This window comes from Dendropsophus ebraccatus, chromosome 15 (genome assembly GCF_027789765.1).
Source record: "Dendropsophus ebraccatus isolate aDenEbr1 chromosome 15, aDenEbr1.pat, whole genome shotgun sequence".
In the NCBI taxonomy this organism is placed as follows: domain Eukaryota; kingdom Metazoa; phylum Chordata; class Amphibia; order Anura; family Hylidae; genus Dendropsophus; species Dendropsophus ebraccatus.
The window spans coordinates 20,553,196-20,697,374 of record NC_091468.1 but is presented as its reverse complement, the minus strand read 5'-3'; the positions used below and the strand labels follow the sequence as shown (position 1 = coordinate 20,697,374).

The window sequence follows — 144,179 nt, the reverse complement described above, 5'->3', positions numbered from 1 at the left end:
TAATGGAGAGTTTTCCAGTAAGTGAGAGACCTAGTTGCTGAATGTATAGCATTGTATTTCAAAATATGCATAAAAAAGAGAAAAAAAGGAAAAAAGACTAAATTAAGTAAATTGATGCAAAGATGTAGTATATCACCTTCCCCGCTGATATAACATTATGTATTGGTAACAACAGTGCACATTGACCCTTTGAGGACCAGGCCCAAAAAGACCCAGTGGACTGTGCAAATTTAAATTTTTGTGTTTTTCCCTCCTCCCCTTCTAAGAGCTCTAGCACTTTCAGTTTTCTATCTACAGGGCCATGTAAGGGCTTATTTGTTACAGGAATAGTTGTACTGTGTAATGGCGTCTTTCATTCTACCATAACATGTATGATGGAATCCCAAATATATTATTTATGTAGATATAAATAGGTGAAAAAGAATGCAATATGGTGACCTTTGGGGGGTTCCTGTGTCTACGTAATGCGATATATGGTAAAAACGACATGATACCATTATTCTATAGGTCAGCCCGAACACAACCACATGCAAGTTTACACAGATTTTCTAATATTATATATATTTTTTTCATTAAAGCCTTTTTTTTTGCAATTAATTATTAATAAAATGGGCCTATTGTGACGCTTATAACGTAGAGCTGTACCCCTGTAAAATAAACTTTTTCACTTCTGCATAACATTGAGTGCCGTGGATTTCTACTATTTATTGTGACGCTTATAACAGTTTTATTTTTTCACCTACGGGGCTGTATGGGGTGTCATTTTTTGCGCCATGATTTCTAGTTTTTATTAATACCATATATGTGAAGATCGGACTTTTTAATCACTTGTTAATACATTTTTTTAATATATAATGTAAAAAAATCGGTAATCCTGGCGCTTTTTTCCCTCTTTTCGTTTACGTCGTTCGCAAAGACGATTGTTGTATTTCAATAGATCGGACAATTACGCACGCTACAGTATATAATATGTTTATTTATTTATATATGTTTTATTTATATAATGGGAAGGGGGGTGATTTTAACTTTTATTGGGGGAGGGGCTTTGGGGTACTTATAAAAACCTTTTTACTTTTTATTTATACACATTTTAAGTCTCCTTGGGGGACTTTTACATACAATTATTATATTACATACACTGTACATAGGCATAGCATTGATCAGTGTAATAGGCGTTCTGCCTAATAACAGTCAGGAAAATACATTCCAGAAAAGAAAAAAAAAAGGGAAAAAAGTGGCCATGTTTTTGTAATCCTGGATAACCCCTTTAAATGCATAGAAGGGAAGAAACAACTAGTCCTGTGGGGATGCATGGAATGCATTTATTATTAAAATTAATAAAACAAAATAAACTGGTATAGCAATTGGGGATGAGCGAACCGGCTGAGGTTCGGGTTTGTATGAACCTGATCTATCGGCTTCTGATTCCCGCTGTCAGCCCGCTCCGTGGAGAGGGTGGATACAGCCTATGGCTATGGCTGTATTCCAGTTTTCCAGGCGGTCCTCAGGAAAATGAACCCGAACCTCAGCCGGTTCGCTCATCCCTAATAGCAATATAAGAGGATAACACGTTTTGGGGGGTAACTGTCTATTCCTAAGATTCAGGATAGGTCATACATCAAACTATCCTATACTATAGATGCGCATAATTGGCATCAAGAAATGGCAGGCAAAAGGACCTAGTAAAGGCCTCAAGCTGCCATAACAGCCATTTGGCACCCTGAAATCATGTTGCAGAGGGGCATATCACATATCTGATAGGTGAGACACCTGTCATTTAGCTATTTAAATGCTGTGATTGCTATTAATTTTGGCATGTAAAAGGTAAATGACCGACATCAGCATTACTGCTGATGTCAGTCATTAGTGGCAGGGGTCTGTTGCAGATAGGAGCTCTTTGTATAGAGTGAGCTTAGCTCCTGAGCCCGCTCCATACACCCCTTCCTCTGTTTGCTATGTTAATTTATGCAGGTCAATCAAGAAGGGGTTAAAGGAGTAATCAGAAGTTGGATTTTTTTTTTTTGCTGAGGCTAGGTTCACACTGCGTTTTCAGCATCCGTTTAACGCATCCGTTTTTTGCAAAAAACGCATGAAAAACGGATTGCAAAAAACGGATTCATTTGTGTGCATCCGTTTTTCCATTGACTTCCATTATAAAAAAAAACGGATCCGTTTTTTTTGGCGGACCAAAACAGACCAAAAAACGTTGCTGACCCTATTTTTCTGGACGTTAAAAAAAACGGATCCGTTAAACGGATGCTGAAAACGCAGTGTGAACCTAGCCTGAAACTTAACATCATTAAATGATTTCCTGACATATAATGTGTTGTAGTATTTAATGTTTTGAAATCATTTTGATAACTTTAAAGCAACAAAGAAACCTCAAATATTACATTAAAGGGGACGTTTGTTGATTTTTTTTTTCTTTCAAATCAACTGGTGTAAGACAGATTAAAGATTTGTAAATTACTATGTAAAAATCACAAGTCTTCCAATCCTTATCAGCTGCTGTATGTCCTGCAGAAAGTGGTGTATTCTCTGCAGTCTGACACAGTGCTCTCTGGTGCCACCTCTGTCCATGTCAGGAACTGTCCAGACCCCATAGAAAACCTCTCCTGCTCTGGACAGTTCCTGAGATGGACAGAGGTGGCAGCAGAGAGCGCTGTGTCAGACTGGAAAGAACAATGATTCTCCAGTCCAATGGGCAGTTTGATTCTCTTTCTGTCACTACCCAATGGTTGGAAGTAGTACTGCAGATTTTTTTTTTCTTTTTTTTTTTAACCAAAATTGGCGTTTTCACCATGTGGTTTAATAACTACAAACTGTAAAAATTCCAAGAATTTCCATTTCCTATAAAGTGTCAGGTACATCTAGGCCAGCTTCCTAGTCACAGTGGTTTCTATAATACCCCATACACAGCGGCTGCACATGATGTCAGTCTGACAGTCACTCTGTATGCTATCCAATTCTTGCACATTATGAACGGCCCCCCTCTAAGCCCGGTGCTGATCCGCCAGCTAGCTGTTCTGATCCCATAGTCACAATGCAGCAATGTAATGACTGATATGTTTCCAATGACTTGTGTTGGTTACTTTCCCTAAAATAGATCAGTATTTTTCTAAGTATTCACTAATCCAAAGAAAATCCCCATACAAATGTCTCATCATCCCAGAGGGTCAGAATATGACACAGGCCGCTGCACGTCACCATCCATATTACAGCTGCAACAACGGGACCTCCCTTGTATCTTCTGATCTCTATGAGGCTCACGTTGAAGGTAGTTTAGGTAGAAAATCGCTAAACTGACAGCATGGACATGCATATGTGAGTGCTGACCATTTCCAGTAGCCTATTTTACAAGTATTTTGTAGGTGCCTTTACATTGTAGCAATAGCGTAGTTACCATGAAGGCAGACCACGCAGCTGCTATGGGGCCCCTTGCAAAACATGTGGCCTGCCTCCATGGTACTAGCAACTGGCAGCCCTTCTGGTACTGACAGCTCATCAACAGCTCCCCTGGCAGCCACTGGGGCGATCCCCTGCCTCCCCCCTCGGAAAAAGACAGCATCTCAGACCGCACATAGCAACTGCTGTCAAGATCTCCTAACTCCCCCCCCCCCCTGGAAAAGACACCGTGTACCCCAACTTCACTTTTTCACTATGGGGTAAATGTCTTAGCAACCTTGTGTGATGGTCATGTTAGTTTTTTTGTTGTTGTTTTTTATTTATTTTTTATTTGAAAAATGGGGAAAGGGGGTGATTTAAACTTTTAATATGGGATGGAATTTTTTTATACATTAAAAAACGTTTTTTTTTTAAAAAAACTTATTTGTAGTCCCCCTCCTATGAGTAATAGGAGGGGGACTCCTATGAGTAATACCATGATACACATATGTACTATATTGATCGATACTCTCAGCACTCGATTGCTATGGGCTGCTGAAGGCTGTGAAGGCTATGAGCCTGAACAGGATCCTGAAGCACATAAGAAGCAGCATGAGCTAAGTATAACAGATCGGCTTCCTGCGATCATGAATCGATCCCCCAACTTGACAACTACCGAAGTTTTTAACACAATTTAAATGGTGCTGTCAGTTATTGACAACAGCATATAATTTGTTAAATGGCTGGCACGGACTGATTGGTTTGTGCCAGCTATGCGCCATGGTCCCTGGCCGTTACAGGCGATTTTAAGAAACCTTTTATTGGGGTTTATTAGCCTAAAACTGCATTTTTATCAAGAAAAAGCAGTTTGAAGCTCTCCCCCATCTTCATGGTCCTCTTATGGAGAGGGGAGGGGTGGAGGGAGATGAGCTACCAAAACAGGACAAAAAAGAGTTAATTTACAGCTACATCACCGGGCTATCTCCTCTGAAGTCAGCACTGACCTCTCTGACCTCTAATTACCGGCAGGGCCGCTTTAACCAGAGGGCACATGGTGCACGTGCACCGGGCCCACTGGTTAAAGGGGCCCCCCCGAGCAGGCCGGCCGTTGCTATGTGCGACCAGTGCGGTCGCACAGGGCTCCGGCCACCAGCCTGTCAGGGGGGAGCGCCATGGATGGGTAATCTACTTACCCCTCCATGGCGCCCCCTGCAGGGCCCCCCCGTCCGCCGCTGCCCCCGTCCGCTGCTGCTGCGGCGCTTCAGCGCTGCAGCAGCAGCGACACTGACAGAGAGAGAGCCATTGGCTCCCTCCCTGTCAGTCACTCACTCTTGTGGCCGCACTTCCTGCGGTCACAAGAGGCCGCGCTCTCCCTCTAGCGCCCGACGTCACTGGAGCGTCAGCGCGAGGGTGAGGGGAGTGCAGCCTCTTGTGACCACAGGAAGTGCGGCCACAGGAGGGAAGAGAAGAGGAACGCGTGGACCTAGGTGAGTAAGTGTTTGTTTTTTTCAATGTTATATGGGAGGGGGAGCTATATACTATTGGGGAGCACAGGGGGCTATATACTATGGGGGAGAACAGGGGGGCTATATACTATGGGGGAGAACGGGGGCTATATACTATTGGGGAGCACAGGGGGGCTATATACTATGGGGGAGAACGGGGGCTATATACTATTGGGGAGCACAGGGGGCTATATACTATGGGGGAGAACGGGGGCTATATACTATTGGGGAGCACAGGGGGCTATATACTATGGGGGAGCACAGGGGGCTATATACTATGGGGGAGCACAGGGGAGCTATATACTATGGGGGAGCACAGGGGGCTATACACTATGGGGGAGCACAGGGGAGCTATATACTATTGGGGAGCACAGGGGAGCTATATACTATTGGGAAGCACAGGGGGCTATATACTATTGGGGAGCACAGGGGAGTTATATACTATGGGGGAGCACAGGGGAGCTATATACTTTGGGGGAGCACAGGGGGCTATATACTATGGGGGAGCACAGGGGACTATATACTATGGGGGAGCACAGGGGGCTATATACTATGGGGGAGCACAGGGGAGCTATATACTATGGGGGAGCACAGGGGAGCTATATACTATGGGGAGCACAGGGGGCTATATACTACTGGGGAGCACAGGGGGCTATATACTATGGGGGAGCACAGGGGGCTATATACTATGGGGGAGCACAGGGGGTTATATACTATTGGGGAGCACAGGTTAGCTATATACTATTGGGGAGCACAGGGGCTATATACTATTGGGGAGCACAGGGGAGCTATATACTATTGGGGAGCACAGGGGTCTATATACTATGGGGGAGAGCACAGGGGGCTATATATTATGGAGAGCACAGGGGGGCTATATACTATTGAGGGGGAGCACAGGGGGGCTATATACTATTGGGGGAGAGCACAGGGGGGCTATATACTATTGTGGGAGAGCACAGGGGGGCTATATACTATTGGGGGAGAGCACAGGGGGCTATATACTATTGTGGGAGAGCACAGGGGGGCTATATACTATTGTGGGAGAGCACAGGGGGGCTATATACTATTGTGGGAGAGCATAGGGGGGCTATATACTATTGGGGGAGAGCACAGGGGGGCTATATACTATTGTGGGTGAGCACAGGGGGCTATATACTACTGGGGAGAGTGCACAGGGGGGCTATATACTAATGGGGGAGCGCACAGGAGGGCTGTATATAACTGGAGGAGCACATGAGGGTCTATATACTACAGGGACACCTTAAAACTATGGAGGCACAGAGGGGTGTAACTATGTAGGAGTACAGAGGGGTGTAACTACTGTATAGGGGTACAAGGGACCTAACTACTGTATGTGTTGGAGCCTAAAATATTTGTCTGGCAGATTCTGGAGAGAAGATTCACAGCCAGGAGAAGACTTCAAGGTGGCCCACGCTGGATGGAGAGAAAAAGAAAAGGTGACAGACTCTGATCGGAGAAGACGCCTCCGGTGAGTCACTGGATGTAACTTCACTCTGTTATAGGCTTGTACTGATAGGGGTCATGGTGTGGCGGTATTATGTAATGGTATCAATGGTGATATCTTTCTGTTTTGTTTAGTGCAGTTTTTATGTAATATGTAATCACTGAATGGTGGAAATAGTGTTATAAGGTAACTACTGTATGTATTGGGGCTCTTGATACAGTGTGGGGGCAAATTCAGTACATTATACAATGTGCAGAAAGGTAAGGGGGGGGGGCCCACTCTTGAGGGCTGTGCACTGGGCCCACCAATGTATTAAAACGGCCCTGATTACCGGCTTCACACAGGTCCTGCTGCGTAATCCTTTGTTCTCTGCTCTCTACTGGCGACTAATCTCCCTCCTTGCCCCTCCCCTCTCCATAGGTTACACAGGGCTCGACTGATGTAAAAGAGTCAAGATTTTCTGATAATGAGCAGTGAAGGAGAGGGGGGGGGGGGGGGCTGGGGAAAGTCTTTTTGAATGCAGATAATGGCAGATTTGCCTAATAAACCCAATTACAAAATTTCCTAAAATCGCCTTTACTATTGATTTCTGCAAAAATAAAAAATTATAAAATCCGACAGTGACACTTTAAAAGTAAAATATGTCCTCCTCTACCCATCACCGGCTACTCATCGGGCCGTATCTATGAACTGACAAAAACAAAGAATAAATCATGAAATTGAATCTCTCCAGAGAGCGTCAGATTACATGGCTATAGTATATGTAGTATCCGAGCTGCGTCAGGTTACATAGCTATAGTATATGTAGTATCCGAGCTGCGTCACATTACATGGCTATAGTATACGTAGTATCCGAGCTGCGTCAGATTACATGGCTATAGTATATGTAGTATCCGAGCTGCGTCAGGTTACATGGCTATAGTATATGTAGTATCCGAGCTGCGTCAGATTACATGGCTATAGTATATGTAGTATCCGAGCTGCGTCAGATTACATGGCTATAGTATATGTAGTATCCGAGCTGCGTCAGATTACATGGCTATAATATATGTAGTATCCGAGCTGCGTCACATTACATGGCTATAGTATTAGTATATGTAGTATCCGAGCTGCGTCAGATTACATGGCTATAGTATATGTAGTATCCGAGCTGTGCGGTAAGAACCCCCCAGTTTTTGAGTCTAACATCTGACTATTACTATACAGTAAATCCTCTGCCTGCAGCTGCAAGCTAAGAATTTCTTCCCTGCTCCAAAATACACTTGGACAAAGACTCTTGTAGCTAATCTGCTGTCAGATACGTCCATTAGGCACATGTTCCGCCTGGTTTATGAGCAAAAACAGACAAGTCAGAGGTACAAGGGTCTCGGAAATAGCTGATTTCTTGTATTTCTCCAGTAACTATTACTATCTGTGCGGTGACAAGTAGATGAAGCCATCTGGGATCAAGTACAATGTTATATTACAGTTCAGCCAGTTCTGCTCTTAGAGCTTCAGCACAAGTAGAAGAGAAACATAATGTATACTGTATATCGGGGACTGTTTTCTAGTCATAGCCAGACAGATCACATATTTATTGCCTATTCTATAAATAATATGTCAGCCAGAAAATGTTTTTTCTTATTTAGCGCCAAGGCACAGAGCCATGCTTTAGATATATAATATGGCACCCATTAACTTCTATGGGTAATTACTGAAACTCCAAATTGCTCTGATCTTACATGATGGATCATGGTGTGTTCCATTACCTGCCATATTCTGGAGCTGATACCATATGAGGGCCTGATATCTGTTAAAGGGGTATTCCCCCCAAAATTATTTTTGCATTAATACGTTGCCAACCCGTAGCTTTCCATCTTTTCAATATAAAGTTATTAAGGATTCTGCACAGTTTTGCTGTTATCTAGGTGCCCCCACCCCCACGGATTGCATTGAATCAACAGCTCTCAGTCCACTCCGACACGCTCCGTGCACCTGGCCCGCACCCTCCGAGACGGCATCACGTGTCCTCCTTCTCTTCAATAGGCCAGGTTAGCGCTACTATCCCAGCCAATCTGAAGTGAAGGAGGACACTGATGGCGGTGGCTGCTGTTAGAGAGGGAGACAGTGATCAATCAGTGCAGCTGTCACTGACTCCTTCTCTAACAGCAGTCACCGGTACCGTGTGCCCCCCAGCCCCAGAGCTCACCCCCTGACTGTGACCCGTCACCCCTCCCTCTCCCCCTCCGTCAATTGCCCCTCCGTCAATGTGCACCGTCTCACCATCTCAGCTCTGCTATGCCATCACCATCTCAGCTCTGCTACACTGTCTCACCATCTCAGCTCTGCTATGCCATCACCATCTCAGCTCTGCTACGCCATCACCATCTCAGCTCTGCTATGCCATCACCATCTCAGCTCTGCTGCACCATCTCACCATCTCAGCTCTGCTACACCGTCTCACCATCTCAGCTCTGCTATGCCATCACCATTTCAGCTCTGCTACACCGTCTCACCATCTCAGCTCTGCTATGCCATCACCATCTCAGCTCTACTACACCGTCTCACCATCTCAGCTCTGCTGCACCATCTCACCATCTCAGCTCTGCTACACCGTCTCACCATCTCAGCTCTGCTACACTGTCTCACCATCTCAGCTCTGCTACACCGCCATCATCATCTCAGTTCTGCTACGCCATCACCATCTCAGCTCTGCTACTTCATCATCAGACATAAGCATTGCATGATGGGAAATGTAGTTTCCTATCTTGATTATAGACCATGTTTTAGAAAAACTTGTAACTCAGGAACGGCAGCAGCTAGAAAGATGGGAGACAGCTCAAAATACTCAGGGGGACTTGGTGAGTAAGAATAGCTAGGTTTAGGGGAATTACATTTTTTTTTGCTTTTGGGGGGAATACCCCTTTAATGGCTTTATATAATGGACCTGTAAGGATCTAGGGTAGATAAGCAGATGATCAATAGATCGATAGAATATAGATACAGTAAATTGCGATAACTTGCAATAAGTCTTTTCTATCCAGGTTGAGGAATTGTTGCCAAGTCATCTGTGCGGAATTGTGTTAATTTGGCGACATTGAAGGTGTTAGAGGTGTTAGAACATGAACTGCCCATTTAAGGTCCCACCAAAGCATCTCAATTCAGGACTCTCAATTCAGAACCTTAAAGGGGTACTCCGGTGGGGAAAGAAAAGTTTTTCAATCAACTGGTGCCAGAAAGTTATACAGATTTGTAAATTACTTCTATTATATATATATATATATATATATATATATATTTAGTCTCTTTTTGACTGCTACGTTTGACACAATCCTGACATAAGATTATTTTCCATTGACCAGATAAAAGGACATCACATCACAGAGCCGTAGTTTACACGTAGGATAAAGACCATGTAGGTGTATTATGATTTATTATCAACAAAGCTTAGGGAGGCTTAGTGTTCTGACTGTTCTCTATAATATCCAGACCAAAAGGTTAAAAGATGATAATAAATAATGGACTATTGAAGGAACTCAATGATCCCTGCAGGGTTCATATTTAGAAATCTGATCCATGAAATTCCTGCTTTAACTAAGTAGGTCAGGATTTTTTTTTTGTGGTTGCTGATATGGTGGAGCATATGCTTTAATTAGATAATAATGTAGAAGTTCTTATGTATGCTTTGTGCTTACCTGTTTAGCTAATGCCCAGTAGTCATGGGTTTTCAGCCATATTGATTTTTGTTTTTACACTGAAATGATTTCCTAATGCTGTGTCTACACGTCCCATAATGCATCTGGCTTTGCAGAGAGAGGGGTCTGCGGTTCACCTAATCAGGCTGCTGAAGTTTTATTATTTAGAGGGTATTAGAGTGTATTATTTAGAGAATCATTGCCATGAGGAGAAAGTGATTTGACCTATAATACCAAATGGGGTGTTTTATGAAGATTTGAAGCCTTAAAGGCATTGACCAGGCTTGGAAAAACAAGTCTGCTTTATCCCAGAGGCACTCCTGTCATCAGGTTGGGTGTGTGGTTTTGTAGTGCAATTCTATTGAAGTGAATTGAGCTGAATTGTAATACCACACACAGCCTGAAAACAGGGGTGGCGCTGTTTTTGGAAGAAAGCAGATGTTTTTTTTTTTAAATCCAGGATAACCCCTTTAAGGCTGTGTTTTTTTATATGTTGTTACAGCTGTTGTTATGCTGTAACAATTCCTGATTTTTAGGAAAAGCATTACAAAAGTGTAGAAAAAAGGAGGAAAAATGCAACATGTGAGCACAGCTTTAGGGGAGGTGTATAGCTACTAATCTGATAGAGTTAGCAGCAGAACACGGATAAAGCTGGGGATGGGGGGGGGGGGGGTCTGTGAGCTGCCAGGAAGGATTTGATAGGTGATGATGTCATCCTGTAGTCCACAGAAAGTCGTCTGACCCAGTACAGACCATTTCCTCAGACACATTAAGCCATGTAATTTTTTGGTGGTCTGAATGTTGGTCACATGACCCTGCTACAGTTCTGAAATGTATGGATGCAACTGTGCTGGGATGAAACAGATGCTGCTGCAGGAATAGTGGTGGAGACTGTACATGATTGTACAAGGTCCAACTTCTTATGTAAAAACATCTACAGAAAAAGTAGCATCAAGAACATTTTTTTTTTTACTTATGCCTTGCCCAAAATGTACTAATATTCCAGTTGTGGCAGGGTCCAAAGTTTTCTTTTTTTTGTTGGATTTCTGCAGTTTTTATTGGTTGCAATCTGGTGGTTCAGACCTCTACTGATCGTTAGATAATGCCAGAAGAAGCACTCGGCCAGGTGCTTCACTCCCTGGATAACTGAAATCTTCATCTTGCTATAGAAGCCTGTTAGTGAGATGGGAGTGAAGCGATAGGCCAAAAAGTGCTTCTCCCAGTTGTATCTAAAGATTGGTCAACGTCTAGAGACCCAGACCCCAACAGATTAAAACTTTTCACATGACCTTTTTTTAAAATGACATTGCTTATTTAGGGTGTGTTCACACCTACAGGATCCGCAGCAGATTTGATGCTGTGTTTAGTTATTTAAATGAAATCTGCTACAGATCTGCAACGGATCAGCAGCAGAAAATACGCTGCGGAGTCGGTAAGTGTGAACGTACCCTTAAAGCGAATCTGTACCTACAATCTGACCCCCCCTAAACCACTTGTATCGTCAGATAGCTGCTTTTAATCCAAGATCTGTCCTGCGGTCCGTTCGGCAGGTGATGCAGTTATTGTCCTAAAAAACAACTTTTAAATTTGAAGCCCGTGCCAAACGGGAGTATCTGTGCCCTAACTTTGCACCACCCCTCCACCACCCCTCCGTCCCTCCTCTTCACCCTCTTCATTATTAGGAATGCCACTGGAACATTTTCTCCATGCTGAACACTGCACAGGTGCTTAACGATCCAGCCCATGTGCCGGGCTGACACAGGTGGGGAATAGGAGGCAATCTGCCTGGAGCATTCCTAATGATGAAGAGGGTGGGGAGGAGGGACAGAGAGGTGGTGCAAAGTTAGGGCACAGATACTCCCGTTTGGCACGGGCTTCAAATTTAAAGGGGTTGGCCACTTTATAGTAAAATAGGTCAGTACAAAGCATTAGTAAGTGTGCTCAATGTATGTACTGACAGCAGCTCTCTGTGTACCTCATAGAGCTAAAATCACACTCCTCTCCTCCAGGCTGGGCTGCCCTGCTCTGTTTTGTTTCTGTCCATAAAATGGCCGACACGGAGGGGCATGAGACCATGCCCCACCCCCTGTGTCCTCCATAGACATATACAGGCTCAGTGGTGGACACTGGGGGGGCGGGGCCTGGTCACATGCTCCTCCATGTCGGCCATCTTATGGACCAAAACACCACAGAGCAGGGCGGCCCAGCCTGGAGGAGGGGAGTCTGATTTTAGCTCTATGAGGTACACAGGGAGCTGCTGTCAGTATATACAGTGAGTACACTCACTAATACTGTATGCTGAGCAATTTTACTATAAAGTGACCAACCCCTTTAAAAGTTGTTTTTAAGGACAATAACTGCATCACCTGCCGAACGGACCCCAGGACAGATCTTGGATTAAAAGCAGCTATCCGAAGGTACAAGTGGTTTGGGGGGTCAGATTGTGGGTACAGAGTCGCTTTAAAGATCTGGTGAGAACAAACTGAGAATTCGGCCCCCTAAGAGCTAGACCTCCAGACAGTAGAGCTGAAAAAATTCCACTTACCCATCAATTCCAGTGTTACTGCTTTATTCACCAATAGGGAAGACCGCCACATAGTCCTTTGTCTCTGATAGGAACACTGGGAACAAGAGACTTCAAGTTTGTATTATGTGGAAAGCAAAGGCTGAAGGTGACTGCCCTGATGCAGCTGACCTCTTTCAGCTTCCTGTTATAGCAGGACATCGCAAAAATTAGTCCAGGTAAATAAAAAGTAACCTCTTCACCACCATGAAATTGCCCATTGACCTCATTACTGTAACGGATAACCAGGAAATATACCATTGACTCATAGTCAGCCCCAGGCCACTATGTAGGAATCAGATCAATAATCGTGTAATAGAGATAACATTCGGCCCATGATACAATCCAGGACCAGACCTACAATCATCGGCCGCTGACTGCACCGCATAATAGCTACATGTACGGCCGACAACTGACGTTTACAGTATTGATCAGGCTTCCATCGGCCCCTGTATCATACCTCCCAACCGTCCCGGATTTCGCGGGACAGTCCCGTTTTCGGGGTGCTGTCCCGCGGTCCCGGAACGGCCCCCCGTGTCCCGCAATATATGTGGCCCCAGCGAAAAAAACAATAAACCAGTAACTCACCTGTCCTCCGGTCCCAGCAGCTCCTCTCCCGGCAGAGCGCGCACTCCCGTCATCCTCCGGGGCGGGCAGCGGGGGTACAGAGACACTGACTGTACCGGAAGTAATTCATATAGAGGCTGCAGGTCACTTCCGGCACAGTCAGTGACTCTGTACCCCGCTGCCCGCCCCGGAGGATGACGGGAGTGCGCGCTCTGCCGGGAGAGGAGCTGCTGGGACCGGAGGACAGGTGAGTTACTGTTTTTTTGTTTTTTCCGCTGGGGCCACACTAATGGGGGGTATTGGCTACTATGTGGGGCATATATGGGGGATTGGCTACTATGTGGGGCACTCTGTGGGGGATTGGCTACTATGTGGGGCATATATGGGGGACTGGCTACTATGTGGGGCATAGTGCTACTATGTGGGGCACTATATGGGGGATTGGCTACTATGTGGGGCATATATGGGGGATTGGCTACTATGTGGGGCATATATGGGGGATTGGCTACTATGTGGGGCATATATGGGGGATTGGCTACTATGTGGGCATATATGGGGGATTGGCTACTATGTGGGGCATATATGGGGGATTGGCTACTATGTGGGCATATATGGGGGATTGGCTACTATGTGGGGCATTGGCTACTATGTGGGGCACTATATGGGGGATTGGCTACTATGGGGCATATATGGGGGATTGGCTACTATGTGGGGCATATATGGCGGATTGGCTACTATGTGGGCATATATGGGGGATTGGCTACTATGTGGGGCATATATGGGGGATTGGCTACTATGTGGGCATATATGGGGGATTGGCTACTATGTGGGGCATATATGGGGGATTGGCTACTATGTGGGGCATATATGGGGGCATTGGCTACTATGTGGGCACTCTATGGGGGTTTGGCTACTATGTGGGCACTCTATGGGGGATTGGCTACTATGTGGGGCACTATATAGAGGGATTGGCTACTATGTGGGGCACTATATGGGGATTGGCTACTATGTGGGGCACTATATGGAGGGATTGGCTACTATGTGGGGCACTATATGGGGATTGGCTACTATGTGGGGCACTATATGGGGATTGGCTACTATGTGGGGCACTATATGGGGATTGGCTACTATGTGGGGCACTATATGGGGGGATTGGCTACTATGTGGGCATATATGGGGGCATTGGCTACTATGTGGGGCACTATATGGGGGCATTGGCTACTATGTGGGGCACTATATGGGGGCATAGGCTACTATGTGGGGCTCTATATGGGGGCATTGGCTACTATGTGGGGCACTATATGGGGGCATTGGCTACTATGTGGGGCTCTATATGGGGGATTGGCTACTATGTGGGGCTCTATATGGGGGATTGGATAATATGTGGGGCACTATATTGGGGCATTAGCTACTATGTGGGGCACTATGTGGGGATTGGCTACTATGTGGGCACTATATGGGGGGATTGGCTACTATGTGAGGAACTATATGGGGGGATTGGCTACTATGTGGGGCACTATATGGGGGCATTGGCTACTATGTGGGGCACTATATGGGGGCATTGGATACTATGTGGGGCACTATATGGGGGATTGGATTCTATGTGGGGGATTGGACACTATGTGGGGCACTATGTGGGGGATTGGACACTATGTGGGGCACTATGTGCGGGATTGGATACTATGTGGGGCATATATGGGGGCATTGGATACTATGTGGGGCATATGTGGGGGCATTGGATACTATGTGGGGCACTATAATGGGGGATTGGATACTATATAGGGCATTTTTGGGGGGATTGGATACTATATAAGGCACTATTCAGTCAGCAGCATGTGGTGACTGTAGGGGAGTGGCTATGGAGGGTTGCTATGGGGGCGTGGCTATGGAGGGTCGCTATGGGGGCGTGGCTATGGGGACCGCGGCGCACATGTCCCTCTTTGCTCTTTGCAAAAGTTGGGAGGTATGCCCTGTATTAGGACCCTTAGATCATCAGGAAATTTATAATCAATCCCTTCACTTTTGAAATTCTGAGGAAAAATGTCTTGACTTTATCATTCAGCGACTTTACTTTTTTCCAGATGACCTGAGGTAAAATTTTCTCCCCTCTGAATTAGGATTTCATTAAGTCCTATTACATCAAACGATTATCGGGCGTACTTGACTGATTACTCTCCATTGCGGGCGATAATCGTTCGGTGTAATACCGCCTGTTGAAAGATCACGATCACTATCACACACAACTTCGGCTGATTGTGGTCTTATAATAGGTTGAAAAATCACGATAATGGCAGCAACGGTCTGCAGCGTTGCGTTACTCTGTGTAATAGGTACGGCAGTAGCAGACCACTGCTGACTTCAATGGGCCCCTCTCGCAGGTCCCTGTGCTCCCACTCCACACGCTCCTCCTTTCCGATCGTTTGTACACTCTAGTATATGAATGAATAAGAATAATGAACGAACAATGTGAAAATGCTGTTTCTCATACTAGTCAAACCAGAGTCTCCTCCCATCTGTATCTTTTCCAGGGTTCTCGCTTCTGGTTACACCAACTGGTAGAAACAATATTCTTCCTGTAGAATTGAGTTGTCAACTGGCTTGACTCTGGTTTGAGGAGATAGAACGTCATCGGAAACCAGCTGCCAGAGACTGAAAGGGGAGTATGGCGGAGGAGTCGACAGAAATGGGCCACAAGTGGTGGGCTGCGGAGGATGAGTGGGCTGGATCGGGACCGTGCTGCAAGTGATGAGTCTATGAATACCGCCAGGGGCTGCCCAATGGGGTTAGTCAGGCAGTGGTCATGTAATAATAATTTCCTTAATTTTTAAGGAAAGAGCAAGACCTCTTCTTTGTTAATTTCTTTGTTCTTCATGTTTTGATAGCTTTGATGGTAAAATCCTGCAGTGGGTGATGGGGTGCTGCACCCATGACAAATTAGATTTCAGTTAGAGCAAATGTAGCAGCAGGTACATCCCTTTAAGATTTTATACATCAATAGAACAGCAGGGGGGTGGGGATGCCGATGCCACAGTTCTTTTTTTGAACCGCGGCCTTCTTCATGCGCACGGCAATGGTCTATTCCCGGTCACCGGCCCATCCTGAAACACTAGAGGCAAGCCCGCCCGCCCCCCGTGTGACTTTCTGTCCTCTTCTCTGTGACGCAGCTCCATTAGAATCAGTGGAGCCGCGTCACAGAGGGAAGGGCCAATCGTCTCACTGGGGGCCCACCTCCAGTGCGCCAGGCCGTCCGGTGACCGTGAATAGACTGGCGCTGTGCTTGGGAACTGGGCCACGGTTCAAAAGAAGGACCGTGGCAGCGGCATCCCCATCCGGTGCTGGTCTATTGATGTATAAATTTTGCTAGTACATTTGCTTTTATAGACCTAAATTTTAACTTTTTTAATCCATCCTGGGTCCAATGTCACTTATATTTCGGAATCACACATGATGTCCGTACTGACGTAATGTCACATGCCCACAGTCACCACAGCTGTCAGCCATCATGATGATTCATTGATAGCGATGTCACCTTTGCGGCATTGCATGACCGCCATGGTTATGTGACTTCACTGTAGACATCATGTCATTGGGCAGGCTTCCAAAGAGTGGAAGGGGAATGGAGCGGAATTGGAAAGCTAATATTTGGCAAGGCAAAAAACAGTGGTCTCAAACCCTGCAGAATTTAGTACAGGGTGTTGCATGAATATAAATAAACATAACATGCTAATATATACACACACACACACATATATATATATATATATATATATATATATACCCACACACAGTGGTAACTTGAGTAACTTGGATTAAGAGCGTTTTGCAAGAAGAGCTCAGAGTTTTTCAAAATTGTGACTGTGTCAAACCTGACAGCTGCATTGAAGTGCTTTGTATTGCACATCCCTGGTGTCTAGTGGCACGGATCCCCCCCCCCCCCCCCGCAATCGCGGAGGGGAGATCCGTTCTTCTGGCCGGCCCGGGCCTCAGCGTCGGAATGACGCTGATCCAGGCTCGGCAATAGATTGCTATGGCCTGCAGCAGGCCATAGCAATCTATCACCGATATGATGGATCATTGCTGTGTATATACAAGTCCCCCAGGGGGGCTTCTAGTTTATGTAAAAATAAAGGTAAAAAAGTGTTTTTATTAATAAAAAATCCCCTCCCCTAATAAAAGTCCAAATCACCCCCCTTTTCCCATTGTATAAATATAAATTATTAAATAAACAAATAAACATGTTTGCTATCTCTGCGCACGTAATCGCCCGAACTATTAATTAATCACATTCTTGATCTCGCACGGTAAATGGCGTAAGCGCAAAAAATTCCAAAGTGCAAAATTGCGCAATTTAGGTCGCATCAAATCCAGAAAAAATGTAATAAAAAGTGATCAAAAAGTTGTATATGTGCAATCAAGGTACCAATAGAAAGAACACATCATGGCGCAAAAAATGACACCTCACACACCCCCATAGACCAAAGGATAAAAGCGCTATAAGCCTGGGAATGGAGCGATTTTAAGGAACGTATGTTTGTTAACAATGGTTTGAATTTTTTAAAAGCCATCACATAATATAAAAGTTATACATGTTTTATATCGTTGTAATCGTAACGTCTTGAGGATATATAACAAGTCAGTTTTACCATAGGGCGAACGGCGTAAATGCAAAACTCCCCGAAATCAAAACAAATTTGTTTTTTTTTTTCAATTTGACAGCGCAAATGATTTTTTTCCGGTTTCGCAGCATATTTTATGGAAAAATAATGCCTGTAATTGCAAAGTACAATTGGTTTCGCAAAAAATAAGCGCTCATATAAGTCTCTAGGTGAAAAAATGCAAGCGCTATGGACTTTTAAACATAAAATGGAAAAAGCAAAAGTGCAAAAACGAAAATTGGCTTTGACCTTAAGGGGTTAAATATGGCAAAACAGCGGCCATCCTGAGACACGAGCGCTTCAAAGAACGGCCTCTGAGATGTTCAACCCCTACAATACTGCAGTATTGGCCAATTAAACATCATTTCACCTTATTTAGAATGCGGGCAGATTTGGGGGTGTCCGCACTCCAATTAGCCATAGCACACAATGTACACTGAATAATGGCCGCACAAAATAGACATGGCAGTTTTCTGTGCGGCCGCATGGAATCCGAGCCATAGTGTATACAGTGTGTATACACTACAGCCGTGGATCCATAGGGGTTAATGCAATCCGCCTCTGTTATTAAACAGCGTCTGTTGTTAAATAAAAAAAAATACGTTGTGTGAACTTGGCCTTAAACAAGAATATTTGCAAATTTGCTTCCTACTATAGTATAGTGTGTGTGTGGTTTTTTTCAGTGAGTGCAGAGATTCTGAACTGTTAGGGCCTGTTCACACTACGGAATCGGACATGTCAATTCTTTGAGCGTAGTGACACGGAGAGTGGAGGCGTGTGAACCCTCCTAGTCAAACAGACAGCAGACAGGATTCGGGGGTTCCACATGGAATTTCGTCACCAATTCCGTAGTGTGAACAGGCCTTTAGACAAAGGCAGTGCAATAGCCAGGTATCAAGGAACTAAGGTGTTTGCCAACTAAAGAGGCAATAAACATAATATACACAGTCATCTTCTCACCTATGTAACATATATCCCAGTATGGCTCCAGGATCAAAATACAGCTTGCGCACAGGTGCTACTATGGAGACAGATAGGTACACACACAGGTACACACATAAATCTTTAGATTTAAAATATATGCAAAATAGATTCATACCTATGGTATAATGTGTAGTGTGTGTGTATTTTCAGTGAGTGCAGAGATCCTGAACAGTTGTGTATAGTGCAATAGCCAAAGAACCAATGTGACTGCTAACTAAAGAAAGAGGCAATAAACAAGCTATATGACATAGTTCATTATCTTTGTATACACTATTGTTTTAGGGAAACTGATTTATATAGTAGGTAGCCTTAGGACCCTATTCCACCGGACGATTATCGTTTGCATAATCGTTAACGATTAACGATCTCAAACGACTGCTATTGCGAAAGACCTGAAAACGTTCACTCATTTCCATGGAACGATAATCGTTATTTATGATCGTAATTGCGATTGTTTTTTCTTATTTATTTGCTATTGCGTTCGTATCTATTGCGAACGTCCGTACGATGTCTTATTCAATGCGAACGATTTGCGAACGTTTTGCGAACGAGCAACGATAAAAATAGGTCCAGGTCTTATATAGCGATCAACGATTTCTCGTTCGGTCGTTAATCGTTAACTGCATTTCAACCGAACGATTATCGCTTAGATTCGAATGATTTAACCAAAATCTGAACAATAATCGTCCGGTGGAATAGGGCCCTTGAACAATTTTATAATTTGACCGTCGAGAGAAGAACAAGAACCATAGGTTAATCAATAGATAGAGAATTCTAACATAATTTTACGAAAATCAGTCCTCATTCTACACAACATTCTTCTAAAACCAAACTTCTCACCACTCTTTCCAAACAGACCCATTTCGGCATCATAAATACTTTCCGGCAATATCTGTGTTCTTTCTCCATGCGGAAATCCAAACTGACAGGAGTGTGTTCTTATATGCTTTACACTGATTTGGAAATGCTGCCATTTCTAACAGCTTTCAAAGGTGAGTCAAAGACGTATTACAATGGAGTCCATCCAAGACCAACAATGTAGCCGTCCAGGCTGGCAGGAGGAGCGGTCTGCTCCGCCACATTCTATAACCCCTTTTGGAATATGTATCTAGCAAGACAGCTGCAGCCAGGCCAATGGCAGAGCTTCACTCACCGACTACTCTCTCATGACTACAAGCCGGCTCAGAGAAAGTTTAAAGTAAACCATTATTTCTTCATTTTGCAATCTCTATAGCTCTGCATCTTTTACAAGCTGTTTCGTGTTTGGACAATAGTTCAGAAAGACACAGATCCAAAATCTGACAAATATCCTTCAATTCACATCGGTGTGAAGCCTAACAATGCATTTACAAGTTACCAGTTGTTTTTAGAGTGAAATAAAACATATGAGGTTCCTGTGTTAAATAAAATGCAGCTGGAGAAGCTGGGAACACCCATAAAAACCTGCTAGGGTCGGAGGTGTGATTTAAAGCTCTCGGTTCCCAAGGCAAAGTCTGTACGTCCCCAACCTAGCAAAGAAGCATTTACTATACTGGTGTCTTCTTAGGGCCCTATTCCACCGGACAATTATCGTTCAGATTATCGTTAAATCGTTCGAATCTAAACGATAATCGTTCGGTTGAAATGCAGTTAACGATTAACGACCGAACGAGAAATCGTTGATTGCTTTATAAGACCTGGACCTATTTTTATAGTTGCTCGTTCGCAAAATGTTAGCAAATCGTTCACATTGAATAAGACGTCGTTCGGTCGTTCGCAGTAGATACGAACGCAATAGCGGAGAAATAGCGAAGAAAATACGATCATAAGTAACGATTATCGTTACATGGAAATGAGTGAACGTTTTCAGGTCTTTCGCAATAGCGGTTGTTTGAGATGGTTAATCGTTACCGATTATGCGAACGATAATCGTTTGGTGGAATAGGGCCCTTAGGCACCAAGACTTGATGCAACTCCTACCTCTGTACCCTTAATAGTACACCCCTTTCTATGGTCAATACTGCTGGTTTAGCTGTACCTTTCACAGGGTATGCTTAGCCAAGTCTTAAGGCCCTATTCCACGGGCCGACTGAGAGGAGCAAAAGAGCGATATTCGCGCACATTTGCTGCTCCTTCCCTGCTCGCTGCCGCAGCTATTTCACGCGGCAGCGGCGAGCGGGTGAGTGTGGGTGGGGCCGCGAGGAGGTGCGGGGGGGCTGCCCGGGTGATCGCTAGATTGTCCAGGCAGCCCATAGAGGATAACGGCGGTCTGCTGCCACCGCTCCTATTCCGGGGAGCAACGGCTGTAGATCGCTGCTATCATGGTCGTTTGTCTCTCAACATGTTTGAAAGACAAACAACGCAACGATCATGTCAGCTGATCGCTGCCTTCTATTCCGCGGGACGATTATCGGCCTATAATCGTTCTGTGGAATAGGGCCTTTATTAAACAAAGGCGAAATGAAGCAACTTTGTGTCCATGGTAACAGACTACAAACTCTACGTAGTCTGATCCTGCAGTCACAATTTTCTTTTCTCTAATACATATTTCAATATGGCTGCAGGATCAAAAAAGAATCCTCAGGGTTGGGGAATTTATGAATTGTTTTGTATAGGTTATGGGGGAAAAATTTAATAAAATTTTATGTTTGCAACTTTATTTTTAGCCTACTATTCTGGCAAAAGAATTGATAAATTTCCAACAAATATTGTTTTTACTTTCAAGAATATGCAGCGTTCACTTTAGATCCACTAAGGGTTTAAAAAAAAAAAAAAAAAAAAACTGTTGCAAAAATGAACATAGCTTTTCCAAAAAGTTCCAGGTTGCGTTTAAGGTCTTATTAATTATATATTTTGCTATGGTGCGATAGTTCCATTGGGGTGTTGCCAATGGGAAGTTCACCATCCCAAGATAGAGAAAAAGGTTAAAGGGGTTATCCAGCAAAAATCTTTTTCTTTCAAATCCACTGGTGTCAAGTCTTTCCATATTTTTTAGCTGCTGTATGTCCTGCAGGAAATGTTGTTTTATTTTTCAGTCTGACACAGTGCTCTGTGCTGACATCTCTGGCCGAGACAGGAACCATCCAGAGCAGGAGAGGCTCTCTATGGGGATTCATAGAAAACGAGACAGAGTTCCTGTTTTGGTGTGAGCAGGGGGACCTTGTGTGTGCTGCAAGATTTTGATCCTTGACAGTATAATCTGTTACTTAGGGCCTGGATTGGTGCTGAAATTCCACTTGCAACCCCCACCCGCGATGCCCAATCCCGTCTGCTATCTCTTTCAATGGGTGGCCTTGCTCACCTCCGCTCTCCGCTCAAAGAATTGACATGTCTGAGACGCTGGCAGCTCTAGCGGTATCACTCATATATCACCTCTATAGAGATACTAGGAATTTGGCTTTCTTTCTTCTCCTATGTCACTAAACTTACCTACCAAACATTCTCCTATGTCACTAACCTTACCTACCAAACCTTCTCCTATGTCACTGACCTTACCTACCAAACCTTCTCCTATGTCACTATCCTTACCTACCAAACCTTCTCCTATGTCACTATCCTTACCTACCAAACCTTCTCCTATGTCACTATCCTTACCTACCAAACCTTCTCCTATGTCACTATCCTTACCTACCAAACCTTCTCCTATGTCACTGATCTTACCTACCAAACCTTCTCATATGTCACTGTCCTTACCTACCAAACCTTCTCCTATGTCACTAACCTTATCTGCTATTCTCCTATGTCACTATCCTAATCTACCAAACCTTCTCCTATGTCACTATCCTTGCCTACCAAACCTTCTCCTATGTCACTATCCTTACCTACCAAACCTTCTCCTATGTCACTATCCTTACCTACCAAACCTTCTCCTATGTCACTAACCTTATCTGCTATTCTCCTATGTCACTAACCTTACCTACCAAACCTTCTCCTATGTCACTACCCCTACATACCAAACCTTCTCCTATGTCACTACCCCTACCTACCAAACCTTCTCCTATATCACTATCCTTACCTACCAAACCTTCTCCTATATCACTATCCTTACCTACCAAACCTTCTCCTATGTCACTATCCTTACCTACCAAACCTTCTCCTATATCACTATCCTTACCTACCAAACCTTCTCCTATGTCACTATCCTTACCTACCAAACCTTCTCCTATATCACTATCCTTACCTACCAAACCTTCTCCTATATCACTATCCTTACCTACCAAACCTTCTCCTATGTCACTAACCTTACCTCCCAAATCTTCTCCTATGTCAATATCCTTACCTACCAAACCTTCTCCTATGTCACTATCCTTACCTACCAAACCTTCTCCTATGTCACTAACCTTACCTCCCAAATCTTCTCCTATGTCAATATCCTTACCTACCAAACCTTCTCCTATATCACTAACCTTACCTACCAAACCTTCTTTTATGTCAATATCCTTACCTACCAAACCTTCTTCTATGTCACTAACCTTACCTACCAAACCTTCTCCTATATCACTATCCTTACCTACCAAACCTTCTCCTATGTTAATATCCTTACCTACCAAACCTTCTCCTATGTTAATATCCTTACCTACCAAACCTTCTCCTATGTCACAGACCTTACCTACCAAACCTTCTGTCACTTACAAACAACAAAAAACAGGACCCAGGACCGACCCCATTGGACAGTTCACCCAACTTTCGACCTACTGTTATCCTGTGTATGGCTACTTTAAATGTCATGAATCTGGGCCAATAGGGCATTATAATAACAATAGGTTTTTATGCAATTGACCAACTTTGGCAAAAGAACTTACAGAAAAAATAGACCTTTTTTTTCCCTAAAAAAATAAAATTTGGTGCTCATTGTCACATTTATATGTCTGTTTGGAGGAAGCCAAGGACGACCGTAGATATCACAGCGACATTTCTTACTTTGTTACCCCATCCCCGTTGGATGACATTTTCCAAAACAATTTTCAGCCCTGGAGGAATGAGGCATTAAGCGCATGTTTTCAATGGCTAAAATGTTATTCTCCAGATAATGGCCGATTCTCTGCAAAGATGTTTTTGTAAGTACAGAAGTTTTTAAGACAAAAACGTGAATGTTACCTCAGAATGCTGAGAATTTCCTGCCTTTAGTAGCCGGACATTTCTGGCTGCCGTACAAAGTAATTGATGCATTATTTGGAAGCTGGAAAATACAGGGAACAGGAAAGCCTTGAACGGCCACGGAAGGATTTTTCTTCAGTTACTAATGTTACTAATAAGGTGAATTCATTATTTAATGTAATATATTGCAAATCATGTAGTGAAAATATTGGAAATGACACAAGTAAAGTTCAAGAAAATGTTCTCCCTATCTGAGCTGCAAAGATCTGGTGTGAATGTGAATCCAGTTAAAGAGGCACCCAAGACTGGCCGCAGGAGCAGACTGCCTTCTGCTTAACCCCTTATGTACTGCAGTGTGTAAGTGACCCAGAGTTCCGAAGACAAGGAGATCTCTGCTTCACGGCTAGTGCATGGAGCTCTGCACATATTCCTAATTGATTGCTGTAGGGTGGAGAACAGAGGTCAGGGGTTATCAGTGCAGTGAAACAGAGATCTCTTTGTCTTCTGCTTTTAACCCTTTTTTTGTGTTGCAGCATGTAAGTAAACATTGGGTCACTTACACACTGCAGTTCATAAGGGGTTAAGCAGAAGGACACATGATGGTTCCTATCTTCCCTGTGCATCCATGGGCCCCCCTGCTGCATGGGCCCCATAGCAGCTGCCTACCCTGCCTCTATGGTAGCTACGCCCATGGTGATTGTTAGGGCCCTATTCCACCGGACGATTATCGTTTGCATAATCGTTAACGATTAACGATCTCAAACGACCGCTATTGCGAAAGACCTGAAAACGTTCACTCATTTCCATGGAACGATAATCGTTACTTATGATCGTAATTGCAATAGTTTTTTCTTCGCTATTTCTCCGCTATTGCGTTCGTATCTATTGCGAACAACCGAACGATGTCTTATTCAATGCGAACGATTTGCGAACGTTCTGCGATTGAGCAACAATAAAAATAGGTCCAGGTCTTATAAAGCAACCAACGATTTCTTTTTCGGTGGTTAATCGTTAACTGCATTTCAACCGAACGATTATCGTTTAGATTCGAACGATTTAACGATAATCTGAACGATAATCGGCCGGTGGAATAGGGCCCTAAGCTAAAAGGGCTGATTTTTGGGCTAGATATAAGGAGAACAAGTACTTTGTCTGATCTCCAGGATTGTGCAGCTCATTATTCATTCACACATTTTCACATTTACACAACAATGGAAGTGAAAAGCCACATGAACGACAAAGTGATCGTCCAGCACCAATCAACTCAATTGGGAATCAATGGGTGGATAGGGGATAAGTAATTTAATCCAGTATCTAAAATTAAACACCATATAATAAAAGTGTTCCCCTTCACTGCTAGTATTGCAGACACCATAAAACCTACTATAACCACAAGCATCATACATTATTATAGATATTCTGTATACACAAAAGTACAGACTGGTCTTACCAAGTGTGTACGGCTTGTAGATCAATGGTGGTCTGCTCATCCCAGATGTGCAGGGTAGGAGGATGTGGATAGTAGCAGCTACCATCATTGGAAGTAGCAGCTACAACCCCCATTGGCTCAGGTGCCCCAAACTACCCCTGCCCACCAAGTGACCTGTCAGGGTAAAAACACACTAATGAGGGTGGTCCCTGTCCAGTCCTACCCGCTCCAAGGCCCTATGATCACCCTACCATGTGCTCCCAACACGTTTCATCCACCAGGAATTATTATGGGACATTGTTATGGTAGCTTGTAGCAGGGTGTCAAAACAGAGAAAGGTGTAAAAAAAAATGGATCCAAAAAGGACAACAATGGCTGGAATGTATGGAGGCAGCACAATCACTATCCTAGATATAGCGCTACACCCAGGATGGCTAGGAACTTAAGAGGAAGGAAGTCTCTATGTGTGTACTTCTGGCAAACAGCTCAACTCTGGGCCTGTGGCTGGAGAAATTGGATGCAGCCCTAGGGAGTCCTGGAAAACATGGATACAACCTATGGCCCTAGGGCTGCATCCATCTTCTCCAGCCACTGGGATTTAGATGCCGACTGTTTGCTCATCTCTAGTCCTGCCCCTGAAATGGAGACAATGAGAACTAGCTGTGCGCCATGGAGGGGGCCCTCAGAAGCTCAATACCACCAGGAAAAGCACCAGTATGACCTTGTCACCTCTCTAAAGGGTTACCCTAACAAAATTAAGCAGGTTTTTAGAAATCTTTTGAAACAATGGGTATATGTTGCTAAAGAGGCTATTGTAATCACTCATCCCAGCATTAAACCACGTGTCTGGTAGCATTATAGTAAAGAAACTGTGAGAAGACAAAACAGAGAGTTTTATATGGCTACACAGCCGCAACGGATTCAGAGATATCCTTAGTCCTGGTTTTTGACAAAAATACTATGTTTGAACCAAAGACGTGTCAGGAAAGCCACAGCCTTCCCCATAATTTATTCCTTATAAAGTAAACCAGAAGAAGGAATGGTGGGAAGTATCCTGAGGAAGTATAAGTAGCCTAAATCTCTGGAGATAAATTTAACTCTGATCAAGAAGATTTTCTGGTCCTTAGAGGGGAACTATCAGCAGGTTAGACCAAGTTAACCTGCAGATAGCTACCTTTTGTGCACAGGAAGCTGAGGAAGAAGTTATGTCTTTAACGTGAGCGGTGCTGAGGATGAAGGTAACAGACATACAGCGTCCCGTGAACAATAGGGAGATGTCAGCAGGTTAGCTTCGTCTATATATTGTCAGGGCTGTTGCGTCGTCCCATGGTCCGAGCTGTCGCCGCACCCGCTCTCCCTCTCCTCACTCTGCTGCAGCCGCTGGAGCCCATGTGCAGGGGCTCAGCGCTGCTCTAGGTTCGGTCCCTGGGGGCGTCTCACTTTCCCTCATGCCTGCTCCCTGCGGTCCTGGCCGTCGCACATGTCCCCGCCTCCTGGGGCGGGCGTGGTGGCTGTCACAGATTTAGAGGCACAGGTCGCCCTTAATTGGTATTTGCACCAAACACACTGACATTATAAATATCCCCACCTCTCCTGCCCTTGTATTGTTGGAGCCTCTGCATGCTTCCCATTAGTGTGTGGCCCAGCTCTCCGTTGTTCCTGCCCATTGTTCCAACCCATTGATCCAGCCCGTTGTCTCTGCCATCTGTGGTTCCCACTTGTGACTGCTATCCCTGCACTTCCTTGTGTCCAGCTGCTTGCCTGCCTGTTTGCCTACTGTTCCTGCTACACCTTGTCCGCCATCACTAGCAAGCCAAGCCAGGGGAAGCGACCTGGGGATCACCTGCCACAGCAAGTCCATCCCGCCTTGCGGTGGGCACTGGTGAAGACCAGCGGCCCCTTAGACTCCGCTCCCTGGTGCGGCTAACGCCATCGCTGGTGATGGTCCAGTGGATCCACAACTCCAGTCGTTACATATATTCAGACTTCAGGAAATATATCTGTACCCTGGATCTGCTGTAAGCTTCCTGTCAGGCGGAGGTCTGCTGGGAGTTTCCTCCATGGTCTCAGAAGATAAGTGATTTGGAAATGTAACGGTTTCTTAAAAAATTCCCAGATAGCAAATGTCTCTTTGTTCACATAAAATAAAAGTTTGATTATCTGTAAAAAAAAAAAAAAAAAAAAGAGAGAGAGAGAGAGACTGTAACAGTTCACGCAATGCTATAGAAATCTGAACAGTTAAATGGGCACTGTCATTTAAAAAAGTTTTGATCAATAGGGGTCTCCACCGCATCCACCGAGAATCCATTGTGAGAAGTATGCAGTATCACATTTCACTCCATGGCTTGCAGAGGTCTCCATTCTGCAGCTCCATAGACTCATAATAGAGCCATGTGTGGTTACAAGGTGATGTTAGGGCTTTCACTCTTGTTTTTGTGTCCTTGGTAGTCCCTTCCACGGTGGACAGCTATTTCCTATTCCCTCTATTTAAGTAGGTGGCGCAAGGCTGGACTGTTTTCCAGCAGTACACACATAAGGAGTTGCTTTCCCTTACAGCATAGTGCTCACTCTCTGTTATGTCATGACATAGTGCTAATGGAAGTGGACTGAACAGACTGGCACTGTGCCGGGGCGTGATTTACACACTATAGTACTATAAATGGAAGGAGAAGAGGTTACTAATGCACTAGGTCTGCAAAGTGCAGCAGTGAAAGGATTACAGTAACCCTGAGCTGCTGCTGCTAAGAAGCTAAAGGAGGATGGGAGAGAGTATGCTGTGGAATTGTGGACATACAGCAGTAGATATGTGGTATCCCACCACGGGTGTTACTAGCTTATACACACCTCGCAAAAGCCTGTATTCGAAGTGGTATTGAAGTTGTACTTAAGTTTTGCCACTAGATTTCACTGGTATGTATATCTTGTACTCAAGTGTTGCACGGCTGTAGTACTCAAGGGGTTATTGTTCTTTGTGATTTGTGCACCAATGAGAGCTCTTTTCTCTTCTCCATCTATCTCTGTTCTCTTTCTTCTTTTTCACTGACTTCTCACCCACTCACAGCAGGTATTACATACCCTGTAGGAAGTTGTCATATGGAGAGAGGAGATGTAGACACATACTTAGTCAGACTTAGTCTTGTTCCTGTACGGAGAGAGGACGAGTCTAGTGTAGTCTGAAACGAGGTAGTGGACAGGCACAAAGTCAGGGATCACAGCCCACGCCATGAACATATCTAAAGGTGCAGGACAGTATGCTGAAGCAAGAGGAGCTGACCTGGATAGAGCAAAGTTGCTAGAAATCTACGTAATCTATCTCACAGCGTGGGTGTAAGCAAAAAATTCTGAGGGTTGTGTCACCCTAGGAGGACGGGTCACCAGACACTGTAGGGCAATAAGTGGTGCAAAGACAAGGGTCATCCCCTACTTTAGACCACCAGGGGTATTACCAGTAACCTAATACTTACTGTGAACCAACACCAGTTATCACCAGTAACCATTAGGGGTATTACAAGTAAACCGTTACAAACCCTAGGCCACCAGGGCTATTACCAGCAATCAATTATATACTCTAGAACACTGGAGAAGGTGTGGTGCTCCACCGGTGTGGTCGACGACCGGTAACTGTTCAGATGGTGAAGTGTGACTCCGCCATAGTAGTGGTTGGTGGGGGAGTAGCTCAGCCAGGTGTTATGTTGTTGTGAGGCACACCTGGCACACTGGTATGGTGGCATACCTGCTTTTATTTTAGTGAGGCTGGCTATTGCCTTTTCCCTGTGGTCAGTAACCTGCCAGGCTGTTTGTGGGTCCCTTGGGCGCTTATCATGGTGGTCCGGAGTGAAGCTGTGAGCCACCCGGACTATCTGTACCACCACCCACAGAAAGGGGAGATGACCCAAGTAAGATGCAATGGCTGTGTAGGTGCTTAGAGAATAACCAGAGTCCAGGTAAATAAATAACTTCTTTACTTTTAGAAATACTTGATAGAGTGATATACAGCGGACTTCTGTGTTGACAATACACTTTAGACTTAAGTGACAGGATCTTTGCTGAAAGCGTATAGAGTAGTGCAGCTGTGCTGGCTGGGTTGTGTGCTGAGAGTCAGAAGAGGTTCAGAGAAGTAGAGAGGAGGATGTCGAGAGAGTCCCAACCCAATGTAGTACTGTGCTCTGCCGGAAATTTGGAAGTAGAATAAGTAGAATAGTTGAGAGTAGATAGAATACTTGTGCATGTATTTTGACTCCTTGGTCTTTGCACCACCTATTGCCCCCAGTGTCGGGCAACCCGTCCTAGAGGGTGACACAAGCACCAGACCTTGTTACCTGGGTTGAGCAGAGTGATCAGAGTTCTCTGATTACACCCTTCTAGCAACTTTGCTCTATCCGGATCAGTTCCTCTTTCTTCAGGATACTGTCCTGCACCTTTAGACTTGTTCACGGCGAGGGCTGGGATGATCCCTGATATGTCCTCGCTGAGCGTATTTAGCACTGCATAGTGCGTGGAAGTGCTGCTTTCAAGAAAAGAGTGGTTGTTCCCATATACATCTGCTATGCTCTGCTAAATGTCTAGACTAAGACTCAACTTGTCCTCTAACAGGGTACCTGGCATAAGCCAGGGCCCAACTTGACTGCTGCATGGACCATTCTGGCTTGCGTCCTATCACTACAGGAACCAGACTAAGACTCACTAGGTGTGTAGCTACACTTCCTCTCCCCATGTGACAATTTCCTACAACATATGTAGTATGTGCTGTGATGTGGGTGAGAAGAGAGTGCAAGAAAAGAAAGAAAGATAGGTAGAGAAGAGAAAGAGCTCTCATTGGTGCACAAATAACAGAAACAATAACCCTTGAGTTACCTACAGCTGTGCAATACTTAAGCATACAATATACCTACTAGTGACATCTAGTGGTAAAACTTAGGTACTACTTTATCACCACTACTACTTGAAGTACAGGCTTTTGCGAAGGTTGTAAAGACAAGAAACACCTGTGGTGGGACACCACAAAAGTTCCAATTACCCATTACCTAATATAGACCACTGGGGATTTTACCTACTCTAGGCCACCTGGAATATTACTGGTAAGTTAGACCACTGAACATAATACCAGTTACCCAGTACCTACTTTAGGGGTGCGTCCTGTGTAACCCATTACCAACTCTACACCACCAGAAATATTACCAGTCACCCATTACCAACCCTAAACTTCCACAAACAATGTAAATCCGGGACTTGTGTATTCCGAGCTAAAATACTTTCTATTACAATATTAGACTAAAGTAAGATCTGCATAGTCCCATGTCTGTCCAAAGTCCCACTCCATATAATTTTTCATTATCAGCACCAATAACATGCAGGAAGCAATTGAATCTTACGCTTTTATTTCTCCCATGTCTGCAATTAAGGAGAGACTGTGAAACCTAACACTGCGGCATGGCAGACAGAATACTCAGGGTAAGATAATATAACTGGTAATGGGATTACAGAGCTGCACACTAAATACATTTTCTATCACTCAGACAGTGAGTTCCGATGCCGAAGCTAGTAAAGAGCTGATTTCATGTCATAGCGGCTTCCCGAGGCCCGGTCACACCGGATAGAAGAGCTGTGCATTCAGGCTGGCCAATACAAGACATTAGGAGCCCGGTAATGAGTCATATAGTGACGTTCTGCCTCATCCCTTCTGCACGACTCCTACACTTTTTCAATCTGGTATTTGCATAACGTGACTCTGGAGAGACATAGAATCCATAAAATACAACCGAGACAGGGCTGTAAAGCAGAATTTACATAGCTATTACATTACATATCTCTCCTTCATTTAACACATTCAACGGCTCCTTCTATGTAAGGAACATTTCACATTCTCCGTTGTGCTTCAGCACTGACATTTCACGCTATAGGCTTAGAAGAAGAAAACTAATGGGGGCTTCAAAAAATCTTTACTCGATCAAATATATGATACCCTTTGTCTTAAAGGGGATGTGTCATCAGAAAAGGACTTATTGTTTAAATAATGTTTTTATGTTAAATATATATTTTTTGGTGATATTTTGTTTAAAATTTTCCATTTCTCTATCTATAATATAAAATAATCCTGATATCTTGCAGTTTTCATTCTCACCACTGGGGTTAAAACTAAGCTGAGACTTCCTGTTGTGTCTGTGGTGATAAGAGGAGGCTGTTGTAAAGTGATCTGTACAGCATTGCAGATAGAGGAGACAAGAGGCGCTCCCTGTGGAATGACCTCTTCACAGGTCACAGAGTGCACTCAGTAAAGTTTCACATTCATTTCAAGGAGACAGAGTCTGTTTATTGTTGTCATCTCAAGGGGACAGAGTCTGTCTATTGTTGTCTATGTCCATGAGGATTGCTGTAAAGCGTGTCACTAAATACTGTTAAAAACTGCTCAGGCAAGATGGCCGTCCCCATAACAATGTACAAAAAGTGAAATAAAACAAATTACAGTCAGAAAATACAAACAGATTAGAATAAAAGAACAAGATTTAGTATCTGACTCTAATCAGAGAAAGAAAATCAAATTAACACATTTCCTCTAAAATTGCTCTATTCTGATTCTTATGTTTTTTTTTCTTTTTTAATATATTTTTATTAACTTTCAATAGTTTTTCTTCCTCTTATAATGTTTTTATTCACTAGAGAAGTGATTTCATATGGCCACCAGATTCATCCCACTCATTTGCATATTGAGCATGGCGACGGGGGGCGTAACGGGACTGGCATCAGGAGCGGAGCCCTGTCCTGTTCGGGGGAGGGGGGGTGGGCTGCCCTGGAGTGACAGGTTCCCTTTGAGGATAAAAGTACAAAGTTAATCTATATCATTATAGGGTGGAGAAGGCTTAAAGGACATTACATCTGGGTTATGGGTTATATGTTATGCCTTTGGGGTCAAGTGTTATCATTATGGCAGTAAATCCTCACTAAATAAAAACCTCTGAAACGAAACAAGGAAAGATCTCTGCTGGACGCTAGCTGTCTCTGAATTACTGAGAGTCTCTATTGGGGAATTATGTTGAATTATGAATCCAACCAAAAGAAGGGCAACATGACTGAAACAGAATATATTGTATATACTACTTACCATGCAATGCTGCCCCAGGTGCGTTTTTGTTTTTTACCTTCGGTGAATTTCCCAGTATATGACATATGGAGGTGCAAGCTGAAGCCATTTACCACTTGCCTTGGTTACAACATATTGTATAAAACTTAAGGGGGGTTTTCATGCTCCCATTCACTTCAGCTGCAGTTACCCAATGTGACCACTATACAATGAAAGGCGCAGGGCTTCCAGCTTCATTCACTGTGTAGTGTGGGGTGGGATGTAGCATCTTGCATCCCACCCCAGCTTCATCTGTTATAGTGACATAGAAACTAGGAATAAGAAAATCAGCTTGGCACAAACTGAATTTAAAGCGAATGTACTATAAGGACTATGACATTTTTTTTTTCAGTACCTTATCATTGCAGGTGCGGGGATCCTTCCTTTTTTTCAAAGTAGGCAATAGCTGGAAACAAAAAAGATATGTGCTCACCTGGTCGGGTTGTACTGAGAGCACAACACCTATTTGCGCATGGTATATTAGAGGATATCAATGCTGCCGCTCCGGGGAACCAAGACGGGATGCCTCACATCGATGGTGTCAGGATATGGAGATGAGGTAGTATGACACAATTGGTGTATACTTTCCCAAAGAACGGAGTCTTCGTGGTGCAGGGAGATCTCAGGACACGTATGTAATAAAATGAATGTTTATTGCATAACGGCAACGCGTTTCTAGGCTACAAAGCCTCTTTTTCAAGCCAAAATGATATCCATGAATACAATGATAACATAGGATTATTTAAAATGCAGAAAACGCGCCAAGCCTGACAAAAGGGGCGGAGCTCACTGTCAGTCGGCGGTCCGGATTGGTACAAACAATTATAATATAAAAATCATAAAACAAACTTCTGAGATACAAAGAACAATTAAAAACACAAAAATACAATAAAGTGATATGTATTTTAAAAATAAATTTTATATGTATCGACTTGGAGTGATCACATGACCGTCATGTGATCTGATTGTGAGAGCACTCGAATCGGCATATGTTGCAAAAGAATATGTTATAATTGCGTGCACCAATAATTAGTAGCTAAGTCTGCAAATAGATTCTGTGTGTTCACTTGCGGATATTGGGACTCTAAACATTGTATCAGACTTTGTTCTGCCCGACCGACAAATTTAATGAACTCGACTTATTTTTAGATCTGAACCAGTTCATACGAAAACTTACCATTAAACGGCACTTCCTCATTCAAGAATCAATTCCGTCTAAACCTATAGAAACACCTTCAACCTCCCTAAATCCTCCTCCCATCACCACCAATCTCAAGAACCCTTCTTCATTTTACCCTTTACACTACAAAGGACACCACCTGGAAGCCTTCTCTTTCCCTTGTGGCAATCGACTTTAGAAAGATCAATAAAAACCTTCACTTTCCATCCAACCTGAGTAAATCGGAAAGAATAGCAATTAAGAATCTGTCGTCCAATACGAACATCGTAATACGAAGCGGCGACAAGGGAGGTGGAATCGTGATACAGGACAGAATAGATTACATCTTAGAAGCCTCCAACATTCTATCGGACGAAAATTACTATGAAATTCTAAGCACCCATCCGACTCCGCAATATACAAGCGGCCTCAGGGATTTGATAGAGAAGGCTTTCCATGACGGCATTTTAAATGCCAAAGAGAAAAAATACATCCTTATATCTGAACCCAGTCTAGCCACATTCTACCATCTCCCCAAAATACACAAAGACCCAATTAACCCTCCAGGGCGTCCCATTATTGCAGGGATTTCATCATTAACAAGTAACCTGTCTCATTACATAGATCTCTTACTGCAGAAATATGTCTTTGCACTACCATCTCATCTTAAAGATTCCACCACGCTCATCCGCGAATTACAAAAGATCGTTTGAAAGCCTAATTATCTTTGGATCACTCTTGACGTCTCAGCCCTGTACTCCAACATACCGCATGATAAAGGGATCCAATGCATTACAGATGTCCTAACCAACGATACCAGTATGCATCCTCTACAAAAACTATTTGTGGTTGATGGCAACATGTTTTCTTTCGAAAGCCGACTGTATAGATAAACAAGAGGGACGGCCATGGGCACACGGTTCGCCCCAAACTATATATGGGAGAGTTTGAAAAAACCTATATATACCAAAACACATCTTGGAGGACACAAATTGTGTTCTTCAAGAGATATATAGATGACCTGATTATAGTATGGGACGGTACGGAAACAGAGACCAATTGTTTCATATCCGGCCTGAATGAGAACATGTGGGGCCTATCGTTTACAGCCACACACTCCCCTACACACATAGGATACCTTGACTTGGATATCAGCATAGAAGAAAACAAAATCTTCACGAAGACTTTCTTCAAAAAGGTTGATAGCAACAGCTATCTGAATTACCAAAGCGCACACGCAAGAACCTGGAAGAATAACATCCCATTTAGCCAGTTTAAAAGAATACGGCGGAACTGCACAAATGACTGACTACAGAAAACAAAGTAATATTCTGAGTTCCAGATTTATGGCCAAAGGATATCCGAAGAGTGTAGTGGTAACGGCACGCAACAAAGCTAGTATGCTCACCCAAACTGAATGCCTTAATCCCAAAGAACAACAAACAAGCTCCACCGCCAACGACAAATTCAGCACTTGCTTCCTAACGACATACAATAACAACAGAAAAAAACTTGAAAACATTCTATTAAAGCATTGGAATGTTTTACTAAACAATCCCTAAATTCAACAATGTATCCCATTGAGACCTATACTTCTTTTCCGTCGTGCTAGGACTCTGAAGAGCATTATTGCCCGCAGTAAACTACGCAACACCAAGGAAGCAAAAACATCACAGATCGAAACTTCCGGTAGTCAAAAATGCCATATCCCAAGATATGCTGCCAAAACATATACTCCACAAAAACTTTTTACAGCCGAATCACGAATGACTCATATACAATTAAATATTCACTTACCTGCTCTTCAAGCTACGTGATCTACCTTCTGACCTGCCCCTGCAGTCTTCAATACATCGGCAGGACCACCATGCCACTACGGATGCGAATAAACAAACATCGTTGGAATGTGATAAACGGTATTGAAAACCACAGTATATCTAAACATGCACTCACCACACATAATTGTTCATTTAACAATTTCTCTGTTTGCCCCATCGATCATGTCCCGTTAGATGCCAAACAACGTTTCCAAACTTTGAAAAGAAGAGAGATGTTCTGGATTTTCAAATTGGATACCCTAACACCTAGGGGTCTAAACGAGGCATATGAAATCAACATCTGATTAGCCCTGTTTTTAATCCATCGATCCAACCAAGTTTACAGTTACAAGTTCTACATTTAGGGTACAAACCCACTTGACGTATTTGCTGCGTGAATCAGTCTTAAAAATAAGCAGGCAAAACGCAGGTTGGCTTTATACAATTGTTCTGTGTTAAAATACGCAGTTGCGTATTTTTGAAGCATGAAGCTACATGCGTTTTTTGCACAGGTTGTTAACAACTGATGCTTTGCTAACAACAAGCTTCACGCTTCAAAAATACGCAATTGCGTATTTTAATGCTGAACAATTGTATAAAGCCAACCTGCGTTTTGCCTGCTTATTTTTAAGACTGATTCATGCAGCAAATACGTCAAGTGGGTTTGTACCCTTAATACTTACCTTTAATCATGCACTTTGTCGTCATATACGTTATAAGTCATACTTTGTCATGTACTTCGCTGTCATATATTGTCATATACTGTCATATACTGTTATGTACGTTTTTCTCTGCATGGGACACCCCCAGCAGTTTATTTCCATCATCTTTTTTCAACTTCCCTTAGCACCATGTATCACTTATTGTTTTAATAACTTTGCACTTAAATAGGTACATCTACTCCTCATACTATATATCGATCAATTCATCGGAGCGCTATGTTTTAGTTTATATTTTTTCACATACTACAGCCCCCTCTGTCAGACTCCCATTTTCTCTAGTGTATATATACACTTCAAACGTTATTATCATAACTCTGTATCTCGCAATGACTAGTCGAGCATTTTTCTCTCTCCGAGCGACGCAAGTACATCTCCAGCACACATGCGCCGGCTATTCCCCTGTGCGCATGCACCCTTTTACTCCTAGTAAAAGGACGCTGGTTGACCTCAGGGAGATCAACCAAAACACCGCAGAGACACCATCACGTGTCTCAACGTCAGTGTATTCTAGAACATTGCCCCCTGGGAAATCGAATATGCAAAAGAACACTGCAGAGACACCATCACATGTCTCGACGTCAGTGAACTAGCCAGACCTTCCCTCCGGGAAGGAACAACCAAGCCAAAGCGTTCTCCAGTCAAGGAAACCACCTCAGCAAGGTATCCATCCACAGACAGCTGTTTCGGGGTTTTTGCCCCTCATCAGTGTGGAGTAGGTTTCTGGCTAGTGGGAGCAATGACTAGTAAGTGCATGCAAAAGGACGCTGGTTGACCTCAGGGAGATCAACCAAAACACTGCAGAGACACCATCACGTGTCTCAACGTCAGTGTATTCTAGAACATTGCCCCCTGGGAAATCGAATATGCAAAAGAACACTGCAGAGACACCATCACATGTCTCGACGTCAGTGAACTAGCCAGACCTTCCCTCCGGGAAGGAACAACCAAGCCAAAGCGTTCTCCAGTCAAGGAAACCACCTCAGCAAGGTATCCATCCACAGACAGCTGTTTCGGGGTTTTTGCCCCTCATCAGTGTGGAGTAGGTTTCTGGCTAGTGGGAGCAATGACTAGTAAGTGCATGCAAAAGGACGCTGGTTGACCTCAGGGAGATCAACCAAAACACCGCAGAGACACCATCACGTGTCTCAACGTCAGTGTATTCTAGAACATTGCCCCCTGGGAAATCGAATATGCAAAAGAACACTGCAGAGACACCATCACATGTCTCGACGTCAGTGAACTAGCCAGACCTTCCCTCCGGGAAGGAACAACCAAGCCAAAGCGTTCTCCAGTCAAGGAAACCACCTCAGCAAGGTATCCATGCACAGACAGCTGTTTCGGGGTTTTTGCCCCTCATCAGTGTGGAGTAGGTTTCTGGCTAGTGGGAGCAATGACTAGTAAGTGCATGCAAAAGGACGCTGGTTGACCTCAGGGAGATCAACCAAAACACCGCAGAGACACCATCACGTGTCTCAACGTCAGTGTATTCTAGAACATTGCCCCCTGGGAAATCGAATATGCAAAAGAACACTGCAGAGACACCATCACATGTCTCGACGTCAGTGAACTAGCCAGACCTTCCCTCCGGGAAGGAACAACCAAGCCAAAGCGTTCTCCAGTCAAGGAAACCACCTCAGCAAGGTATCCATCCACAGACAGCTGTTTCGGGGTTTTTGCCCCTCATCAGTGTGGAGTAGGTTTCTGGCTAGTGGGAGCAATGACTAGTAAGTGCATGCAAAAGGACGCTGGTTGACCTCAGGGAGATCAACCAAAACACCGCAGAGACACCATTCCCAGGGGGCAATGTTCTAGAATACACTGACGTTGAGACACGTGATGGTGTCTCTGCGGTGTTTTGGTTGATCTCCCTGAGGTCAACCAGCGTCCTTTTGCATGCACTTACTAGTCATTGCTCCCACTAGCCAGAAACCTACTCCACACTGATGAGGGGCAAAAACCCCGAAACAGCTGTCTGTGGATGGATACCTTGCTGAGGTGGTTTCCTTGACTGGAGAATGCTTTGGCTTGGTTGTTCCTTCCCGGAGGGAAGGTCTGGCTAGTTCACTGACGTCGAGACATGTGATGGTGTCTCTGCAGTGTTCTTTTGCATATTCGATTTCCCAGGGGGCAATGTTCTAGAATACACTGACGTTGAGACACGTGATGGTGTCTCTGCGGTGTTTTGGTTGATCTCCCTGAGGTCAACCAGCGTCCTTTTGCATGCACTTACTAGTCATTGCTCCCACTAGCCAGAAACCTACTCCACACTGATGAGGGGCAAAAACCCCGAAACAGCTGTCTGTGGATGGATACCTTGCTGAGGTGGTTTCCTTGACTGGAGAATGCTTTGGCTTGGTTGTTCCTTCCCGGAGGGAAGGTCTGGCTAGTTCACTGACGTCGAGACATGTGATGGTGTCTCTGCAGTGTTCTTTTGCATATTCGATTTCCCAGGGGGCAATGTTCTAGAATACACTGACGTTGAGACACGTGATGGTGTCTCTGCGGTGTTTTGGTTGATCTCCCTGAGGTCAACCAGCGTCCTTTTGCATGCACTTACTAGTCATTGCTCCCACTAGCCAGAAACCTACTCCACACTGATGAGGGGCAAAAACCCCGAAACAGCTGTCTGTGGATGGATACCTTGCTGAGGTGGTTTCCTTGACTGGAGAACGCTTTGGCTTGGTTGTTCCTTCCCGGAGGGAAGGTCTGGCTAGTTCACTGACGTCGAGACATGTGATGGTGTCTCTGCAGTGTTCTTTTACTCCTAGTGTCACTCACTCCATCCTTTAGCCTTGAATGCGCACGCGCCGCTCCCCACTCAATCACGCATGCGCTAGCGGCACATATAAACAAAGTCCGAAACAATGTTTAGAGTCCCAATATCCGCAAGTGAACACACAGTATCTATTTACTGACTTAGCTACAAATTATTGGTGCACGCAATTACAACATATTCTTTTGCAACATATGCCGATTCGAGTGCTCTCACAATCAGATCACTTGACGGTCATGTGATCACTCCAAGTCGATACATATACAATTTATTTTTACAATACATATCACTTTATTGTATTTTTGTGTTTTTAATTGTTCTTTGTATTTCAGAAGTTTGTTGGGAAAGTATACACCAATTGTGTCATACTACCTCATCTGCACGTTTCTCTTCTTTTTTCAAAGTCCTGGCTGGTTCCTGCGCTCTGTTCTTGTTCACCAGCCCAGCTCTATGCATGGGAGGCGGGCCTGGTGCCCCCAATGTGACAATATCCCCTCCACTCAGTGGCACGCTTTCATTGGAATCAAGCAGGGTCGTGTTACCGAGGGGAGGGGATATCATCACTCTGCGGGTGCTGGGTGGTGCACAAAAACAAAAAGAGTGCCAAGTGCAGGAATCAGGCAGCATTTTGAAAAAAGGGACCTAAAAATGACATTTCCATTATCCTCATGGTATATTCACTTTAACAAATGATTTGGATTTATCCAAAAATTGTGGTATTCACTTTGGCTGTAACAGCAAAGCATATGGTGTGTTTGAGTTGGGCCATCTGAGGATAAGTGGCAAAGCTGCATGCATTAACATTCCATGCGCTGGATTGCAAAAAATAAAACAAAATGGCGGCTGCAAATGCTGTTTGGAGCATCACTGCATGGGAGAAAGGGATTAATGTTGGCAGCGGATCTTTCAGCCTTCACTCGGACACAGAATGATGAACAACAGAGATTTATTGAAGTAACAATCCAACAAGTGAATACATAACTGTCAGTATTATTATTATTATTATTATTATTCACTTCCTGTCTCTCTCTGCACCTTTTCTTTATTAACAAAACTTTATTAACAGCATAACTCTACGTCTGAATACATATAATACTTCACACTAATGTCCAGGAGAAAGAGAGGTCGGCACCACTGCTATAGCGGCATAATAAATGAGCAATCAGCAAAAAGGTCGTGTCTGAACAGACACTTTATGCACTGGGCTTGACAAAGTGGACCTGTAACGCGAAACGGTTGCCTCTCTAGACGTGACAGCTTGCCATCTTCCCCCTTCCTTGCCTGCACTTCGTGTCTATGAATAAATAGAAGACCCCACTACTTTTGGAGTGCCATACGTCTCTTTCTTTTCACTATTATAGACTTCACAATAATGTAGTTGTTGTAATACACAGAATGAACACACAATATTCCAACAAAAACCCATAATCCCTAGCGCCTGTCCAATCAGCTGCAGGCTCCTCTGTGATGTCAGCACCTCCTCCTTCCTCCCTTTATAAGGCAGTTTGTTTATGGAAGTGGCAGGTCGGCTGTGTGTGGAGGTGAGAGCAGGATGGCAGCAGGCAGTTAGAGCAGAGCAGGGAGAGACTAACAGAGCGATATAGGGACAGAGAGGAGAGAAGAGGATAGGAGGGCTGATTGTGGGGGATTGTTTGTTGTAGCTGTGAACCAAGTGTCCAGTTTACCAAGTAACTGGGAGCCTATAGGAATTTACTGGGACCGGTGAGGACACAGTCCATATTATTCACTCACTGGGCACTGTAAACTCCTATTGAGTTATAGCAATTTACTGGGATCAGTGAATGGAGCGTGCACATAATCAGTGCTCGCACTCCACTCCTACTGTGTTATTCAAGTTGGGTTTTTATTAGATTGGATGATTGACATTTTTTTTAAAATAGCAATTTTCCAATTTTTGACACTTTTACAAGAACAAATCAGATCATTAACAAAGTCGTCCTTCTGTAAAAGTCCCAGTTTTAGTAGCTACTATAGTTTGGCTGTTTTATTTAAATTTGTTAAGATTTGATTTGAGAATATTAACAAATTTGACCCAAAATTTGCGAAGCTCGCGAAACGAGTTTACCACTGTTTCACTCATCTCTACAGACAGTTCAATATGACATACGTGTACTTTTTATGTTCTTCTACAGTGTAGAATGTATGGAGTCTTTTCTTGGCCGATAGCAGAAGGGTTAACCATGGAATATTTCCTTGAATTCCCATTACCTGTTTAAGCGCACTCAACCTGCAGCCTCCATGTTTTATTAACAAGGAAATCTTATTCAATACACATTCATCACTTTTCCTATCTTCTATCACATACATTGTTTCCTACACAAAGCCAAAATCGCCCTTATATTTTAACGATGACTCAATCCACCATACCATTCCCCTATAAATTCTTCCTATGTGTCGTTACTCATTTATGTTTCTTATATCCAAAACATATGACCAATTAATATTAATCAGCGCTATAAATTATAGATCAAGATGGCCGAGGCAATTATAAATGGCAGCTTTAAAGCCAATGGGACATAACATATGCACAAGAGGTTGTTTCCTTTTATGTTGTGGAGTTTCCTTTAAAAGACTCAATCCCATCGAGACTTTGAAATCTGCAAAAAATATCTCAGAATTCTTCCTCTTGTGTCTATGTGAAGTTCAGATTTAGCATTCATCTCCCAAGAAGGAGGAAAAGTATGTATCAGGATGGATAGTGAAGGGTGTAAGAAAGAAGGAGACTGGAAGACGAGATGTGAGCTGATAGAATCAGGTTAGGAGGCGTAGAAAAGCTGCATGGAGAGAAGACTTCTGACGTGCCAGTGAAGTTCGTCTTAAAAGAGAAAACGTTCTAAGGAGATATAAGGACAAATCTGAGTAATTCGACCTAAAAGAAGAGTCAGAACTTTTATCCTGCTCTTTAGGGACCATTGTAAAGTGATCACTAGGAAATTCAGGACTTTTTACTACACCCCCTCGTGAATAAGAGATTAATACAAGAACCCTCCACTAGTCGTAACACCCTGGGAAGTATTGATACTTTCTAATTTCTAGACTGTGCTAACCTACACACCACCATGGTTGGTTGACCACCTAACATATGGGACTCCTCGGTGGCAAGAATGTTTGGGCATGTTGCATTTTCACTTTACGAATTTTATGGGATAAGCCAGCACCTGTGCAGTATAGTGCAGCTTAAGGTCACCATATACCCCATACCCCTATTACACGGGGCAATCAGTGGGAGCAAGCGATCTCCGACTTGTCAGGTCAGCACTCATTGCTCCTCGTTTCCCACGTGCTGCCTGTGCTATTACACGTTCCGACAGCGAGCGGGTAAGTGCGAAGGAGCGAAGGGAGCTGCAGGAGGGGCTCCTTGGGTGATCTTTAGATTCTAGGGAAGTCCATAGGAGATAGCGGCGGTCTGCTGCCGCCGTTCCTATTACACGGTGCGACGGCAGCTATCATTGCTATTGTGGTCAGTAGTCTTTTAACATGTTGAAAGACATTGAGCGACAACATTTGCCTTTTATTGAAGGCAATTGCAGTTGCCTTTTATTACACAAAGCGATTATTGGCTGAAATGACCGATAATAGACCAAATACGTCCGATAATCGCTTTGTGTAATATGGCCTTTAGGCTTTAATTGGCCGAACTTTCGGATGTCAATCTTAGGGGTATGGGGCTCTCTCAACCGTCCACCGACAAATGATGTTGGTGGGGATAGGGATCAGGTGTGATGGAAAATGACACCTGACTTCTTTGTTACGAAAAAGAGATAAGCCGCAGCAACAGCGCTCTCACTGCGGCTTACCAACATAAGGTGGATAGGAGTGATATTTGGCAGCCGAAAGATCATTCGCCCGTCAGTTATTCAAAGTGTACGTTACCTTTATCCTGCCTATAGAAAACATATGAACAATCGGCCGTGCCAAACATTTATATATACACACTACTGTTCAAAAGTTTGGGGTCACATTGAAATGCCCTTATTTTTGAAGGAAAGGCACTGTACTTTTCAATGAAGATAAGTTTAAACTAGTCCTAACTTTAAAGAAATACACTCTATACATTGCTAATGTGGTAAATGACTATTCTAGCTGCAAATGTCTGGTTTTTGGTGCAATATCTACGTAGGTGTATAGAGGCCTATTTCCAGCAACTATCACTCCAGTGTTCTAATGGTACAATGTGTTTGCTCATTGGCTCATAAGGCTAATTGATGATTAGAAAACCCTTGTGCAATCATGTTCACACATCTGAAAACAGTCTAGCTCGTTACAGAAGCGACAAAACTGACCTTCCTTTGAGCAGATTGTGTTTCTGCAGCATCACATTTGTGGGGTCAATTAAACGCTCAAAATGGCCAGAAAAAGAAAACTTTCATCTGAAACTCGACAGTCTATTCTTGTTGTTAGAAATGAAGGCTATTCCATGCGAGACATTGCTTAAAAATTGGAGATTTCCTACAACGGTGTGTACTACTCCCTTCAGAGGACAGCACAAACAGGCTCTAACCAGAGTAGAAAAAGAAGTGGGAGGCCGCGTTGCACAACTAAGCAAGAAGATAAGCACATTAGAGTCTCTAGTTTGAGGAACAGACGCCTCACAGGTCCCCAACTGGCATCTTCATTAAATAGTAGCCGCAAAACACCAGTGTCAACATCTACAGTGAAGAGGCGGCTGTGGGATTTTGGCCTTCAGGGCAGAGTGGCAAAGAAAAAGCCATATCTGAGACTGGCCAATAAAAGAAAAAGATTAAGATGGGCAAAAGAACACGGACATTGGACAGAGGAAGAGTGGAAAAAGTGTTGTGGACGGAAAATGAAAAGATGCTGGAAGAATGCCTGACGCCATCTGTTAAGCATGGTGGAGGTAATGTGATGGTCTGGGGTTGCTTTGGTGCTGGTAAGGTGGGAGATTTGTACAGGGTAAAAGGGATTCTGAATAAGGAAGGCTATCACTCAATTTTGCACCGCCATACCATACCCAGTGGACAGCGCTTGATTGGAGCCAGTTTCATCCTACAACAGGACAATGACCCTAAACACACCTCCAAATTGTGCAAGAACTATTTACAGCAGAAGCAGCAGCTGGTATTCTATCATAGGTAATGGAGTGGCCAGCGCAGTCACCAGATCTGAACCCCATTGAGCTGTTGTGGAAGCAGCTTGACCGTATGGTACGCCAGAAGTGCCCATCCAACCAATCCAACTTGTGGCAGCTGCTTCTAGAAGCGTGGGGTGCAATTTCTCCAGCTTACCTCAGCAGATTAATAGCTAGAATGCCAAAGGTGTGCAATGCTGGAATTGCTGCAAAAGGTGGATTCTTTAACGAAAGTTTGATGTAAAAACAATGTTATTTCATATACAAATCATTATTTCTAACCTTGTCAATGTCTTGACTCTATTTTCTATTCATTTCACAACGTATGGTGGTGAAGAAGTGTGACTTTTCATGGAAAACACAAAATTGTTTGGGTGACCCCAAACTTTTGAACGGTAGTGTATATGGGAGGTAAAAACTGTTTAGCCAACAGGTATTAAAAATGTATGACCACTTTTAGAGGGAGAGACTTGTAACAAAACCCTAAATTATCCTCAAATGAAATAATATGAAATATTTTCATTCACTTTTATCCCGTTCCGTTGAGATGACGGTGTGCGGCCCTCCTAACTTATCTCTACATTGCGATCCACACAGATCCAGTCGGAATAAAGCACAAAGCTTGAAGTATTTTCTTTAATAATTTAATCTTCACTATCATGTCTAAAGAACGTTTTTCTAAGATGACAATAACCCAAAGGCCCCTCGTAGCTCATCAAACACTTATGCAGAATCTGTCCGCTGCAATTCACTCTCCAAACACTGACAGAAGGAGAAGCAAGGCACCAGTAAAAAAGTCTTTATTCTCTGGTGCTAAAGTGCTGAGGCGTGTAATGCCTCTTTGCTCCCCTTCCTATCCCTACTTGATTGACAGTCACGCCTGTTTCTGCACTATCCATACAAACTGTGTGCAGGTACAGTATTTAGAAACAGGGCTTGGCTTTCATCTAACTGTCAATCAAGCAGGGATGGGAGGGGGAGTGAGGAAGTGTTCCAGTCCTCAGCACTTAAGGAACTTCAAAACCCAATATAATCTTACCATTATAGTCTTTCTCTGTGTAAGATCCATTTTTAATTTTGCCTAAAAATCCTATATGTGAAGGTTACAATGTATAGGTGTCATGGCTGCTGCAGCATCCTGTGCCCTTGGCAGCCACGCCCGCTCCCCTGGCTCTCATATTACAGCTGAGCCCACGTGGCAGGGATTGGTGCCACTGTTCCTTCGGCCCTTGAGGGCACCTCACCTCTCCCCGCTCCTGCTCTCTTGCTCAACGCGTGCCTGCTCGTCTAATAAGGCATCTGTGCTGTGTTCACCAATTTTAAAGGGCCAGTGCGCCCTTAATTGGTTTACACATTACAGCTCCTCCCTTTAAAGATCTGCACCTGACCTCCCTGTTAGAGACTCTGCATTGCTAACCCAAAGCATTGTGGTCCCAGGTCTCCTGCCCGTGATCCCCATCCTGTGGTTCCTGCTCATGAATCCTGTCAGCACTACCTGTTGTGTTCTACGTTTGCCTTCGGCAGCACCTTGCCCGCAACCGCTAGCACGCCAAGCCAGGGGTAGCGACCTGGTGGTTGCCTGCTGCAACAAGTCCATCCTGCCTTGAAACAGGCTCTGTCAAAGTCCAGCGGCCTCTTAGACTCCACTCCCTGATGCCATCGCTAGCAGCAGTCTAGTGAATCCACAACTCCAGTTGTTACAATAGGTCTAATACCACAAGGGTGTAATGTAAATCCAGTGGGCCCCAGTGCAAATTCTGTCACAGGGCCCTCAATTATAATGCTTCTTTAATAGTACTGCCCCTCATATAGGGAAGAGAGACTTTATAGGCCCCCCTCAGGCTCCTGGGCCCAAGTGCAACCGCACCCTCTGCACCCACTGTAGATACACCTCTGCAGCCCATATTATGATGGTATTCAAAGCATGTTGGACGACTATGTTCCTCTGCTTTATGGTGCCTCCAAGTTATTATTTTTTCAATGTAATACTTGAAAGAGAAAACATATCTGTATCACAGCATGCAATGGAACATACCTAGACGATATTGCCTTCTTCAGATATTGCCTCCTCCTACACCTAGAGAATCTGCTGCAGGGGCTCAGGTGGATCTGCCTGGCAGGCTTGACCATCAAATAAAAGCTGTTCATGAGTGAGGTTCTCTACCTGGGGCACCAGGTAAGCAGGGGGGGATGCCATCGTGTCCAGGAACAAGAAACAGGTCATGTCCTTCCTGGGCACTGCTAGGTACTATAGGAGATTCGTACAGTACATACGTAATGCATTGATCTCTATGATAGATCAATACAGTTAGAATAGAAGTCCCAGGGTTAGGCTGGGTTCACACTACGTAAGACCCCAGCCGTGTCACGGAATGGCCGGTGTCACTGAAGTATAAGGGTTGTTAATTGCCCTTATTTTTACATTGTGGGTACATAGCCTAAAGAGTATGTTCACCTAATGTTTTATATGATACAGATGAATTTTTATCTAAAAAAACATTGCGTGAATTGGCATATGAAAATTTATGTGATTTTCTTTTTAAAACTTAAAAAAAAACAAAAAAACTTTAAGTACGTTTTTTTTTAATTCTGTTTCTAAATTGGATAGATATTCATGCAAAAATACTTTTCAATTAAATTTTAACCCCTTCATGTCAGCAATCAGCATATATATGTTCTTACTGCATATACCCCGTGCAGTAGGAATATACATACAGTATACGTTCCTGACTGTCAGGGGTTAGATGTGTGTGGGACCGCTGCTGTGGGAGCGGTCCCACACACATCAGTGTCCTGAGAGCCCAGCATAATGACAGGCAGCTGCGATCCCGCAGCTGCTTGTCATTAACCCCTTAAACACCGGGATCTATAGTGATTGCGGCGTTTAAGGTACTCTGTGACAGGAGAAGCTCCTGTCACTGACTGATCGGGATCGATAGCTTGTACCGATGGGTGGGGGTAAGTCACTTACCTCCATCCTGTCGGATGGGCAATCTATGTATGGAGTCTGCTCCCAGGCAGGCTCTATGTATAGATTGCAGATAACGCTGATCTATGCTATGCTATGGCATAGCATAGATCAGTATATGCAATCTATTGATTGCATGTTTCAAAGTGAAAAAAGTGTTTACCTCCCCCCAATTAAATTTTAATATACCTTCTTGCCGATTATAAAAATAAAAATATTTAAAAAATAAATAAACATATTATATATTGTAGCCTGCGGATTTGTCCGATCTATTAAAATATAACATTATTGTTCCTGCATAAACGAAAACAAAACACAAGAATTGTTGATTTTTAAAAATTATATATCAGAATTTTTTTTAGAAAAAGCTATCAAAATTTTTCTGTTACATCAATATGATATTAATAAAATCCAGAGATCATGGCACAAAAAATGACACCCCAACCAGCCCTGTAGGTGAGAAAAATAAAAGCACTATGGCTCTTAGAAGGCAGTGAGGAACATTGCATTTATTTGACCTGGACATCCGTGCATCAATGGGCTCGGTCTTGAAGGGGTTAATAAACTCTTTAAAAAAACCTGCAAGATATCGGAGACTGGGGTTTGGTTTTGCGCTATAGAGTTTTAAACGTGTCGTATTTCAGCTCCATAGAACTTATAAGGGGTCATACGTCTGTGAGTATGAGGCCGAGTATCTGGTAAGTGTTAGACTTTATCTCTTATGTCTTCACTTTATCTCTCCTTTTCTTATTATACCTGCTTTGATCCCTCAGGAATATTCCTGTATAATCTTACTCTTATTAACAGGTAACACATTTAAAAAAGAAAAAAAAAATTCTATTCAGCAAAGGCAACACCATGACAGACAAGGACTGCGGCCATCTACTTCTTTCCCACTTTCAACAGAATATTTGTCTTCAAGGAAAATTACATGCTTGTCAGTCACCATCATCGACAGCCTACTTTCCATCATTTCCAATTATCGGATGCCAGGAGGACTGGCGGCGCTTCATTACAACAATGCTGAGTTCGCCCAGTTTTCATTTGATGTCAATCCTAAACTTTACTTCTCCGGCTTTTCTTTTATGTTCAAAGCAGCTAAATGAGATTTACAGGAGGCAAAATTCATGTGCGGAATAATGAGTGTGATCGCTGATAGACGCTGTTCTCATCTCGTTTCTAACTACAAATGTCAGGTGTATCTATATGACCTCATTTATCCAACGTAAGACAAATGGTGTCCTCTATTAACCCCTTAAGGACAAAGCCAATTTTCGTTTTCGCACTTTTACCTCTTGCTTTTACCTCTTTATGTTTAAAAGGCCATAGCGCTTGCATTTTTTCACCATCAGACCCACATGGCCCCTTATTTTAGGCAACACCAATTGTACTTTGCAATGATAAACTTGATTTTTCCATTAAATATGCTGCAAAACCAGAAAAAAAAAAATTTGCGCTGTCAAATTGAAAAAAAAAAGAAATTTGTTTTAATTTCAGGGAGTTTCGTGTTTATGCCATTTGCCCTATGGTAAAACTGACATGTTCTCTATGTTCCCCGTGTCAGTACAATTACAATAATATGTAACTTATATAACTTTTATTTTTAGTGGCGGCTTTTAAAAGTTTTTTTTAAAAACTTTTTTTTTAAAACTAAGGGGGAGATTTATCAAACATGGTGTAAAGTGAAACTGGCTCAGTTGCCCCTAGCAACCAATCAGATCCCACTTTTCATTCCTCACAGACTCATTGACAAATGAAAAGTGGAATCTGATTGGTTGGTAGGGGCAACTGAGCCAGTTTCACTTTACACCATGTTTGATAAATCTCCCCCTAAATGTGTTTAAAATTGCACTATTCCCAGCCTTATAACGCTTTTATTTGTTAGTCTATTGGGCTGTGTGAGGTGTAATTTTTTGCACCATGATCTGTACTTTCTATCGATAGCTGGTTTGTGTATATGCCACTTTTTGATCACTTTTTATTACAATTTTTTGGGATTTGATGTGACCAAAAATGCACAATTTTGCAACATATTTTATTTTTACACTAACTATTAGTTCCCCTGGGGGACTTCTATATACACAGCACTCATCTCTCATAGAGATCAATGCTGTATATATATATATATATATATATATATATATATATATATATATATATATATACAGCACTAAACAATGAGATCAGTGATACATTACTCTGGGCTGCTGCCGCCCAAAGCAATGTATTGCCGAGCCAGGATCTGTGTCAGTGCAATGCTGAGGCCTGGCCCCGGCAGAAGAACAGATCTCAAGAGATCCGACCCACTAGACACCAGGGACGTGCCATTCACAGCATTTAAATGCAGCTGAATTAGCCGACGTGGCAACAGGACCGCATCAGCTAATAGAGCGTCAGAGTGGCACTGTTCAGAGTGCAATCCTGGCTGACCCCCCCCTTTGCGCTACCATGACATACCATGGAAGAAAAGCCTCTATAAAACTTCAAAAAAGCATTTGGGGCATTGTTGAAGACAAGGAGAGTGGAGAGGAAGACCTGAGAGGCGCTGCAGGCCTAAGGCATGGATGCTCTGAGCCCTGTCTCATTGACACCAATGCTCCTCCAGATTACAAAAGTATTTTTAAGGCACCAGGACTAATTTTAACCCTGCAAGGGAAAAGGTACCAGTACCAGTGGTTTTGGGTGGGTGTTGCTTTAAATATGATACTGGGCTCCATGATTATACTCCAGTCACTATGGGACAGAACCTTAATGGGGATATGTGTCTACGCCATATCATGGGTTTTGCAGCTCAAAAGTAAAGGGTAGAGATGAGCGAATACGATTCGATCGAGTAGGTATTCGATTTGAATTCAATCGAGTAGTGAGGTGAATACACGGAAACATTTGAAAGCCCTCCCATCACAGTTGGCGCTTTTTTTAAACCAATGACCATGCAGGGAGGCCGTGAGGGACCCTGGGAGTACGCACGCAGCGAGAAAACGGCGTCTACTCTCATTGGATAGCTGAACCACATGACCTCGAATCTTAAATACTTGGCTCCCGCCTCTCGACCGCAGACGAGCTTTCAACCTAGTCAGGGAGAGTTCTTGGAGCAGGGAGAGATAGGTTTTAGTAGTGTTTTGGTTATACAGGATTACTACAGAACCCAAAAGTCCTTTTCAGGGCTAAGATCCAGCTAAAAAGTCATCTATGAATCCAAAGCACCTCTCAGTGCTAAGAAATAGATGATATAACAGCAGCAGCATCAGCAGGTGTATTCATTCCAGTACCCTGTGTGTACAAGTGACTTATAGTGTCCCTGTTTAACACCACTAAGGGTATGTTATACATATTATTCCAGTAGCCCACTAAGGGCACCTGATATATACTGTTTCAGTAGCCCAGTAAAAGGCACGTGATACATATTGTTCCAGTAGCCCAGAAAAAGGCACGTGATACATACTGTTCCAGTAACGTTCATACAGCATTACGCGTGATACGCGCGAATAACATGACGCTCTGCAGACGCACATTGGAATCATGTATCAAACACTGCGCAAGAAATATGAACGAAATGTGTGAACATTGCCATAAATGTTCGTAAAGCGTTGGCAAATATTTTTCCTTCTCAACTGCAGAGAGTGGCAATATACTGCTATTTTGGGGTGTTGGGTGCACCCAGGCATGGTCCCCCTAGTCATTGTGTCATTCCGGAGGTGTTGGCATCGTTAAGGGAGGTTTCATGGGGGACTTGGTGACCTCCAAGTGGTTGAATTTTGATTTCCAAGTGCCGCAATTTTTTCCCCATAGACTATAGTGGGATCGAATACTCGTTTGAATAAGAATAATAATACTTTTATTTGTATAGCACACACAGATTCTGCAGCACTTTATATCGGTGCCTATTCGATTCGAATTTTAAAAAGTCAATATTTCACTACTCGCTCATCGCTAGTACATGGATCAGAGTTGTAATACCACACAGAACCTGAGGACAGGGGTGGCGCTGTTTTTGTAAGAAAGTAGCTGTGTTTTCTAATAACTCCTTTGAGGATTTTAGTTAATGTATGTTGTTGTTTTTTTTTCTTACTTTCTAGCGGGACATAAGGTAAAGCTTTGAGATCTTTTCGCGCCATCTCTTGCTCCTATACTGAACACATACGAGTGACTCAAGTAGTGGCTTAATTGACCGTCCACCTTCAAGGAGACATAAGAGGTCAGAGGTTTCTGGAAAGAAATCAGCAGACCTATCATCATATCTGACAAACCCAAACAGACAAAGATTAGAGATAAATCAGGATGTAGGCAATTATTATAATAATATGTTAACCATTATTTCCGGTGTACCGGGTCCTGGATGGGGCGTGCTCCTCGGTCACACACCCTCCTTTTTAATGTTTGTTGTAGTAGGAGTCAGTATTTTGAAGGACAACACTCCAGCAGATTACACCAAGTGTCTGAGTTATGTTCCACCCTGTTCTAGGCCGCTCACAATCTGTCATTATGTAATACCTGAGGGACAGCCCTGGGAAAAAGGTAAAAATAAACACAGCAAAACAGTAACTATTTAGACCTATATAGATATTACAGGACGCCCATGATGTAATATAAACAGCCAAGTGTTTTGAATTTAGTTGAGAAAAACTGAAATACAGTTCCAGAATCCGCAGTTGGGGATCACAGTGATGGATGGGATGCAGACGTATAGTCTTCCTCTCCCCCTCTAGCACTGCCCATGTATGTATCAGTAGTGATGATCCACACTGCCCCAAGTGTACGGAAGGTCAGCTGGATACAGATTTAGGCTATGTTCACACAACGTATTTTTTCGTATTTATACGGCTGTTGTTGCCGATTGCAACAACGACCATAGTAAATACAGAAAAATACATTAGCCGGGTGTCTATGGGATCCCGGCCGGAGCGTATACACATTGTATACGCTCCGGACGGGACATGTCAGTTTTCTTCGGCCGCTATTCAGTGAACAGCGGCCGTAGCAAACCATGTCAGTGGACACTATGAAGCGAGCGGCTCTGGCCGCAAGCTTCATAGTATGCTGTGGAGAGCTCAGAACTCTATGGCCATAAAGATCACTGCAGTACCGTCCGGGATGATCTTTGCAGAGACTGGCCGCTCCGTGACCCGGCCATGTGAAGATGGCCTTACACTGACACCCTCCTCTCCACACTGACAAAAAATGGCTAAGCACCCCCTGTCACTAGCTTTACTGGCATCTCCTGGTGCTGGCTTCAGACAGCTCAGCAGTGGTAGTGTTTGGTCACTTAGCCCCACAGAGGAGGCAGAGGTAAAAGTCAGGGACCGACACTTTCAACCGAGAATGCAGAATCCTGAAATGTAGACATTTGTTTATTCCGGCAAAAAGTGGGGTTAGGGTCCCAGTTCTTCCATGAGGTGGGGTGGTGGTGCTCCATATGCTGACGTATAGAAGTGGTGACTGGGTTTGAACCCAAACTTAGACCCACTTTATGGTCACATATGCTGCAGATGGCAGCATGGTCTTTGTTGCCACTGACACAAAGGAACTACAAGAGCGCTGACTGCAGTGGGTGGTTCTTTGGAGCAGGCGCACTGCTAGGCTGTTGTGGAGTAGTCCTGCTGCTGCTGCCATGGGGTACCCGATGAGTGCCTGGGCCTTCATGACATCTACTGGTTGGCGCTTTACACCTACCCCTTTTTCCTCCGGACCCACAAGCCGTAGATGGGACCTGACGCTGGGTCATTGGAAGAAATACAGATTCATCCCCTGATGATGATGATGCAGGCGATGACATCAGGGGACCAAAATTTCACATGGGGTCTCCAACGTCATCATCATAGTCCGAGACAAATGTTTCCTCTCTTAAGCTTTCATCCTCCATAGGCGTGCAGTACAAGACTAGATTTTGACCAGAAGCTGCACCTCCCTGGCTCTCCTGACTTCTTTAAAGGGGTTATCCAGCGCTACAAAAACATGCCCACTTTCTTCCAGAGACAGCCCCACTCTTGTCTCCAGCTTGGGCGGGGTTTTGCTGCTTAGTTCCATTGAAGTAAATGGAGCTTAATTGCAAACCGCAGCTGAAGTGGAGACAAGAGTCGTGTTGTCTGTGAAAGAAAGCGGCCATGTTTTTGTAGCGCTGGATAACCCCTTTAAGGCCGTTGAAATGCAGTTTCAATGCTGCTTTCCAATTCCTGACTGTAAGAACATTCCTCCAAAAAATCCTCTGGGTGGAGTGGCTGAGACTCTGGGGGGAGTGCTAGTCTCAACAGGAACTCTCTTGCAGATGGCCCTGGCAAGCCATGTTTAGCAAATTTCCGCCATGTTTAGGTAAATTCTTAATGAATTGCGCGGAATTTGCTTAGCAAAACAAAGCAAGTTAACAGCACTATTAGTTTCGCTGATCTCTAGTTAAAACAATAGTTAATTGTTTTGGCTGTCCAGGCATGATGGGAAGTGTAGTTTGGCAACAGCTGGAGGGCCGAAGGTTCCCCATCCCTGGTGAAGATGCTGCACACTTGTAGGTTGCTGTAGCTGGCTCACCATAAATGTTTGGCAAGCAGGTCTCAGCATCTCTCATGTTGAGACCTGTTTGCCATGCTCCCTCTCCCTGCGGTTTTTATGAAAGCTGTTTGAAAAAAAGAAGAAGTCGGCATATATATGGGTGAGTGCCTATTTTTTTTTTTATCTTGTTTGGATCTACCGGAGATTATTACTTACTTTAATAGAGCACCACCTGAATGTATCTTAAGGGTGTCTAGTGCCAGTGGGGATACACAGGGCATGCAGCAGTTAGTAGTGCTGGGTTCATCTTTCTTTTTTGGGTTGACAGAGGCAGATAATGAAGCTTCCACCTGTTTATGGATGGTGGACAAGGAAACTGAGATATCTGCTCCTGCTTAATTCCTGGTGATCTGTCTGGAGCTTATTCACCATACACGTGCATCCTCATGTAACTACTGCTCCCAACAGCTTGGTCAGTGCGGCCTTGATTGTGGGTAACTTGTCCAAATGATCATCCTGTTTCTCTCAGTCCAATGATGCCTCTCCTCCCTTTCCTTCAAAGTAAATTGTCAAGTGTGTCATGGAGACATGTCTAGCAGTCACCGTTCTCTCACCAGAAAGCACACTACCCAAAAGTAGCCTCCGAGAGTCTTTTTATACAGAAGCTGGGGAAGTATCTATACGATCTCACCTATAATTACTACAAATCTGACAGAGATGAGATAAGCAGCAATACTTTTCTATCTAGATATGATGTATGTTATTGCATCACTATACCTGGACAGGTTACACTCCACCCCCTTTACCCTCTGCCTTGCATTAAGTGACAATTTTGCTGCAAGGGTCTTAGATGGCAAAAGTATTGAATTATATATTCTTTGTGCCCACTTGATTGTTAATAATCATCTTATGTATTGTCATTTAGCAATAATATCACACACATATGGATATATTACTTATCAATCTGGAATTTCGTGTCTAAAAACCATTATTTTCTCCAGTTTTATATGTTTTTATGGCTTTGTGTGTGTTTGTTCCATGAATACATATTATGTCATTCACATGTTGCTTGCAGTGGGTGATTTGTAGGTTGATACTATGTACACCAACATAATGATCTAACGTTGTACAGTACGAGAGTCTCCTATTATATAACGTGATATATTCCATATCCGGGGTGTGGACACATCACCCTTCACACATGGTAAATTGTTATTTTTATTCTGCTATTAAAAGATCGACATAAATTATCACAGGTAAATAGGATATTACAGCGCCCGGTTTATCACATAAAGTTCTCTGCGAGGATCAGAACAAGAGGCCATTTATAACCATCACAGAATATATTTAGTCCACAATAGACACAACATCACAGCCGTGCTTTACATATCTGACACTCAGGAAGACTAACAAGCCCAAACCAGTAAATCACTATGGGGGGTGGCTGCGTTATACATTATACCAGTGCACCAGTCATTTCCAAAAACTTTGGTCATTGTGTAAAAAAGTATTGATCAGTTGGAGTCTAAGACCCCCTTCACACGACCGGAAAAACCATCAGGATTTCCTATCAGGACCCATACACTTTAATTAGTCACGGACACCCTTACGGATTTTTCCGGAAGGGTGTCCGTTCCGGAAAATAGATCCGGAAAAAATAGGACATGGAAGTCTATGGGAGCACCAGAATCAAGGGCACTTTCCTGATGTACATCAGGAAATTTCCCGTGATTCCGGATAAGTGAGAGCCCGCCGGCCCCCCGCAACCACTGGCACCCCTACCTCCCCCCACCCCCACCCCCGCACGGAAATCAGCACAGGCCTACCTCCCGGCACTAGCCCCCCCCCCCCCCCTGGACCAGACAGCTTCCACCACCCCCCATCGCCACCCACCCCGGCCGGACAGCTTGCACCAACCCCCCCCTCCCCCCCCGGCCGGACAGCGTCCACCAACCCCCACTCCCCTCCCACACCACACCCCCCTGACTGGACAGCTTCCATCCACCACCCCCCGGACCGGACAGCTTCCAACCCTCGGACCGGACAGCAGCTGCCCGAACACCCCGCCGCATACGCACCCAACCCCCCCCCCCCCCCCCCCCGGAACTTACCACTCTTCTCTGCACCCCCGGACCGGACAGCAGCCGCCCGATCGCCCAGCTCACCACTCATCTCTGCACCTCCGCCCGCCTGGGTGGCACCACCAGCTGCGGCCGCCGACAGGTGAGATAAAACATCCGCCCCCCCCCCCCCCAAAACTAAAACTCCCATCATGCAGGCCATGATGGGAGTTGTAGTTCTGCTGCCTGTGGCCATCCAGGTTGCAGAAGTACAACTTCCATCATGCCTCTGCTGGCAGGCCATGATGGGATTTGTAGTTCTGCAGCCTGTTGCCATCCAGGTTGCAGAAGTACAACTCCCATCATGCCTCTGCTGGCAGGCCATGATGGGAGTTGTAGTTCTGCAGCCTGTGGCCATCCAGGTACACTAGGGGCTGTGTGGGTACCTGTGATGTATGTTGGCATACTAGACCATATTAAGAACTAATTTTTTTTTCTCATCAGGAAATCCTGAAGGTTTTTCCTGATGGTTTCCTGATGGTAAAAACGGATTACTGTCAGGAAATCCTGATACTTTCCTGATGACCTTTGAGGTCTCCTGATCAGGATTTCCTGACAGTAAAAACTGAAACGGACGTGTGAATGGGGCCTAAGTGTTCTGACCCCAACCGATCAGCAGAAGGAGCCAGGAGAAGGGAGCACATAAGTCTATGGGGCCTTCCGTCTTACATAGCAAGAAGAGAGTAATGCTGCCTATAGTAAAGTATGTCCATTATAAGATTCTAGAAAGTACTATCATGGAGCTGCTCTGCTTCAGGTGCCTGGAAAAGATGAATGCAGTCCTAGAAGTTTTCCAGGAGTATATCCAGTTTTTCCAGGCAAATGGAGTGGAGCAGCACAGAGTTCAAAGGCAGCAAGCTGACAAGCTGACCGCCGCAGTGCTTTGCTAGTACTGTAAATCCGCTCATACCTAGATAAATCCAGGGACCAGGTTTAGTCCATCTGTTAATGAATGGAATCTTTTCAACAATTTGAATTCCCACACTTTCCTCTCTCTGTCACCCTGGAAGTGACCTTTGAGGATCGCAACCTTTAGATCTGTCATTTTATGATCTGGTCCGATATTCCACGTGTGGTGGACGGTAACCTTGGGGGAGTTCAGGGTCACTTGGGCACTTGTCACGGTAGCCTGAAGTGCTGTTGGACCCACCTCTGAATAGTTGGTACCGCCACACACAGAAAGAGAGGATAGCCCATTGTTTTGCTTGCGGTCACAAGAGTCCGGATCCGTCTGCCCCCGGCTGATGTGCGGCTGCCGGGGGTGTCCCGTCCTATCCCCGGCAGTGTGCGCATCAGAGAACTCCCTGTGTGCCTGGGGCCCTGACTTCCGGACTGTCCCAGCCCCAGCGCACAGGGAGGTCTCTGATGCGCGCTGCCAAGGATAGGACAGGACACCCCTGACAGCCGCACATCAGCTGGGGGCAGGCGGAGGCGAGGAGGAGAGAGGCTCGACAGGGGAGCGCGTTGTGAGGTGAGTTGTGTGGGTTTTTTTGTTCTTTTTTTTTCTGCCTGCTGTTTATATATATATATATATATATATATATATATATATATATCTCTATATATATGCGAAGGGAAAAGTCCAGCACCAGTGCAGCGGGTAAAAAACGTCCTTCTTTATTTATGCAAACTTCACATACAGGAAATAGACATGCGGTAGGTTGACGCGTTTCGGCGTATCTCACGCCTTGTTCACAACACAATATACCATATACTGTTTTCCCACAAGCTTATATGGGCGGTATCCGACATCACATGACACATAATTAAAAATCACAAACACATGAATTTAAAAACAAGCACAAAAAGTTGTACAAAAAATAAACCAAAACGATTGGGAAACCTAAAGCAAATCCGTTCTTAAACATATCTCAATGGCATAAACAGAAATGATACATAAACAATTTTAAGTTTTAGTATGTCATAATAAGATCGTGTCTAGCGTTTAGACCACCAGGAAATCTACTCCCCAACCTAAAAATCCAAAAAGATTCCCTGTTAAATAATTTTCTTTTAAGAGAGCCCCCTCTTTTAGATGGGTGAATTTTTTCTATGCCCATAACTCTAAGATATTGTACATTGCCTCCGTGTGCCTCTCTAAAGTGTTTAGTTAGGGATGACACATTTACCACCTCATTCCTACAATCCGAAATATGTTTACGTATTCTAGCCTTGAGGCTGGTAGATGTGCATCCTACGTACTGCAGGTTGCATTGTGTGCACATAGCCACATATACCACATATGCAGTGTTACAATTAATGTAGCTGTGGATTTTAAAAACCTTTCCATTAGTACAGGACTTAATCTCCTTAGAAACCGCAACATGTGAACATGTCACACATCTTAGGTGTCCACATTTGTAGGATCCTTTAATGTCTAAACATGTTTTTTCCTGGTCTTTGCCTCCTGTGTACAAAGATGGAGATAGTATCGATCCCAGAGTCGGAGCTCTTCTGGATACGACCCTAACTCCATTTTTGGTCATGCTGTGTAATACCTCATCTTGCCACAAAAGTGGCAGATGTTTGTTAATGATGTTTCTAATCTGTGAAAACTGTTTACTGTATGATGTTACAAATACTATGTCATTAGTGCCCTGTTTATTACGTTTATATTGTCCCCTGTTGCGTGTTTGTTCGGTTAATAATTCTGCTCTATTAACCCTAGAAATCTTGCATGCTGCCTGATCCAGAAGCTCCTGTCTAAATCCTCTTTCTCTAAATCTTAGTTGTAATTTCTCCATTTCTAAAGTGTAGACATCCTCTCTGCTGCAATTACGTTTTAATCTAAGGCATTCACCATAGGGTATGTTGTTAACCACATGTGGTGGATGACAAGATGTGGCCATGAGAATGCTATTTCCTGCACACTCCTTCCTATATGGTAGTGCCTCTATACATCCTTGGTTAGCATTGGCCACTAATCTGACATCCAGAAAGGTAATTTCATTGTTGCCAAAATGTGCAGTAAACTTGAGCCCAAATTCATTGCCATTAAGGTAGTCCACAAAGTTATGGAAGCAATTCTCACCATCTCTCCATATGACAACCAAATCGTCTATATACCTTCCTATCCATTGTATAGATCCAAAGAAAGGATTGTCCTCAGAAAATATATAATTGAGCTCCAGAACCGACATTACGATATTGGCGAGAGACGGTGAGAATTTAGCTCCCATACTTACTCCCTGTATTTGTAGAAAAAATTCATCATCAAAAACAAAATAATTGTGGTTAAGCAAAAAATCCGTGGCCATAATAAGAAACTCAATTTCTACAGCTGAGTATGAGCTGAATTTAGTCAAATAAAATTCTAATGAAGACATGGCAACTTGTTTGGGGATTGACGGATACAATGCCACAACGTCTAGTGTTCCTAATTTCCATTCTTTATTCCATCCCATATTATTAACGATGTTGAGAACATGTTTAGTGTCCCTAATGTGGGAGGGAGTTATGCCCACTAGTGGTTGGAGAAAATGGTCCACCCAAGCCCCCAATCTTTCCCCCATAGAGCCTATCCCGGCCACTATAGGTCTTAAAGGGGGAGGAAAGATACCTTTATGAACCTTTGGTAGAGAATGGTATACAGGAGTAACAGGATCCTCAACATAAAGATAGTCAGCTATTTTTTGATCCAAAGCTCCCAAAGCAACACCATCCTCCAACAAACGTTTTAATTTGGAGAGAAACACTTTCTTGGGGTCACACGGCAGCTTACGGTATATATTAGTATCTGATAACATTTCATGATTCAATTTTTCATAAAGACCTGTATCTAACAGAACCACTGCGCCTCCTTTGTCCGCATTGCGGATAACCAGATTTTTATTGTTTTGTAATTCCCGCAAGGCGGTTTTTTCCTGTACGGTTAAATTATCAGAATCATGGCGCCGGGGTTCTCTTAGTTCAAGAGCAGTGAGGTCTCTTTCCACCAGCTCCTGGAATCTATCGAGAATGGAAATTAGGAACACTAGACGTTGTGGCATTGTATCCGTCAATCCCCAAACAAGTTGCCATGTCTTCATTAGAATTTTATTTGACTAAATTCAGCTCATACTCAGCTGTAGAAATTGAGTTTCTTATTATGGCCACGGATTTTTTGCTTAACCACAATTATTTTGTTTTTGATGATGAATTTTTTCTACAAATACAGGGAGTAAGTATGGGAGCTAAATTCTCACCGTCTCTCGCCAATATCGTAATGTCGGTTCTGGAGCTCAATTATATATTTTCTGAGGACAATCCTTTCTTTGGATCTATACAATGGATAGGAAGGTATATAGACGATTTGGTTGTCATATGGAGAGATGGTGAGAATTGCTTCCATAACTTTGTGGACTACCTTAATGGCAATGAATTTGGGCTCAAGTTTACTGCACATTTTGGCAACAATGAAATTACCTTTCTGGATGTCAGATTAGTGGCCAATGCTAACCAAGGATGTATAGAGGCACTACCATATAGGAAGGAGTGTGCAGGAAATAGCATTCTCATGGCCACATCTTGTCATCCACCACATGTGGTTAACAACATACCCTATGGTGAATGCCTTAGATTAAAACGTAATTGCAGCAGAGAGGATGTCTACACTTTAGAAATGGAGAAATTACAACTAAGATTTAGAGAAAGAGGATTTAGACAGGAGCTTCTGGATCAGGCAGCATGCAAGATTTCTAGGGTTAATAGAGCAGAATTATTAACCGAACAAACACGCAACAGGGGACAATATAAACGTAATAAACAGGGCACTAATGACATAGTATTTGTAACATCATACAGTAAACAGTTTTCACAGATTAGAAACATCATTAACAAACATCTGCCACTTTTGTGGCAAGATGAGGTATTACACAGCATGACCAAAAATGGAGTTAGGGTCGTATCCAGAAGAGCTCCGACTCTGGGATCGATACTATCTCCATCTTTGTACACAGGAGGCAAAGACCAGGAAAAAACATGGTTAGACATTAAAGGATCCTACAAATGTGGACACCTAAGATGTGTGACATGTTCACATGTTGCGGTTTCTAAGGAGATTAAGTCCTGTACTAATGGAAAGGTTTTTAAAATCCACAGCTACATTAATTGTAACACTGCATATGTGGTATATGTGGCTATGTGCACACAATGCAACCTGCAGTACGTAGGATGCACATCTACCAGCCTCAAGGCTAGAATACGTAAACATATTTCGGATTGTAGGAATGAGGTGGTAAATGTGTCATCCCTAACTAAACACTTTAGAGAGGCACACGGAGGCAATGTACAATATCTTAGAGTTATGGGCATAGAAAAAATTCACCCATCTAAAAGAGGGGGCTCTCTTAAAAGAAAATTATTTAACAGGGAATCTTTTTGGATTTTTAGGTTGGGGAGTAGATTTCCTGGTGGTCTAAACGCTAGACACGATCTTATTATGACATACTAAAACTTAAAATTGTTTATGTATCATTTCTGTTTATGCCATTGAGATATGTTTAAGAACGGATTTGCTTTAGGTTTCCCAATCGTTTTGGTTTATTTTTTGTACAACTTTTTGTGCTTGTTTTTAAATTCATGTGTTTGTGATTTTTAATTATGTGTCATGTGATGTCGGATACCGCCCATATAAGCTTGTGGGAAAACAGTATATGGTATATTGTGTTGTGAACAAGGCGTGAGATACGCCGAAACGCGTCAACCTACCGCATGTCTATTTCCTGTATGTGAAGTTTGCATAAATAAAGAAGGACGTTTTTTACCCGCTGCACTGGTGCTGGACTTTTCCCTTCGCATGTGTTGCCCTGGCTCCGGGCTTTGCCGTGCACCGTGAGTGGAAGTAGCAGGTGAGCTGACCCCAAATCAGCATTTGTCTATCTCTATATATATATATATATATATATATAATGTATACCAATAGCATCACTTGGTCGTGAAAGGAGCGGGGGGGGGGGGGGGGGCAAGTTGACCTCTGCACCAGGGCCCAGGAGACATTAGAAGAAAAGAAAGAATACTCGTACTTACAGATGACTTTGAGTCCTGACCGCCTTCATGACAGATCTAAAGGTTGCGATCCTCAAAGGTCACTTCCAGAGTGACAGAGAGAGGAAAATGTGGAAATTCCAATTGATAAAAACATTCCAGTCATTAACACATGGACTCAACCTGGTCCCTGGTTTTATGACCCACTACATGGACACACTCCACCAATAAAACCTAATTGACCAAGAATCTTTGACTTCTTTTGATTTAGTCCATTTTTTTTACACTGATTTATCTATGTGATATATCTCTCCCCCCCCCCCCCCCCCAATTATTTACAGATTTTTTAAATTCTTTTTTAAACATTGTGCTGTTTCTGTACGTCATTCATTTGTAAACTTGTCTGACAAAAGAATCGGATCTTTTGAATCCCGACAGCTCCCAATTCTTCGACCCTGTTTTTTTCTGATTTATGAACCTCTACACAGCTTTGCGTCGGAGACTCTGCCTAACACGCTTTTTTTTTACACTATTCTATTGTTCTATTGTGAATAAAATAAGGGGCTAAGAGATTTGCAAATCATTGCATTGAATTTTTATAAATTAACGAATTTACCATCCTTCAGTAACTAAATATATAGGCCAGAAACACCCTAATAACGAATAAAAACTTTACTCACCCCCAAACTCCCCGCAGGCCTACTGTGAAGATGTTTCATACATAGTTCATGTGATGCTGAAGCCAACACCAGGTCTCAATCGTCTATCCTTGAATGTGGGCAGTGACTGGCTGCAGTATTATGTGAATAATGTATGTGACACCATCACAGCGAGCCTGGGGGCAGTGATAGAGTTAGGGGGAGATTTTTTTTTGTTCAGTCTGTTCTCAATTTGCTAATAATTTCCAAAAACATAGTAATTAAAAATTACCATATGCACAAGCTTAAAGGAGAGAAATGGCTGCACAGCGCACTGATGGTTGTCACGAAAGCTTGTTCAGCTACATTTAAAACCAATATCAGAAGTTAGTATGTAATTTGATCAAACCATATTGCCTAATGCCTAATGTACCACGTGTAGGTCTCTGATACACATGAGTCCCTAACCAAACTACACTGTGTCGGTCAGTGGACGCAAACCCCACAAAGCATGCAGGGGAGGGGGACCATAGAATGGCCCTGCAACCCCAATGTCAAAGGACAAAACACCAAGGGCCCCCCCAAACCCCGCAGGCACCACCGGCGGAGAAAGCTACAACCAAACAACACAAGTGTGAACAAACTGTTCCCTCTCACCATTGCTCCTGCAGGTAGAATGGGAGAAACAAAGGAGGTACTTACCATATGTACGCAGGTGCTTCCTTCACATGGGTCTTACAAAGGAGGAGTGCTAGCCAAAATGAAAAAAGGGACAGAATACATAAAATATGCACAAGCCTAAAGGACAGAAATGGCTGCACATCGCACCCATGGCTGACACGAAAGCTTATTCAGCTACATTAAAAACCAACATCAGAGGTTAGTATAGAATTTGCTCAAACCATATCCTTGGGGGTCCTTGGGGTTTGGTCCTGTGACAGTGGTATGGCAGGGCCATTCTATGGCCTCCCTTCCCTCTTTGCAGGGTTTGCAGTCGCTGACTGACATAGTGTTGGTTTAGTGTAGGGACTCATGTGAACCAGGGGACCTGCATGTGGTACATGAGGCAATATGGTTTGATCAAATTATATACCAACATCCTGGCGTTGGTTTTTAAATGTAGCCGAGAGGCATTAGTGTCAGCCATAGGTGTGATGTGCCTCATCTCTTTTCTCTCCATGTCCGTATTATTGTTGTTTTTATATATTTTTTTTTTTTGGAGGGGGGAAGACTGGGATGGGACTGCTGGGAACCCCATCGATCTCTCAAATAGGATCTCAGTCCATGTTTGGGATGGAGCAGCTTGTGGATAGGGAATAACTTTGCAAGATGGGGAAACCTAAGATGCTCCATTCCCCTTATTAGTTTAGTTGCCCGTCTTTGTACCCTCTCCAGCTCTAGAACATCCTTTTTATGAATCTGGTCTTCTTGTACTTCTCAGCTGTTGTATGTTCTAAAGGAAGTGATGCATTCTTTCCAGTCTGACACAGTGCTCTCTGCTGCCACCTCTGTCCATGTCAGGAACTTTCCAGAGCAGGAGCAAATCCTCATAGAAAAACTCTCCTACTCTCCAGTCTGGAAAATATATACCACTTCCTGCAAGACATACAGCAGCTGATAAGTACTGGAAGACTGGAGATTTTTTTAATAGAAGTAAATTACAAATCTCTGGCACTTTCTAGCACAAGTTTTTTTAAGAGAAATTTTTTTGGGAGGCGAACAATACCTTTAACCTCAATCCCGTTAACGTGGCCAATTTTCGTTTTTGCGTTTTCGCTTTTTCCTCCTTGTGTTTAAAAGGCCATAGCAGTTGCATTTAATTTTTGCATCACTAATTGTACTTTGCAATGGCAGACTTAACTTTTGCATAAAATATGCTGCGAAACCAGAAAAAAATTATGTGTGCGGTGAAATTGAAAAATAGACGCAATTCTTTTTCTTTGTTTTTTTTGTTTTTACGCTGTTTGTCCTATGGAAAAACTGACATGTTATACATGTTCCTCAAATCGGTATGATTAAAACGATATGCAACTTGCATAACTTTTATATTATTTAATGGCTTTTAAAAAAATAAAATCTTCTACAGCAAAAAAACGTTCCCTAAAATTTCTCTATTCCCAGGCTTATAACGCTTTTATCCTTTGGTCTATGGGGCTGTGTGAGGTGTCATTTTTTGCGCCATGATGTGTTCTTTCTATCGGTACCTTGATTGCTTATATGCTACTTTTTGATCCCCTTTTCATTACAATGTTTCTGGATTTGATGTGACCAAAAATGCGCAATTTTTGCACTTTAGCGGGTCTTTGTGCTTACGCCGTATACCGTGCGAGATCAGGAATGTGATAAATTAATAGTTTGGGCGATTATGCATGCGGCGATACCAAACATGTTTGTTTATTTGTTTATTTTTATTAATAAAATGGGAAAAGGGGGGGTGATTAAAACTTTTATTAGGGGAGGGGGCTTTTTATTAATGGAAACCCTGGGGGACTTCTAATAGAGCTACACTGATCTCTCATAGAGATCAGTGTAGCTGTATAACACAGCACCGATCCATGAGATCGGTGCTCTATTGCTTTGGCCTGCTGCCAATACAATAGAATACCAAGCCGGGATCAGCGTCATTATGACGCTGAGGCCCGGTAAGATGAAAGGATCCCCCCTCCACGATCGCATTGCGTGGGGGGAATCCGCCACTAGACACCAGGGATGGGCTGCATTTAACACTGTTAGATGCAGCTGTCATGTTTGACAGCTTCATCCAACAGTGTTAATTAGCGGGAGCGGCGATCGGACAGCTCCCACTAATAGCCGAGGTGTCGTGCTGCAAACAGCATTTGGGATCCTCTGAACACCTCTTGGACACATATGACGTACGGGTACCTCATATGTCCCTAAGAGGTTAATCCTTCTTCCATTTGTGAAAACGGAAAAAGGCTCCACTGAGTGGGTGGAAATATTGCACATAGTATAACAGAAAAATATGGTTGCCTTTTTTTTTGGGGGGGGGGGGGGGGGGAAGACTTATAGAAGTACTTTGTATCATGCAGTTATAAGGATCAAAGTGGTGATCCCCAAGGAGGTGAAGTGGATTATTTATTGACACCCTTTCTGATTAAACTCTACATAGTGTCTCCTTATCCAAAAACAGGTGTGGATCTGCGGCAATCTTCACCCAGACTAGTTGGAGGTTAGGCGTGAGGTCAGATCTCTCCCACTTGAGCTTGCTTTGGGTTTCTACTAGGATCTGCCCAACCTACATGGAGCTAACCACAAGTCTTATTTCTATAGCACTGAGTAATGTTAGATTAACCACACAGTGGAAAACCATCTGCCTGCACTTCTTATAGCTCAGACATTACGGGCTCTGTTATTGTTGGTCCCAGAACAGAGTGCTGGGCCAGAGTGACGATACAGGTCACCGAGCAGCTTGGAAAACAATGAATGTACATTCTTTATGTGGAGCATAGCGGAGATGTGTTTAGTGGTATTACACCCGCTCGGAGCTGTTACCGCAGCCGTTACCTGACAGCTTTATGAAGCGAGGAAGGTGTTTCATTGTAAATGCAATAAGCGCAGTTTAAGTAAGAAACCAGGGGACCTTCATGGACGACATTTGCTTCTGTTGATGCAGCTGTGTTCCTCTATGTAGCTTTTACTATAACGTGAGAAGCTTCACCGCTTCTAAATAACTAATGTTTTATCGGTTTTTGCTCTTACTATGAAATATTTCATCCCAAGTGCATTGTTTTTGTTTCACATATACCAACATAACACAGGCTGCCATCTCTCATAGTAGTCCATGTCCCCTATGGGGCTCACAATCTAATAATCCTGTGATTTATATTAAACATAGTACATAGTTATACTTCTAGGGTTCATCAAGGTCAATAGATTTGCATATACATTAATTTTGCCACCCTTCCTCCCATCATTGACAGCTTGCTGTCTTGGTTACCGACCACCACTCTGCTCTAAAAGCAATGACCTGGCTAGTAAATATATAATGCTGTATAGAAATATAGGGGGAGATTTATCAAACATGGTGTAAAGTGAAACTGGCTAAGTTGCCCCTGGCAACCAATCAGATTCCACCTTTCATTTTCCCATGAATATGATTGGTTGCTAGAGGCAACTGAGCCAGTTTCACTTTACACCATGTTTGATAAATCTCCCCCATAGTATGTACATCATATTCTCCTCCCCCCCCCCCCAACTTTTTATCTATTTTGTTACACTACAACCTGTGTTTACATATTTATGTTTTAATCAGAGTTTAATATGGACAAAATAGTCTAAATTAGTGAATTAAAGAATATATATATATTTTTTTTAAAGTTCGGGGGTGGGATATAAAGCTCTAAATTGCCCCGCGCATATGTATTCACCCCCTTTTGATACGAGACCCCTAAGGGTACCTTCACACGTACCAAATCCGCAGCGGATCCAGTGGCATTCATCCTTATGAGAGCACGTACATTGACATCCCACTGTGAGTACATGAGTTAACCCCCTGTCGCCAAGAGCATATATTACCTGTTGGGCGCCGCAACTGCATGTAAGGCTCCCGGCTCCCATCGGTCCTGCTCAGCCAATTGGTGCAACCAATTTCCTAAGTTTTCCTAATTTCAAGTCGCATGCTTAGTGACATCAAGTCCTCTGTGTGCATTCTACATGTTACATGATCTGTCATGGTTCTGTATTGTGTTTCTGTACTTCCTGGTTGAGCAGTTCCTAGAATGCAGTACTGGTTCCAGAATGCAATGCTTTTCCTCAGCTGTTCATCACAGTCTACAGTCCTTGCTGCACCTTCTTCTGGCCGGTCAGAGATGGTGAATCACTCAGGGGATTGGGGGATCCAGCCGCGCCTCCTGTGACATCACACACTGCCCCGTCTGCATCATCAGCCTGTGCCTAGAAAACACACACAATGTGAGACAGAGGCATGGAATATTTGTCTCCTAATGGGGGATAGCAGGAGGAGCAGGAGACAATGTGAAGTAGCACAGAGGCCATTTTTCTCCACTTCCTGGATTTCTATCAGCTACCAGTATGGCAGAACCACACAGCTATGGTAATACATTGTATAGACAAATCTATATAACTTTTAATGTACTTTTAATAGAAAACTTTCTTATGTGGAGCTCCCCTTTAAATGCTCCAGAGGCTGCAACACCACCAGTGTTTAACGTGACAAATCCTACACGTATAACTATGTTAGCAGAGATGAGAATACCCCTTTAAAGGGGTTATCCTGCGCTACAAAAACATGGCCACTGTTCCCCCACTATTGTCCTCTCTAGTTCAGGTGTGGTTTGCAATTAAGCTCCATTTACTTCAATGGAAGAGAATTTCAAAACCCCACCCAAACTGGAGACAAGAGTGGGGCAAAAGTGGCCATGTTTTTGTAGCGCTGGATAACCCCTTTAACATCAAATAACCAATCAGTATATTATGGAATGTAAGGAGGAAACCTAAACAAATGGGGGGAGAACATGTAAACACCTGATGCTGCCCCTAGCTAGATATCAACCTAAGATGTAAGGTCTGATCTTTTTCCGGAAATGCAATGTGACCATCATCATCGATTTTTCCAAGACTCTGTAAGCAAATATATAAAATGAAGCGACAGATCCTATAACACATCAGTTACCATTCAACAATTACGAGAAAACACTTCTTATATACCTCGTACTTATGGGTCGTCAATATCCAAAACACCTGCGTATGTGTCCTGAAGACGGGATCTTAAAAAGCAAACAGAACAATCCCTCACTTCTACCGTGACTCATAACCAAGTGAACGTAGCCAAACCTTAGTAGTAATTCATTGGTGGAGGCAACGTCTGGAGTAAAAATATCAGCTCATAACTGTGAGATGACCCAAATGCTCATCAGCCTGTTTATGTCATTTATTTTAGTGGCGAAAAGTAAATGTTTTGCCGCTGGCAGAACACTGTATGATGTACTATCCCCAGATTAGCTATAACAGGTCACCCTTATGTTGTTACAATGGCGCCTGTCAATGGACAATACCATTAGGCAGCTCCCATGGATGGTCAGGTTTTCTCTTATACGTAATGCTGATGACTGGGTGTGTGTATATCAGGGGAGGATGAAAGTAGTAACATCCCAGGTCACCGGCTCAGACCCAGAAGTGGCCAGGATCGGGGGGGCCAGAGCTGTGGGATACTGGCATCTGCACTGGAGCGGGGGAGGAGTGAGCATGTTCCTTCTTTCATCCACCCCAGCAAAAATTACAAAAGCCCGGAGTTCTCCTTTAATTGCAAACTGCACCTGAACTGTAGATAAAAATGGTGCTGTCTCTGGAAGAAAGTGGCCATGTTTTTGTAGCGCTGGATAACCCCTTTAATGTCAGTAATGCCACCTAGTTGTTTTATATGTTAAACGTATCATAAGTCAAACTATTGGCTATTTTACAGATGATTTATTTTTCTACTATTCAGACCGTGTGTGGGATAAGCAGAAGCATCTTTCCATTTTCTTCACTAAGACTTCCCTGTGCTGCACCTATGCATTGCTAAACTCCAGCAAAAAACGAGCTGCCATTTACTGAAGCCTGCCCTGGAACTCAAATGCAACTAGAACATATACATGGTACTTTGATGGGTTTCCCTCATCTACTTCGGCATCTTAGAAACACTAGCTTGGCAAGTAAAAGCATTCATAATGAAGGCTCTTTTACACAGGCTGATGATTGCTACCAAGTCTTTCTAAGAACACCGATTTAGTAAATAGTTGGCCTGTGTAAAGGTGCCAGAGATTTACCGATCAGTGAGCACACGCTGCTTGACAGCCGATATTGATCTTTTGTGCAGCCATAAAAATTATCGGCCGCACATCTGTGTAAACAGGAGATATGCGGCCAATAACAATGCATGCTAATGGCTGCACATACAATACAGCAACTGTTCATGCGGCCCAGCCATGCTATTCATTGGCAAGTGAGAACCGATCACGGTGACCTCCATTTGTTTGCAGCTGTACCCAGCTGAATATTAGGCCACGTACAAAGACCCAAATAAAATTTTTGTGAATCTCTATCACTATCACGTGAGGACTGATCACAACCAAGTGGCTCTTACAGAACTGGTCCATCTATTTCTTTAATTCATAGAGGAAATGTGTAGCCTGAGGCAACATCCTCTGCTTATAACGGACTGTTCAAGCCAGCAGATTGTTAGACTACATGAGTTTTAAAAGGAAACTATTAGCAGGTTAGACAACTCTAATCTACTGATAGCTCCCTATAGCACACTGGGGGCCTGAGGAGGAAGGTATGTCTTTTACGTTCATCCTTGGCGCCATTTCCATGCACTTTGCTGTCGTGTAGTAAGGCCGTTTGGATGGGCTTTCTACATGCGGGATTAAACTGCAAAGTGCATGGAAATAGCGCAGAAGATGAAGTTAATAGAAATACCTTCATCCTCGGCCCCCCGTGCGCAATAGGGACATATCAGCAGGTTAAATTAACCTGTTGACCATTCAGTCCAGACTGAAAGGAAAAACAAGAGACCAGGGAGAACAGATACAGAATTACTTTATTTAGATTTAAGACAGGATTATAGAAGTCAAAGCACCAAGAATGTCAGCTTTTGAGTAAAATAAAAATTGTGGCCTCTAAAGTTTAATATTGTCAGAGTTATATGGTATTCACTGTGAACTAACAAGACAGGTTTGTAACAAAACAGAGATCCTACAACGGTAGGCAACCTGCGGCTTTCCTGGGTAGATCGCCATCCTCCTCCTCTCCCAACATCGGTGACGAGTCGCCCACCGACAAGCCTCACATTATCTACCATGGCTATACATGAACAAAATATAGATGTTAACACATCTGCATTTACAATATATAAACCTTTAACAAAATTTAATTTTTTTTCCATAGTGAAACATGATAGTCACCGTATGAAGTATAACATTGTTTATTTATTTATTTTGGAGTAAAATGAAGAAAAAAAAAAATCTGAAATAAATAAACGATAGAAATTGCACCAAGGTTCTGTATAAGGCATTGGGGTCATGTATCTGGATAATCCCAACTGTGATGTCTTTTCAGATTGTGACAAATGAAAAGCGTGGCATGATTCTATTAAGAAAAGGGATCGGATTGAGGCTAAGCCATTAGATAAATCTTTTAACATCTGCTATAGAGGATGATCTTTCAAGTGGGTTTTATTTTTTTATTTCAATGAGAAAAAGTTTAAAAAAAAAAAAAAAAAGTCTTTTTGCGACGTCTTGTTTTGGATTAAACGCTGGGGATGAAAAACTAGAACTGCATTTACCGGTAGCGCTAGATTTATATAAAATGTCAGTTTAGTGGAAAACGGGACATTTACTGTTTTGTGTGTATTCTGTTCTATTTGAATTAAAAGAAAACTTGTCATCACTTTCATGCTGCCCGAACCATGAGTCACCTGGGTGGTCCCCCGAGGCTTCTTCCTGCCCTACCAGCATTGACTGATTTCTCCCTCCTTGTTTGGGTATAGGGAGGGATCTATCAATCAAGGCCAATGGGGCAGAGGCGTCAATGGACCTTCCCAATGATTTGTGATCGATGCATCATAAAACAGGTTCCCTTTAAGGCGATCATACACATTCAGTTATCCCCAATTAGCTCTTTATACCTATATTTATGTCATCAGTGGGTAAAGGAGACACCCCAGGTAGCGGTTTTGCCCCAGAGATCAGAAATGTCTTCAATCCCTCCCATTACAAGCCAAACATTGACCAATCATCTCACTCATTTACTGGTCAATATCACAAAATAAATCTGGATTCAGTAAACCCCAGTTTAATGTGTGTGGCCACCTTTGATGTGCAACATATACCAATTTGGTTTCTTCATCCAGCATATCAAAAGAGCCTCCCAACTTTTAGGGTGTATACGTAAAGCAGTCACAGATGTTCTTTAATAGCTGACAACATTGCATTCAGTTTCATTAATATACCAGGTGTATGCCATAGTGATATACTGGGGAAAAATTGTGTCCCAACCAATCGTATTAGTACAGCATAGAACCATTGCAAACTATCATTAGTTCAAATGTCAGAATCATAAAACAAAATGGACAACTTTAAGGTTTATCATATGGTCTTCAATCAATATTGGACTTATTGAGCCTTGGCCCCAATAATTGAAGAGAAAAAAAAAAATGAGGGAAGGAGAGCAGTATCACTGCATGCAGCTCACCATGCTCTCAGCTACTACTATATATAAAAATATTGACACAAGATACTCTCTATTCTGTCTTACCGTAAGCCTCTAATATAAAAATAGTTTTGTTTAACTAATTTGGCTGATCTGGAGGATCAGCAGTGCAAGACGAAAAACCCTCCATTAAAATTCCAATTGTTTGTTAACTTCACGCATTTAAAAGGATTCCACTTCTTTCACTTTTGACATTTCATTCAAAATATTTTCCCCACAGTCACCCATTCTCCATAACCAATACTGCACGCAAACGACTAAAAAAGTCTGAACTGTAACCAATGCAAATTAAGGGGCTGCAAAAACCACGACGATAATGAAAGACAAACCGTAAAGTGTAAATGAGTCTCTAAGAAGAATTTGATAAAGAAATATGCCTATGAATAAAGGTTCATAGATAATGTAACATTTAGGTTTCAGACTGGATTCCACTACAAGCCCCCGTCCATAACCCATCTCTCAACCCCTCATAAGTTTTCGGAAGATCATTTGACAGGAAGCGTTTCTAGCAACGCTCCTGGCCAACAATTGGCCTTGTAAAGGGCTTTAAGGTTGGCGATGTACAATGAAATCAATAAGGATGTGATATGTTGAAATAGATCAATTCAAAGGCATGGTAATATGGTTACGTTCACTTCATGCAATCTAATCATTATCTACATCGATAGAATGTGTGTTGGTAACGTTCTAAATCACACAGTTCAAAAATCTATTTCAACCCTTCTCTCTATACTCAATTACAATTGGCAAAATATGTATAAAATATGTATAAATAGCATAAAAGGTGCCCATACACATAAGAGAATACATGGCCTGACTAGCCAATTATCAGAAGTTTATAAGGAGCTTTCAATTCTCCACTGATGGAGGATGCTGATGAAGGATGGATCAGGCATGCTGCATTTCAATGCCTGATCATTTTGTTCTCAAGGGGGATAGGCTAAAGAAATGCCTTGCAACAACTCATTACACCAAGCATCTATGTGTATTGGTGGGGCCGGAGAAAAAGCTGTCGACCAACAGCTACTGAAGGTGCATGGCCACCAATTACTAATATTGCTTGAAAGGAGACCACATTCTTAAAAAGTTTGACCCTGTACGTAAACCTATGTTCTGCCCAAATGATGTAAGGACAATTTTGGACTGAACTCGGAACTAAAGACTTGAATCTTTAGCAATATCGGGCCCTCAAGTACATGTCACTGAAATCTACGGTCAGTATTTCAAGGCAAAAATTTGCCCAAGACTTTTAGAAATTAAAGGAACCTGTCAATTGCCTAATGCAGTAAAGAGGATATATGGAAGATGTAAATTGGTAAATGGTACACATGATCAGGTTTAGGATACTAGATGAAATGTTGTGGTTAGAAATGTCCAGCTACTAAGCATAAAAATTCTGTAAATCAAGAACAAGGTCACAGCAGTAGCACCATACGTCATAACCAAGGGATTTGGAATAAGGGGGCACAGAAGAGAATGTGTCTTCTGTAAGACACCTATACGGTCATGTGTGTAGATTATTCCAAACATCAGGCTGACAATGCATTTGTTGAAGGAGAACAATCAAATCAAAGAGACATGTGCTTTAGGATGGCAAATTGCAATTAGATCACCAAAATTTGCACCAACCAAATTTTGTTGGTAGAAGTTTTGTAACTCAAGTGGCCTGGAATTGGTGATCTTGTAATGGCTAACTCTTAAAGGGAACTTGTCACCAAGACAATACTATCTAATCTATCAACATCATATTATAGAACATGAAGAACTGTATAGATAGATCTATTTGGGGGAAATATACTGTATAAATTGGTTAAAACCCCGGATCATTCTTTGCTAAGAAGTCCAGAGGGTGGTGTCCTCAATGGACTGGACTCTTTAGCAAGGATCAGAGATTTCAATCAGTAAATTACAAGTTATACTTAATCTTTTCCCATAAAGATATATAACAATTTGCTCAGCTCCTCCTGTTCTACAACATGATGCAGATCGCTTCGATAGATTTTTCATGGTGACAGTTTCCCTTTAATGATATCAATCTATGGCTATAGCTAAATGGTGACTCTTACCATGCAACATTAAGACTGCAACCAGATAGTGTATGCAGTTATGCTGCAACCTGTAAGGTAGTTCAAGACGATATGACTGTTGGCAAAAAAATCAACCAAACTGGATCAATGCAACCTTCAACATGACACTACGATCTTAACTTCACTGTGTAGCCCTAACCTAATTCACGTAATGGCCAATACCCAATAGACCTCCAGGGCGGTGCCTGGAAATATTGCTGTGTTAGTTGCATTCCTACATAGACAATAGGATATTGGTCCACCAACACAAGTAGTAGAGAACACAACCAGACAAGATGTGAAAATAGACAACCCCGCATCACACATTGGCAGTAGGTTAAAAAGCTTATTTTATTCGAAAGTGTACACCATTTTGAATTGATGCATTGTTATTTTAACATCGACTAAATTTTTTTACAATCTACTGCTGAATTGAGACTAATCTGAAAAAAAAAAAAAAAAAAAATCTGGTTCATCACATCACACATAACTAAAGGGCAAAACACCCCATACACTACACAGACTTCAACTAAAAAAAAAACAAAACAAAAAAACAATGGTGGCGTACTTTACTCGACACTCGAGAAACTGCTATACCAGTCACCACCGACCTTTGCAAAACAGCAATTAAAGCGGGTGTGACCATTTCATCCAGAGGTCATATGGCCAGCAGCCATGAGAAGAAAAGAGGTTTCCTGGTTTTGGACAAGCTTAGATGGGGGGCATTAAGCCAATTCACTAGTATGTCAGGATATGGAAATTACATAGACGGCCAAGCTAAACGCACAGAATATACAGATCTGGTGCAACTTCATGCTGGTGATTCTGTAGGTTTATAAGCAGCTAATCTAACAGTACTGGTTTATACTTTGTACGTAAGGTTTATATGTACTGTACACTCACAATGGCTGAATACACAAATCTGATACTAGCACATATAGTTTTATCAACTTTCAGGTCTATTTACAGATCCACATAGACTTTTTTATTTTTCTTACAAAAACACTGGAATCTTCTAGTGTTCCTAAAGAGTCGAGAGCTTTGTCTATAGACTGTCACTATGAAGAGGGGCAGAGAATGCACTGAGGGCAGTAATGCGGCAGCCCCCTCCGGTGCGTGAAGGGTTAGTCATCCTTCTGAAATACTTTTACACTGTAGCCAAAAGGTAAAATAATATGTAAAATGCTTCATGTCAGCAATTCACACTTTACAACATCGAAGGCGATTAAAGTGCACACTTAGAGAATTGTTCCAGCACAATTGCATATAACGCATTAGTAAGTCTAAAATACTTTGGTATACACATGAAGGGTAAAAAGAAAAAATATATATAAGAGAGAGGGGGGGGGGGGGGGTCGCTATGCTTTGGTACAAACAAAAGAAAGTATTGGGAATTTTAATGGAGTCCAAATGACGGATTAGTTCAATGCATTAGCAATGAAGATTATGGATAGTGTTCCCTGATCACCACTACTGTCCCAATGCGCAATGCTACATCCGGCTTTACTAAAAGGCAACATCTCTCATTGGTCGTAACACCATCTCCTCTGCAAGCTTAAAGACGCTCCATTCACATTAGATAAATGTCAGTCAATCCGACCGTCTAATGTGCATAAGGGTCTCCAGATTCTCCCTCAATAGTGGAAAGAAGGATTGGGCAGGTCAACTCCAGAACCAGAGGAGTCTGTTCACGGCTTATTGCCCTCTTCCCATTGAACACATGTACGTTCAGCTGAGCATTCATGTGTATGGGGTTGTCGGGAGGAATGTCTTATCTTTGAGACGGCCCCCGAGTTAGCTTTACGTCAGATATCCCCACACTATGTAGCACTCATAAGGCTTTTTATTGTGAGGCCATGAGCACACAAGGATGTGACTATAGGTGCCATGACAGTCAATAAGGAGATTATGGGACAAAACCATAAGTGCTATTAGCATAGTCTTCCAGCAGTTATTGACTTTCTAGATCAGAGGTTCGGAATACTGTACAATATTATATATGTAATATATATAAAAATATAATTTGCTGTCAAACCCGATGTTATAATCTCTGCTAGACTTTTACGTTTGACTTCAAGTTAGCACAACAGCGCCATTCATCCACTGGCTGTGTGTGGTATTGCAGCCCAGTCACATTTAAATTAATGGCTCCATTTTCAGAAATAACCTGACATTTTATAATCTCATGCAACCGCGCTAAACTTTCCTAAAGCTTTGACGGATAGTTTACACCGACATCCTCCTGCCGCCTCAACAAGCAACACTGAGAGATTGAGTCACTAACATTGTAGTAGTAAAATTTTACACCTGTTCTAATAGAATACATCTTGATTGTAGCGCCCCCTACAAAGCAATTTGCCGTAATTAGACGTTATTTTGAGATAACCTGCAAGATTTGGGACTATATAAAATTTATGCATATATGATGTTAATAGTTAATGTAAACGATATACTATATATCTCATGCACATTGCGCCTCAACATGGTCATCGGGTTATTTCAGCTCATTTTCACAACTGTTGCCTATCGCAGAGCGTAAGGATGGGATATGGGTTAAAGTAAAATCTTCTATTCACAAGCAAATAATTTTTCAAGTTTCACCAGTACAAATTAATAATCCTTTATTTTTTTTCTTAATCTTACACTTTTAGGGTAACAGCATAAAACAAAAACACTTTTTTTTTTTTTGGGGGGGGGGGGGGGGGGGGTGTATAGAACAGGCTACCAATTCTGTGTCTACACAAACATCAACAAAAAAAATGTCTAGGCCAACAATCATGTCTTATCTTAAGTTCTACTCTAGATAACTGACCAGTCTAAAGACATGGGAGGATCAGTTATTACGCTTATGTAGACGGGAAAGCAAAAAGAAAGCACCGAAAGACAAGACGACAAAAAAGGAAAAAAAAAAAAAAAAAAAAAGATATAAAAAGGCACAGGAAGCAATAAACACTTCTTGTTAGGATTGCATAGAGATGTACCATCTCAGAACTAAACTTCAAAAAAGTTTTACGGGTATGACTATTATGTGTTTCTTACAGTGCATCGATCTGCGTTTCCACTGTGGAGGCGGCCATTTTGCCGGCTGAACCCAATAATTCAAAATACAGCCTATCAATTTACTAAGAGCTAGGATCATCGCTAAGGCATGAGGCGCTGAGGTCCAGCTAGCAAAATATGCAACTTCAACCGTGCTTAAGAAAAGGATACACTTTCAAGAATCTGAGCAATGGTGCTTGTACTAACACCGACATGTACAAGAATGAACACATATGAACATTTAATTTTTTTTGTTTTTTTTCAGAATGCTCAGCCAGAGAGCATTTGCAACACTGTCCAATGCCACCAATGTGTCTGTCCCAGACAGTGGCAGAGTACACTATTAATACCCCTCTGTTTAAACCAAAGGGGTTAAAATTTAAAGTGCCAATGCAGTCTTAAAAAATATTTACAATTGCAAAGAATGCACAGTACCTTAAACACCTTATGGAACAGGAGTTCCAAATATTTAATGGCAAGGAGAAAAAAAAAGTTAAGTATATAAATCTGATGCTTTTTCATGGAGGGGTGGACTGGGTAAGGTATAACATGAAGTAGCGCAACAAAAACCATCACTGGGTCTCTGTATATACAAGAAGAGGGCTCTGTCATGCTGCCTGAACCAAGAGTCATCAGGGCAGGCCCTGCTTGCTTATGCCTGCCCCCCATCCACCATAGCCTTGACTGATAGATCTCTCCCTATACTCAAACAGGAAGAGATTTATCAATCAAGGCTTAAAAATGGTGACGGGTTCCATTTACATTAACCGTTGCTGGTATGGTAGCTACATAAATTAATTATTCCGGTGCCTAATTATAGTCAGACAGAATCAGTGGGTAAAGAGGTTACCAGCAAGCCCAACCAGACTACATCTTTAGAATGAAGGATCGAGAAAGCTGGAATTAAGCATGCCCGATCCTTTGTTCCTCTTTAGCACATGCTTAACATCTCACACATAGCAGATGGACGGTCAGCACCAATAAAAAGGGCAGATTTGCCGACCTAAGTTCTAGGTGTATGGCCATCTTTGAGCATTAAAGGGGTTCTCTTCTCTAAGACCCTATAAACGTGAGGCTCTCTTTGGTTGGGCAGTGAATTCCCCTGCAGGAGAAATGTGTTACCTGGCAGATGTCCAAATGACATTAATATATGTATAAAAAAAAAAAAATATATATGTTAGCGGGTCTCTATGGTAGTCTCGGTAGTTCACTTAGTTTTAAAGTTACTTTGATTTTTAGAAATGGAAGACAATGGTAACTTATTTTGGACAACAGGAATAACAGGCTAAAACAGTAAGCCACCATGAAAAAACATGAGCCCTGTGATATAAAGGCCACAAAACAAAGTTTAACAGAAGACTTGTCACCTACACAATGTGCATGAAGCCATTAGGTGGGCTAGGTCATCGATGAGCCCATCAATACACTATAGTGACATCACTCGGGCATAAAACATTATACATACTATGTTATCCCCACCAAATGGATATACTACCACTGTGCTGAGGTGACAAGTCTTAGGAACTCTTCTACCGCTGTTTCCCCTATTTTATTATATAATAAACATTAATCATAATCATCGTTGGCCTGTACAGGTTACCATCCAGATTTATAAACTAGAAATGAGCAATTATGTTGTTTTTTTTCTTCCAAGGTTGACAACTGAATGTTTCTTGCACCAATTCATATTTTATGACACTATGTTTCAATGGGATAAAAGTCAAGGAACAAGGGCTGGAACCAAGTCAAAAGATCCTTAAGATAAGTGCTGGAAAAAGGCAAAAAAAAAATAATCCCTAAGGAACAGTCTTCCTGATCAATGCCGGCAACCTATTGCACAAGATGCATCATAAAGTAAATGCCAACTCCCCTCCATGTCAAGAACCTGCCCTTGTATCAAAGTTTGCATTTAAGATATCCAAAAGAATGGAGCACTGGACCCAATGCCCGATAAAAGTGCTACCCAATAACATTCACAGGTGACTATGTAAAGATTAGAAAGCGTTGGAGGAGCTTAAAGTAGGTTCCTCAAACCAATAGCTTATCAGCCCGCCCAATGGATTTCACGTCTGGTAGAATAAGAGACAGATGATGTCACTACTAAAAAAAAAAAAAAAAAAAAAATTACATGAATGATCCCCGTACAGAATATTAAGCTGCATACAGTATCTCTCACTAGCTGTTACAGTGGTGAAACTTTAATACCGGGAGAATTCAAAAAGTCGCCCAATTTTTCATCTTGGGCTCAAATTTTTCTTTAATATTAACCAAGTAGCTCTGGGGATATCTGTGAAAGTTATTTGTATGAGACCAACCACACAAGTATCAGCACCAACTTGGGTGAAATACGGGAAAAAAAGTCAAGCTAATGATTGCTGGATACACCCTACACACTTCGAACTTCACAAAAAGGCATCAAATTTATTTCCGTAACAGGATTGCCACAAAAATGCCATCTGTCTGGTGTTTTTATTTAGTCGGGAACATTCAGCTACTGTTAATTGTAAGGGGAAAAAAAAGCCATGTGGACACCTCAAGCTCCTGCTAGAGAATGAAGAAAAACCAAGCATTAGCACGAAAAGCGTCAGCATTCGTAAGAACATGCAGCCTAAAAAGTTCTGCTTCATAGTTCCTGATGAATGCACCCCGGCCTTCCCTATAGGCAGATTATAGTTTACAGATACACTTAAAGCTTGAAGTGTCATACTCTATTACTTCTAAGTACAGGTACATGTGCTTTATTATCTGATACAAACTGAGCATACCCTAAGTCTACGAGGTGATATTTTGGAAGGTAGAGACAGAAATGTGTTTTATTTTGACTTAATAGGTTCCCTCTCCAGCCACCGCACTCTGACCTTCTGCTTATAATGATATTGTTTAAGGAAGTCTTGTAACATGGATGGCAGAGGAAGTAGATCAATGCCATCGTAGGTGGTAGACCTGCAAATGACTGCCCGGCAGATGTACTGCAGGCTGAACGGGAAAGTCCTGTTCAAGGGTACCGTAAGTAAGGGTTCGAAAAACATGCAAGAACTAGGATCTTTATAGTGTTCTAAGAGTCCTGTAACAGTGGAGGAGTGAAATACACAGGGATCGTGGGCGTCGAAGCTGAAGTTATGATTCCATTGCTCAATGCGAGCGTGCAGAGATCGGTTGTAGCGACGGAAGCTCACAGAGAAAAGGTAGTCCTCTTGTGCTGAATCCCTGAGCAAAAATGTGCCTTCTGGCCTGCCTTCCAGCAATGCTTCTGCCTCGTAGCGATCCATGACGCCCCAGTAACAGGGGTTGCCCGTAATCTCTACTAGATCTGGCACAAGGCAGTGAATATAATCAATCTGCGTGTGGACTTTCCAAGCCCCCTGTCTATTAGTTTGCATATGGCTGTCTCCCGAGAACTGACGCTGCTTCTGTCGACGAGACTGTAGACAGAGAGTAGTGCCGTCTTCTTCAGATTCACAACCACCATGTGATGCTGCACTGTTGTCCGCCGACATGTCAGCCATGCCGGGAGCAAGTTTTGGTCCGAGCTTATATACTGGGTTAACTTGTGCTGTAGCTTCGAATGTGTGGATCTGGGCATTGGGTGGCGGGTCAACACCTTCTTCAATGCTAAGTCTACGCCTTTCACGTAGTCTATCTTCTTCATCTTCGGTGGAAAGCAGAGTTTGCTCAAAATTTTCCAATATGCTTGAGTGTGGACTGACGGGGGCTGTATGTTGTTTAATCAGGTGCCATTTTTGAGCCAGGTCGGAGCCAGGTGGAAATGGACACTTTTCAAGCATTAGCTCCGAAAGATGGATTTTTCTCTTGGTTGCAAAGAGTGGCTTGGATGGTCTGTTATATGTTCTCATAGGAAAACACAATCCTACAGTCTCATTAAGTCTCTGTCTTAAACTGCGGCTTCCGATAGCTCTATTAGACATGACCTCCATGTCGTGAGCTGATCCTACTACATGCCTTCGGTCTCTTCTTGGGAGTCCACTTCTTTGCCTGACAATTTTCTTATCAGGGTCAAGAGAGTTCTGAGTTTTGGTAGAATGTTTCTTTTTACCACCCCATGGAGCATGCCGAGTATAAGAGTCCCTTCGCGCCAATCGGGCACCAGCATTAAGGCCCACATCATTGTCTTTTTCAATACTAATTTCGACTAGCTGTGGCATCTCAGATACACAATTCAGACCTCTTCTACTAGAGCTACTTAAAGGAGCCAAGCTTAGATCAGAAGAGATGTTCCTCTGCAAATGATTTGTAGATGATGCGGGTGACTGACTGGAGGAAGGTTCTGCCTTCTCTCCACCACCCAAACACCTGTTTGCGTTAATATCCACCACGTTGGTTTGATTTCCATCATCTTCATGGCTAAATAGATTCTGGCACCGGTATTTGAATGTATTCCACATTTTTCCAACTTTATCCATTGATCAGTAAACCTGAAAAGAACAGAAAGAATAAGTCACACACAGAATTAAAAGGCAATTTAATACAAGTTTACAAACTCTGATCTTAACCATAAATTAGTAAGGTATTGTCCAGCGCCACAAAAAGTTAATTTAAGGGTCCAGGTTAGCATGAAAAATTGGGAAAAAATTTAACTTACCTGCCCTGATCCCCAGTCGCAACTGCCATGACGATCCAGCTTTTGTCTCAACATGCAAATGCTGCCCACATGTCAAAATAAAAGCAGAAAGTTTTGTAAACCAGGGGCTGGGCACCATTGGGCTGCCATGGCAGGGGGATCAGGGCAAGAGAGTGAGAAGTGTGCAGATTTGTTGTGGATTTTTTACTTCTGTACTGAAGTTACCGTATTTTTCGCTTTATAAGACGCACTTTTTTTCCCTCCCAAAGTGGGAGGAAAAACCAAGTGCGTCCTATAAAGCGAAGACGGCTCCCAAGCAGTGCCGAGCACCGCAAGGAAGCCGTCCCGCCCGCCCCCTGTATTGCCACTCACTATACATATGCATAGTGAGCGGCCCTGAGCGATCCCCTCCGCCCGCTCAGCCCGCCCATTCTATCGCCGCTCAGCTGAGCCGATTAGAAGCCCGGGAAAGTGCTATGAGCAGAACTTTCCTGGGCTCCTGATCGGCTAAGCGGCGATGGAGGGGGCCGGCTGGGCGGGCGGAGGGGATCGTTGTTCTACTCACCTGTCCGCCGGCCCCAGCAGCTCCTCTCCCGACACTCCGGTCTCCCGTCATCCTCCGGGCACAGGCAGTGGGGTACAGAGACGCTGCCTGTGTCCCGGAAGTGTTCTGCAGCGGCAGTCTCTCTGTCCCCCGCTGCCTGTGCTGGAGGATGACGGGAGACCGGAGTGTCGGGAGAGGAGCTGCTGGGGCCGGTGGATAGGTGAGTAGCCTGTTTGTTGTTTTTCTAGTCGCAGGGGGGATTGGCTACCATGGGGGGCACTGTATGGGGGCATTGGCTACTATGTGGGGCATTATATGGGGGCATTGGCTACTATGTGGGGCACTATATGGGGGCATTGGCACCGATCACACTGCTGCTATCTCCAAACTGTGACAATGAGCAAAATTATTTTTTTCTATTTTTCCCCCCTAAAATCAAGGGTACGTCTTATCAAAAGGCGCGTCCTATAAAGCGAAAAATACGGTAACTGGGAAAAATCTGTAACACAGCTCTTAACCTCAATCGTGTATATTCTTCCTATGTTTGATGGGTTTCCTATTGTTACTGGCGTTTACCCATACACCAAAACATAATAGGTTGTGTGAAATACAGCATTCACACGGTCATCAGTCCCTGTCTCCAGTGTCACAATTTCTGTGCACGTGTCGAAAATATAAGTATAGAAAATATTTTCTGTTCTGTACGTCTCCATTGCTTAAGGCTCCGTTCACAATGAGCAAAAATGGCAGAATTGTGCGGTGGACCTCACGACCGTTGAATCTCGCCATGCTCAGTGTCCTGCAGTATCTGTGGAAGCGCGCGTGCGCCTCCGCTTCCTCCCCTCAAAGAAGTGACATGTAATTTCTTTGAGCGGAGATCGGCGCCAGTGGAGGCACGAGCGCACTTCCATAGAGATACTGCAGGACACTGAGCACGGCGGGATTCAATTCCACCGTTTTTGCTCAGTGTGAAAGGGGCCTTAGGGCCCTATTCCACCGGACAATTATAGTTTGCATAATCGTTAACTATTAACAATCTCAAACGACCACTATTGCGAATGATCTGAAAACGTTCACTCATTTCCATGGAACGATAATCGTTACTTATGATCGTATTTGCGATCGTTTTTTCTTCGCTATTGCGTTCGTATCTACTGCGAACGACGTCTTATTCAATGCGAACGACGTCTTATTCAATGCGAACGATTTGTGAACGTTTTGCGAACGAGCGACAATAAAAATAGGTCCAGGTCTTATAAAGCGACCAAAGATTTCTCGTTCGGTCGTTAACTACATTTCAACCTAACGATTATAGTTTAGATTTGAACGATTTAACGATAATCTGAACGATAATCGTCCGGTGGAATAGGGCCCTTAAGAGTATGTTCACACAGAGTAAATCAGGCGGAATTCCGCCAGCCTCAGTGTGCCATAGCCTATCTATGGGAGAGCGCGCTCTCTCCCATAGAGAAGCAATGTCACACTGAGGCAGGCAGGATTCTGTGGCAGATTTCCGCCTGATTTACTCAGTGTGAACATACTTACAATCAGTTCCTGTTCCCCTGCCTGGCTAATATGCAAAATAATGATTAGAGAACTGGGTGCTCCTTTGAAACTAAGCCCCACTGTCCAATCAATGTGGATTAAGTTAAAACGTCATTAATCAGCCTGGATCGGTCTATAAATGAGCGCCAATCTTCCTGATCATTTACAGACACTCTACATTAGTTGTGCTTTTGTGCTACCTTTTCCTGCAATTGGCCGACAGATACACATCCCTTATTACACGGAGAGATGTGTGGCTGATTATTTAACAGAACAGAGCGGCTTGCTTGCCGGATGATCCCTAGCCCCATTTAGCCCAATAATCAAACTATGTGATAAGGCATTTATCGGTCAAATTTAAACGATAATTGTTCTGTGTAATTGCAGGCAACGGCCGAAAAATTGTTCTTATGTAGATTTAGATCTGAATCTAAAATTGTTAAACCGTTAGCTGTAATTTCACATTCATTTGCTCAAGTTCCACATTTCCACACTAATCGTTCAGTGTAATTGCACATCGTTCATTGTTTTGCTGGGATTAGATGGAGTAAACGATCATCATAATGATAGCAGTAACGATCGTAACTAACAATCGTTCTGTTTAATATAGTGAACGATTTTAGGTTAACGATTAACAATCTCGCTTGCAATCGTTTATCGTTAAAAATCGCTGTGTGTAATAAGACCCTTACATTCTCCACATTATACACACTGTGACAGAGCGCATCGGGTCACACACCACTAACACCAGGCAATGGAGGCCACCCGGTGTGTCTATTTACCGAATTATATATCAGCCAAGCAAGTTATCAAGTGTGATTGCAGGGAACAGAGAAAAGGTAGAAAGTACAATGATCCGGAATCTAGGGGAAATGAAGATGTAGTATGAGTAACCTATTTTATTTTAAGACTCAGGTCCTCTATAAGAAGCCCATAAAGGAGGGTCTCAAGGGTTAATACTTGCAAAAACGGAAGAAAAAAAAATTGGCACCCAGCCAATTTCTATAATTCTAAGTGGAGGAGGAAAAGAAGACAAACCCTACTCCCAGACTCGCCTGATCAGTTATTTCAAAGCTCCAGTTCAATGGGCAAGTCAGAAAAATGATTCATATGAAATAACCAGAGAGAAGCGGGATATATATTATATATATATATATATATATATATATATATATATATATATATATATATATATATATATATTATAACCAGTTCTATAATTTGAGACATGGAGTCCACCTGGCACGACATTCGTCCAATCTACAACGTGGGATATGGATGTAGATATATATATTTGGTCCATAAGTCTGAAATATTCATAATATTTCATTTAGTGTGTTACTATGGTGTAATATTTTTATACATATTTTAGGCCACTTTTTGTGGTCTAGCAAAAGATACAAAGTAAAAACCTGCTATTTTCACTAGCCCACTAGTCCTGTGACTACGTAATGCACCCTACGGTAAAAGCAACATGATACCATGATTCTATAGGCCAGCCCAAACACAACCATATGCAGGTTTACACAGATTTACTAATGTTTTTTTTTAAATCCACTTTTTGCAATTAAAGAAGTAGTTCACTTTTTTTTTTTTCGGCCCCCCGGGTAGCCGCTGTCATGTATACTTACAGAAGATGATCGGTGTCCTGTTCCCGTCGGTCAGTTCCCGTCCCGCGGTGCCGTTCAAATCAGGCGCGCTCACATCCGCCGGCTGCTGCGAGTCCTCTTCTCTGACCAGTGATTATACGCCGGAGGTCACTCGCTTCCATGCATTCGCTATGGAAGCGCGTGACTTCCGGCGTTCAAATTACAAGGCCGAGAAGAGGAGTCACAGCGCCGGCGGAAGTGAGCGCGCCCGATTTGAACGGCACCGCGGGACGGGAACTGACCGACGGGAACAGGACACCGATCATCTTCTGTAAGTATACATGACAGCGGCTACCCGGGGGGCCGGAAAAGAAAAACAAAAACTGAACTGCTTCTTTAATTAGTAATAAAATGGCCGTTGTGACTTCTATAACTTTTATTTTTCCCCTACGGGGCTGTATGGGGTGTCATTTTTTGCGCCATATTTATGTAGATCGGACGTTTTGATTGCTTTGTTCCCCTCTTTTCGTTTACGTCATTCACCGTATGGGATGGCGACTGTTATATATTAATAGATCGGACAATTGCCAATGCTACGGTATATAATAGGTTAATTTATTTTAATACATTTTATTTATACTATGGGATGGGGGGGGGGGGTGATTTAATTTTTATTGGGGGAGGGACAGGTACATCATCTAGGGGTTAAGGAACAGGTGCAGGAACACCTCGGAACAAGGCAGCAGCTTGTGGCATGATGGAAAATGTGCCATATTAGAAAATAGTCTTGAGTTTGAAAAAAGATGGACCGGAAGAATGCCGGGACCTGAAAATACGGGAGAGACTTCAAAATTAAAAATTAAGTCGGAGGAGTGGTGAGCAATAAGGGCGGGCAGTAAAGCCGATTTAATGTAAATCACAGATCAACTAATAGCCAGCTAGGCTACAATTAGTTAACAGCCTGAACTTTTACAGCTGTAACTTTAAAAGGAAAAAAAAAAACCTATTCACAAACAGCCAATTTATTATTGCATTCAACAGATCAAAGTCAAATGGGCCCACTCCAGGTTCCACAGAGGCAAATGGTAAAAAAAAAAAAAAAACACACCAGCTCCTTAAAGTTTTAGTGCCACTTAAAAGGGTCTATCCAGGCTTAGACAGAGCACAGCTATCATTTTGCAAAAACAGCACCACCCTTGTCCTCAGATTGTATGTGGTATTACAATGGAACAAGGTTGCCAAACCTACACCCCGACTGAGGACAGGAGAGGGGCCGTTTTTGAAGGAAATCGGCCATGTTTTACTAAGCCTAATCCTGGATAACCACTTTAACATGCCACACAGACCAGAACTTGGGGCAAAGACCACCAACCAACCAACCAACCAACCAATCTTAAAAACCTACTTTCTGAACACTGATAGCCGATAGCTGGCAGCAGTCTAGCAGCATTATCCAGTCATATGATAACAAAAGCAAAGAACCAAAAAAGACATTAAAAAGTACGAGAAAGATAAAAAATACAGCAGTGAAAAGCTGCCTGGTTACAGTGTATGTGGCAATAAGGCGGCAAGAACACCAAAAAACAACAACTGCCCCTCCACCCCTTTTCACGTGCGTTTTATCAAACAATAACACTGGCAGCAATGTGGAGGAAACAGCAGTGCCATGTGAGAGCCTGCGGACACGAGGGCGATTACATAATCCCACAACGACAAACTTTGCTTTGTGGACGGGACACCGCGAGGCTGCACTACTGCAAAAACAGCTGAATACCTGCTTGATAACGGTGTGTTTACACAGAACGATTATCGTTCAAATTTTCACGATAACGATCGCATTTGAGCGATAATCGGCATTTGAGCGATAATCGGGCGAGAAATTGTTCATTGTGATCTTAAACATGTTCGCACATCCCTTTGTGTAAAGTGGGCTTAAGCGATCTTAAAACGATCGTAATAATTTTTTTTGAACAATTTTTTTTGAACAATTTTTCTCTTCATCTAAACGCTGATCAATATAGAAATCAAATCGTTGCTTCAAAATCATTAAACGATTGATGGGCGAATTATCGCTTCGTGTAAACGCACCATAACCCTATAGCATCATGCATAGGGGGGGGGGGGGTTACACCACACCTGCGACCCTTCAGCTGTGGCAAATCATTATTTCCCATCACGCCTGGGCAACCAATGGCATGCAAAGGTCACTGACTCAATGTCCACTAGGGACAGCTCCGTATAGCCAGTTGTGGCTATGCCTGGAATTGCACTCCTAAATCAGGAGATTTCAGATCAGCCCCTGGTGGTTTCTCTCTACCCCATCAACTTTGACTGACTGATCTCTCCCAGTAAAGCCTGGTGAAAGCCTCAAAGGACCACCGCTAAGACTTGCAGTTAAGGCAGCACGATGACTATTTCCCTTTAAAGAGACAGCACCTTCATACAACTTTGCATCACTGATCACTTTAAACAAAAATGTGAACATCTGTTCTTCTGATCGTGGGGGATCCCAGCCGTCAGACCTTTATCTGTCAGCTAGTTATAACTAGAGATGAGCGAACCGGGTTCGGGTCCATCCGAACCCAATCGTTCGGTATTTGATTAGCTGGGGCTGCTGAACTTAACGCTCTAAGGTTGTCTGGAAAACGTGGATACAGCCAATGACTATATCCATGTTTTCCATATAGCCTTAGGGCTTTATCCAACTTCAGCAGCCACCGCTAATCAAATGCCAAACGATCGGGTTCGGATCGACTCGAGCATGCTCCAGGTTCGCGCATTTCTAGTTATAACCCATCCTGTGGATTTGTGATCACCTTTAACCCCTTTAATTCTAGATTGGAGCAACGTCACTAAAATTAAGTTGTTTCTACAATTCATCACATTTTTCCATGGTCCCTGATGAAGGCTGCTAACTGGTGAGGTCATCTGCTTTCCTCCGCTTCACACAAGCATGAACATGTGAAACGTCCCACAGGACAGGATGATCGTCCCCAGACAGGCAGATGACAGGGTGGAACACCGGTCGCAGTACGGGACCTGTGTGAACAAGCCCTTAAAGTGCATCTGAATTAGAAGCAAATGCAAACAAATGAGCTCAGCGGTCATACTGTGGGGCTACCGCAGATCATCAGGGTACAGGCTGAAACTCCAATACGGTAACGGAACAACATATATGACACTTCAGGGATATACTTAATGGGGGATCCTATAGCACGGCACGTGACAAGGAATAAGAGTATAACACCCACGTGACCTCACGTTTATACAGTATAAACAGCAGGGCTGCCAACTCATTCTGGATGTTTACATCACAAACGTTGAGTAACAGCGACGGCCGCTTTGTTAATAGCGAATCATTCTTAGAAATCTGACACGATGATAAAGGAGCTTAAAATTTTCGAGAGCTTCACCTTTTCGGAAGGATAAATGGGGCTGCAAACTGCCTAAGAACGCATGACGTGCGGGGTTAATCTGCCCTGCTGCTCAGGAGCGCCCTCTGTCTTCAATGCATAAGATGCAGAGTGAGAGGACTCCTTTGGCAATCAGAATATATGTAGAATATACCTGTGGAAATGTACTGCAGTGTCACCACACCATGTGCTGGTAATATACACGTGGGCGGCCGGTGTTGTTGTAGGCTCACACTCGCTTCTTCCCAATAACACAATAATAGCCTTATGAAGAAACGGAACCGGATTAAACAAATATTACACACAGTATATTAATAAAAAGTCTACTCTGAGAAACCCCATACAGCCTATCCTGCCCAGCAGGGCTGCGGGAGACCAGCACCATCAACAGCACAAGTTATTACTTCACATTATTGCACTATTGCCCCACTTATCAATTTAAAGGGGGTACTGGGGTGAGAGAATTTTTTCTGGCGTTCGTTATACAGATTTGTACTTTATTTCTATTTAAAAATCTCCAGTCTTCCGGTACTTATTAGCTGCTGTATATCCTGCAGGAAGTGGTGTATTCTTTCCAGTCTGGCACAGTGCTCTCTGCTGCCACCTCTGTCCATTCCAGGAACTGTCCAGAGCAAGAGAGGTTTTCCTATGGGGTTTCCTACTGGCCCGGACAGTTCCTGACATGGACAGAGGTGGCAGCAGAGAGCACTGTGTCAGACTGGAAAGAATACACCACTTCCTGTAGGGCATACAGCAGCTGAGGAGTACAGGAAGACTGAAGATTTTTTAAATAGAATTTACAAATCTGTATAACTATCTTATACAAGTTGATTTGAAAGCATTTTTTACCCCAGTACTCCCTTAAAGGGAGATTTCTGTTTTGTTTTTTTTTAAATTCCTACAGGCTATAGTAACTAGAGATGAGCGAACTGCTCAGAATTTTGGTCCGAAAGCAGTTCACTCTCTCATCATGCCTTTGATCCCGGGAATATGCGGCCAGGATATTCCAGGGAATCCCTGTTGAATTCCCAGGAATATCCTGGCTGCATATTCGCGGGAGCGCAAGTATGCTGCCGGGATCAAAGGCATGATGAGAGAGCGCCAATGCAGACGGTCCGCTCTTCTCTAATAGTAACCACCTTAGAGCAAGGTCGGATCAACTTCAGAAAAGTGTCAGTTAATAGTCACACAAGTTTTTGCTGCAAAATTATGCAACCATTGGCTGGCGCATTGTAGCTGCAAGGGGCAGTAAAGTCACATGACCATTGTGATTTCCCCCCTGTAATGCCATCACATGCACTGTGGACATGTTGCTGCAGCCCAGCACTGTCCGCTTCCCCTATCTATGACATGTAACCGCCTGTGATTGGATGCAGTGTCGCTGCACTTCCAGCTGACCGACATCAGAGAGACAGCAAATATAGGGCTGACCGAGATACTATATGTATTTTACATTTATAACTCCCAAAAATCCCCTATAATGGGCTTCAATCATTGGGCATCAAACCAGAGGACAAAAAAAAAAAACTAAACACAGGTAAGTTGTCACTTCTGAGAAATGGGGCAAAAGGTAAGGCATAGTATGATCACATGGAAACAATGGCTCGAATACAACAGACTCTGTTAAGAGTTAATTGATGGGGCGGAGCCAAGAGTTGGTCTCCTGCCAATATAATATCGGTGTCTACTGTGAGGAGAGGTCGATGGCCTTTACAATCTGGATAATCCGTTTGGGTGATGTTCACACCTGGTGGATAAGCCACGGTGGCTTGACAGAGGCTTGATAGAGCTGTCCTGACAGGCCTTAAAGGGGTTATCTAGCGTTAGAAAAACATGGCCGCTTTCTTCCAGAAACAGCACCGCTCTTGTCTCCAGTTTGGGTGCAGGTTTTGTAACTCAGTTCCATTGAAGTGAAGGGAGCTTAATTGCAAACCGCACCTGATCTGGAGCGAAGAGTGGTGCTGTCCATGAAAGAAAGTGGCCATGGTTTTCTAATGCTGGAAAACCCCTTTAAAAGTCACCTGGCTGTCAGCCACACATCTCCCTGTGTAATAGGGGTAGGGCTGGGATTATGGCCTGAATCAACATCAAGGTTAATCGAACATGTAACCTCTGCTTACAACTATTGAACGATTGTTCTGACACTCTCCTTTTCGCAAGCCACACCCATTTGGGCGGGCCAAACTGCACATTTGTTTCAGTTATTTTTCTAAAAAGACATGATATATCTATCTATCATCTCCTTACCTGTAACCTACTGAACCCCATCATGTACTGCCCTGCGGCCCATTGGACCTAGCACTGCATCCCAAAGCACCTCACCGTTTACTGACCTGCAGCCTATCGGCCCATTGTACGTTCTCTGCAGACCATTGTTCTCCATTGTGTCATCATCCTTACAGCACATTACACCCACAGCGCTTTGCCCTTGAGCCGATCCCTGCCCGTTGCACTGCTCGGCTCTTTAGCCGAGGCAATCTGGATGATGAGCTGGATCCCCCCACCACCAACAACCAGCGATGCGTCCGGCTTCTCCCCGGGCTAAGTCCAAGAGATGATACTCTGGATGAAGTTGTGCGCATAGTTTGGGCAGTTCCAGAACACAGTGACTCACCGACCTGAATGTTCATCACTGAGCTAGAAGCCCACAGACTGTATGCACAGGCCGCTCCGTGCATGGGACAGCCAGGGGAGGAGGCAGGAGTCCCGGGCAATGGTAACTATATGGGATACAGACATAAAGGTCCCAGAAGTAGATCTGGCAGCACAGGTCACAGGACCCGCCAAGCTGCCTGTACGTGAAAAAAACGAACCTGCAGGAGATCAGGTCGGTTAGCCGAGGCCATAATCGATTGTTTTTTTTCACGATTAATCGCCCAGCCCTAAATAGGGGAATGTGCACCAGATTGTCAGACGGCTAATTGCCAGAAGGGGGCGCCAGAATGACTGTGCCTTGTGAATGCTCTAAACAAGTGTTTTACAGATAGCCTTGACCATGTCAAAATAATGGTCGGGTCTGAGTGTTGAGACCCCTTCCAATCTCTAGATATAGCCAGGAGAAGAGCATGGCTGTGTGCTTCTAGCCTTGCCCGATACTTCATCTTTTTGCCTGAATCGGACTTCAAAGCTTTACAATGGACTTCACTTCCTGCAATGAGATGGACTGGGCAAAGAGCTGGGGAGTGAAGCACACAGCCAGGCTCTTCTTCCAGCTATAGCTACCAAATCAGTGGGAATGTTGGAATTGAGGCACTGTCACATGAAAAGTAGCAGTTAGAAGGAGTGCTCTGACAAAAATCTTTTTCTTTCAAATCCACTGGTTTCAGATGGTTATATTGATTTGTAATTAACTTCTATTTAAAAATCTCAAGTCTTTCCATACTTATCAGCTACTGTATGTCCTGCAGGAGTGGTGGATTCCTTTCAGTCTGACACAGTGCTCTCTGCTGCCACCTCTTTCCGAGACAGGGACTGTCCAGAGCAGGTGTTTTCTATGGGGATTTGTTGCTACTGCTCTGGACAGTTCCTGACATGGACAGAGGTGGCAGCAGTGAGCACTGTAATCACACTCCTCTGGGCGTGATTGAAAGCACTGTTCTTCTGTAACGTAACCAGGCGGCCGGCACTGCAGGTCGCCGCACCAACAACTTTATTACGCCACACATGCGCAGTACAACGGGAGAAGATGCCGCTGTACTGCGCATGTGCAGCATAGTAAAGACATCGGCACACTGCCAACGTTCAATGCAGACCCAGAGTGACATCAAAGGAAAGCGGTGCGGAAACCTGCCCAGGACCGTGACTAAATGGAGGAGCCACTAGTCCGTAATCTACATACAGCGTGATGTACCAGCACGCTTCCTTAGCATTAGGGCCGTTTTTGGTGTGATTGGTTTTCTTGAACATAAGTGAACAAAACCCAAATATGGAACCATCACCAATATGACTGCTCCATAGGGCAAAAGGAATGCCCCAGAAGAACACAAATCCCACAAATAGTATCCCATCTGGTCTAGTAGTACCCAGATGAGAAAGAAAGTTTTGTGTTGACCCATAAGATTGGGGGAGGGGGGGGGGGGGGGAGCAGAGCTGGCCGTCATTTAATTAAACCCTACAGTAAAACTTCCAAGTAAAATGCGGAGAAGGAGGTAGACAGGGTTCAATGACCGGGTGTATTACCTCCCTCCAGGCAGCCGCTTAAGTCCCTGCTCCTAGCTATAAAACCAAAGCGCTCGTAAAACCGATTTCATTGATCAGGGCATTAATTCACAGGTCACCGTTACGAGGCGACCCGAGCATTAATCCCCACGTGGATTCAGTATTGATCGCTCTTCACACCTCCTCCACACTTCTATTTTTTTAAACATCCAAAGAAAAAACGCAAAAAGATTGCGAGTGTGCCACTGGCATCCTACAAATAAACTCCAAACCCACAGGCCGTAGCCCGGGGTACAAAACCCCTTTAATTTATATCACCCCCTTAATAAAAATTAACTTTTATTGCGTATATTAAAAGCATATATGTGAACTTGTTTAAAAACACAACACACCCAGTGCTCCTATCACTAGCCAATACTAGATGATATATAGGGATATAACTATCCTCCTAGATATATAGGGATATAACTATCCTCCTAACTATCTCAATCACTATCACAGTCCTGTATAGATAATAACTAGGAGATACTGGGTGTCTGCTATTTTAAAAACACAAATTGTGCCCCCTCTCTACATGTTTCGTTGCCACAGCAATGTCATCAGGAGAAAACTTAGTGACAAAGGTGACATTGACAGATTACTGCTAAAAGAGGCGGCGAGATGGATTTTTCGCCTCCAGAGTCAAGTACCTCTTGGATTAAATGAGGGCTTTTCATTTGCTGCTTTCCTCTAAGTGTGTTATAGACCTAACATTTTTAAATAACAATGATGAACGATAATGTGACTACTGGTTGGCTAAGACATATGGGTTTTGCAGACCCTAGAATAAGGATTCGTTTTGTATTCACTACTTGATACTTACCCTTATACACATATCTATATATACCATTAGTGTTGCAGATTACTGTAATATATTAATTTTGTGCACCACATCTTTATGGACATAGATTTATAATACTATATGAATCCCTGAACTCTGTTAGTATCACAGATTCTGAATATAGCTGACCTAACTATCATTGTAATCATTATTGGCCCAACATGGGGTAGGTAGGCAAAAGATTATATATATGAGATGGTGATACATGCCTGGCACTAAGTGCTTTGACACATACAGTACAGGGTTGTCAATTGATTCTGTGTCTAAGTCAGTTGTCATGCGCATTGACTATGAAGTCTAAGTTAGCACTAAGTCAGTTGTCATGCGCACTGGGGGAAAAGTGAATTGATATAGTCTAAGTGCAGTGACATGCGCGATGACACGCTGTAATCACATGACACTGCGAACCCGGAAGTGATCTCGCGAGAGTAGCGGTCATGTGACCGGAATAGATCACGTGACGCCGGGACACAAATGACGCATGGGGAGATCTCGAATGCTGCGATTACAATGATAGGAGGGTGAGTAAGTGGGCGTGTGAGCTTACTTACGGTCTACCAATCTGACAGAGGGGGTTAGTTTCTCCACAATAAAGAAAGACCTCATTGGTGCACTATAAGGAGTGTTTGGGGCGGTACCATGACATCAGTTAATTGAATGTGGATATAAATATTGGCCAGTACCAGTAGCAAGTGTTGCCTAAGCTTTCTCCTGATGACATTGCTGTGGCAACGAAACATGTAGAGAGGGGGCACAATTTGTGTTTTTAAAATAGCAGACACCCAGTATCTCCTAGTTATTATCTATACAGGACTGCAGACTGTGATAGTGATTGAGATAGTTAGGAGGATAGTTATATCCCTATATATCATCTAGTATTGGCTAGTGATAGGAGCACTGGGTGTTGTGTTTTTAAACAAGTTCACATATATACTTTTAATATACGCAATAAAAGTTAATTTTTATTAAGGGGGGTGATATAGATTAAAGGGGTTTTGTACCCCGGGCTACGGCCTGTGGGTTTGGAGTTTATTTGAATTAAGGGACCCCTGACCCTCCTGAGAGGGCTCAAGTGTGTGTATAACTGGCATCCTACAACACTGCTGTCATTTCTGTATACATGACACGCACACACATATACATAATCACACACACTCACACATATACATAATCACACAAACATATATACATACACACACACAATCCCCATTTCATGACCAAAATCCCCCTGTAACTCCCCCCCCCCCTCCCCCAAACCACTGTGGTCGCCCCACAGTCATGACAAAACATGGTTCTCTATAGAACTATTTCACAGCAATTTTTTTTATGATTTTCGCATCATATTGTTAAGCTGGCCATACATCTGGAATAATGGGAGGCTAAATGATCAGCCAACAGTTATATCTCCTGCCCACCTTGCCCATACACAGAAAGATTCGGCACAGCCAAGTGTTGTCTATGGAGAGGGGAAAGGGCTTACCTTTTCTAAATAAAGGGGTTGTCCGTGATGGAAAATCCCCTATTGCCACCTGTGATGGTTCTTCAGGGCAGCCCCATACACCTTAGGGTCCTATTAGAGAAAGCTATTTTTAACGACTAACAATGGCAAACGAGATCGGTTATCGTCAACCTGAAAATGTTCACCATATTACACAGAACGAAAGTCGCTAGTTTACTCCATCTGATCCCAGCAAAAGAACAGATGAGGTGGAATTACACTGAACGATTAGTGAACAAATGCGTAATTACATCAAATCTGCCGCTGGGTTCAGCTGATAAAAGTCTAAGGTGTATAAGGACCTATACTCCGCTCAATCAGAAAAACAACTTAATGAGAGAATTTTTGCACCACTCCAGATCCCGGATGGGTCACGTGGGCAATGACGGCGAGACTGGACCCCGCCTTGGTCTATATTCGGAACTAGAAAGAGACAATGAAAATAACCCTGTGTTTTTTGCGTGCAGCTGTTCACATTAGTTTAATGCTCTGCTGCAAAAAGATGACAAAAGCGACACCTCCAATGACATCAGAGGTATAGAGGACAATGTCAGCCTTGCCAGACCCAAAACCATTAAAGACGGTGGTCTGACTAATCACCGCTCTCTTGTCAACTCCCCTTGGAAACTCAGCCAATACGACAGGATTGGGAGACAGGCCATGGCCTGACTTGACATACCCAAGGATGGCTATTTCTATTATTGTAGCCTGTGACATCACAAGTGGGTTTCCTGTAGGATAAGCAGCCAGTGACATCACACACGTTTTCCCATAAGAGGCCTGTGACATCACAGAGTCCCATTAGGCAAGTGATAACACAGCATTAATGTTACTTGTTGGGAAGCAGTCATCGCTTCCCTGCTGAAATATGGCGCTTCACTCCAAATCATAGGTAAAATTGGGCGCTGGTGACAACAGGTATCAAATATAAATACTATTTATTACAACACACAATGCGTTTCGAAACCGGATCACCACACTTGATAAAGAAACCAGTCCAGTTTCAAAACGCGTTGTGTGTTTTAATAAATAGGTTTTACATTTTATACCTGGTGTGACCTGCGCCCAATTTTACCCATGATCTGGAATGGAGTGAAGTGCAACAGTTTGTTCCCGAAGAGGACGTCATAGGAGAAGCTGCGGTCCAATCACTACATTGTATATGCGCAGCCGAGAGTTGTACCTTATCTTTGCACAACCATCAAAGGTGAGCGTTTCTATCACACTTTGTGTACCCGCCACACTTTGAGGCGTCTGCACCATTGGAGCGCTGCCTTTCTTTTTGTTTCCTGCTGAACTATGGGCAGAGATTGGAGATAAGTGAACTATATCTGAACAATGTTTTATGTAGACAAAACATAACCCCCGATACAGCACAATAGGTTTTATATCAACATGTCATACACAACACCTTCACTACGCTTATTATTTCAGGTCTGCTGTATTATAGTTGTAACCCAAACATGGCAGAGACTATTGTCTTACAAAATCCACAGGGTCAGTTCAGGCCTGGAGACTGTTCAGAGCAGACGAGGGCGACTCCTGCATCATCTACACCAGCAACAAAATTGTTGTTTTATGGGAAGGTATTGCTGTATGGTGGTACAGTAAAGAGGTGTATGGGTAGGTATTGATGTATAAAGGGTACAGTATAGGGGTTATGAGCAGGTATTGATGTATGGTGGTTCAGTATAGGGGTGTATGGGCAGGTATTGCTGTATGGCCGCACGGTATAGAGGTGTATGGCCAAATATCTCTGTATAAAGGTACAGTATAGAGGTGTATGAGCAGATTTTGATGTATGGTGGTACAGTATAGAGGTGTATGAGCAGGTACTACTGTATATAGGTACTGTATAAAGGTATATGGGCACAAATTGCTGTGTAGGTACAGTATAGAGGTGTATAAGCAGGTACTACTGTATATCAGTAGTGTACTGTATAGGCAGATATTGCTGTATTTTTATACTGTATAGCAGTGTATGGGTAGGTACTGCTCTATATTAGTACAGTATAGAGATGTATGAGCAGGTATTGCTGTATATAGGCACAGAGGTGTATGCTGTATATAGACACAGAGGTGTATGCTGTATATAGGCACAGAGGTGTATGGGTAGGTATTGCTGTATATTGGTACAGTATATAGGTGTATGGGCAGGTATTGCTGTATATAGGCACAGAGGTGTATGGGCAGTTTTTGCTGTATACTAAGAAAATAATAGAAACAGCGCCTCCCCTGTCCTCAGGTTGGGTGACTGTTTAGCAGAAGTGAATTGAGGTGAATTTTAATACCACACACAACCTGAGGACAGCAGGACTGACACTGTGCTTTAATCCTGGATAACCCCTTTAATTGGTGGGGGTCTGACTATAGACACCCCCTAATGATCAGTTGTTTAGACACACTTACCGTAATTATTTCTGCATTACAGTCCTCATTGTGGAACCTGAATGTGTGGGGAAACGGCAATAGACCCCCTTAACACACATCCGCCCCTCCTGTAACCTCCAAGTGCTATAAAGATGCTGTGCTTGAGTGTGTTGCTGCTTTATGGCTCCAAGGCAATGGGATGATAAGTGCAAGAAAAGCAGCGGCCGGGTCTTCCTAGTGCAAAATCCGGTGTCAGCAGGAGCCCTGCGTGCAAAAAAAAAAACAAAACACAACAGCATTTAACAGCAGGAACGCGGCCAGGCTTACATGACTTTATGGCAGAAACATGAAAAAGGAAAATGTTTGGTGAAATAATCCGACTTGTACAAACTTTTAATATAGATGACATCAACTCCAAAATTATCTAATGCTCCAGCATCTGCCAGCTGATCCGAGGCCGATGGAGTCCGCGGCGGGCCCGCTCCATTGTAATCTGATTAATTGTTAATGCAGGTGGCACCAGATGGGGAATTACACATATTGCTTGATCACGAAACTGAAGTCACTCCGACTGCGGAGGAAGATTCCGGCTGCCCATTAACCCCTTCAGGATCAGCCTCTATTTTGGGCCTTAAGAAGATGCACACAAGCATGATGTCAGTAACACCCTGCGCGACAATCCGGTGGAAAGGTCACCGATTTCCTCACCTATGCAATCGTTCCCCGGATGACGCTATTGATAACCATGTACCCATTCTCTACCTAAACCCTTGGCAGCAAGGACGATGTGATGAAAAAATTAATTATGGGTGTGCAAAGCCATCGTCATCACATCCGACACCAGAACAACGATACCAATAAAACTTTATAGAAGGTAAAGCCAGTTTATAAAAGCCCCAAATCCAGTAACCTGCCTGCAGAGAGTCCGTACACTGCAATAATAAAGTGCACAGTAAGGATGGTGCAGAACAGCTGAGCGACAAGTACAGGCAGGGCTGACAGATTTACCCTAGTGACCTCATGAGAGGTAGCGGCGCTGCTGCAGCAACACACACTATAATAAATATATATATATATATATACACACACACACACACAGTTTGCATATAGATACTAATGTACAGAAAAAAGTCTGACTTTCTAAAGTGAGTTACATAATGTATTATAGCTGCACTCACCGTTCTGCTGGTGGGGTCATTGTGTACATACATTAGTTATCCTGTACTGATCCTGTATTATACTCCAGAGCTGCACTCACTATTCTGCTGGTGTAATCACTTTGTACATACAATACTTATCCTGTACTGATCCGAGTTACATCCTGTATTATACTCCAGAGCTGCACTCACAATTTTTCCGCAGAGTCACTGTGTACCTACATTACTTATCCTGTACTGACCCTGAGTTATATCCTGTATTATACTCCAGAGCTGCACTCACTATTCTGCTGGTGGGGGTCACTGTGTACATACATCACATTACTTATCCTGTACTGATCCTGAGTTACATTCTGTATTATGCTCCAGAGCTGCACTCACAGTCAGCACACAATCCTGACAGGTTTCAGTGCAGTCTAACACTCACTACACCATCCATGTAAGTTGCAGCAAAGAAACAGCAACCAAAATACGAGTGAAAAAAAAGTGCAACTTTATTGCAACATCCCAAAATAAAAGTACTACTTTTTGGCCAGCAGGCAAGCTCGAAAAAGGTTTGGGCCCAAAGATAGCACTTTATTTGGGGATGTTGCAATAAACTTGCACTTTTTTCACCAGTATTTTGGATGCTGTTTCTTTGCTGCAATGTAAATAGCTTCCCATAAGGTTGTCTGTAGAATCTATTGACAAAAAGCAGAATTGAAAATGCAGCTCTGAAGGCCCCAGATCAACCATAAGGGCCAATCAATATTTTAAAGCTACTAATAAACGTGGCTATCCCCTCTACAGTATAATTTATGGACAGCTCCCTCCTGGATGAGAGGAAGGTAAGTCAATGTGACATTGTATCCCAGCAGGTTTCTTCACTTAAAATGACTCACCTTGTTGTTACTGCTGTAAAAGCTCATTCATCACCCAGCCTCCTCTGCTGACACCAACATGGCCTCCGGCTTGTTGTAAAATTTGAAACAATTGGGACATCGGGCAACGTCATCATTGAGTTAACAAAGTGAGCCACCTGAGCTACCGATGCAGGAAACATCATAGTGCTGACACAGCGAAACATGAATACACTGCGAGGATCGACCTCTTCAGAGCTGAGGAGAGACCCGCCGAGGGCATTCACTGAATTATGTCATACAAGGGGAAAACGGGGATCTGCAGCTGCATGGGAGAGGTAATGCGGCCAGAAATTGGGCCATACTAAGTAGTTTACCCATCCTCTGCAGCTGCATCCCCCTCCTCCTTTACACTAGACATCTTTCCTGGCTGCTGAGGAGGTTTCTGAATCTATACAGGAATACTGGCCCTTCACTGCTCAATAGGGTAAAACCTGAAATCAGTGGCCCACATTGGTACAACGATTGTTGCTCAAGAAGATGGGGACGGGTCTTTCGTCTTGCCTTGGAAGTATTCAGTGCCAAGCAGGAATAAACCTGGGTTACGTAGATACAATGTTGGGGATACAAGATATATAAGCCAAACCAGCGGCCCTCCAGCTGGTGCAAAACTACAATCCCCATCATGTCTGCACAGCCAAAGCTAAAGATGGGAAGTGTAGTTTTGCAAAGGATAGAGGGTCTAGCGGTACAGGGAAGCACTAGCGGTACAGGGAAGAGGGTCTCATTCAAATATCACTACCCACCATCTCCATATCCGGTGATCTATGACTTTGCTACAGCCGCTGTTCCTCCAAGTCTTTCCAAAACATGTTTTTTTTTTTGAGTTATTCTCTGATGCCATTATATGTACAGATAGCGATAACCCAGGGTTGTCCACGGGGGGGGGGGGGGGGGCACATGAGAACTTGGTACCACACTGTGTTGGTTACTGCATCTTCACTGCATTCAAATGAATGGGGCTGACCTGTAATACTACACACAACCTGCAGACGGGTGTGGCGCTGTTTTTCAAAGAAATTTTCCCGATCCTGGCGCTATCCTTTTTTGCAAACTTTTTCAAGAGAGACTATAAGTCTCAGAGAGAAATATTGGACTTAGGGGTATAGTCACATTCCACCTAGCACTGCTGCCCCCTTTAGTTTACTGATTCTTGGGGTCTTAAAACCTTCCCCCCTTTATCAAAACATCTAGCACATTGTTAGGAGATAGACAAGTTTTTCAGCGCGTGCAGCCCTATACAAACTCCTCTATACTATCGTCTCGCAGTAAGGGGGGTCTGGGGGTTCAGGGCTCACATTCTCATGGGATCCCAGGGGTGAAGCATTTATTATTATCTTTTCATATATTTTATGTGTAAAATTCATTCACACACGATAGATATCCTATACACTCTGGTTCAGGCTCATACATGTAAAAGTTACTGGTACGGATTGTGGCATGTTTCTCCACATTACAGGTGCCCATGGATGTACCATGTAGTGACACACAATACCTACAGCTCCAGGGACATTGTGCATCATTCCGAAACTGAAGTGGGCACAATGAGGGTACAATACATCAGGGCACAATACCCATCCTATGCCACCAGTGATCAGGCTAAACAACACACCTACAAAAGGATGACGTGCAATGGGATACCATCAGGGAGCGGGCACAATAACCCATGCTATGCAAGTGAGCAGGCTCAATATCCATCCTACACCATCAGGGAGAAGGCACAATACCCATCCTATGCTATCAGTAAGCGGGCACAATACCCATCCTATGCTATCAGTAAGCGGGCACAATACCCATCCTATGCTATCAGTAAGCGGGCACAATACCCATCCTATGCTATCAGTAAGCGGGCACAATACCCATCCTATGCTATCAGTAAGCAGGCACAATACCCATCCTATGCTATAAGTAAGCGGGCACAATACCCATCCTATGCCACCAGTGAATGGGCAATACCCGCCCTATGCCATCAGTAAGCTGGCAGAATACCCATCCTATTTCACCAGGGAGCGGGCACAATACCCCATCCTATTTCACCAGGGAGCGGGCACAATACCCCATAAGTGGGCAATACCCATTCTATGCCATCAGGGAGCAGGCACAATACCCATCCTATGCCATCAGGGAGCAGGCACAATACCCATCCTATGCCATCAGGGAACGGGCACAATACCCATCCTATGCCATCAGGGAACAGGCACAATACCCTGTGCTATGCCATCAGGGAGCGGGCACAATACCCTGTGCTATGCCATCAGGGAGCAGGCACAATACCCATCCTATGCCATCAGGGAGCAGGCACAATACCCATCCTATGCCATCAGGGAGCGGGCACAATACCCATCCTATGCCATCAGGGAGCAGGCACAATACCCATCCTATGCCATCAGGGAGCGGGCACAATACCCATCCTATGCCATCAGGGAGCGGGCACAATACCCATCCTATGCCATCAGGGAGCGGGCACAATACCCATCCTATGCCATCAGGGAACGGGCACAATACCCTGTGCTATGCCATCAGGGAGCGGGCACAATTCCCCATCCTATGCCATCAGGGAGCAGGCACAATACCCATCCTATGCCATCAGGGAGCGGGCACAATACCCCATGCTATGCAATCAGGGAGTGGGCACAACAACACACATACAAAATGATGGGATGCAATGGGATATAATACACTGATCACCTGTACAGTCTGTGCCATCTGTTCTCCTGGTGCAGGGTATAATACACACAGATACCGGGGTGCACGGACAGCAAGAACCCCATATCCACAAGCTATGTACAAAGAAAGGACAGGGGACAAAACTAAACTTTGCCAGGCTGTGAACGGGGAGATGTGTGGGCGCTACACAAGCCATGTGGGTGTAAGGTAAGAAAGAGTGTGCAATGGGAATAGGGGAAGGCCAATAGCACCCCAAAATATGATTCCCATATAGAGAACAGAGGAGCAGACTGTACCCCAAAATGAGGCTGCACAGTGCAGGGAGAGGAGAGCGCACATCATCCCCATACATACAGCTGTCACACATCTACAACCCCCATCATGCTGTGGGAGCCGGGGCGAGTAGTCATCAGGGCAGGAGAGCCACAATCCTGGGGTGCACAGCTATAGGGGATCTAGAGGGAGGATAATGACATGATGATCTAGTGGGGTGCAGCAGATGAGACTAATAACTGTATATCAGGCATGTCATCACTATAGGCTGCAGAGGGAAGACTGCTGCAAGACTGAAGCTGCTGAGATATATGGGTGCAGAGTGGAGCGGTATAAGAGGAGCCCCCCATAATACTGCAGGCAGCCCCCCGACCCCCACACAGCTGAAGAGGTATAAGAGAAAGCTAAAGAAGTATAAGAGGAGCCCCCATAACACTGCAGGCAGCCACCCCTCCTCCCCAGCTGGAGAAGTATAAGAGATGTCCCCCATAATACTACAGGAAGCCCCCACCCCCACACAGCTGGAGAGGTATAAGAGAGAAAGCTGAAGAATTATAAAAGGAGACCCCCAATAACACTGCAGCCAGCCCCCCCAGAGATGGAGATGTATAAGAGGAGCCCCCCCAAATACTGCAGGCAGCCCCCCCCCCCCCACACAGACACACAGCTGGAGGTATAGGAGGAGCCCCCCAAAATACTGCAGGCAGCCCCCCCACACACACACACACACAGACACACAGCTGGAGGTATAGGAGGAGCCCCCCAAAATACTGCAGGCAGAGCTGGAGATGTATAAGAGGAGCCCCCCAAATACTTCAGGCAGTCCCCCACCAGAGCAGGAGCCCCCCAAAATACTGCAGGCAGAGCTGGAGATGTATAAGAGGAGCCGTAGGAAAGGTATAATATAAGAGGAGCCCCCCATAATACTGCAGGCAGCCCCCCCCAGAGCAGGAGCCCCCCATAATACTGCAGGCAGCCCCCCCCCCAGAGCAGGAGCCCCCCATAATACTGCAGGCAGCCCCCCCCCAGAGCAGGAGCCCCCCATAATACTGCAGGCAGCCCCCCCCCCAGAGCAGGAGCCCCCCATAATACTGCAGGCAGCCCCCCCAGAGCAGGAGCCCCCCATAATACTGCAGGCAGCCCCCCCCCCAGAGCAGGAGCCCCCCATAATACTGCAGGCAGCCCCCCCCAGAGCAGGAGCCCCCCATAATACTGCAGGCAGCCCCCCCCCAGAGCAGGAGCCCCCCATAATACTGCAGGCAGCCCCCCCAGAGCAGGAGCCCCCCATAATACTGCAGGCACACCCCCCCCAGAGCAGGAGCCCCCCCCCCCAGAGCAGGAGCCCCCCCATAATACTGCAGACATACTAATAAAAAGCTACAACTCCCCCATACCCCCCAGCAGTGCAGCGCTAAGGGGGGATACATACGAGATCTGGGGGTGCAGGATACCGCAGCAGATCCCTCCCGTCTATCACTCGTGTAATCGGTGAAGAACCGCACAGGACCGCTGCAGTGTGAACCTTCTCACAATGGACACAAGTTGGCAGTCACTTACCGCAGCCGCACTGGATGTTCCCAGTCCCGGAGCCCGGACGTGCACACACATCCCCGGTACAGTGCGCGGCCCAGACCCCGGCCTCCTAGTCCAATCCTTTCCCCGCCCTCGGCAGTCAATTCCGGATTCCTTTCCACCACCACCCCGAGGCTTACTGCCAGGCCTATCCGCTCCCAGAAGCCCGCTTCTAGTGACCGTGGCTGCTGCCGGTGCGGTGCGTCAGGCAGCGGTGGTGTCGGTGGCGGCGGCTCCGGACACTCTATGGAGGCGGCAGCGAAGCATCGCCCCCCCCACAAGTCTGACCGCGACGGAAAATAACGAAGGGGACTAGACAGCCCTGACGGACAGCAACTCGCAGCCAATCACGAGACACAGTGGACGTATTAGCCAATCAGAAGCCGATGTGGCCAAGACAGCGTGGCTCAGGTCCGCGCGGTGAGCCAATCAGAGCGCTGTTGGCGTCTAGTGGGCGGGACGAGCAAGAAGTTTGGTAGAGACGGGGGCGCGCAGTATAACCCGGTAGCGTTAGAGGGGAGGTTGTCACTGGGTGAGACCCCCGGGCGGGGAGCCTGCGCCAACTGCACATACATACAGTCTACCTGGCCGCCTATATATATTAATGTCTTATATATCCCCTGAATGTGCAGTATATATAAAGCAATGAGGGTCTTTTAAATAATTTTCCTGTATAGAAAGCTTCATGGTAACTGGTTCCCAGAACATTCCTCCATTAGGAGAACTGGGAAAATATACAGCATAGCTGCCTGTCCCTGGTGTGACCCTCTCCTCAGGGTGTGTTCACACCTACAGTACATGCTGCGGATTTTCTGCTAGAATTTGTAGCTTCTCTGCAGTATTGTCGCATTTCTGCTGCATTGTAGCTGAAAAGACGCAGCGTATATATATATATATATATATATATATATATATATATATATATATATATATACATACAGTGTACAGCTCTATAGAGAGTTCTGCAACAATGTACCCCCAGGCCTTGTTCACACATGTAGTGCTGGCCGCAGGGCACCGACCCATTCAGAGATAGTGATCCGTGCTGCAATTGCAGGTCTGTACTAGCACCTGTTAGATGTGTGAACAGTGTCATTCAATCTACCGGGTCCGTAGTGTTGTCTGTTATTGCTGACAGAACTACGGATGTGAGAATGACGCCGCCTCATTCACACCTTCAGTGATTTTATAGGTCCGCTGTTTGTACTCCATGAAAAATGGTCCGTAGTGCATCCGAATCCGCAAAAATGTTGAAGTGATAAAAAAAAAAAAAAAGTAACTAGTTTGTTTACATTTGATCCAGGTTTTTCAGGAATGTCGCAAATGTGATGTCCGCAAAAAAAAACAGATCCCATAGACCTCCATTGTTAATCCATACTGCAATCCCAGTCCGCACTAGGACATGCCCTACTTTATTCCGGATTCGCAATAGAACGGACTGTGTGAATAGCCGAATAGAAATTAATAGGCAATAAGTTGATCTGTGATTGCGGATCCGCAATTATGGACGTCACGGATGTGGGATGTCCTAAGTGCACCGATCCGGCCACCTCCGTCTAAGAAATATGCAGTGACATCACTCATCTCTGCAGAACGCCAGATGTATATCCATTAGAAGGGTCGGATCGGTGCACGGAGGGGGGTGTAGTTCTGCCCCCAGTGAACCAAACCACCTCGTTTAGGGTGGGTTCACACTGAGGAATTGTCGCGGATAAATTCCGCGGAATTCCGTCGCTTGTACGCTCGCATGGCCGCGCCTTTCCACCGGCTCCATAGACATGTCAATTCTTTCAGCGGAATGCGGAATCAGCTGGCCCATAGAATGGTGTCTATGGAGCCAGTGGAAAGGCGTGGCCGTGCGCACGTACAGGTGACGGAATTCCGTGGAATTTATCCGCGAGAATTCCTCAGTGTGAACCCACCCTTACATAGGAAATAAATTACAAATCAAACAAAACCAAACTAACACCAAAACATGTATGTCAATTAGGCAATGGCACACCAAAAATACAAGCAAAAAAATTTTTATTCACAAAATTGCCATAAACCGAGATAGAAACCCAAAATAATTAAAGGACAACTCCGGTGATGGGGCTGGAAATATGGGACGCCACACCTGTTAAGCCCCGCCCCTACGGCACTGTCCACAAATTTTTTACCAATATGAATTTAATATCCATGCAGGATCCCCATCAGGTAAGCCTGGACATTAGGTCTGGAGTTAGGGCCCTATTACACAGAACGATAATCAAACGAATCAGCCCTTTCCAGCCGATTATCGTTCTATGTAATAAACACAACGATCAGCTGATGACAACAATCGTTGACATATGACTCCATTAGAATCAATGGAAACCTATCATAGAGCGGCTAGGGTATCCTACCACTAAGGGTGGGTCGGACCGCCTCCAGTGCTTCAGCCGGGCCTGGTGGTACAGTCACTTTAAGCAAGGGATGCCAGGACATTGGTAAACGATTATCGGGCCGTGTAATAGGCCCAGTAAACGAGCTCTGATTTAGCAGATCAGTCCTTGTTTACAGTTATTATTGGGCCCCCATCGGTCCGTGTAATGGGACCCTTATGGTACTTTTACACGAAGCGATAATTCGCCCGATCGCACGATTAACGATTTTGAATGAACAATTTTTTTTTATAACGATCAGCGTTTAGACGGAACGATACATCGTACGGAAAAATCGTTTTGCGATCGCTTAAGCCTATCTCACATATAGGTGAAATCGTTGAAAGACTGTTTACACGGAACGATCTGTGAATTTTTTGCGAACGACCAACGATAATTTGAGAACATGTTGGAAGATCAAAATGAACAATTTCTCGCTCGTCGTTTGATCGTTCGCTGCGTTTACACGTACGATTATCATTCGAATTCGATTGTTATCTTGCAAAAACGAACGATCAATCGTTCCGTGTAAAAGGACCATTAGATTCGCTGAAAAAATTGCTAGATTTTCCTACTTATAGACAGTAGGAAAATGTTGTCCAAACTTGCTTATTTCCAACAGGTCTGGCCAGCGGCTTAAAAGGATTATAAAAACCATAGCCACTTTCTTCCACACACAGCACTGCCCCTGTTATTAGGTTGTGTGTGGTATTACAATTCAGCTCCATTCACTCAATGAATGTGTAATGTCTAAAGGGGATATTTTTCCACTTCCCCTTTAATATGGGACTGGGTCCGGCTTCTGCTACTTTTGCCTCAGTCATCATGATATTTCGGCTATTGCAGTTGGCACTTTTCCTAGGCTGTGATATATCCCCTTTAAGATGACGGCGGAGGTTTTGTATAGCCGGTCCCTGCTCTCAGCTTATAATGTGGGAATGGCTTTTGTACAGAGAGGAGAGGAAAAGGGTGAGACAATCAATACAAAAAGATCTGTTAACCTCATATCAGTTGATCCGGGATTAAAAGCATAATTGGAAACTGACTGTACATTTCCTTCTTGATCTTTGGTCTTATAACATTTTTCTTCCTTCCTCTTTATTTAAAATACATGTACAAATCCATGAGATGCGCACCTTCCTACCGTGCTGTATAATGATGAAATATTTAAGAGTAGCCGTAATAGGACTACACGCATCTTCATTAGGAAGCTTGTTCTTTTCTGACATTGAAGTGTCGTTAGCTAGATCCCAAAAGTTGTTACTCACCTCACCTGATCCACCATCAGATCCTGAGCTCAGGTTTGAAACTCTAAGGGGGGGGCATTTATCAAGCTGGTGTGAAGTAGAATTTTCTTAATTGCCCCTAGCAACCAATCAGATTCAACTTTTCATTTTTCACAGATTCTTTGGCAAATGTGGTTTATTTTTTCCAGTCTGGCGCAGTGCTCTCTGCTTGATGCTTGAGAAAGGGGGCGGACCCCGAAACGTAGCAGCACGCTCAGTCGTCATACCGTCTGAAGAGAGTGAGAGTCTCAGAGGAGGAATGGAGCCGGCCAGGAACGTGGCGTGAACATCTGAAACTCCTGAATCCTGCGCACTGTGGTGATGTGTTATGTTACATTTTTGTACAAGAAGTTATTTTATATTGCATAAAAAGAAAGAAAAAAGACTAAAGTGTCCTGATCATTCTATTTTTTATGTTGGATTGACCAAGGGGAAGCGTACTTGGTACAGGACTATACACGCACAGTGCGATTAGGCACAAGATTCTTTACATCTTTAAGCAGTGCTCTCTGCTGCCATCTCTGTCCATGTCAGGAACTGGCTAGAGCAGGAGCATTTTTCTATGATGATTTGCTACTGCTCTGGACAGTTCCTGACATGGACAAAGGTGGCAGCAGTGAGCACTGTGTCAGACTGGAGAGAATACGCCAATTCCTGTAGGACATACAGCAGCTAAAAAGTACTGGAAGACTTGACATGTTAAAATAAAAGTTATTTACAAATCTGTATAACTTTATAGCACCAGCTGATCTGCAAACATTTTGCTATGGAGTACCCCTTTAACATCAAGGCCTATCTGTATGGGTTAAAAGTTAAAACCAGGGACAGTCTACAGATTCTGCATCCCAGTTTAGCCTGCTCCAAACCACCTATGGCTTAGAGAATACAAAAGTGTGGAAACATAAAGGAGTTTTTTATGGTTAGAAATACCTATCTCTTAGGGCCTATTCACACATCAATATATTTTTCAATTTGCAAATTTGAGTCCGGGGTATGTTCACACTAAGGAATCCGCACAGATCACCCGCTATAGATTCCGCAGCTCACCCCTACTCACGGCTGCACATATCTCCGCTCGTGCCATAGACTCCATTCTATGGTTGGGCGGATTCCGCCGTCCGTCCAAAGAACGAACCGGGTAATTCTTTGGACAGGGCGGAGACACGCACGGTCGTTAGCAGGAGCCAGCTGCAGAATTAGAGGCGGGTGATATTTAATCTTTAATGTGTCGTTTTTTTTTTTTGTTTTTTTTTTGCAGAAATCAATAGTACAGGCGATTTTAAGCAACTATGTAATTAGGTTTATTAGGCAAATATGCCATTATCTGCATTCAAAAAGACTTTCCCCAGGTCTCCCATCCCCCCCCCCCCCCCACACACACACACACACACACCACCTCTCTCTCATTCACTCCTCATTATCAGGAAATCTCGACTAGTTTACATCAGTCGAGCCCTGTGTAACCTATGGAGAGGGGAGGGGGAGGAGGGAGATTAGTCCAGAGAGAAGAGAACAAAGGATTAAAAAGTGGAAGCTGTATGAAAGCCGGTATTCAGAGGTCAGAGAGGTCAGTGCTGACTTCAAAATGGGAAAGCCCAGTGATGTAGCTGTAAATTAACTCTTTGTTGTCCTGTTTTGGTGCCTCACCTCCCTCCACCCCTCTCCATAGAGAACCATGAAGACAGGGGGGAGAGCTTCAAACTTTTTCATGATGAAAATGCATTTTGCGGCTAATAAACCCAATTACAAAGTTTCTTAAAAATCGCCTGTACTTTTTGATTGTGATTTCTGCAAAAAAAAAAAAAAATTTAAATTAACCCCTTAGTGACCGCCGATACGGCTTTTTACGGCGGTCACTAAGGGTCCTTATTCTGCTGCCATCAGCTTTTTACGGCGATGGCAGAGAATAAGGCTACGGGGCCGGGACGGCCCCCACCCCATCCCCCCGGCTACCGGAGGTAGCTGAGGGGTTGGGGCAGTGTGTGGGGTCCGTCCCGGCCCCCCCCCCTACCGACGATCGCCGCTATTAACGTTATAGCGGCGGCTGTCGGTAAAGGAGATTACCGGTGCTGCCGCCGCCTTTCATCTCCCCCCGCCGTGAATCTACGGGGGGGGGGGGAGATGAAATAAGTGTCCCCCAGACCTCAGATCAGCCCCCCCTAGTAGGGCGATCACTAACCCCCCTCCCCCGGCGGCCATCATTTCCAAGATGGCCGCCGTCATCGCTGTGAACCGACTAATGTCGGTTCACAGCGATGGAAAAGTTAAAATGAATGAAAGCCCCATGCTCTCCGCCACCGGAGGTAGCGGAGAGCATGGGGCAGTCATCGGGGACCCCCCTGTTGGGTCCCGGTACAAGCGATCAGCGGTATATACTATATACCGCTGATCGCTTGTACCATGTGCATCCAGGCACTTTTTATCCCCTGTCACCATGAATGATTGGTGACAGGGGATAAAAAGTGATGTCCCCCCACCCCCCCAAGTCGCCCCCCCACCCCCCCTGTCACCCCCGTCCCCCAGTCACCCCCCCTTCCCCATACTCACCTGCTCCTGGAGCTCCTTCCTCCTCGACGTCCTGGCTGGTTATGAAGTGCGCATGCGCTTCACAACCAGCCAACTCTGAAAATTTAAAGTGACAGAGACCAATTTGGTCTCTGTCACTGAACTATGATTACTGAGATAGAAAATATCACAGTAATCATAGTAATACAGTGAAAATGAATATGTAAAGTACAAAAAGTGACAAACATACAAAAAAATAAAACACACACTTTTTATTATAGTAATAATTGCAGTTTACTCCCAAATTACCCCTAACCCCTCCCCAGATTACCCGTAACCACCGCACGTTGCCCGTAACCACCGCACGTTGCCCGTAACCACCGCACGTTGGCCGTAACCACCGCACGTTGCCCATAACCACCGCACGTTGCCCGTAACCACCGCACGTTGCCCGTAACCACCGCACGTTGCCCGTAACCACCACAAATTGCCAGTGACCCCCTCCCGATTGCCCGTAACCACCCCAAATTACATGTACCCACCCCAGATTACCTATAAGCACTTCAGTTTATCAGTAACAATCCCAGATTGTCTGTAACCCTTCCAGGTTGCACATAACCCCCCCAGGTTCCCCGTAATCATGCCAGATTACATGTAACCCCCCCAGATTGCACGTAACCACCGCGCGTTGCCTCTGACCACGCCACGATGCCTCTGACCACGCCACGATGCCTCTGACCACCGCACGTCGCCTCTGACCACCACACGTCGCCTCTGACCACCACACGTCGCCTCTGACCACCACATGTCGCCTCTGACCACGCCACGGCGCCTCTGACCACCGCACGTCGCCTCTGACCACCGCACGTCGCCTCTGACCACCGCACGTCGCCTCTGACCACGCCACGGCGCCTCTGACCACCCCAAATTGCCAATGACCCCCTCCAGATTGCGGTGCCCATGCCAGATTACAGGTATCCACCCCAGATTGCCTATAAGAACTTCAGTTTATCCGTAACCACCCCACATTGCCCGTAACCACCCCACGTTGCCAGTAACCACCCCAGATTGTCAGTAAGCACTGCAGGTTGCCCGTAACCACCCCACGTTGCCCGTAACCACCCCAGATTGTCTGTAAGCACTGCAGGTTGCCCGTAACCACCCCGCGTTGCCTGTAACCACCCCAGGTTGCCGTAACCACAGCAGGTTGCCCGTGATCACCCCATGTTGTCCGTAACCACCCCAGATTACCTGTAACCACCTCAGGTTGCCCGTAACCACCCCTGGTTGCCCGTAACCACCCCACATTACCTGTGATCTCATTTTTTTTATTTTATTTTAGTAACTGTGCTATTCTAATAACCATTACTAGCTGCAGTTTTGCTCCTGTAAATTGGCACTCCTTCCCTTCTGAGCCCTCCTGTGTGCCCATACAGTGGTTTATGCCCACATATGGGGTACCGTTGTACTCAGGAGAACCTGCGTTACAGATTTTGGGCTACGTTTTCTCTCCTGTTCCTCGTCAAATTGAGAAATTTCAAACTAAACCAACATATTATTGGAAAAATTCGAGTTTTTCATTTTTACTGTCTTCCTTTGAATACTTTTCTGTAATACCTGTGGGGTAAAAATGGTCACCACACCCCAAGATGAATTCTTTGAGGGGTGCACTTTCCAAAATGGGGTGACTTTTGGGGGGAATCTATTCTGCTGACACTACAGGGGCTCTGCAAACGCACCTGGCGCTCAGAAACTTCTTCAGAAAAATCTGCACTGAAAATGCTAATTGGCGCTCCTTCCCTTCTGAGCCCGGCTGTGTGCCCATGCAGTGGTTTATGCCCACATATGGGGTACCGTTCTACTCAGGAGAACCTGCTTTACATATATTGGGGTGACATTTCTCTTCTGCACTTTCTAAAATGGGGTGACTTATTGGGAGATTTTACTCTGCGGACACTACAGGGGCACTGCAAACGCACCTGGCGCTCGGAAACTTCTTCAGCAAAATCTGCATTGAAAAAGCTAATTGGCGCTCCTTTCCTTCTGAGCCCTCCTGTGTGCCCATGCAGTGGTTTATGCCCACATATGAGGTACCTTTTCACTTAGGAGAACCTGCGTTACAAATTTTGGGGTACTTTTTTCCTCTTGTTCCTCATAAAATTGAGAAATTTCAAACTAAAAGAACATAATATTGGAAAAATTTGAGTTTTTCATTTTTACTGTCTACTTTTGAATACTTTCCTCTAATACCTGTGGGGTCAAAATGGTCACCACACACCAAGATGAATACTTTGAGGGGTGCACTTTCCAAAATGGAGTGATTTATGGCGAGATTTTACTCCGCTGGCACTACAGGGGCTCTGCAAACACACCTGGCGCTCAGAAACTTCTTCAGCAAAATCTGCATTGAAAAAGCTAATTGGCGCTCCTTCCCTTCTGAGCCCTCCTGTGTGCCCATGCAGTGGTTTATGCCCACATATGGGGTACCATTGTACTCAGGAGAACCTGCGTTACAAATTTTGGGGTACTTTTTTCCTCTTGTTCCTCGTGAAATTGAGAAATTTCAAACTAAACGAACATATTATTGGAAGAATTCGAGTTTTTCATTTTTACTGTCTTCTTTTGAATACTTTCCTGTAATACCTGTGGGGTCAAAATGGTCACCACACACCAAGATGAATTCTTTGAGGGGTGTACTTTCCAAAATGGGGTGACTTATGGGGGGTTTTCTCTCTGCTGACACTACAGGGGCACTGCAAACACACCTGGCGCTCAGAAACTTCTTCAGCAAAATTTGCATTGGAAAAGCTAATTGGCGCTCCCTTCCTTCTGAGCCCAGCTGTGTGCCCATACAGTGGTTTACGCCCACATATGGGGTACCGTTGTACTCAAGAGAACCTGCATTACAAATTTTGGGGTGCTTTTTGTCTCATATTCCTTTTGAAAATGAGAAACTTTAATCTAAACGTATATATTATTGGAAAATTAAAATGTTCCATTTTTTTACTGCCTAATTGTGAATACTTTCCTCCAGCCCCTGTAGGGTTTAAATGCTCATTATACCCCTAGATTAATTCTTTAAGGTGTGTAGTTTCCAAAATGGGGTCACGTATGGGGGTTTTCAGGATACCAGACTTCTAAATCCATTTAAAAAAAGAACTGGTCCCTAAAAAAATCAGTTTCACGAAAATGTGATAATTTGCTGATAAATTTCTAAGCCCCATAACACCCTAAAAAAGTAAAATATGTTTACCAAATTATGCCAGAATAAAGAAGACATATTGGTAATGTGACTTAGTAACTAATTTATGTGCTACGACTTTCTTTTTTTAGAAGCAGAGAATTTCAAAGTTCATAAAATGCAAATTTTTTAAATTTTTCATGATATTTTGACACAAAAAACACACAAAGTAGTGACCAAATTTTGCCACTAACATAAAGTGCCATATGTCACGAAAAAACTATCTCAGAATCGCTAGCATACGTTAAAGCATCACTGAGCTATAAGAGCATAAAGTGAGACAGGTCAGATTTTGAAAAATTAGCCTGGTCATTAAGGCCAAAACTAGCTGCAGCACGAAGGGGTTAAACGACAGTGACACAGTGACAGTGACAAACTTCTTTTGAGAAAGAAAAGAATAAAGATTGAGCCACAATTGTATAATTGTCCAAATGTTCCCATTTTCATAGGAAAAAAAATTGGAATTGTTCCTCTGAACATGGAAGCCTTTGTCCCTCTCAGTCACATTCTCGGCATATTACAGCATGTGTCTCCTCTGGTGACTCACAGCCTGAAAGCTTCGGCTGATCAGGTGATTATAGGCTACGCCGGGCTAATTGATATGTGGCAAAAAACGCTGCTGAGACCTGACTGCGGGCTTCCACATGATTCATGAATTCTCATACAAATAGATTGCATGCGTCATGCTGAAAAAAAAAAAAGTTGAGAAAAAAAGAGTAAAACCAGATCAGGTAATATAATATACATATCACATTGATGAACTGTGACATAAGTATTATATGCCACACATTATAAAACACAATCCCATTGTGATTCCATCTGGTTATGATTAGTCTATTCTTCCTCCATTACGGTATACATTACCAATGACTGATACTTCACCTACATAGGGAAATATCTGTTTATATGGCAGGGATGGGGAACCTCCAGCCCTCCAGCTGCTGCAAAACTACATTTCCCATCATGCCTGGACAGCCAAAGACTGTCCAGGCATGATGGGAGTTGTAGTTGTGTAACAGCTGGAGGGCCAAAGGTTCCCCATCCCTGTTATATGGAGTCTTACTGGTTACATGCACAGTAGCTCCTCTAGAAGGAAGAGACTTTGCCCTTGTTGGTAGCCTCCTGGCATTACTTTGCTTAGAGGTTATTGCTTGGTACTTGATAGGGGTACCCTAGAGGGGGAAAAAAAAGTTATACAGATTTTTGTGGGGCCCATTAGACTAATGTCCACCAAACTTTCAGAAGGACTAGCCAGCCATCTAATGTGTACTATCCACCAATGGCAGATCTCAGAGAAGAGAAGGACTGGACAGCTGAATATTTAAAGGGGTACTCCGGAGGAAAAATAATAATGATTTAAATCAACTGGTGTTAGAAAGTTATACTGCTTTGTACGTTATTTCTATTTCTAAAAATCTTTGAGTACTCATCAGCTGCTGTATGTCCTACGGGAAGTGATGCATTCTTTCCAGTCTGCTGCCACCTCTGTCCATGTCAGGAACTGTCCAGAGCAGGAGAGGTTTTCTGTTTCAACATGTTTATTAATTTTCAAAGCATCGTAAATCATAAAAATAACATTTTCATGAAATTTTCTGTGATGTCATACAAAGTTGTACAAATAGAGGCAGAATAATCACCGATACATCCAATATTATTTTGTAATATTGTAAAATGTGACGATTGACAAGTTAATACTGACCAGCAGGAGAGGTTTTCTATGGGGATTTGCTACTGCTCTGGACAGTTCCTGACATGGACAGAGGTGGCAGCAGAGAGCACTGTGTCAGACTGGAAAGAATACGCCACCTCCTGCAGGACATACAGCAGCTGATAAATACTGGTAGATTTTTACAAATGTACAATTTACAAATCTGTATAACTTTCTGACACCAGTTAATTAACAAAAAAAAAATTCTAGTTTTCCCCTTTAAAAAAAGAGAAGGATATTACTGAACAGTAGTTCAGAGACAAGGTGGGTGCACTTGGCAATCTCTAAGTTCATGGTGGTCCATAAACTTCTCTAAAATAATGTAAACTTTGGACATGGAGAGAAAGGAGCTGTTGCACATAACACCTATGGCTGACAATGATACCTCTCGGCTACATTTGAAAAACAACGCCAGGATGTTGGTATATAATTCGATCAAACCAAATTGCCTTATGTACCACGTGCAGGTCCCCTGGTCCAACTCCAGAATGTGTTGGTCACAGACCTTGTTCACACTTGTGTTGCTTGGTGGCCGCTTCCTCTGCTGGCAGCACCTACTGGGTTTGGGGACCCTTGGGGTTTGGTCCTGTGACACTGTGGTTGCCTCATGTACCACAAGCAGGTCCCCAGGTCCAACTCCACACTGTCGGTCACAGTTAGACCTTGTTCACACTTGTGTTGCTCGGTGACCGCTTTCTCCGCCGGCGGCGCCTGCTGGCTTTGGGGGGGCCCTTTGGGTTTGATCCTGTGACACTGGGGTTGCAGGGCCATTCTGTGACCTCCCTTCCCTGCTTGTGCTCACTTTGCGGGGTTGGTGGTCTCTGACCGACACAGTGTTGAGTTAGTGTAGAGACTGATGTGAACCAGGGGACCTGCATGTGGTACATGAGACAATATGGTTTGATCAAATTATATACCAACATTGTGGCGTTGGTTTTTAAATGTAGCCGGGAGGCATTGATGTCAGCCATAGGTGTGAGGTGCAGATGCTTCTTTTCTCTCCACGTCCGTATAATGTAAACTATACTGCCTGCTGCAAAGCCTCATGGTCCTAAATTTGCAGCTCATAAGTAATGCATTAATGGCAGTAAACTCTCTACAACGTTTCTGTACATCTAGTTAATCATAGGTTGTAGATTCAGTGAAGGATTCGCTTTTATTCTCACGAACTTCTGTTAGACCAGAGGGACGGTAATTAATATTTCAAGGAATTCTGTCAGAGACGTGATGTGCCTATGGCAGAGCCTTGTCTCCAGATAAGGAGATACCATTCACATCTGACTTGCTGAGTAATCTAGTGTGAGAGACAATCACACCTGGAACTAGACGTTCTAGGAAACTGGGCGACATGCTAAATGCTTTCTAGGAAACTGAGCTGTTCGTGAGACCACTCTTCCGGTCAGTGATTCCCTAGCACGGAATGATGGAGAAGCCACGTAACCCTTGGAAGTAGGGGACATGTAGGCGACAAGATCCACAATTAATTATTTCAGCTATTTTAATGTTCTTGTAAGAAGCTCCTATAACTTCTGTCTGAAAATACCCCAGGGTTACTAACAGAAAACGCAGAGCTCTCCGTTTTAGCTTACAAAAGTTTGATGCTTGGGGCGTACATGGGCCTGTGTCACAATGATTTATTTCAACTGTTGTCAACCGTGAAATCCAATATTCCTACATTATACTAAACCTCATCAAAGGGAAGCGGTCCCCAATGCTAACGTGTCTTTTAATAAATCCTTATAATTCCCATTAAATAATTCTGGAACATCTTTTCAGCTCTTTGATGTGAAGTTCCAATTATTTGTAATAGAAACGTATAGATGTATGACTTAATAGTCAACTGGGTGCTACCAGTTTGGGGGCGTGTCCCTACATTGATACTGTCAGCTCTGATTGGATAGTGTCAGACAGTAAAGTGATACGCCCCCTCAATTGGTAACACCCAGTTGGTGTCATAGATTCCTAGTAAGGATAACAGAGAAATTGTACAGCTATGAGAACAGGTGATCCAGAATTGTTATCTTATGTATTTGACAGGTCAGGAGTGGTGACAGGTTCTCTATAAAGACTAAGCGGTCATTTACACGTTCCATGCACAAATTTATCGAACATGGTGTAAAGTGAAACTGTCTCAGTTGCCCCTAGCAACCAATCAGATTCCACCTTTCATTTTCCAAAGAGTCTGTTAGGAATGAAAGGTGGAATCTGATTGGTTGCTAGGGGCAACTGAGCCAGTCTCAGTTTACACCATGTTTGATAAATCTCCCCCAATGTGTTACAGAAAGGACTTCGGACTTCATGATGATGTTGAGTCCATAGCACGTCGTCCATGCTCGGACCATAATTGTAAAATGTCTGAATCCCCCCTAATTTATATAAGTGAGTCTCATAGGTGATAAGACTGAAATAAGATACAGGTCCCATCTATAGTACCCCACTTTTAATTATGGCCCAACTGGAGTATCATCCATTCATAACTACCTTCTGTTTTTCTATTACAGAGCCAGTTGCTAAATCATTTACACATATTGTAACCTAGTCCCAGTCCCTTGTTTTATATAGCAGTGTTTTATCTGGTATGGTATCTTATATTCAGATATAGAACCTCTACATCCAATCTATAACTGAACTAGAAGCTGATAAGATTAGTTTAACAGGATTAATCACACATAAACCCAATTACCGTCAAAAGATGTACACTTTTTGCTGGGCACATTCCTGTGATAGACGCCAACCAAATGGCTCTCTTTCCCGATAACTCCATACATATGTACGCTCCACTTTGTAGGGAATTATTGTGTTCTAAATAGGGTCAGGCAGCCACTGCCAGACTCTCCCAAAAACAAAAGGATTGGGCACTCTCTAATCCAACATGCTCGATCCTTCTCTCCAATGACCTCTTCTATTAGAGGAGAGGTGGAAGGCCTACGTAGATAGTTGGTCATTCCTGGCAGTGAAGACTTCAAAAAGCTCAGCAGTGAAGACTTCAGAAGAGAAAGATTTAGTAGTAGGGATTTCTGAATTTCCTTAAAATGAGTTACTAGTCCAGCCAGGCAGTAGGGAATGCTAATGGAAAGCTGGCCTGTAGACCCTCATTGATCAAACTAGTTAATATCCAATTTAAGTGTTGACTGACATTTCTTAAGAAATAATTTCCTAGCGATGCTGTTTACTATGTAGTGCAGTTTGCTGTTTACACCTATACCAATGCTTGGTAACAGAAGGCCCCATGGCAAAGCTGGCTCTCCCTACAGTTGTGAGAGATCCAAGCATTGTCATTCCTTTTGTTTTTATTCATACAACCAGTACGTCGAGTCCCACACCCGGGAACCAGCACCCAGATTACAGGGTGAGTATTTTTTTTATTTTAATGCCGCATAAATGGTGGCAAGGAGGTGGGAAACTATGAGTACAATGCTGGACTTCTCCCCTTTTACCCCTTTAAATCAAAACTTCCAACACATTACCTTCTTCTATCCATATAAGATCATGGGGTTAAACTTTAGTGCCACTGGTGCCCTATAGAGATGACCAAACCTTGAGCATGCTTGGATTCATCCGGACCTGAACGCTCTGCATTTGATTACCAGTGGCTGAAAAAGATGGATGCAGGCCTAAGGCTGCCTGAAAAACATGGATACGGCCATAGGCCATATCCATGTGCTTCAGGACTTCCTAGGGCTGCATTCAACTTCTCCAGCCACTGGTAATCAAATGCAGAGCGTTCAGGTCCAGATGAATCCAAGCATGCTCAAGGTTCACTCATCTCTAGTGCTGTATAATGAATCTATTGGAGAAATGATCCAGGCTTTCAACCATAATACAACACTAGCTGGAAGATAGGATGCCGACCTGCGGCTTCGTAGCATCTGTTATCTGCAGAGTGTATAAAGCCCCTAAGTTGGGTTCATACAGTTGTGGAGGAGTCAGGAGAAAAACCTGTTCACTCTCTAGCTATCTAATGTGTATGGCTGGCTTTAGGGTTTGGCTTAGGTTGATCTTAGGGCCCTATTACATGGAACGATAATTGGCCAAATCGGCCCTATTGGCTGATTATCGCTCCATGTAATAAATACAACAATCAGCCAATGACAACAATCACCGGCTGATCGATGATATAGGTTTGGACCTATAAATTGTCGGGCGCCGACCCCGCATCACTACGTGTAATAGCGGTGCGCGGCCGGCGGCTGACAATTTCCAAACGGCATACCTTACCTATCCGTGCTGCAGGGCTCCTCTTGCGCTCTGCTTCTCCCCGGGTCCTGCGCGCTCCAGCTTCAGAGCGGCCTGTCTGAGCTGACAGGCTGCTCAGCCAATCATAGGCCGGGACCACTAGACAGGCCACTCTGGAGCTGCAGCACGCGGGACCTGGTGAGAAGCAGAGAGCAAGAGGAGCCCTGCAGCATGCATAGGTAAAGTATACAGTTTAAGCAAGGACTGCAAGGACATCGGTAACAATGTCCATGCAGCCCTTGTTAAACGATCATCGGGCCGTGTAATAGGCCCAGTAAACGAGCACCGATCTAGCAGATCGGCGTTCGTTTACAGTTATTATCGGGCCCCCATCGGCCTTTGTAATAGGACCCTTAGTTTCACCAGTTGCTTACATTAGAACAGTATACACATACAGGACAGCAAGGGATGATTTATTCAGTGTGTGTGTATAGACAACTTAAATAGATAAAGTATTGTTTGTTGTTCACAATGTGCAATTATCATGTAATGATAGGGGGAGGTTGTCATCGTTAATTTGTTGTTATTGTGTGGCTTACCTGTCCTGCACTCTCTTTACATAGAACTGAAATGCTGGCCAGGGGGCCATAACTGATAGCTGGCCAGGAGAACAGGTCTTCCATCTCCTGCAAGAGAAAACAAAAACTAACTATCAAATTCACACCGTCCACTAAAAGGAAGAGTCACCAACCTGTAACAGATAGTTGTTTTAAGGTTCTTGCTCCTCGTTGGTACTGACCAGAATGCTGATTGACCAGAGAGATGGAATTGATGCATCTCCGTGATGTATTCTCATTGGAGAGATCAGTGGTATGGATGTAATGGCAAGGATGGTGGGTCCGCTAAACCTTTGTAAGCCATGGTGCTAAACCACACCAGGGAGTGGACTCTAAGGTGCAGCTGGTCTTCACCAGAACCAGCCGCAAGCAGGATAGACTTGCTGCGGCAGGTGACCCCCAGGTCGTTACCCCTAGCACGACTTGCTAGCGTAGGTGGCAGAGGTGAAGCAAAGTACAGAAACGTGAGACAGATGCATAGTTTGGGACAGGTAGACAGGTCCGGGCAGGTGGCAGGCAAGAGCGAAGTCATGAGATTGTAGAAAGGGAACTGGTACACTGTAACGGAATAACAGACTAGGAACGCTTTCTCAGTAGGCTGTGAGCACTAAAGATTTGGCAGAGGGGCACAGCAAGAGGCTGGTATATATGCATCCAGACCAGACCCCAATTAGGAGGGCACTGGCCCTTTAAATCATAGCGAGTGCGCCGGCCCAAGGAAGAGAATGAAGGGACGTGCAGGTGAAGAGGCTGAGTGCCAGAGACAGGAGGGGTAAAGGTAGGTGTACACAAGGCCAGGAGTGCGAATGGGGATGGGAATGCGACCGTGGTGGCGGACCAGAGTGCAGCTGCAGTCAGGGATGCAAGATGTATTTTTAGGAAATGCTTTTTGAGGAAAAATGCAAATTACTTCTCCTCAAGAAGAAGGAAAACTCTCATAATAGAAAAGAAGAGTCTCTCATCTGTGGACGATGTTTCAGTGTTATATCCCTATTACAAGTAGTGATTATCAATCCATCGTAGCTTGATGGGCCATTGTAACCTACTGAAAATTCATCGGCCACAGATCTTGTGTAATAGGGGAGGTGCAGCGCACAGATAATTGCAGAAAAGAACGTGAATAATACAGTGATCGATTGATCAAGGTTTGCGAAGGCCTTGTAGACGAACGCCAATCACTGAGATCAGCACTCATTAACAGACAAGCTAGGCCCTCTAACATGGATCAATTTCTTCTTCAAATTAGATGATTACATTCTAGAAATAAATCATCCAATTTTCCCCTGCTCCCCCTTACATCTCCCCACAAACCATACGTATTATAATACACCTCAATGTAATCAGCTCGTCTAGTTATGTCTGCTTCTTAAAGAGCCAGATATATCCAGATCTCAATTATATCAACATTTATAGTGGTAACAAAAATACTGAACTCATCAGACAAGTTTTGCAACGTAAACTTTGCTGTTATACCTATACATTGCTACACTGTACAAGTCTCCATTGTTTAGTGCCTTTTTACATGCAAATTGGGTCCATGTTGTGCAAACACATAGGCGATTGTTAGTCTGCTTTGTGTCCAAAACCTTTTCAAAATATTAAAAACTGCAGGTTCATGTTTCCTGCATCGTAGACAATTGTCTAAATGTTACAAACTAGGGGGGAGATTTATCAAACACTAGAAAATTTACCCGATGCTGCCCGGGTATAAAGTGTCAGTGTGTTAATTACATTTGTTCTAAGGTGCCCAGGAGGCCAATCTAAAGGTATTGTTTCATCTGAGTTAATCAGGGGAATTAGTGTATACCTGTAGTGCATAGTTGGAGGGGTTCTGTATACCTACAGTGTATAGTTTTGAGGGGTCTCGCATATCTGTAGTGCATAGGTGGGGGGGCTGTATACCTATAGTGTATAGTTGGGGGGGTTCTGTATACCTGTAGTGTGTAGTTGGGGGGGCTGTATACCTGTAGTGTATAGTTGAGGGAGGTCCTGTATACCAGTAGTGTATAGTTGGGGGGGTATACCTGTACTGTATAGTTTGGGAAGTCCTGTATACCTGCAGTGTATAGTTGATGCTGTATACCTGTAATGTATAGTTGGTGGAGGTCTTGTATACCTGTAGTTTATAGTTTGAGGGTCATGGATACCTGTATTGTATAGTTGGTGGAGGTCTTGTATACCTGTAGTATATAGTTCAGGGGTCCTGTATACCTGTAGTGTATAGTTTGAGGGTCCTGTATACCTGTAGTATATAGTTGGTAGAGGTCCTGTATACCTGTAGTATAAAGTTTGGGGGTCCTGTATACCTGTAGTATAGAGTTGGTAAAGGTGCTGTATACCTGTAGTATAGAGTTGGTGGAGGTACTGTATACCTGTAGTGTATAGTTTTGGGGTCCTATATACATGAAGTGTATAGTTTGGGGTCCTATATACCTGTAGTATATACTTGGTGGAGTTCCTGTATACCTGTAGTGTATAGTTTTGGGGTCCTGTATATCTGTAGTGTATAGTTTGGGGTCCAGTATACCTGTAGTATAGAGTTGGTGAAGGTGCTGTATACCTGCAGTATAGAGTTGGTGGAGGTCCTGTATACCTGTAGTGTATAGTTTTGAGGTCCTGTATACCTGTAGTGTATAGTTTGGGGTCCTATATACCTGTAGTATATAGTTGGTGGAGTTCCTGTATACCTGTAGTGTATAGTTTTGGGTTCCTGTATACCTGTAGTATAGAGTTGGTGAAGGTGCTGTATACCTGTAGTATAGAGTTGGTAGAGGTCCTGTATACCTGTAGTGTATAGTTTTGAGGTCCTGTATAACTGTAGTGCATAGTTTGGGGTCCTATATACCTGTAGTATATAGTTGGTGGAGTTCCTGTATACCTGTAGTGTATAGTTTTGGGGTCCTGTATACCTGTAGTGTATAGTTTGGGGTCCTGTATACCTGTAGTATATAGTTGGTGGAGGTCCTGTATACTTGAAGTATATAGTTGGTGGAGGTCCTGTATACCGGTAGTGTATAGTTTTGGGGTCCTGTATACCTGTACTGTAAAGTTTGGGATCCTGTATACCTGTAGTATATAGTTGGTGGAGGTCCTGTGCACCTGTAGTGTATAGTTTTGGGGTCCTGTATACCTGTAGTGTCCTGTATACCTGCAGGGTCGTATTTACCATTAGGCACCCATGGTCTGGTGCCTAGGGTAGCACCTTGTAGAGGGGCAGTACCCTCCCATTCAGACTTTCAAGAAAATCTGGTGTCTTTTTGAGGGGGGGGGTATGGCAGTATTGGTCAGGTCTGGTATAGTGGTGTTATCCAGTCACAGTATGGCGGTATTGGTCAGGTCTGGTATGGCAGTGTTATTCAGTCACAGTGTGTCGTTATTGGTCAGGTCTGGTTTGGCAGTGTTATCCAGTCACAGTATGGCGGTATTGGTCAGGTCTGGTGGCGGTGTTCTCCAGTCACAGTGTGGCGGTTGGTCAGTTCTGGTATGGCAGTGTTATCCAGTCACAGTATGGCGGTATTGGTCAGGTCTGGTATAGTGGTGTTATCCAGTCACAGTATGGCGGTATTGGTCAGGTCTGGTATGACAGTGTTATCCAGTCACAGTATGGTGGTATCGGTCAGGTGTGGTATGACAGTGTTATCCAGTCACAGTAAGGCTGTATTGGTCAGGCCTGGTGTGGCGGTGTTAAATGTGACGTGTGGAGCTATTACCTACCTATCCTGATGCTAATTGGTGAGTGAGGATGGGGCATCTTCAGGTTTAGTGCTTAGGGCAGCAGCAGCTGGTAATACTGCCCTGTATACATGTACTGTATAGATGGAGTAGGGGGTCCTGTATACATGTACTGTATAGATGGAGTAGGGGGCCCTGTATACATGTACTTTATAGATGGAGTAGGGGGTCCTGTATACATGTACTGTATAGATGGAGTAGGGGGCCCTGTATACATGTACTGTATAGATGGAGTAGGTGGCCCTGTATACATGTACTGTATAGATGGAGTAGGGGGTCCTGAATACATGTACTGTATAGATGGAGTAGGGGGTCCTGTATATACATGTACTGTATAGATGGAGTAGGGGGTCCTGTATATACATGTACTGTTTAGATGGAGTAGGGGGTCCTGTATATACATGTACTGTATAGATGGAGTAGGGGGCCCTGTATATACATGTATTGTATAGATGGAGTAGGGGGCCCTGTATATACATGTACTGTATAGATGGAGTAGGGAGTCCTGAATACATGTACTGTATAGATGGAGTAGGGCGTCTACCAGTTATTTCTGTGGATCTGTTGTGAGGAAGCTGGCCCTAGCAACCATTCAGATTCCAGCTCCCTATGAAAATGAAGGTAGTAATCCTATTGGTTGCTAAGGCTCCCAACTGCTGTTTCCTCTGGGCAGCTGCAGCTAATTATGTCACCTGTGTGTGCAGTGTGGAGATTTTCCCATTCATTTCTATGGGGCACCGCTCTTCCCCCTCCCCCTCCCCTCCTGTACATCTGGCGGGGACGGGACCTTCGCTCTACCCGATGTATCTGTGTGCCAAATTTTGGGGTCAAACAGTTCAGGCGTTTGGAAGTCTATACGGGACAGACAGACAGACAGACAGACTTTCATTTTTGTTATATAGATGGTGTAAAGTGAAACTGGCTCAGTTGCCCCTAGCAACCAATTAGATTCCAGTTTTCATTCCTCACAGACTCTTTAGAAAATGAAAGGTGGAATCTGATTGGTTGCTAGGGGCAACTGAGCCAGTTTCACTTTACACCATGTTTGATAAATCTCCCCCTAAGCCCTATTATACATACTGTCCACCTACTTTTGCCCACCCTGTATATTGTTAGTGATGTCCGTGCAGCCCTTGCCTTAAGTGTAAAATAATAAATGTTATACATACCTCTGCTCTGTGTTCTTCTAGCTTCTCCCTGCTCCCGCAGCCGCCACTGGAACGTCTCTGCAGTGACAGGCTGCTCAGCCAATCACAAGCCGCGGTGCTGTCCTATTGGGAACAGGGAGAAGCTAAAACAACCCTGGGAACATGGACAGGTAAGTATAAGTTTGTTATTTTTTAGCTGTTGGCCACGCATCACTATTACAAGTAGCAATGTGTGCCTGGCGGCCAATGATGATGATAATTTTTAGTGATAATTGGCCGGATTGGCTTGATTCGGAAGATTATTGTTCCATGCAATAGGGCCCTTAGTGTTTTACATGGTAAAAACTCTTACTAATCCTTAGTTTATTCTCTATTTTCTTAATTCTGGTTCTGTAAATAAAAATTTGGTGATTCTGGGGATGGACAATTCTTTAACGCTTTTATCACTTTTATTGAAAAATAATCTGATACAATATATGGTTAGAATCAAAAGCATAGCACACAGACCCTGGCGCTGCTATGGGGCCCAGGCCTGGTGGGTCTCTGTGCAATGCCCCCCATTCCCTATGGCATTGTCAGCAAATAAATTGAAATAAAGGGGAAACAAACCCCAGATGCTTCTTTATTGGGGACACAATCAGACGCTATACCGGAGGCCTATTGCCTTTTCTATGCCTTATCTTTAATGTATGTCAGTTATAAAATGGGGAATTTTTGATACTAGAATTGCTCAGAATGTTATTAACCTAAGAGAATTTTACAGTATCTCTTATATATAATGTGTCCAGAAAAAAGAAATGTTTTCAAATAATTGGTGTCAGAAAGTTAGGCAGATTTTTAATTTACCTCTATTTAAAAATCTTGTCTTCCAGTACTTATCAGCTGCTGTATGCCCTGCAGGAAGTGGTGTATTCTTTCCAGTCTGACACTGTGCTCTCTGCTGCCACCTCTGTCCATGTCAGGAACTGTCCAGAGCAGGAGAGGTTTTCTATAGGGATTTACTTCTCTGGACAGCCCTCATGACTTTTTGGATGGAAAAATGAAAGAGTCATGAATTTTAGAATGCAAGAAACGGAAAATGAATATGAAAAAAATGCAAAACCACATATTCACATGTTCAGTGTTTTTCCCGCTCCGCTATTTTTCTGCAATTTGGTCCGTAGTTGCATTCTGGTGCATCCAAATCCACGTCCACATCCGCATAAAATGTTGAACTGGTAAAAAAAATAATTGACTAATTTGCATTGATTTGATCCGCATTTTTAAAGGAAGGCACGGATGTGACATATGAGATGTCAGTGAAAAACACGGATCCCATAGACTATTAGCTAATTCGTCCCATGATCACATACGAGTTATGACATGTCCTATTTTTACCCTTCGCGGATCGTCTAAATAGACTCATAGGATTCAATGGCCCCTAAAACTGTCCGTGGTCACAATCACGGACAATTTCACAGAACGTGTGAATGCAGGTTTAAACGTTCGGGGAAAATATGATATGAAGCTATTCTAAGATAACCAGAATCCATCAAAACTTTGCCTGCCATAACCCAGTATCCCTCTACCACGGTTGCCAATACTCAGTCATAATAGAAACCATTGGCGACTGTCCGCAATAAAAAGCTTGGCTGGGTATATCCTTCACAAACATCCGTCTGTATAGTCCCACACTGTCCAGTCACACATGGCTGTAACCGGCTGACACCCGCGCTGTGTGTGATTTTATGAAATCTTTCCTCATTCAACCAGTTGTGTTCAGAATTAAAGTGAAGAAGTGACTTATCGTGTAATTGAGGCCTATTGAGAATGTGAGGAATGTAACCCTTCCAGTGCTGGAGCAAACACTACAACACAGACTGTATACAGAGTTATGAGGCTGACAATAAAACGGCAAGAGCTTGTCAGGACAATGGCTTTGTGTGACAGCAATATATCTACTGGACCCAGACACTAAATGTTATGGTCCCCATGGGCCGAATACCATAGTGACGCTGCAGGCTGCGGTAATGGAGACTGGAAGGTGCTTACTTCAGATGTTAAGATGGCTCACATATACAAGGTCCATAGAGTACGTGGTGGACTCTACTTCTGATTTTCTGAAAGAAAATCTAAAGCATTTAAAGCAGCTTTTTTATGTCATCTTTTTGCTGCAAATATGCAAATATATCAGATATGCAGGAGATTAAAAGGAAACTCCGACCCTTTACATTTTCTTTTATATATTGCTGCTCTTAGGCTGGGTTCACAGTGATTTTTTGCAAACCATTTTTTAACCGTTTTATGCAATTGACTTCCATTATAAAAATAAAAACCGGATCAAAACGGTCAATCCTTTTTTTTTTTTTTTTTTTATAATGGAAGTCGATGGAAAAATGGATCAAAACGGATGCACCTGTTTTCCGCCCTTTTTTTTGCATAAAAGGATGAAAAAAAAACGGAATGCAAAACACAGTGTGAACCCAGCCTTATATAGAGCATAATAAAGATCCTATTTTCACATTTTCACACGCCCCTAGGTTCTTCTGCAGTCACCCATTCTATATAGGAGCAGCAATATATTAAACATTTTAAAGGGTTGGAGTACTTTAAGGAGAGAAAAAAATGTTTTTTAAATAAACTGGTGCCATACAGTTATACACATTTGGAAATAACTTTTATTTAAAAAATCTCCAGTCTTCAAGTACTTATCAGCTACTGTATGTCCTGCAGGAAGTGGTAAATTCTTTCCCGTCTCAAACGGTGCTCTCTGCTGCCACCTCTGTCCATGTCAGGAACTGTCCAGAGCAGTAACAAAACCCCTTATAGAAAACCTCTCCTGCTCTGGACAGTTCCTGACAGAGATGGCAGCCGAAAGCACTGTGTCAGACTGGAGAAAATACACTACTTCCTGCAGACAGCACCCATATTATTTGAATATTTATCTTGTATCTACCTATCTATCTAATATATATATACACAGTGGTACCTTGGTTTAAGAGTAACTTGGTTTAAGAGTGTTTTGGTTTAAGAGCTCACAGTTTATGAAAATTGTGACTTGGTTTAGGAGCATTGCTTTGGTTTAAGAGCTCCTTGTACTGGGTGGGATGGGGAGTGGGGGTGGGGTATGGTCTGCATAGCGGGGTCTACAGCCCTGTACTCTGACCCAGAAAGTCTCCCTCATCTTCCAAATCATAGCAGATCCACTTCAGGCTGGGGCTTGCATCAGGGGACAGGACTGTGAGGGTAATCTCTCCATAGCTGTAACCCCTCTCTCCCCGGACAGAGAGCTCTGCATGTATGTGCCCACATCTGTCCTGCTCATTCCTTCATGCTCCCTGCAGTCTGTCCGCCCTTGTGTTTCCCATCTTCTCCATTACTGTACAGTAACTTATAATATGACATATTCTGCTGTTTCTGAATGTTTGTTTCATCTGTTTTACATGTTATTCAGAATAATAAATTATTATTTTTGGGGTGTGGAACCAACTACATTTCTATGATTTCTTATGGGAAAATTTGCTTTGGTTTAAGAGTGGATTTGGACTACAAGCGCGGTCCTGGAACAAATTATGCCCGTAATCCAAGGAACCACTATATATTTATATATATATATATATATATATATATACAGTGGCGTAGCTACCGACTGCCGCGACCGCCGCGTCCAGGCCCTCCCGATCAATCACTCTTGTGACCGCAAGCATTGTTTTGCTTGCGGTCACAAGAGTCCGCCTCCGTCTTCCCCCGGCTGCTGCGCGGCTGCCGGGGGTGTCGCGTCTTATCCCCGGCAGCGCGCATCCCAGAGCTCCCTGCACGCCTTGGGCCCTGACTTCCAGGAGCTCTGGGATGCGCGCGCTGCCGGGGATAAGACGCGACACCCCCGCCAGCCGCGCAGCAGCCGGGGACAGACCAGGAGGAGTGAGGATCAACGTGGGAGTGCGTTGTCAGGTGAGTTAAGTTTTGTTCTGTTTTTTATCAGCCTGCAGGGTGGGGGGAAAGAGGGGGGCATCTATGAGGGTGGGGGGAAAGAGGGGGCATCTATGAGGGTGGGGAGAAAGAGGGGCCATCTATGAGGGTGGGGGGAAAGAGGGGGGCATCTATGAGGGTGGGGGGAAGAAGGGGGGCATCTGTGAGGGTGGGGGGGAAGAGGAGGGCATCTATGAGGGTGGGGGGAAAGGGGGGCATCTATGAGGGTGGGGGGGAAGAGAGGGGCATCCATGAGGGTGGGGGGTAAGAGGGGGGCATCTATGAGGGTGGGGGGAAAGAGGACCATCTATGAGGGTGGGGGGAAGGAGGGGGCATCTATGAGGGTGGGGGGGGAAAGGGGACCATCTATGAGGGTGGGGGGGAGAGGGACCATCTATAAGGGAGGGGGGAAGGGGACCATCTATAAGCGGGGGGAAGGGGACCATCTATAAGGGAGGGGGGGAAGGGGACCATCTATAAGGGAGGGTGGGGGGAGAGGGGGCCATCTATAAGGGAGGGTGGGGGGAGAGGGGGCCATCTATAACGGAGGGTGGGGGAGAGGGGACCATCCATAAGAGGGTGAGGAGAGAGGGGGCCATCTATAAGGGAGGGGGTAGAGGAGGGCCATCTGTAAGGAGGGGGAAAGGAGGCCATCTATAAAGGGGGGGTGGGGGGAGAGGGGGCCATCTATAAGGAGGGCAACATGGGGGGAGAGGGGCCATCTATTTGGGGAAGCAACATAGGGGGAGAGGGAATCAGTAGTGGATTATAATAGGGGCGTTTTGGGCGGCAGCCCGGGGCCCTGAGCTCCTGGGGGGCCCATGACCACCCAAAAAGACTTATACTTTGAGTGGTGTACTGTCTCCTGGCTACACTTCTGCCATGATTTGCAAAAAAATCACTGTTTTTTTTATGGCAATTTTGCACAAATCAGGACATCATGACATTATCTATCCTGTACTATGAACGCCAGGCTAGTGCTGCCATAGTTACAGTGGGGTGGGGGGGCCAGGCCTGGTGAACAGCCCGGGGCCTATGGTAAACTTAATCCGCCCCTGGAGGGAATACACAGAGGGGGGCATATATTATTAGGGGGTCACATAGAGTCAGGGCTACCCACTAAATAAGGGTGTAAAGGGGCCAATACAGATGTGCAGTGTGTATAGAGATGAGGATGGTGCCAGTGTGAGGAGCCTAATATGTCTGTCTGGCAGATTCTGTGGATTCGTGGCTCGGAGAAGTTCTCATAACGGCCCAGGACGGATGGAGAAGATGAAAAGGAAAGAACTCCGATCAGAGAAGACGTCTCCTGTGAGTCACCTGATATAACTGCACTGTAATGTATATGGTGTATAGAGCCTGTGTAGAGCTGGGGCCACCTCTATATGACTGGATGAGGTGATTTAGTATACTGGATTTGGTCAGTAACAATATGGTGGTGATGGTAGTGGTTGTGGTGTGGCGGTAATGTTTCCTTCCTATATACTGGTATTACTGGTAATATTGGTCTCAGTATACAGGATTTGGTCGGTAACAGTATGGCGGTAATATGTACGGTGATAATACTTTCTCTTCCAATATGCTGGTGTTATTGGTAATATCTGTCTTGGTGTGTGTATATATATATACATATATATATATATATATATATATATATATATATATATATATATACACACCAATAGCATAACTTGGTCGTGAAAGGAGGGGGGGGGGCCAAGTTGGCCTCTCGCACCAGGGCCCAGAAGACATTAGCTACGCCCCTGTATATATATATATATATATATATATATATATATATATATATATATATATTAGATAGATAGAGATATATATTCAAATAATATGTATAGGTGCTGCCATTAGAAATTCTTTGTGAATAACCACGAGTTGTATTTGGTCACTGCAGGTCCTCCAGTCTTAAGATACAATACATGTAATAGAGCTGTAAGGTTGGACAGAAGTAGAGGTTAATGTGAGACTTGTTGATAATAAGCTACAGTCAGGTGATGGACGGTCAGCAGCATAAATCCTGACGGCTATGGAGCAGCGGCCCACAATTCATCATTCCTATGTAATGGGCTTTTGTTCTATTCATCTGGGCTAATTAGTACTTGGCTTAATTATGCCTATTGTGGTGTTAATTGTACGATCACCGATGATTTATTACCTCTGTACAGGTGAAAAACACATTTTGTTAGTCCAGGTTTCAAAGTCTGATTGTAAGAATGTGAAGGTGATCCTGTGTGTTGTCTGCGGGTAAATATTAGTATATTCTGTATACCAAGGATGACCCGCGGGTTGATTAGGATGGCCCTGTCACCTTATCTAGCAGTTATTGTTTTACTATGCTTATCATGTCACCCACAGTGACTTAAGGCCCTATTACATGGAACGATTATTGGCTGTATGCGGCCGATAATCGCCCTGTGTAATAAAACACAACGATTAGCTGACATCGTCTGAAACGTTGTAGTCGTTTGTTTTTCAACATATTGAAAGACAAACAACTTATAAAGCAGCGATCTGCTGCCATCGCCCCCCGTCTCTCACCCGTTCACTGCCGCTCATTTGCTCCTCACAGTCGCTCCCATTTAATAGGGGCTTTACATGCACATTCATCTGGGCCGAGGGTACGTGTGTCATACGTGTGTCAAAAATAAAATAAAGGTGTGCCGTTTGTGTTTGTGGGTGCTGGTGCATATAGAATATACAGACATTTTTTAAATGTAGCCGAGAGGCATTAGTGTCAGCCATAGGTGTGAGGTGCAGCAGCTCCTTTCTCTCCATGACCGTATTTTACTTTTCTCCCCTTTCTAGCACTACTCCTGGTAAGACCCATGTGACCAAAATTAGCAGGAATCACCTGTGCACACATGGTAAGTACCTCCTATTCTTCCCATTCTACCTCATTTTCAGTGGTGAGTAGTAAGAACTTGTTCACACTTGAGTTGCTTGGTGGCCGCTTTCTACGTTGGCGGCACCGGCTGGGTTTGAGGGGGCCCGTGGGGTTTGGTCCTGTGACGGGGTGGTTGCAGGGGCATTCCGTGGCCTCCCTTCCCTGCTTGCGCTCACTTTTAAGGGGTTGGCGGTCGCTGACTGACACAGTGTTGATTTAGTGTAGGGACTCTTGTGGGCCAGAGGACCTGCACGTGGTACATGAGGCAATATGGTTTCATCAAATTATATACCAACATCCTGGCGTTGGTTTTTAAATGTAACAGAGAGGGATTGGTGTCAGCCATAGGTGTGAGGTGCCGCAGATCCTTTCTCTCCATGACCGTGCGTATAGAGTCCCAGTGATGTAAAAATAGAACAGCTTTTTCTTCAATAATGCAATACACGCTTACAAAATAGATAAATCTTCACATAGACTTGTAGTGCTTGACCTTGTTGTGCTTGAGGAGGTGCTTGAGAGGAGAGGTATTTGTAGTGTTTAAGGAGTAGAGGATATGAGTGAGTCAGAGGAGTGCCAACCCAATATAGCTGTGTACTCTGCCAGAACCTGAAGATATACTCTGTAGTGAAGCTTTTACTTGTAGTTGTGTTTAGACTTTGGTCTGACCACCTTCTGTACTACAAGCCCCAGTCGTAGTTATCTAGGTGTAGCTAAGTTTCCGGGGGGGGGGGGGGGGGGGGTCCCAGTTACCTGCACTGCGCAATAGGATACGTAGGCCTTCAGTGCTGGCTGCTTTGTCCTATCGAGACTAGTTTATCTTGTACTCAGGATACTGCCCTGCTCTTTGTAGACAAGTTCTCAGCGTGGGTTAGGGTGTTCCATGGTGACATCTCCCTTTAAAGTGCTTAGCACTGCATAGTAGATAAAGTAGAAGTTGTAAAGGAACTGGTTGTCTCTTGCGGCAACTATAAACTCTTGTGACTAGACTGCACTGAACTGACTTTGTTTCCCTGACAGGGACCCTGGCAGCAGCCAGGCCCTGGCTTAACTAATAGTCGTTTTTTGCGTTTGTCTTCTCTGAAAATCTGCCTAAAACTGAACTGCACTTCCCCCACCATGCAACTCCACCTACAGAGGCCTGTGAGTGGTGGGAATGAGTGTGTGCAGGAGAAAGGAGAAAAGAGATAGGGTAAAAGTAAAGAGCACCTCCTATTGGTCAATAACAAACACATGGTATACAAACATTAACCCCTTACTGACTTTAGCTGTGCACAATGATAAGAGCATAAAAAAACTGGCACCTAGTGGAGAAACTTCAGGATACCACATCACCACTTTAACCTGAAAGAAAAGGCTTTTTGACAGGTGCACAGGAGAGAGAAAAACACCCATGGTGTGATACCACACAATTATTATTTGATATTAAAATGATCACATGGTTTCCTACTTCTGGGATCTCTGTAAATTATTTGAAATCACCTCCTAGGTTCCGTTTTAAAGGGATTGTTCAGGATGCCAAACACCTAGCTGCTTTCTTGTCAAACAGAGCACCCCCCCCCCCTCCCCCCATCCTCTGGTTGTATTTGGTATTACAATCCAGGCCCATTCACCTCAATGGAACTGAGCTGCAAAACCCCAGCCCGGAACCCCTTTAAAGGCTGGTTTTAACTTTCATACAATACAATACTGTGTAACTCCAGGATTTATGTAAAGCTGAACTATTATTGTGGTCAAGATACAGAAAAGCAATGAGGAATCTTGGAGAACCGGTGCCACCTCCAGACTTTCAGTTTTATGGAGTTTTAAGCCTCAGCAATCGAATTACTATTTTGGATAGTTTTCTTTATCATTGTAGCCCACGTAATACCGCCATATAATGGCAAAACTATAGTCCCACATAATGCACGCATTACCCAAATAATACCGCCATATAATGCCAAGACTATAGTTTCACCTAATGCTCGCATTGTAGTTCCCAAACCTGCAATTCTTTACCCAAATAATACCACCATAGGCTAGGTTCACACTATGTAAAAATGACTTCTGTCTTTCATAATAACGGCCATCATTGTGCAAATAACCACTGTTATTTAAAAAATAGCGGACGTTATTTGCACAATGATGGCCATTGTTATGAAAGACAGACGTCATTTTTACATATTGTGAACCAAGCCGTATACTGCTAATAATAACAAAATGATCATTATATCCCTGATCAAACATACAGTGTATCTATAAAAGGCATAGATGATTTTTCTATTAGAAAACTGCATTTTAGTCATCGCTGTTAACCCTTTGATCCTTAGCCTTACTGTGGACCTGCCTGTTTGCTAACACTTCAGCTGTACAACTGCTGTTCTGTCACCTTGACAGATATAACTCCTGTATTTCGTATACACAGGGCCGGCGTCAGCACCCGGCTTACTCAGACAAGAACGCCTTAAGGGCCCCCACCCCGGCACTTGCCCAAGAAAACCGGGGGCTTCCCCCGGAATGCAGGGCCACCAGACACCCATGGAGTGATGCCGCAGCCTTCCCCCTGCCTATTCCCAGTTTCCTGGGGACTGTACTGGCAAATTTAGGCCTCGGGTATGTCCCAGTAAGCCACACCCTCATTCCAACAACTGCTGCTGGCATTAGCCTGAGTGCACAGGGCCTGAGGAGGAGAGAGAGGCTGTACAGCAGAAAGGATGGTAACTCATCACTGCAAGTTGGAGGTCATCCAGCTTTTCCAACATCTTGTATAGTAGTCAGTATAATGGAGGTCACCCAGCTTTCCCAGCATCTTGTATAATGGAGATCACTCAGCTTTCTTAGCACCTTGTATAATGGATGTCACCCAGCTTTACTAGCATCTTTTATAATGGGGTCACCCAGCTTTCCTAGCATCTTGTATAATGGGGTCACCCAGCTTTCCTAGCATCTTGTATTATAGTCAGTATAATGGAGGTCACCCAGATTTCCCAGCATCTTGTATTATAGTCAGTATAATGGAGGTCACCCATCTTTCCCAGCATCATGTATAGTAGTCAGTATAATGGAGGACACCCAGCTTTCCCAGCATCTAGTATAGCAGTCAGTATGATGGAGGTCTCCCAGCATCTTGTATAGTAGTGAGTATAATGTAGGTCATCCAGCTTTTCTAGCATATGGTATAGTAGTCAGTATAATGGTAGTCACCCAGCTTTCCTAGCATCTTATATATTAATCAATATAATGGTGGTCACCCAGCTTTCTTAGCATCTTGTATAGTAGTATAATGGAGGTCACCCAGCTTTCCCAGCATCTTGTATAGTAGTCAGTATAATGGAGGTCACCCAGGTTTCCCAGCATCTTGTATAGTAGTCAGTATAATGGAGGTCATCCAGCTTTCCCAGCATCTTGTATAGTAGTCAGCATAATGGGGTCCCCCAGCTTTCCCAGTATCTTGTATAGTAGTCAGTATAATGAAGGTCACCCAGCTTTCACAGCATCTTGTATAGTAGTCAGCATAATGGGGTCCCCCAGCTTTCCCAGTATCTTGTATAGTAGTCAGTATAATGAAGGTCACCCAGCTTTCACAGCATCTTGTATAGTAGTCAGTATAATGGAGGTCACCAGGCTTTCCCAGCATCTTGTATAGTAGTCAGTATAATGGAGATCATCCAGCTTTCCCAGCATCTTGTATAGTAGTCAGTATAATGGAGGTCACTCAGCTTTCCCAGCATCTTGTATAGTAGTCAGTATATTGGAGGTCACCCAGCTTTCCCAGCATCTTGTATAGTAGTCAGTATAATGGAGGTCACCCAGCATCTTATATAGTAGTCAATATAATGGGGTCACTCAGCTTTCCCAGCATCTTGTATTATAGTCAGTATAATGGAGGTCACCCATCTTTCCCAGCATCATGTATAGTAGTCAGTATAATGGAGGACACCCAGCTTTCCCAGCATCTAGTATAGCAGTCAGTATGATGGAGGTCTCCCAGCATCTTGTATAGTAGTGAGTATAATGGAGGTCATCCAGCTTTTCTAGCATATGGTATAGTAGTCAGTATAATGGCAGTCACCCAGCATACCTAGCATCTTATATATTAATCAATATAATGGCGGTCACCCATCTTTCTTAGCATCTTGTATAGTAGTATAATGGAGGTCACCCAGCTTTCCCAGCATCTTGTATAGTAGTCAGTATAATGGAGGTCACCCAGCTTTCCCAGCATCTTGTATAGTAGTCAGTATGATGGAGGTCACCCAGCATCTTGTATAGTAGTCAGTATAATGGAGGTCACCCAGCTTTCTTAGCATCTTGTATAGTAGTATAATGGAGGTCCCCCAGCTTTCCCAGTATCTTGTATAGTAGTCAGTATAATGAAGGTCACCCAGCTTTCACAGCATCTTGTATAGTAGTCAGTATAATGGAGGTCACCAGGCTTTCCCAGCATCTTGTATAGTAGTCAGTATAATGGAGGTCATCCAGCTTTCCCAGCATCTTGTATAGTAGTCAGTATAATGGAGGTCACTCAGCTTTCCCAGCATCTTGTATAGTAGTCAGTATATTGGAGGTCACCCAGCTTTCCCAGCATCTTGTATAGTAGTCAGTATAATGGAGGTCACCCAGCATCTTATATACTGTAGTAGTCAGTATAATGGGGTCACTCAGCTTTCCCAGCATCTTATTTAATAGTAAGGGTCTGTTGAAAGCTTTAACAATGATGCAACATGATTTGCTATACCAAGGGGCCCACTAAGGCTCTGTCGCCCAAGGGCCCACAAAAGCCTGGAGCCGGCCCTGCATATATATCTGTAAACATAAATAGCTCCAGCGTTTTTGATTTTTTATAATGGAAGTCAATGGAAAAAACGGACCGAATGCATGCACACAAATGCATCCTTTTTTTTTTTTTTTTTTTTTTTGCATAAAACTGATAAAAACGCAGTGTGAACCCAGCCTAATGACTGATACAAACAATTGTACAGAGATCACTTACATGCATGATTTACTAATACATGGATGATACAGAAGACCTTATAATTTCTCCCCATTTCCCTGTTTCCATATCCTGACAGCCATTCTACCATTGGGTCCTCCGCGCTGGGTTCAGCATCCATAGACTTCTGCCACCTTCCACATCTGCTATTTATAGAGTGACGGCGCAAGCCTCGTCCTGTCCTGTACATAAAGGGATTTAAATAGAATATACTGGGTGCACGTGTAGACGCTACCTAAATGTACAGGTTTAGCAACCAGCTGGGAGCAGGTAATTATATACTGGGCTGGAGTCTACACTGAACACAATGATTACATGGCTTGCACTTAACTATATGGCTGGGGTAGCGTGATGCCAAGCGATGACTGGCACCATTCAGCCCAATCTGATCACAGCTCCTGGGTCTATCTAGATCGGGGGTAGGGAACATTGGCTCTCCATGTGTTGCAAAACTACAACTCCCATCATGCCTGGACAGCCAAAGCTAAAGCTTTGGCTGTCCATGCATGATGGGAGTTGTAGCTTTGCAACAGCTGGAGAGCCAGGGTTCTATACCCCTGATCTAGACTGAAGTGACATTGGGTTGGTACAGATTACGACATATCTGTACGCTGCGGTATTACGTAAGCCCCTCTGCAAGGAGGGAATACACAATAGGATTGTAATTGCTGTCGGGGGACTATGCTGCAAGCTCATGTAATGAATGCGATATTATCCATCCAAGGAGATTGGGGACATTAACAAAGAGCCGGGGGATCCCTTATGTGTGCACTTGACAGCAGATTTGCATTTCTGACTATAATGAAATGTTTGGGGGATTAACACATGAGGTGTGAAAGGCTGTCATCATTGCCATGGCTAGTAATCATGTAAGAAAGGGTGATGGTTACATGAAGACCGGCATACTATTATAGCCTTTAGTCATTTAAGTGGTTTATGTCTGAATTGCCCACACACAGGTAAGCATACGGAGGCCCCTGTAGTAAGAGTTACATGGTGAGGAAGTGCAGTTTCAGTCTTATCTAGGAGACACAAAAACAGCTGTTCCTGCAAAAGTTAAGCCAGGGCCTGGCTGATGCCAGGACTCCTTTCAGGGACAAGCAGGTCAGTCTAGTCTAGACACCAGAGTGTATAGATGCAACAAGAGACAACCAGTTCTTTCACAACTACTACTATATCTACTATGCAGTGCTAAGTAGTTTAAAGGGAGAGGACACCAAGGAAAACCCTAACTTACGCTAAGAACACATCTACACAGAGCAGGGCAGTATCCTGAGCACAAGAGGAACTATCCTTGATAGGACAAAGCAGCCAGTACGGAAGGTCTACGTATCTCGCAGTACTGTTAACTGGGACACCCCCAGACACTTAGCTACACCCAGATAACCACGGCTGGGGCTTGTAGTACTCTGACAGGACAGGTAGCTTGACACTGTATGGCAAAAGGTGGTGAGACCAAAGTCTAAACATAACTACTCTGAAACCCCCTCCCTCCTCTACTCTACTTTTCAAGCACCGCTACAACTACTTCCTCTACTCTATTCTCTAGCACCTCCTTAAGCCCAACTAAGTCAAGCACTAAAGTCTATGTGAAGATTTATCTATTCTGCAAGTATATTGTATTATTGAAGAACTTGACAGTAAAGCTGTTCTATTTTTGCATCACTGGGACTCTTTCAAATTTTATACGCACCAGCACCTATACACAACTGCACACCTTGGGTTATTTTTCCCCTTTTCTATAGGTGGCGGTAACGACAGTCCGGGTGGGTCAGTTGGCACTTAGGACTACTGTGACAAGAGCTCAAGGGACCCACAACAACCGGGAAGGTTACCAACCATTAGGGGAATACAGCCAGCCACATAAACAAGCAGGTACCAACATCACACCTGTGTGCTGGACTAGCACTGACGTCACAACATTAACACCGCCGGCTGAGCTGACACAGGCAAACAACACCTGCCTCACCACATACTTACATGTCCATGCTCCCTTGGGGTCCTTCTTCTCTGTTACTGTCCTGGCATCTTCTATGATGAAGGCCTGCTCAGCAAATCATAAAACTTAGGAGGAGACAGCACCACAGCCTGTGATTGGCTGAGCGGGCTGTCACTTGTCTCATTGGCCGAGCGGGCCGTCACAGGCCTCGGTGCTGCCCCATCCTAATCAGCCTGTGATTGGCTTAGCGGGCCTTCACCATAGAAGAAGCCGGGACAGGCCCAGAGAGCCACCAGGAGACACTGGGGGACCGTGGACAGGTGAGAACATGTTTATTTTTTGTTTTACATGAGCGTCGCCATCTTGCCGAACCCCGCTCAACTTTGCAGAAAATAATCAAACTTTCTGCAAAGTTTCCAACGAATCTGGCTTCACCAGGTTTAGTTCACTCATCTTTAATACCTATCATTTAAACAAACTTCTGAGACCACCACTAGAACAAAGGGGCAGACGCGTTCAGCAGTGTGCGCTTCCCCTTTCATCTCCATTCTCAATGGTAAAGTAGCAGTAGACGAGATTATAATTGAGCCTATGGAACTTCCGGTAGACGCTAAATTGAGAGGGAAGATGAAGGGCAGCACCAGGATCCCCATTGCTATAGCATGTCAGAAGTTTGTTTAAATGATAGGTATTAAAGATGAGTGAACTGAACCTGGCAAACCCAGGTCCGTTTCGTACTTTGCAAAAAATTTGGTTCGTTACATAATCAAACTTTCTGCAAAGTTCAGCGGGGTTCGGCAAGATTGCGATGCTCATGTAAAACCAAAAATTAAACATTTTCTCACCTGTCCACAGTCTCCCGGTGTCTCCTGGTGGCTCTCTGGGCCTATGCCTGCGTCTTCTTTTGTGAAGACCCGCCAAGCCAATCACAGGCTGACTAGGATGGGGCAGCACCGAGGCCTGTGACAGCCCGCTCGGCCAATGAGACAAGAGTGACAGCCTGCTTAGCCAATCACATGCTGTGGTGCAGGCTGTCCCGTCCTAAGATTTATGATTTGCTGAGCAGGTCTTCGCTGTAGAAGATGCCAGGACAGGAACAGAGAAGAAGGACCCCAAGGGAGCATGGACATGTAAGTATGTGGTGAGGCAGGTGTTGTTTGCCCATGTCAGCTAAGCTGGTGGTGTTAAAGGGAATACCTAGCGCTACAAAAACATGGCCACTTTCTTCCAGAGACAGCCCCACTCTTGTCTCCAGCTTGGGCGGGGTTTTGCTGCTCAGTTCCATTTAAGTGAATGGAGCTTAGTTGCAAACCGCACCTGAACTGGACACAAGAGTCATGTTGTCATTTTGTAGCACTGGGTAACCCCTTTAATGTTGTGACGCCAGTGCTAGTCTAGCACACAGGTGTGATGTTGGTACCTGCTTGTTTGTATGTGCATTTCCCGTCATAAGTGTATATTGGTGATTTGTATAACTTTTGGGGGGCAACACAATACTATAATAACATTTTTTACTGGACTTCTTTAAGTAGAAGCGGCAATGGTGATTTCCTCATCTCAAACAATTTTCTTTTAACAAAATCAACCCCCACTGGTGGGTATACCCCAACAAAATGTCACTGTCGCTATAACTAGTCCAAGTGTCCATGAATATCAGTTACAGCTTGACAACAACGCCTCCTGCTGGTCACAAGTCGCCTTATTATCTGATCTTCTATAGGATTAAGGTCTGCAGTCTTCAGCAGCCGCTACATGTGAGGTGCCCCAGTCTTCAGCAGCCGTTACATGTGAGGTGCCCCAGTCTTCAGCAGCCGCTTCATGTGAGGTGCCCCAGTCTACAGCAGCCGCTACATGTGAGATGCCCCAGTCTCCAGCAGCCGCTCCATGTGAGGTCCCCCAGTCTTCAGCAGCCGCTCCATGTTTGGTGCCCCAGTCCCCAGCAGCCGCTCCATGTGAGGTCCCCCAGTCTGCAGCAGCCGCTCCATGTGAGGTCCCCCAGTCTGCAGCAGCCGCTCCATGTGAGGTCCCCCAGTCTACAGCAGCCGCTCCATGTGAGGTCCCCCAGTCTACAGCAGCCGCTCCATGTGAGGTGCCCCAGTCTACAGCAGCCGCTCCATGTGAGGTGCCCCAGTCTTCAGCAGCCGCTCCATGTGAGGTGCCCCAGTCTTCAGCAGCCGCTCCATGTGAGGTGCCCCAGTCTCCAGCAGCCACTCCATGTGAGGTCCCCCAGTCTACAGCAGCCGCTCCATGTGAGGTCCCCCAGTCTGCAGCAGCCGCTCCATGTGAGGTCCCCCAGTCCACAGCAGCCGCACCATGTTAGGTGCCCCAGTCTCCAGCAGCCGCTCCATGTGAGGTGCCCCAGTCTCCAGCAGCCGCTCCATGTGAGGTGCCCCAGTCTACAGCAGCCGCTCCATGTGAGGTGCCCCAGTCTTCAGCAGCCGCTCCATGTGAGGTGCCCCAGTCTACAGCAGCCGCTCCATGTGAGGTGCCCCAGTCTTCAGCAGCCGCTCCATGTGAGGTGCCCCAGTCTCCAGCAGCCGCTCCATGTGAGGTGCCCCAGTCTCCAGCAGCCGCTTCATGTGAGGTGCCCCAGTCTCCAGCAGCCGCTCCATGTGAGGTGCCCCAGTCTTCAGCAGCCGCTCCATGTGAGGTCCCCCAGTCCACAGCAGCCGCACCATGTTAGGTGCCCCAGTCTCCAGCAGCCGCTCCATGTGAGGTGCCCCAGTCTCCAGCAGCCGCTCCATGTGAGGTGCCCCAGTCTCCAGCAGCCGCACCATGTTAGGTCCCCCAGTCTCCAGCAGCCGCTCCATGTGAGGTCCCCCAGTCTCCAGCAGCCGCTCCATGTTAGATGCCACAGTCTCCAGCAGCTGCTCCATGTGAGCTCCCCCAGTCGCCAGCAGCCATTCCCTAATGATGCTATGACCTCGATGAGTTGGAGGTCCTCCATGAAGATGACATTAGGCCTGTGTTGTTCATGCAGAGGTGCAATGACTGGAATACTAATGTAATTCAAGTAGTATGGGTTTGTAACTGTAGTATTCTCACAGTGTAGGGCAGTTCTGTACGGACTGGACACACCTGGGATGTGCTAAGATCTCATTGATCTGTAATCTGTCAGAAGTGTTTAGTGCCCCTGCAGCGCCACCTCAGGGAAAGTGAGGCATTACACAGGGCCCAATCAAATGAATTGTTTCTGTACGCAGGACAGCACTGTACCTTATAACCACTGTCACCTAAAGAGATGAGAATCCTGAACAGGATCCCCTATCTAATAACCCAGAATAACCAGACAGGGTAAATGACAAAGAGTTTTCTAAGCTGATCATCCCCTTTAAGCCTGTGTGCTGAAACCCCTTACAGATCTAATATTCATTACCTGTGAAATAGGTAATTAATACATTTTATTTACATGAAAACCCCTTTAAGACATTGCTTGAGTTACTGTTAGTAACTAATTCTCAAGCATATTTTCAAAGTATGATATTAAAGAATTGCAGTTCAAAAAATTCCCACTAGATGGCGGTATAGACTCAAATGACTAAAATATTCCAGGGAAAAGGTTCAGCTTAGATTTTTCATTTTTCTCATGGTTGCCATAATTTAAAGGGGACAGTTACTGCACAGTTGAGCTATGGCTCTGGTGGACTCAACGCCACTATGTATTTTATGGTCAGTCGTTCATTCATTGTAGATGGAAATTGTATGAGAATGTAATAAATAAAGGCGGCCAGCCATGTCAAGAACATGTGATGCATTCCAGAAACCAGACAAAACCCAATCCACCCACAGGATATCTGTAAATTAAAAGGGGGTGTCCTGATGATGAAGGATCCATTGCAAATGATTGATATCAGACTATAGGAAAGGTTTATACACACATCCAGAGATTTGTCTATAGCTACAATATATGACACTGCCCATACAAGGGGCAGTGCAGAATTTCTCTCCTCTGGAATCAAGAAACCTTTCTCTTTAGTGCCACCTCTAGGAGGAAATACTGTACAACACTATTAAAACTTTTTTTTTATTTTTTTACCAATATTATATTCATATCCTTCTGGGTGTATAGAGCAGGATATCAGTTCTCCCCACTAATATTATATAGGACATTGTCACCAAAATGAGTAACTGTTCATATCTTGTCGGATAAATGATAACAAATTCCATCTGAAAGAAGTTGTCCAGTAAAAGGTAAAATTAAATATATATATATATATATATATATATATATATATATATATATATCTATATCATAAAAATCAAAGTCTGTCTGTCTGTCTGTCCTTCTGTCTGTCTGTCTGTCCTCTATAGACTTCCAAACGCCTGAACCGTTTGACCCCAAATTTGGCACACAGATACATTGGGTGCCCGGGAAGGTTATTGCGAAGGTCCCATCCCCGCCAGATGTACAGGAGGGGAGGGGGAGGGGAAAGAGAGACGCCCCATAGAGATGAATGGGAAAATCTCCTCACTGCAAACACAGGTGATATAATTAGCTGCAGCAGACACGGCAGTTGGAGCCTTAGCAACCAATAGGATTACTGCTTTCATTTTCACAGGGAGCAATGGTTGCTAGGGAAGCTGCCTCACAACATCCACAGTAATAACTGGTAGACCCCCTACTCCATCTATACAGTACATGTATATACAGGACCCCCTACTCCATCTATACAGTACATGTATATACAGGACCCCCTACTCCATCTATACAGTACATGTATATACAGGACCCCCTACTCCATCTATACAGTACATGTATATACAGGACCCCCTACTCCATCTATACAGTACATGTATATACAGGGCCCCCTACTCCATCTATACAGTACATATATACAGGACCCCCTACTCCATCCATACAGTACATGTATATACAGGGCCCCCTACTCCATCTATACAGTACATGTATATACAGGGCCCCCTACTCCATCTATACAGTATATGTATATACAGGACCCCCTACTCCATCTATACAGTACATGTATATACAGGGCCCCCTACTCCATCTATACAGTACATGTATATACAGGACCCCCTATTCCATCTATACAGTACATGTATACAGGACCCCCTACTACATCTATACAGTACATGTATACAGGGCCCCCTACTCCATCTATACAGTACATGTATATACAGGACCCCCTACTCCACCTATACAGTACATGTATATACAGGACCCCCTACTCCATCTATACAGTATATGTATATACAGGGCACTACAGGTATACCAAACTGTGACTGGGTAACACTGCCACACCAGACCTGACCAATACCGCCATACTGTGCTGGATAACACTGTCATACCAGACCTGACCAATACCGCCATACTGTGACTGGATAACACTGTCATACAAGACCTGACCAATACCACCATACTGTGACTGGATAAAACCACTATACCAGACCTGACCAATACCGCCATACTGTGACTGGATAACACTGTCATATCAGACCTGACCAATACCGCCATACTGTGAATGGATAACACCGCCACACCAGACCTGACCAATACTACTATACTGTGCTGGATAACACTGCCATACCAGACCTGGCCAATACCGCCATACTGTGCTGGATAACACTGTCATACCAGACCTTACCAATACCGCCATACTGTGACTGGATAACACTGCCATACCAGACCTGACCAATACCGGCAAACTGTGACTGGGTAACACCGCCACACCAGACCTGACCAATACCGCCATACTGTGCTGGATAACACTGTCATACCAGACCTTACCAATACCGCCATACTGTGACTGGGTAACACCGCCACACCAGACCTGACCAATACCGCCATACTGTGACTGGATAACACTGTCATACCAGACCTGACCAATACCACCATACTGTGACTGGATAACACCTCCATACCAGACCTGACCAATACCGCCATACTGTGACTGGGTAACACCATCATATCAGACCTGACCAATACTGCCATACTGTG

General features: G+C 44.1%; 1 protein-coding gene across 7 annotated transcripts; it reads right to left on the bottom strand.

The window, feature by feature from the left end:
• Nucleotides 1-66,536: 66,536 nt before the first annotated feature.
• Nucleotides 66,537-136,347, bottom strand: SOCS5 (suppressor of cytokine signaling 5). Of its 7 annotated transcripts, none has more exons than XM_069955583.1 (4): nucleotides 136,285-136,347; nucleotides 119,571-119,657; nucleotides 97,125-97,349; nucleotides 69,729-80,942 (listed from the first exon to the last, which is right to left on the bottom strand). In XM_069955583.1, the coding sequence occupies exon 4, from the start codon at nucleotides 80,928-80,930 to the stop codon at nucleotides 79,323-79,325; it is 1,608 nt and encodes a 535-aa protein (XP_069811684.1). In that variant the 5' UTR covers nucleotides 80,931-80,942; nucleotides 97,125-97,349; nucleotides 119,571-119,657; nucleotides 136,285-136,347; the 3' UTR covers nucleotides 69,729-79,322. The 7 variants fall into 7 exon arrangements, 6 of the variants coding, with proteins under 6 accessions (XP_069811684.1, XP_069811683.1, XP_069811686.1 ...); XM_069955582.1 differs by lacking the exon at nucleotides 136,285-136,347 and adding an exon at nucleotides 123,865-123,897; XM_069955585.1 differs by lacking the exons at nucleotides 119,571-119,657; nucleotides 136,285-136,347 and adding exons at nucleotides 81,110-81,170; nucleotides 103,639-103,972.
• Between the last annotated feature and the right edge of the window lie 7,832 nt (nucleotides 136,348-144,179).

What these genes read in the sequence shown, in the direction of transcription:
- SOCS5 (XM_069955583.1), bottom strand. Translation starts at nt 80,930, where the DNA reads ATGGATAAAGTTGGAAAAATGTGGAATACATTCAAATACCGGTGCCAG.